General features: G+C 34.5%; 1 protein-coding gene across 3 annotated transcripts; it reads left to right on the top strand.

The window, feature by feature from the left end:
- The first annotated feature begins 34,426 nt into the window (after positions 1-34,426).
- On the top strand, positions 34,427-140,964 carry TFPI (tissue factor pathway inhibitor). Of its 3 annotated transcripts, none has more exons than XM_043577251.1 (9): positions 34,427-34,516; positions 56,665-56,797; positions 99,953-100,075; positions 107,505-107,702; positions 115,335-115,373; positions 119,239-119,415; positions 120,274-120,459; positions 137,421-137,600; positions 138,298-140,964. In XM_043577251.1, the coding sequence occupies exons 3-9, from the start codon at positions 99,967-99,969 to the stop codon at positions 138,402-138,404; spliced, it is 996 nt and encodes a 331-aa protein (XP_043433186.1). In that variant the 5' UTR covers positions 34,427-34,516; positions 56,665-56,797; positions 99,953-99,966; the 3' UTR covers positions 138,405-140,964. The 3 variants fall into 3 exon arrangements, 2 of the variants coding, with proteins under 2 accessions (XP_043433186.1, XP_043433185.1); XR_006296884.1 differs by lacking the exons at positions 34,427-34,516; positions 56,665-56,797 and adding exons at positions 69,686-69,958; positions 133,721-133,745 and having other exon boundaries at positions 138,298-138,342; XM_043577250.1 differs by lacking the exons at positions 34,427-34,516; positions 56,665-56,797 and adding an exon at positions 69,688-69,958.
- Positions 140,965-144,179: the final 3,215 nt, after the last annotated feature.

The raw sequence follows: 144,179 nt of genomic DNA, 5'->3' as shown, positions 1-144,179 counted from the left end.
ATATTTATCAAACTTAACAGACCATTAATTTTCACAAAGCCATCTACTGTGGAATTTCCTCAAATTTTATTCTAGCCGTATATTTAATTTATTATAAAGAACAGTTTTGCCTGATCGATAAAATTGTGCATATACTATGTGAAATTGAAGCTAATTTTTCACTGGAGTAACAATGATATTAAAATTAAGAAACTTAGTTGAACTTTGATCACTAGGATTAGTATTGTCACGGTATAATTACTTCCGCAAAATATCATTTCTCTTTGTAATATGCGCTTTGTGTGAATGACATGACTTATGATTATCATGAAATTGTTTTGGTCATCTTAACAATCGTAAAATAAATTTTCTATTTAAATGAGAAGTCATTTCTATTCATTAAGGGTGTCTTTAGCAAACACTTATTATTTTCCACACATGATGCGTGAAGGGTATTGAGGTTGAAATAAAAGTGCTGTTAAGATATGAGTATGTTCTTATCCTAAAAAATTCTTTCTCTCTTCAAAAGGTCTGAAGCTAAAAGTAATTTTATTTTTTTAACTTAAAATAGTTAAATATTGTCTATCTACAGTTCTTCACTACTGTGTAAGACAGTGTAGCACTAGATTTCATAAGTATAATCAAATAGGAGAAATAACATAAAGTTAATACAATTAACATATGATAATTTTCATAACAGTGAAGCAAAGGCAATTGGCATAACATCAGATAAGGGATAGATCATAAAGAAGATATAGGGCCTTGAATAAATTTGTGGGCCAGGGAACTAGGGTGACAGGTTTTGTTTCTAAATCTATGGGAGGATTGTTGATTCTACTTTCTTCTCAGCTTGTTCCATGGAGTTTCCTATAGTGTCTTATGTCCAAGTAATATTTTTAAAAATATTTTTAAAACATCTATTCATGGATAGTGAATTTTCTTTTGTTTAATAATTGTTTTTATGGATTATTGGAAATAATAAGTAGCAAATAATAAAGGTGTTCAACAGATAAAAACTAGTACATGGTCATGTCAGATATTAACAAGATGGCTCTAGAATGAATGAAATTTGAGTATGAGGGATTAAGATGACTAAAATTAAGATTTGTTGGAAGAGTGACCAGGTAAGGAAGGAAGAACATTTCATTCTGTGTGAGGGTGCATTATGGGCAAAGACCTCATGTCAGGCATAGATAAGAAAGAAGGTCACTATGGCTGAAATGAAGGTACATGGCAGAGTGAAATATAAGATGAGACACAGAAGTAGGGGTTGGATTTTGTGCAAGTAGGTCATATAAATAGGTCATATCTAGAATTTAGGTACTTATTAAAGCAACGGGAAAAACCATGAGCATTTTCAAAGGATAGGTGACATGTATAGATTTGTAATATAAAAAGATTGGATGCTTTCAAGCAAACAATTACTAAAAAGAAACCAGAAAGAATATAATAAAAGGGATAATGAAGTCACACAATATTACCACTTCTTTGTATTTTAGAAACATAAAACAGTTAAAACAGTTTCTTCTGGTTAAATGCTCATTCTTTGGTTTTCTTTTCCCCCTTCCTCTGCTTCTCTCCAAAGGGTTTCTGGGTTCAAGCATTCAGATTGCCCTTTGGGTCCCCATTGGTCTCTGTGACAAAATGGTTTTCCTCATAGGCTCCTAACCTAGTACCTACTGAAGTATAAATGGTTCTATTGTGCTGTAAACTGCTCATCCAATTCTGGCTATACTTCCCTGAACATTGTGGCTCCCTATTTTAATTCCAACATTCTTTAGATCCACAAATATTCTTAGCATTTCTGTTCCATTTCTCAACAACCCTCCTACCCTTGCATCCTAGGAAATGAGAATGCATCCAGGTGCTCTATAAAACATGTGTAACCTATTGGGGATCATTTATGTCACCTTAGATTCTTCTCTGTCCCACTGCCCTTACCCATATTTACAATTGTAGAATATAGCACAAGGCCAAATGGAGACTTTCATGGATCTCATCCAGGAAATTGGGCCACTAGTTCCAGTGTTCTCATGTATACTCTTACCTTTCTGGAAGTTTCTATTGCATCCCCAGAAATACCATCATATCCATCCAGCAGAACCACAAAAATGCACACATATCCTTGCATTTCCTCACAGAGGACATAGAAAGGACATTGATGTTGGATACTTTGCCTTTCGCCTTCTAATGACAACAGAATTCTGCCCAAACCACCCTCCCTCCCATGATAGTCTGAGTTCTCTTAATCTCTTGCTTATAGTGAAACAAATATTCAAGGGCACTAGTCCTGGCTCATAATTTGTTAATAAGAGGTTAATGAATTTAGAGAAACCTTCTAACTTGACACCATTATATTGCTAGGGAATTTTTTTAAGGTTTTTTGTTTTTGTTTTTGATCATAAAAGCTAAGCACTGACTTTTTTTTTTTTTGGCTCTTTGTATAACTATAACAGTTTTAATTCTTACTCTGTTTATACCCCACACATAGTATACATATGATATTAGTTAATCAAATAGAAGTTGAGTGCAGGAGGGGTGCCTGGGTGGCTCAGTCGGTTGAGTGTCTGACTTCAGCTCTGGTCATGATCGCACAGTCCGTGAGTTCAAGCCCCATTTCAGGCTCAGCACCGAGAGCTCAGAGCCTGGAGCCTGCTTCGGATTCTGTGCCTCCCTCTCTCTCTGCCCCTCCCCTGTTCACACTCTGTCTCTCTCTCAAAAATAAAATAAAAACATAAAAAATATTTTTAAAAAAGTTGAGTCCAGGAACATTAAAAAATAAAACAACTTAATATGTTTCAAGAGATTTCATCATTACATAAGGAAGACAATTATCTATTGTAGTGATATAGAAGGGAGAGGATTGCATTATGTTGGTGGTGACAGAAATGGTAAAAAGTCAATGGATTTAAGAGACAAATCTGGCCTGTCACCTATTTACGCTAATAAGATTTTATTGTGACACAGTCATGATTATTTATGTAGTCTCCATGGCTGCTTTTCATTACAACAGCAAAATTTATCCATTATGATGGGGACCACATAATCAACATAACATAAAATATTTACTACCTTTTCCTTTACAGAAAATGTTTGCCAACCCCTAATTAATAGCAAAGTTATAAATTCTATGCACTATACACACTGTTTATGAAAGATATCAAAAAGATTGTTTACTATTGTAAACAATTGGCTTTGATCTTAATTGTTTTTACTTCATGGTCTAGAGACAATTGATGTATATGTTATTTAACTTCATATAAAAAAGGCCTTTTGAAGTCAGCATTTACATTCAGTTTTTAAAAATTGATAATCAGTTGTTTTATAATTATGCTTTTTTAGAGTTACTTTTTAAAACATATATGAAAAATTTAAACATAAAAGTAGAAAGAATAACATAATGAACTTTCATTACATGTATGTCCTAGTTTGAACAAGTATAAAGTTATAATAATTTTTTATACCTCCACACCACTTTACTTGTGCTTATTTTGAAGCTAACTCAAGACATATATCCTTTTGTCTGTAAATATTTCAGTAAATGTCTGAAATATAACTACCCTTTTGTAATATAACTGTAAGACATCATACCAAAAATGACAGTAATTCTTTAATATCAAACTATCTTACAATTTTAGGTACAATTATATTTTATATGTTTCAATCACTATCCTGTAAAACCTATATGGTACAATTGGTTAATATGACTGCTAGGTCTTTAGATCTAAAGTTCCACATTATTTGTACTGTAGAGTTTTCTACATTCTGGATGTTGATGGTTGAAACTTTGTGGTTCCATTTAACATGTTTCTCTAACACCAGTACTTCCTATAAATTCACAGCCAGATCTAGAATCAGGTTTATATTTAGCAAGAATACCTTGTATGTGGTATTTATAGAGGCAGTTTATAGAGGTTATAGAGGCACTTGATCATTTGTTTTTCTTTGTAACTGGCATCCATTGATGATTATTGCCTAGATCTGTTACTTCACTAGGGCTGCAAAACTGTGTGAGTTTAATTCTATAATTATTTATTAGCTGAAGTATTTCTATAAAAAGTCTCTAATGAATTATTTTTGTTTTCCCTGAAGCATAGTTCATATAGGAAAAGTGTTAAGTTACTATTTTTTCAAAACAATGAAGTGCTTTCCAAGCTTGTTCCCTAGATGAGCATGGCGGATGTTTTCATTATTATAAAGTAGGTAATGGATTGAAATGTATGTGATGTGTTTCAGTCTATTGCAACTATATTATTCTTAAGATGCTCAGATTGTCCCAAATTTAGGCAAAGGGATAGATTCTGGAGTCCTTTTAAAGTGTTAGTAATCTTTTATAAATTCTTCATTATTCCATCAGACATGAATAACCCAGTTTGTTCACATCCTGATGCAGACCTAGAATCAGCTATTTCTCCAAGGAGTTCTGTATATTTTTCATGAGAAATGGTAATAAGCACAATCTTGATACTAGTAATGCATGTTATTACTGGATTGGTCATTATCTATATTATTTTTTATAAGACAGAACTAGAGAATACACTTTAGTGTAAGTATATTGATGCTTCTAATTCAATATCAGGGTTTTTCTTTTTTTATGAATTTATTTTGAGAGAAAGAGAGGGAGGGGCAGAGGAGAGTGAGAGTGAGAGAGGGAGGGAGGAGAGAGAATGCCAAGCAGGCTCTGAGTATCAGCACAGAGCCCCAGATGGGGCTTGAACTCATGAACTGAGAGATTATGATCATGATCTGAGCCAAAACCAAGAGTCAGACACTTAACCAACTGGGCACTCAGGCACCCCAGGATTGTTCTTAATCTCATTAATCTTACCTCTGTATCTCCTCCTTTTAGTGTTAAAATTCCTTGTTCTCAAATGACACCAACATACCCATTTGCTGTATCCTGTGTAAGAAATATACTACAGTCTCAGAATAATGAAACCAATAGTACCAATAATATTACTAAAAATTGTTTTTTGTATACCTAGAAGTTTTCTGTACTTTAAACAATTACTTTACATCTAAGCTTTACTTCTAACAATTACTCCGTGTATCTTAGTAATTAACAATTTATTTGTTGACTTATTTTAGTGGATTTCCATTAAAATCATTTATAATTATGGAAATTCTATATGATTTTGAAATTGAGCTATGTAAAACAAATACATAACCACTTTATAAAATGACTTGGAAAATTCCATAATTCTTTGTCATATATGTTTTGTTTTAGAAAAATCTTTACTTCATCCCCACAAAAATTTCAAATCCCTTTCCTTACCTACCACCTGTATCTCTTCTTCTACCCACCTCCCATTTAGAACATTTCTTTAAATGATAATCAGCCTAGGAAACCATGATGAAAAGGAAAATAAATATTATACCATAGTTATTTAAGCATTTCTTTCAAAAGAGAAACCACAGCATTTCCTCCCAAAACTATGCTTGAAATATATTACCGAATTCTATCTCAGGGAAAATAAGTATCTATACACATGTAATAGAGTTTATAAAGATATACATATATACTTTAAATAGCACCTATTCTTGTTTCTATGGATTATAATCTTTAAATAATGTTAAAATGTACTCTTAATACCCTTCAATTATCCCTTTTTCATATTATCTTCTTTATGGTTAGTCTGTTGAAGGGTACAACAAGTAATATTTATGTCATAAAAGCTTCATTTCTTCCCTTAAATGTGGATTTGGTAACAGATGAAAGCTGGATGTTCAGCTAAATATGGATTTGGAAGTATCACAATTAAAAATGTGATGTATCATGACTATTTTCTCTTGAGGGCTTTGCAAATGTGTCCTTACTGATTGTAACATAAAAATTCGCTGTCAGCTGCAAGCTACTCATGACTATATGACTAAGTATAAGTGATTTGACTATGAGTCAACTTATTATGCATTTAGTAAAATACCTTGTACCACAATTATATTTTAAGGACAATTCAATTATAGCTTTTTTAAAAAATCAAGGAAAGATATTGAGTACACCCATTTATTTGTAATTACTTTCAGCTTCATATTAATATAGATGATAAACACAGTTTCTCTTCCAAAATTTGAATTTTATGAACTGTAAATTTGTCATGTTGTCTGCATTGTAATTTATCATTTATATAAACTATTTTACCTAAAAGAGTTTATATTCATAATCACTGATTTAATATACTTCCCATTTCAGTGAATGCTCTCACTACTGCTATAAATGATGCTGAAATTTTTATTTAAACTATGAGGAATCTTTCATACAAGTAAATTAAGTAGCAAGACCAAGATCATAGAAATTTGTAGTACAGAGAATACCAATTTTTATCTAATGATAGCTTACAATTTATTGTATTTATACTAAATACAAATGTACACTAAATTACAAAACCAGTTTTCACTGAAGAAAAAATTAAATTTAGGCAATTTAAACATGTATGGCTAAATGGCAACCAAAACAATGATAACTATTTTTCTCCTTTCAGTGTTTTCACATTTGGTCTTCTACTCTTGATCTTCTACTCACCTATTATTACCGTGTAATTCCATACCAAACGTGGAGGGTTTTGTTTGTTTCCTTTTTTCCACTTTTAACTCAGTAATTGAATTTTCAAAAAATTACTTAGGATTAAGTTTCTTTAAAAGAACTTATAAACTTATAAAAGAAGTTATAAACGGCAGCATGCTAGACAAAATTTAAAGCCAATCAATAATATTCTCCAGTTCTTTCTGTCCTTGTTCAGGTTCTCTCATCCCCACAGCAAGATGTTTGTTCTAGTGATATCAGTTTATAAAGAACTTTATGGAAGGCTCTGCAGGAGAAATTGCAACAGGTTATTACTGAGTCTAGAGAAGATACATGCAGTGGATGAAAGGTTGTTCTATTCCTTGTCAGGTAGCTGAAGTACCCATTGTTTATCTATAACCCTTAAGTCTTTTTCACAGCTGATCATCAGGTCACTGAAGTTCAATTCTTTAATGGTGATTTGGTAGCTCCAGAATTTTCTAACAGATAAAGTAAGATGAAGACAAGTTCTTTAATTCATGAATCACCATGGAATTTTGGCCAGAACTGATTTGATGCAGAACCAACAAATATAATGTTGAATTATGGTTAACTATACCTAATAACAATAAAAAGTAGGAAGAGGAGGAGGGAGAAAGGAAGAGAAGTAAAAATGTAGTTATTACTCCCTCTTCCAAACACTTTAGCAGAGTATTTAGGAAAAAGAGGAATGCATTTATTGTTATTCAGGATTCTGCTTGTCTGTGAAGGGTGAATAGATCTCCCTTTAGTTTGCAAGCATTATCAGGAACAAGCTAGTCTGGGCCACTCTTTGTGGAGAAATCAAATAGAAGTTCAATCCACAGTGCTCAGTTTGTGGCCAGCAAAGGAAAAAAGATTGCCTTCTCTTTTAGAAGAATCTTGGTCTTGTTTATGCAATATGATTCAGACTAATTGGGTTTTGTAGTAAGTATTAATGTACATGGAATTTTTAAAGAAATAAATTTGGCATTCAAATATAGCAGGATTCTGCTATTTTAAAATGGTATTTTCTGGGGCACTATAGGTGGCTCACTCGGTTAAGCATCCAACTTCAGCCAAGTCATGATCTCATGGTTTGTGAGTTGGAGCCCCACGTGGGGCTCTGTGCTGACAGCTCAGAGCCTGGAGCCTGCTTCAGATTCTGTGTCTCCCTCTCACTTTGCTTCTCCCCAGCTCATGCTCACTCTCTCTCTCTCTCTCTCTCTCTCTCAAAAATAAACTTAAAAAAAATTAGTGAAATTTTCTATATTGTCATCTATAATTTCAAAAATTCTCTTATGATCTTAGTTTGATTTATATATACTTGTTTTCTCTTTTTCCATTTCTTCTTCTGTTTCTTTAAAGAGTACTTCATGTGCTTTGTTTATGCAATAGTTTAAAATATCAATTAGGAAACCATGGTTTATATACTTTGAAGTAAGTTTTCAAGACAAAACTATAAAAATATTTGTCCTAAGGAGTCTTATTTTACTAAGAATTTAGAAGCTGAAATAGCCTGAGGAATGTAGGAAAACATGGACATTTCATAAAATAATTTGGTTCTTAAAACAACATGAAATAAAGTGAAACCATTTTGTAATCTCATTCCCTGAATCAATTCCCTTTGAAAATCTCAGTAAAATCCTTTTACATTTGATAGGAATCTCTAGATTTGGCCAAAGAAAATGTATTTTAGATTATACAATTTGAAAAAGAATGATTGATTGCTTTGCTTTTTTAAATCAAAATAAAAGTTTTAACTACTATGGAGGGAAAATGATTTCAAAGGAAATGAATCATTTATGGGTGAATTTTATGCATGTTTTAAATTAACTGCTCAACATTGAACATATTTCTCTTATTCTGGTTAGGAATGTTTGCAATAATTGGGGCGCCTGGGTGGCTCAGTTGGTTAAGCGTCTGACTCTTAATTTCAGCTCAGGTCATGATCTCTCAGTTTGTGAGATAAAGCCCCACACCAAGGTCTGAGCTGACAGCGTGCAGGAGCCTGCTTGGGATTCTCTCTCTCCTTTTCTCTCTCTCTCTCTCTCTCTCAAAATAAATAAATAAATATTTTTAAAAAGAGAATGTTTGCAATAATTTAAACATCTTACCTTTTTTCTGAATAAATTTACATTAACTTATTACCAAAATTATTCTTAGACATTTTTTTCAAAAATTTTAAAACTTATTTTGAGAAAGAGAGACAGAGGTAGGGACATGCAGAGAGAGGGAGAGCGAAAATCCCAAGCAGCCTCTGCACTGACAGTGCAGAGCCTGATGTGGGGCTCAAATTCACAAACCATGAGATCATAACCTGAGCCAAAATCAAGAGTCAGATGCTCAACAGAATGCGCCACCCAGGTGCCCCTTAGGTATTCTTACTCTTATATAGTCATGATTTTTTTTTAAGTTTATTTACTTGGTTTGAGAGAGAGAGTACACATGCATGAGTGGGGGAGGGGCAGAGAGAGAGAGAGAGAGAGAGAGAGAGAGAGAGAGAGAGAATCCCAAGCAGTTTCTGTGCTATCAGTGCAGAGCCCTATGTAGGGCTGGATCTCACAGACCATGAAATTATGAGTTGCGCTGAGATCAAGAGTCATATGCTTAAACTGACTGAGCCACCCAGGTGCCCCCATGATAAATTTAATTGATCATGAGTCAATTTAAATTTAATTTGATTAACTTAAATTGAATATATTTTGAAGATCTGAAAATGATTTTAGGATTTTTTCCCATGCATAGGCCTATTGAAATTAAATATAAATCAAGTGTTAGAATAAAGTTAAATTTAGCAGATTTTAACCAATTTTACAGCACAAATCATGTTCCCTATTGAATTCATTAATAAACCAAACAATTAGAGGGGTACCTGGGTGGCTCAGCTGGTTAACCATCCCCAACTCTTGGTTTTGGCTCAGGTCATGATCTCATGGTTTCATGAGTTTGAACCCCACATCGGGCTCTGCACCAATGGTGCAGAGCCTGCTTAGGATTCTCTCTCTCCCTCTCTGCCCCTCCCCTACTCACACTGTCTCTGTCTCTCTCAAAATAAATAAATAAACTTAAAAAACTTTTTTTAAGTAAACCAAACAATGAGAGCTTTTTGATAAAGTTTTCTGAAGTCCCTCTTTTATTCTCAAGCGGCAATTCAAAGGTACAGATTTTCAGATTGAGTTCTTAAATATATCTTAAATTCATTCACTATAGGGCTGATTTTTGGAAACATCAATACAACTGGCTCTTCCAGTTTTAAGTTTTATGATCCAAAGTTCTAAATTAACATCGTTTTCCAAATAGAAGTTGATGCATTTTGATTTCTGATGGTAATACATATGCCTTAGCATAACAAAGGTGATAGATTCTAGGCCCCTTAAAGAAGTTATGGGTGGCCCAGTAGTGAATTTAAAAGAGCAAAAATTTTTATTTAGTTTTTTTTCTAATTAGGTTTATAAGATAAATGATTTTATTCTCCATAGAATGAACCTAGTAAAGTTTATCTAATAAAAGTTTAGCTCTCAGGATTAGATGGATCCACAGGTTTAGAAAAGGCAACATAAAGGTGTCTATGTGGGTAGGACTTTGGCATGAAGAAAGTACTGTAATAGATGATAGATGTATGCTTCATATAGATGGAGCACAAAAGCAAAAGGAAACCATTGTCTGACAATAGAAAAAGATATGCATAAAATGCCTCAAAACACAGATGCTGGTACATACTTAGCAAGTGCTGGCTCTGTAGGCTATTCCAGCCTCTTGAGGAACCCTCCAGGGACCTCAACACCCAAATTGAAATCATCAATCTCACTGGAATCAATAAACAATGCTAACAAGCTAACAACCCCCCACAAATCTCCTCAGACCCATGGTCACAAAGCAACACTATTAATCAATATGTTTCATATCTTGGCCAGAGGGCAGTGTCATAAATGTGTATTTCTTATTTTAGCAGGAAAGCTAAGACTAATTCCAGACCTCCTTAAATTTTCACAACACAGTCAATCTGCCAACTGATAGTCAAGGCCTTCTTAGGACAAAAGGCTCATTTTTAGTCTGTCAATAGCGCTTGCCTTATAACGTTATATAGTAAGATAGATAATCAAAGCTATATACAGAGTCCAAACATTTGTAATACCCAGTGTTTGGGTTTGGTATGGAATTAGACAGCAATGCCATCTAATAATGTTGGCATAAACTTTTTCATATTTTTGTACTAACTATAATTTTTTACCTCCCTGATCATATAGCTTTCAGTACTTTATGGTATATATCTACTGAATGATTAAGAAAATAATCTACCATTAATCAAGTCTAAGTCTTCTTCAGGCCAATTGTTACTGATAAAGAGAATGTCCTGAGAGGGATTTAATTCAATTTCCCAGTATATATTGCAAAGATTTCCCAAATTTAGATACTGGAAAAGACTCACTATATTCTACACATTATACTCATGTTGGCTTTTATTTAAAGACAAATGAAAGAGATGAGGTACCTGGCTGCCTCAGGTAGTGTGTGAGACTCTTGATCTCAGGGTTGTGAGTTCAAGCCCCATGTTGGGTGTAGAGCTTATTTAAAAAAAAAAAAGAAAAAGAAAAAGACAAATGGAAGAGAATACAGGCAAGCATGAAGGTTCCAAGAAACATTCCCATGAGCAAGCTTCCCAGGGCTGTTTATTCATACACACTGACCTTGCTCCTTCTCCAGCTTAAACCACCACGATCTGTGCAAACAATCTTAGCTTTGGGAGACCTCAAATACGAAATTCCAAGCATGGCTTTTATGGCTCTCTGGCTACATAATAAGCCAGCATGATTTAACTGGTTATGCTGGTTGCAAACCATCAGTAAAGAAATTAAGTTTGGAGGATTTCTAGCAGAAGTTTAGAAATTTAAATAAATCATCATAAATCCCATCATCCTTATTGTAGCAAAGAATCAAAGACAAAACATTGGGAGTCCCCAAAATTAGTGTTTCCAACTCACCTGTAATTAAAATCTGTCTCACATATTTATGATAATCAATACCAGTATTATCATATTCCTAATACATATATACATATAATACAAGTAGGTAGACAATAGGAAATTGTCTTTTTTTTTTTTTAATGATTGTGTGTGTGTTTAAATAAGCTCTACTTCCAATGTAGGGCGTGAACTCATGACCTTGAGATCAAGAGTCTCACACTCAAAAAAAAAAAAAATCACATACTCTACCAACTGACCCAGGCTGGCACCCTAGAGAACTATTATGACAGGTGACAAAAACCCAGTTTACAGAGACAAAGATGCTAAACAGTGGCAAGGGAGGGGGGAATATTGTAAGGACTATGTATAGGGGGAAAAAACATTACAAACCCCCCCCCTCCAAGTATTAAGTATGTGCTTTGAAGCAGGGAATAAAGACAAACTGCTCAATTAGGGGCTAGGGAATAGAAGAACCAAGTGAAAAACTGACTCGCAGTCTTGACATTAAATTACCTAACCAAACTTCCTTAAATTATTCTCCATTTAGAGTCTGTTTTTCCTAAGAGCCAGGAGTATGAACAATTTTACAGATGGGTGCTGACAGAAGAGATATCATGATACCACAATAAGGTATAAAACATTCAAGTATATTTGTTGTAGTCAGTGATAATTAAACAGTTTGAAACCATCTGAAATATGGAAGTAAAAGTCAGAAAATCAGAGATTAAAATGCAGAGGACTGATTGGTGACAGAATTGTTATTCCCAGGCCAAATGGGCTTGCTAATATTCTTCTTCCAACATTAAACCCTGAAATTTTGCCCCCTGACCCCTACAGGGATAAAGCTTGTCCAGGATTATTTTTCCCATATATGAGCACAGAACAAGTGCTTCTGAAAATAGGAATTTCCTAAAGAAAAATCCCAGAATGTTAATCTCTGAATGCCCAATCTTAAATCAGGATCTCTACTCAAATATGACATGGCTTTATGAGGAGTAAGTGTGAGGATGTGGAGAAATAGGATGAAAATTGTCATTATACTCTCCAACTTTTTCTACTTTGTAGCAGCAAACTCCCTTTCCCATCTGAAACATGAGGTTTGGGGGATAAGCATTTCCTTCAACAGCCTGGAGCCTACTTCAGAGTCTGTGTCTCCCTCTCTCTCTGCCTCTCCCCCACTTGCATGCGCTTTCTCTCTCTCTCTCAAAAATAAGTAAAAAAAAACCATATTAGAATGTACAATTTACATAATTTTTGCATCATATCCAATATTCCATATTTAAATTAATGTATTATATATGTATATATGAAATAAAATGAAAATGAATTACAATATAAAATAAATTAGAATTATATATATAATATAAAATAAGTTTAAATCAAGAAGCAAGAAGTATATTTTAAATAACTGGGTAGACTTGTTTTCAGTAATCTACCAGATTAGCAGTAAGCAGTGGTCAGAATTATTCTTTACTTTGGTGTTCTTCATATTCTGCTTCTTTAGTAAAGGTCCATTCTACAATTCTTCCCAGTTGCATTGGTTTCATCTGATCAAGTGATAGCATGTACACTATATATAATGAGTTAGTTTTCCTTTTCCCTTCTTTCCCTTCTTTCAACTCCGACTATGAAAAAAGAAAGTATCAGGGCACCCGGGTGGCTCAGTCGGTTGAGCATCTGACTTTGTCTCAGGTCATGATCTCATGGTTCGTGGTTTGAGCCCTACATAGGGCTCTGTGCTAACAGCTCAGATCCTGGAGCTTGCTTAGGATTCTGTGTCTCCCTCTCTCTCTGCCCCTCCCCCACTTGCATTCTGCCTCTCTCTCTCTCTCTCTCTCTCTCTCTGTCAAAAAAATAAACATTAAAAAAATTTTAAATAGCATATTTGAAAATAATATGCACTGGCAAGAAAGAAAAATTAAAAAACAAATCTTAAAATGTTATCTCTAAATATTCAAAGGTTTGATATCAGACAAGGAAACAACTATCACTATTTGAGACTCTCATTTATAATTCTGGATAGATTGCTAGAATATTGAATTATTTAGTTTTTGTTATTAATAGTAGAATGAGAAAGAGGCCAAACATGTATCTTGAGGAGAGGCAAAGTCAAGTTATAGACGTTTCGCCCATACTACTAATGTTCAGAGACAAAAAATAGATGAAGATTTCCTTCTAGAAATACTCCAGCTCCAACTTTTTCTTGAAGCTACTCTTGCTGGATCACTGGAAGAAGATCAGAATGTAAAACTTAAAACCTAAAATGATTCCCAAGTGTTCATATAAGTGGTTTACAGGACCCAGCACAGTAATACCTACATCTCATATAATTACCCTTATCCTATGAGTAAGGAAAAAAATGAGCAAGGAAAAAAATATTGAACTAATGGTGAAGTCAGAGAATATGCCACTAAGATATGAACCGAAGATAGAACAAAAAATACGAGCATCAGAAACACAAAGTAAATAAATATATATGAATTTTAGAAAAGTATTAACACATAAATCAAAGTAAATCTTTTCTTCAAGAATATTTGTGTCAGTGTTACTTTTAAAAATGGAAGAAATTAAGATGCCCCAATACAGAAATATCAAATAGACTGAGATGTCCAGACAATGAAATACAACCTTTAAAACTGATAGGGAAAATGACCACAAGTGGTGTTTAAAATCACCTTAAAAATATAGTGTGTATAAATATAGTATATATATAAGCATATATATATATATATACATATATATATATACATATATATATATATAAGCATATCTATTGAAAGATAAAACAAGATGATAATAGCTATTCTCCCAGGGTAATGCATTTGTGGGTTATTTTTTTACACACTTTTCATAGAATTTCTATATTTTTAAACTCCCTTTACAATAAATAATAAATTCTGTAATCAAAAATATTTAAAAGAGGGGCGCCTGGGTGGCGCAGTCGGTTAAGCGTCCGACTTCAGCCAGGTCACGATCTCGCGGTCCGTGAGTTTGAGCCCCGCGTCGGGCTCTGGGCTGATGGCTCAGAGCCTGGAGCCTGTTTCCGATTCTGTGTCTCCCTCTCTCTCTGCCCCTCGCCCGTTCATGCTCTGTCTCTCTCTGTCCCAAAAATAAATAAACGTTGAAAAAAAAATATTTAAAAGAATAATGATACTAGTGGAGCAAAAAGGCATAAAAAAGTAGCCAATGGTAGGAATGATAATTTACTATTAAAGGATAACAATGAAGAAATCTCAATTCATTTCTGCAAATAGTAAAGAAGAAAATGAATATTACATTACTCAACACACTGAGAGAGCAAGAGTGCTAGGGAACAATTATAAAACAATATAAAACAATCTGTTTTTTGTTTTTGTTGTTTTTGGTTTTTTTCATAAGACTGCCCCTGAAAACTCACTACATGAGACAATTTTGTCTCTGTCCAAGATAAATTCTGGGCAGCCCCACTGCTTTTCACTCTTTGTTAACAAAACCACTATGATCATTTTAGTGCTGAAACAGCTCTCACTCTGTAATTAATATACACATATAGGTATAAAAAACACCTCAAATTCAAAGTTAAAATGCTTCCATATTCTAGCCAGACAAGCTTCTCCTACCCCATCTAACAACTTCAGGGTTGGAAAGATAGAGGGGAGAAGATGTAAATGATAATGGGGTCTTTCTTAAATGAAGTTTTCTAATCTATACTTCCAATGTAAAGGAAATACAAGACCTACCTGGACATTATGACTTCTCCCTTGAGCTTCTGGTCCAAATGGACTTCCTTAATTGGGCCCTTCTCTTTCCTATTCTCTCTCCTTCTCTAATAGTCCATGATAGACCCAGTCCTTTGACCAGTCATTAGTGGGATTTCTTTTCCAAACCATCCAGAACACTACTTTGCTGCCATAAACTTTTTTTAAAATTTTTTCTAGGAAGAAAGTATGAGTTAATGTCTCCCCTAAACTTCCAAACTTCAGTAACCTATCAGATTCTCCAACTAGTCTTATTTAAGTCTTTATCATTATGTCTGAGGTAAGGGAGAAGCATAATCTCCTCATAACAAATTTACAACTTTACTTGAAACTCCTTTCAACTTCGCTTTTATATCCTCAAGTGGTCGAGAAGCCAAAGGCTGCAAATACAATTTTTTAAAACTGTTGGAAATCCTAATGCGTGGACAAGCACTTCATTTTACTCTATCTGGCTGAAGAAGGGGATGGGATGATTGGTCCTTTGACTTCAATAGAAGCCTCCCCACCTCCCCTGCCCCCACCAAATACGCATCTTGTATATAGACCTGGTTAATGCCTTCTACAGAATAGCTCAGCACCACTTGCCTTTAGGCCTTCTCCTAATTGACCTATTTCCTAGCCTGTAGCCTCACATGCCAGTTCTCATAGTTCAGTCATAAAGCCACATTCATATAACTCAAAACATTGTCTCAGCCTGTGCTGGGGTGAGGAACAGTCTCCCATGGCCTCCATTAAAAGCATCACTGAAGGGAGTCTAGAAACTTCAGCATCGAGGAAACCAGACCAATGGAGGCTTGTCTTCTTCCAGATGCTGTCAAGAGGAGACAGAAAACACAACTCAGAAGTGTGGAGCACATAACACGATAGGATGGACTTTATCTCTTGAGAGACAGGAAATAGTGCTATTTAATGAGCAGTGTTTTAAACTGCCTCCCTGGAGGTATTCTTCGTGACTGAGCCAACATCTGAGTTTTCTTGGGAGTGGAAATGTTTGCACTTGCTTTTCCTCCTTCTCTGCCTCATTTCCTCTTCTCCTCAGCTTTCTTCATTTGAATGACATTCACCAATAAAACATTTGCATGAAAGTTTGCCTCAGGTCATGTTTTTTAGGGAGTTTAGGCTAATGCACTCTGAGAGAAAAGTAATTTACTGAAAATAGGAGATTATTGTGAAAGGAACGTGATTTGCAGATGGTCAAGAAATTACAAATGCCTCTGACATCATGTAGCAGCTATTTACATCCTATAAAAATACAGTTTGAGAAACACCCTTCACTTCACTTTGGACCAGTTTATTTTAAATCTGAAGTTTTGACTCCTCATTTTTTAGGTAGATCTATTACATTCAGAGACACTGTAAACCTACTCATTCGACCTATGAAAATTCCAAGAGGTCATGATTCTCACTTTGAAAAGGAAGATGGTAAGTAGCAATAAAATTAACAACTTTTTGGGCAAAGACATATGTGTAGCAAGAATCATCCACAATGACCTCTATTTATTATGACCTCATATGAGAGCACTGAGCCAGTAACAGCTCAATGTCATAAAGATGAGCTGACCCAGAGGATGCAAAGCACTAACACTGGCATCCAAATTGTTTTGTACTGAAACATCATCTCAGCTTGCACCTGGCACATTGACTCTACTTGCTGACACTGAAACTGGAAATTGCCACTTGGCATTATCTATCAAAGTTTAGAAGGATAGAGGTTGAATATAGAATGTAATACAGTCAGGGTCAGCCTGTAGTTATGAAGACAATTTTCTGAATTTCATTGATGCTGAAATGACACTCTCTATATTCATTCGATAACTATACTCTGAGAACTTTACAGTAAATACTAAAATAATTTCCTGCATTGACATCAATTTAATGAACCTAAATTTCCAGAGCAACATCTAACTACTAATTGTGTACTTCAGTTGGGGTAGGAAGAAGAAAATCATAATTATAAATATGTCATAAATAATAATAATACCCTGAATGTAATGTTAGATTACTGTCACTGAATAATCAAAATAATTGCTAGAGTCATCGGGCACCTGGGTGGCTCAGTCGGTTAAGCATCCGACTTCGGCTCATGTCATGATCTCACAGTTCATGGGTTCAAGCCCCGCATCGGGCTTTGTGCTGACAGCTTAGAGCCTGGAACTTGCTTCGAATTCTATGTCTTCCTCTCTCTCTGCTCCTCCCCCATTCATGCTCTCTCTCTCTCCTTCAAAAATAAATAAAAACATTTAAAAATTTTTAGATAATTGCTATAGTCACAATAGGAAAAGGTAATGTCTGTTTAGTGCTTCTGCTGTGTCAGCCCCTATTCTGAGTGCTTTATGTACTAAATCTCCTTTTTTCCCACATGGTAGTCAGCCTTCAATATGGTTGTCATTTGATGCCCACATACCTGGTATTCACAGCTTTGTTCAGTGCCCTCCCTCTTTTGTATGGGTTTGTTCTGTTTGACCAATAGCATGAAGAAGAAATGATGGTATGCCATTTGCATGATTAGATTATTAAAGGCAAAGCTTCCATTCTGGGTGCTCTCTCTTTCTGTCTTATCACTGAAGCAAGCTTCAGTGTTGTGAACATCCCTATGGAAAGGCTATATGGAAAAGAACTAAGACCTCCCGTCAACAGCCAGAGAGGCAGGGACCTGCCAACAATCATGTGAGTTATATTAGAAGTGGTCCTCCAGCCCTGCTTAAGCCATGAGGTGATTATAACCCTGACTGTAACTTTTGGAGTGACCCTGAGCTAGAGGACCCAGCCAAGCCACACCTGAATCCCTAATCCTTAAAACAGTTGTGTGAGATAAGATGTTTTTTAATTTTTTTTTTTTATGTATTTATTTTTGAGAGGGAGACAGACAGAGCGCAAGCAAGGGAGGGGCAGACAGATAGAGGGAGACACAGAATCTGAAGCAGGCTCCAGGCTCCAAGCTGTCAGCACAGAGCCCGAGGCGGGGCTCGAACCCATGAACAGTGAGATCATGACCTGAGCCACAGTCAGACACTCAACCGACTGAGCTACGCAGGCACCCCAATATGTTTTTGTATATAAGCAGCTAAACTTTAATTTGTTATGCAACAGTAGATAATACATCCATAACAACTCTGAAAGGTAGGTGCTAATATATCTTCACATCACTGTTGAAAGGAGGTTTCTTTTTCAATTAAACTTTCTTAGCACCTTTATTGTATATCCACTGGTAATATATGTGTGTGTCTATCTCTAGAGTCTCTATTCTTTTCCATTCATTTATCTTTGCCAGTACCCAGCAGCCTGGATTACTGTAACTTTTAGTAAATCTTAAATATAGTAGAGCAAGTTTTCCAGTTTTGTTATTTTTCACAGCTGTTTGGCTATTATAGGTCCTTAGCTTTTCCATAAAATCTTGTAATTAGCTTATAAATTTGTACACACAAGTCTGATGGGATTTTTGGTGGAATTGCCTTGAATCTATACATCAATTTGGGGAGAATTAAGACCTTACAATATTGAGACTTCTAATCCATGAACTTGATGTATCTTTCCACTTGTTTACCTCTTTTAAATTTCTTTCAGAATTGCTTTATTTCCAGTTTCACATCTTTTGTTAGGTTTATTCTTTGTAACTTTTTTTTTAGAACATATTCCTCACTAAGGTACTCAATCTTTATTACTGCTATCACATGCTGTGCCTTCCACTACTTCCCTATATTTCACCATTATTTAAAAGTAACATTTTCAAGAGAAATTTATAATGTTCATAGTCACCAAGTATTACTAATGAAATATAAAACTCCTCATATTTTATTTTATTTTATTTATTTTTTTTTGTAAATTTTTTTTTAACGTTTATTTATTTTTGGGACAGAGAGAGACAGAGCATGAACGGGGTTGGGGCAGAGAGAGAGGGAGACACAGAATCAGAAACAGGCTCCGAGCCATCAGCCCAGAGCCTGACGCGGGGCTCGAACTCACGGACCGCGAGATCGTGACCTGGCTGAAGTCGGACGCTTAACCGACTGCGCCACCCAGGCGCCCCTTAAACTCCTCATATTTTAATAAGTAAAACTGAAGATCCATAAAATTAAACCATGCCAGAAAATCTCTTAAAAATTGACCTCTTAATTTTCTTTAACATTTCTTTAGACTGGTTCTAACAATACTTTTATCGATTATAATACATTTAAAAAATATATTCCATAATTCTATTTCTTTAAAAATACTGTGATCTGTTATTTAAGAATTATTTACTTACCATCCATAAATTTAAAAATTGGAATGCCTTGCAGGTCCAGATATTACCATTGGTTATTAATCAGGAGTTGTATAACTCATTAATTTGTAGAAAGATATTGTAAAATACATTCTTCTACTAGGTGAACACTAAAGTACATAAAAAAAATTGCAGTCAAGACTAAAATTAGGGAGTGGCAAAATGGCCAATAGTTACAAACCAATAACCATCACATTGATAGATGGTGGCTAATTCAGTGTATTGCACAGCAATGCCACAAAGTCAGGACTGCTGTGCCATCAACAGTATGTAAGGAAATGGAACAGCTTCAAATATAAAGGTTCAATAATCAAAATCAATGCTTCCCTTTGATATGTGAAAGTCCTAATAACTACCTTCTAAAGGACATGTGAAGGGAGCCTGAGTGGCTCTGTCAGTTAAACAGCTGACTTAATTTCGGCTCAGGTGATGATCTCACAGTTCATGAGATCACATCCTGCATCAGGCTCTGTGCTGACAACATGGAGCCTGCTTGGAATTCTCTCTCTCCCTCTCACGCACACATGCACTCTCTCTCTCTCTCTCTCTCTCTCTCTCTCTCTCTCTCTCTCTCCCTCTCTCTCTCACTAAATAAACATTTTTAAGAAGATAAAGGACGTGTGAAAACAGTTTACCCTTGTAACCCTCTCTCCTAAGTGCTTTTCTTCATTATGCTTATACTCAAAATGTCCCAGGAACTTCTTTCAAAGTACTTAGGTATAGGGTCAACCCACAATACAAAAAGATCTTGTGAATTTCAGGCAATTGTGTATTTTAACAAAGATCGCCAAATTCCAGACACTAGCTATAGAATATTACATTTGTTATTTCATTTTGTTTAACCCACACAGAGCCCTGAGAGATTGCTATTAGGAACCTTACTTTCCAAAAGAAGGAAAATAAGACTCAGAAAAGTAATTAATAAGGAAACCCATCTAGTTACTGTGCTTATACTCACCATGCTCTACTGTGTTGTTTATTCATGAATGGTTTCTGTAAAATCGACTAATGATTTCCAGCACTGTCAGTTTACAATCAGAAAAACAGACTGCCATTGGAAGTAAACATGAATGACAGAATTACCACAGGAAACAGACTATCACACCTGAATAGAAGAAGTCTCACAGGAAGCGGGCCATTATCCCTATTCCAGCATGGTCATGTTATGTTCATATCACTTCTTCTTCCAAGCCTGCCCTCCTGGCACCATGGGTGTGTAACCCCAACATACCAAAGCACAGAGGGGGTGTCCACTCTTACCCCTGCCAGCTTTCAAGATTCTATGGCAACTTTGTGAGAGTCTACTTTCCTTTAAAATGGGGGAACTTATGGGGCGCCTGGGTGGCGCAGTCGGTTAAGCGTCCGACTTCAGCCAGGTCACGATCTCGCGGTCCGGGAGTTCGAGCCCCGCGTCGGGCTCTGGGCTGATGGCTCAGAGCCTGGAGCCTGTTTCCGATTCTGTGTCTCCCTCTCTCTCTGCCCCTCCCCCGTTCATGCTCTGTCTCTCTCTGTCCCAAAAATTAAAAAAAAAAAATGGGGGAACTTATAATTTACTTTATATCGTAAAACCCTCTGCTTTGGCTATTTGCTCCAGGAACAGATGTAAAAATACCACAGTTGCACCATCAGGTTTTAGGGAGAGAGTCTCAAATACTCCACAAGCAGTATGCAAAAGTATTGTTAGCAAAGAGATGGCCTTAATTGGTTTTACTCTGATTTAAAAAGAAGTCAATTTCTGCCCATCTTGGCTACTCAGTTTAACTTTTAATTTCACACTTTATTGCCTTTATTTTTGCTGTTCTTATCACTTAGACTGTTCTGTTATCTTTGTTTTGCTTGGTTAACAGCTATTTACTTTGGCAAGGCAGTCTTTACTTCAAGCAGCTATTCCTTCCTGATTCTTTCCTGATTTAGTCAACATAATCTACTTCATTTAATATTACAATGAAGAGTAATATGGGGAACTGTAAAGAAAAAAATCCATACATCAAAAATTAGCCTTTGTAATTAACAACTATGACCTTGAACACACGAGAACAATTTAGGCCTCCTCAGACACTTTAAATAGCAAAGTGCATTCTTCATTAGATCACAGAATATATCAATCTATGGCAGAATATTAGTCATTGATTAAGCAATAATCAATAGGGGTGTCTGGGTAGCTTAGTCAGTTGAGCATCCTACTCTTAATTTAGACTCAGGTCATGATCCTGGGTCAAGGGATTGAGTCCTGTGTCAGGCTCCGCCCTGACCTGCTTAAGAGTCAGAGTCTCTCTCTCTCTCTCTCTCTCTCTGTTTCCTCCTGCCCCTCCCCCCCACTCACACACTCTCTCTCTCTCTAAAAATAAAAATAATTTAAAGACCGCAACAATCAAATACTTAAACTGAAAAAGGAAAAACCGTGTAGCTGATTACTTCTTCAACTTGTTAAAATTTCTTTTATAAATTTCCATGTATTGTATTCCCGTGACCACAACATAAATTTTTAGAAGAGATTCCCAAATCACAAATACTATAATATAGGAATTTTAATTTTGTCTGCTATTGTTGTAAAATGTGGTATTCCCAGAGATTGTCACCACAGAAATACATTCCTCAATATTATGTTTTCAACTGAACTTCAAAGACGATAATTTCACTGTTCAGACAAAGAGAGACTTACTGCCTCTAACAATACATTTCTCATTTTCTTCTGGTGCATACGCTCAGAGTTGTGAGGCCATATTCCCAAGTAGCCTGAGAACCTCCCCCTATGTTACAAATTAAGTCTGGCTTTGGTCATTTTACAGATTCTCTGCAGAGAATAACAACTCCCATTCTCTCAAGTTTGCCCAGCAGTTCAAGGAAATGTCAATAAAATGGGAAACATAAAAGTAACTTATCTTCTGGGATGCCTGAGTGGCTCAGTCAGTTAAGCCACTAACTCCTGATTTCAGCTCAGATCATGATCTCATCGTTCGTGATTTTGAGCCCTATATTGGGCTCTGCACTGACAGTGAGGAGCCTGCTTCAGATTCTCTTTCTCTCTCCCTCTCTTTCGTCTCCTGCCCTGCTTGTTCTCTCTCTCTCTCTCTCTCTCTCTCTCTCTCTCTCTCTCTCTCTCTCCTCTCAAAATAAATAAGTAAACTTTAGGAAAAAAACTAATTTCTTCTCTGGTGTTTTTAAAAGCATTCAAAAGTTCCAGAGGTTGAAGAGGGATAAAGAAAATATTACTATATAAAAGTAACTTGAAAGTTATGTGGGTTGTCTATAATTTTTATATTTGTGGAGCGTAATGATGGACAACAAAAACAATAGCTCACTGTGTGCCATAGTATGTGCTAGGTACTGTGTAAAATGCTGAAGAATCAATTATGAGAGAAAACAGTTTCTACACTAAATGACATCACATCCTTATAAATCCCTAAACTAGTCTCATTAGATGATCTTAGATACAAAAATTCACAGACCAACCAAATACTTTTTCAACCTACCTATATAGCTTTAAAGGTCACTTTTTCCCAAAGTAAAATGTGTTGTTGGCTGTTCCCAAAAAACCTGCTAAACTTTTGAAAATCAAGATCTCTTTTGCCATTTTAATGTAAGCATAATTGCCAAATACACATACAAGTAATTTTCTAAATTATACTTTTGTGTGTCTGGAAAGGAAGAAAAAATACCCTAAATTAGGAATACCTGACAAAGAAGAAGGAAAATGGAAGTAAATTCATTTGGTACTAACATAAGAGGTACTCTTGACTCTTTCATTCTTACAAGTACTTCACTGACATTACTGTCCCGACGATCATTAATCTTCCTGATGTGACACTGCACTTCTGTTTACCACAATTCAAAACCAAGAGATAATTTACCTAATCTGATAATTTGCATCAATAAACTACATAGTTCTTACTGATAAAAGAGTTCTTACTTTTAGATTAAGTATTACAGATATTGTTTATAAATAAATATTGCAGTATTGAAAGTGAATAAGTACTGCTGAAACCTTTCAGCTTCTGACTACTGTCCCTAAAAATACTCGGAAATTTCACCTCTTACTTTGGTGTAACAGTTGCTCATAAAATACACCTCGTATTTTTTATTAAATCCTATTTTTTGATATATCGATAGCTTGCTAGCTACCAAGATATAAATATACCAGGTTTCTTTTAGACAATTAAGCACAAGAGAATTAAATTAGTTGTCTATCTGCGTAAATAACCTTTACTTTATTTAACCTCTTTGGTAACCATGGAGGTGGTTGCTATTAAATACTATTAAAGAATTAAACTCTGAATTATATAACTTGCAGGGACCATTTTGCCAGAATTTATTGACCAAATAAAAAATAAATCTCTAACACAATTTTATAACTTAATGCTCTCAGCTTATACCTGCGATTTCCAGAAAACAACTTAATCTCCTTTTTTATAATGTTCCATTCTGGCTATATTTATCCTCTCAGAGGAGTTACAAGAGTTTCTTTATTTTTCTTTATAGACCATTTATGGACTGAGAATGCTGAACTCTGACACAATATCCATAGATGGGAGAATTCTTCAAGGACCTGTGACCAACAGAGATACAGAGTTCATTTACAAATCTAAGTGCAGTCTTATATATATTACCCCAGAACAACCGGAGATTGTATGCAAAGTGATGTATCTTCATGTCGTACTTATTATGCCTCACAAAATAAATCCTTATTCAAGAAATTACTAAAAACAAAATATTATTTTCAAATTGTAAGTACTTATTCTTTTTTTGTTGTACATTTAGGGAAATGTTAATACAAGGTTGATATAGGTATTGATATTAATACATCTATTGATAGAGATAATAGTGTTTCCCTAGGGAATTCATATTTTCATATCACTTATTTTCATGTTCAAAAATATACCACCATGGATAATCTGCAAATTTGATCCATTAATTACACAAACCAAAGTTAATTATATGCCCATGAGGTATATGACTTAAATACTCACATATTATAGCGAAAAGGCACAAATAAGGTGAACAAATATCAGATAAAGCTTATTTTACACAAATTCTAAAACATTGTTAACTCTGTGATTTTGCACTTGATTTCCATTCTGTCTATTGTGTCTCATACCCCAATACTGTTCCTAAAATACCATTTGCCAAGAGCAGAGAGTAATCTCCAGAGTCCCAGGAAATGTTTAAGGCTACACAAGAGATAGATTTTATTCTTCCCCTTAAGAGCCATCGTTAAGAGCTTACCACTTGCCTATTAGATCTGTTCCATCAGGCATATTGGCCATTGGCATGACTACCAAAAGCAGTTTGCTTATCAGTCACTTCTGAGCATCCTTCAGGTCATTAAAAGCAAGTAGAACATGGTGTAGTGGAGCAATCTGACTGTTGAACATGAAAAAAAAAATAGGCTTTTTCTGCTTCACAGGCTTTGCAGATATTATTACATAAATTCATATTGTGGAAGGTTAAAACAAAAGGGTGCAAAGTCTATCTCTCACGAAGTCAACACTGTATGCTGCCAAAATAAAATACCCTTTATTAACACAAATTCTATCTGCGTTTTTTAAACAATGTGCTGTAAGCTAACTCATGAGTGGTAATAGAATGCCACACAGCTGAATGCTCCTTGCAGATCTGCTGAAGCATGCCTCCTTTAATCAAGAGCATTTGGATCTTCCTTTAGAAGCCTTACAGTGATTTAAAGAATTTGACCACAGCAATTACCAAGCTCACACATCACACAGTTTCATTAAAGATCTTTTCACTGCTCATTAACATCAGCCAGACATGACACAAGAATTCTCTGTGATTACTCAGAGGAATTTTAATTTTTATTCTAAACGTTTCCAATGGATTATGCTATTTGTCAAAGAGTATTATATACTTTGGGGTCTAACAATGTGGGGACTTAAAGGAACTGGGGCATTCCTAAACATGGCGATGTTTAGGAATGATGTAATGAATGATGTGACATCACAGAAGACAGCCTTCACTTCAGTATGAGATGGCTTTTCCTTTGTGGTTGGAAATTATTCTAGAAACTTAGTTTTATAATTAAAAAAAAATTTTAATGTTTATTTTGAGAAACAGAGAGAGAGCGTGAGCAGGGGAGAGGTAAAGAGAGAGGGAGACACAGAATCCGAAGCAGGCTGCAGGCTCTGAGTTGTCAGCACAGAGTCTGATGTGGGGGTTGAACTCATAAACTGTGAGATTATGACCTGAGCCAAATTCAGACACTTGACCAACTGAGCCACCCAGGTGCCCCAGTTTTATAATTTTTTTTACTGTAAGGGAAAGCCATGGCATTTTTCATTCACCTAAGATTATCAACTTTTTTATTAGTTTTTTTAAATAATATTTTAACAGAAATAGTTGTAATATGAGTCTCACTTTGCACTACCTTTACTACCATGGATAATTTACATTTACTGAGTGTTTTTTTTTTAATAATTATTATTATTCACCCACATTGAAAGCTGTTTTAAAGACTTGCTTTGTGATTGCCAAATATCTAATCAAGTATGGGTTTGAAAGCATGGCAAAACTTTTACTAGAAGCTTAAGGCAGGGTTTAGACTCAACTGGATAGAAAACCCTTCTCATGAAAAGTTCCCACTGCCTTACTATGTTGTTGTTGTTTAAGTTTATTTATTTATTTTGAGAGAGAGAGAGAGAGAGTATATGAGCAAGTGTGAATGGGGAGGGGCAGAGAGCGGGAGAAAGAGAATTCCAAGCAGACTCCATGCTGTCAGCACAGAACCCTTAGTTGGGGGGCTCAGTTCCAAGAACCATGAGATCATGACCTGATAAAACCAAGAGCCGGACTCTTAACTGACTGAGCTACCCAGGCACCCACGCTAATTCTAAAACGGACCCTAGAGGAGGGCAAAACACCTTAATCAACATCCTACTAAGACCATACAAAGTGAGAATGAAATGACACCTGAAAAAGAAATTAGGGTTGTCAAAGAAGGGGGAAATGAATACTGAACAGCCAAAATAGCCAAATATAATGGACATTTCATAATTAAAGTAAATCAATGCTTCTGTCTTACATGGTTATACTTTTACATTCTCTATAAATATGAAGAGCCATTACACATTCATATTTTAGTAATATTAAGGCCCTAGAGTCAGACAGATATGCCTCACATTCTAGCTCTACCATTTCAAGTTGTAAAACTTTGAGCATATTTTGTAATCTATTTATGCCTTATTTCACATACACTAGTCATCTATCATGGCATAGAGTATTTGAAATTTCTAAACAAAAATGCACCATAATACAATATAATTATTGCACTCTGTCACTAATTTCATGGAAGTCATCATGAAGAGTAAAAAACTATACAATTCCAAATGTAGTTAGCTAATTAGTTGGGGCTAATTACTATTACTAGTATTACCTACCATTGTTAAAGTTTGCACTTATAGAGTCCTTGGCACTAAACAAGCTCTCATTAAGTGCTAGCTTTAATGACAGTAAAAATAACCATTATTATTTTAAGAAACCAAGAATATATATACAAGTGGATATTTTTTGTGAATGAGAAATAACTGGACTAAGAATTTCCTTAAGTTAGATAACAATTTAAGTATTATAAATTACACATGCAAAAATTGTACAATCAGGGTAAACAAAATCACTTTGCCTTCATAGAATAACAATAATAATACTGCTAATATACTTATTAAAATTACATTTACATGTGCACCTATTTTGATCCAGACACAATCCATAGAGCCTTCTAACCAGGAAAGATAATAGTAATTATGAAAAATAATAATATCAGAACTTCTCAAGGAAGTGGGCAGAAGAGGATCCAGATTTTCTAGGACCTGAAGATTTTAATATGAGAGGCTAAAAAGTAATATAAAATTATGAATATACACTTAAGTACAGGATCTTGGAAGGATTTGTTATTTGCCACTTGGTTAGTCGGCCTCTGGAAGGAGGTACTGTCGTTATCACGATTTTATAGATAAGAAACATGAGCCACATAGTGTTGATATAGCATGACCAAAATCACACAGATGGTGAATGTTAGAGATAGATATCAAAGCTGATATTGTGCTTTCATTTTACACATGAGAAATTGCAGTTTCAGTGAGTTTATGTAACTTGCCAGAGGTCCAGAATTACTGAGTGGCAGAGGCAAGATTAAAACCCAGATCTGTCAAACTCTAAAGTTCGTACTCTCTATGCTAAGCTTTTGATGCCAACTCACGAAGAATTCTGGCACAGGATATTGTATTTTTTTTTCAGATTTTCATTGCTTTTGATCAAAGAATCAAAAGAATGAGAGTTAGCCTAGATCCTAAAGGAATTAAGGCTAATTTCAAAGATGAGATGGCTATTTTCTCTAGGTACATAAGCAGAGGTAGTTTTTATATGCTTTATATCAGGTATCACTGTATCTCTTACCTACAACGCAGTCCTCTATTATGTCACAGAGTATTTGAAATTTCTAAACAAATATCCACCATAATATAAATACTCTATTCTTTACAAATATAGAAAAGCTTTGTTATAACTTTAGAATTCAAGAAATTACTCCTTTTGATTTCATTACTATAACTCTCCATAGAACCACCTTTCCCCTTTCATAGTATCTCATATGTAAATTAAGTAAATTGATGGTTCTCTCCTTAAGAATATAAATGAAAAAGTGTATCTTGATATAATATGTTGAGACCAGAATAAAGTTAGTGGGAAATATAAACATTTCCACTAAACTTATTTCTCATAGTGTGTCTAGGCATTGTAAATTTTATGCAACTTGACAGGCTAGAGGAAAGTGTTATGGTAGTCTAGCATTCCTTTATATTTTTGTACCATTAGGGTGTACATCAGATAAAAGGAGATTTTAGAATTTATCAATTATCCAACAGTTAGATTGATATGAAACAGTAGCCATAACATTTGAGATTCTTTAACAGGTCTTAGTAACTCTTTAATAATTCTTTCTCTTTTTCTCTTGTATCACTCAATACAAACATACACTACATTCATAGGTATAATGTTAATTAGTAATCTCCTTAAACTACTAGTTCCTAGGAAGGCACTTTTATGATAAGGAAGTGTTACACTGAGCTCATACTCATGAAGTTCACTGGTTTTACCTTAGGCCGTGTTGGAGTTGTGATGGGATATTAGGACAATATAATGATCTTAAATGTTACAGATCAGTGGTTCTAATCTTTCAGTTAGTTGTTGGTCCATGATTTTTAAAAATATTCACAGAAAAATGGGGCACCTGGGTGACTCAGTCAGTTAAGCATCTGACTCTTGATTTCAGCTCAGGTCATGATCTCACAGTTCATGGGATCAAGCCCTGCTTTGGACTCTGTACTGACAGTGCAGAGCCTACTTGGGATGCTCTCCCTCCCTCTCTCTCTTCCCCTCCTCCACTCATGCTTGTTCATGCTCTCTCTCTCAAAATAAATTTAAAAAAATATTCACAGAAAAATAAGAAAACTAATGACACCATAGAAAGTTTTTCATTATGCTAAAATTATTTCTTTTAAGTAATCACCTTTTATCTGAGATTATGTTTTTCCTTCTTTTTAGATGTTAAAATATTTTTTCTTTCATGTGGCTAAAGTAAGCGGAAGGGTTTTTTCTTTTTGGCTGCCTTAGAAAAATTAAAAATTAGTATTCTCTGTAAAGCACGTAATTTTTTAAGTAAAATGTTACTTGACTATAAAAATCTAAAAATATAAGGGGTTCCTGGGTGGCTCAGTTGGGTAAGCATCCATCTTTGGCTCAGGTTGTGATCTCTCCATTCCCAAGTTCAAGCCCCACGTTGGGGACTGTGCTGACAGCTCAGATCCTGGAGCCCATTTCAGATTCTGTGTCTCCCTCTCTCTCTCTGCCCCTCCCCTACTTGTGCTCTGTCTCTGTCACTCTCAAAAATAAATAAACATTAAAAATATTTTTTGGGGCGCCTGGGTGGCGCAGTCGGTTAAGCGTCCGACTTCAGCCAGGTCACGATCTCGCGGTCCGTGAGTTCGAGCCCCGCGTCGGACTCTGGACTGATGGCTCAGAGCCTGGAGCCTGTTTCCGATTCTGTGTCTCCCTCTCTCTCTGCCCCTCCCCTGTTCATGCTCTGTCTCTCTCTGTCCCAAAAATAAATAAACGTTGAAAAAAAAATTTAAAAAAAAAATATTTTTTAAATCGAAATATACAAGAACCAGTATTACATAGAAATTAGTATGACATATATTTTTAGCTAAAGGAATATGTATGTATCTTAAAATCCTTGTTGAAATAACCCTTCTCAAGAAAAGTATCTAGTACCAGAAACCTTGTTTTCTCTTTCTTGTATCTTTGAATGGATTGACATATATGTGGATGTGGATTTGCCTTCTTGAACTACATTGCTTCTGCAAGCACCACCCATTGGTAGCGTTACAGAATTCCTTGTTTACTATTATGTTATGCTGCACAAAATCGTCAGAGGCCAGGGGCATATTTTAGGACAAAGGAAGTATAGCAATGAGCCCATGCCCAAAAATTTATATATTTATATATATAAATTTATAAATGTATTTATAAATATATATAAATTTATATATATATATATACACACACACTACTAAAATTTATATACTTTCTATCAACAGGACCTTTGGTTCCATAGGTTTAGAGATACCATTTCCCAAATAGTAGACTATTTTCCTGGACTTAGTCCCAAGTCCCAGGCCATTTTGATCTCCTATGCCACTGAACCAACAAGAAGAGAAAAGGTCACTGTACTGAACAGGGTATTTGATGCTGATGACTAGGAGGAAATTGGACTGCTCCAACTCAGTAGTGCCAATGAAAACTATGTTTATGAGATGCCTTCGGGTGCCTTTTAGTGCTGCTATGCCCAGTAGTGTTTCTTCTTAGAAAACTCTAAGAACACAGTAGACCAGTAAAACCAGTTAGTACTCAGCTTAAGCAGAAAAGAAGGTCTGGCGTATCCACAGGTAGAGTCTCACTTGGTTGAGGCAGAGGGTAAGAGAAATGTTGAATAGTGGTGGAAAACAGTTAAAATTGTCAACTTTGGCCTCAATGCTAATGACAGAAAAGGACTATAGTAGCTACAGTTTTATATCACTTAATAAGTTACTTTCTACAACATCCTTCCCCCCCCACCCACCACCACTGCCCCACCACCACCACTATATGGAGAACACAAGAGTACTTAAAACCTTAGGTTTTAGGTAGGAGTAAGAACTAATTAATGGTACCCTTTTATGATAAAGTAGCTGATCAGACCTCATGCTTTCAAATGTAGAGACAAGCTTTAGAAAGAAGACAAGAGGCAAAAAAGTGGACTGTGCTAGGTATCTTTGATCCTTCGGATTCACTTTATCTCCTGTCTCCATCCTGCCCTATTTCTTCAGGAGGCTGATCCCTATGGATTACATCAATAAGATCACCATTTACACTGGTTTGGAGTTAAATGCAGTCTTTGGGGAGTCCTGGCAGGAAGTGAGAAAGAGAAACAAAGAGACAGAGACAGAAATACAGAGACAGACTAAGAGTGAGAGAGAGAGTGAGAGAGAAAACAGAAGAGGAATATCAAGGTATGTATTCCCATAGCTCTCCCTTTGTGAAGTTGCCTTGAGCTTTCAATTCCCTCACATAAAGGTCACATCATCAGTGTGGCTCCTGTCAAGGTGGTGTGCTCTATCTTGACTTTTGTTTGTTCCTTCTCAATTGTAGTTTCCTCCCTCCTTTTGACACTTCAGGCATAGGGGTACTGATAGCAAACTGCTGTTCTATTTGGATCCCTACATTATTCTTGTATTTCTCCCCAAATTTTTAATTTGTATTTTGGGAAAAAACTCTTTTTGAATTATCTGAATGTATGTGATCCATGGTTTCCTGTAAGAACTCTGACCATCTGTTTTCATTTCACTCTAAGAGTAGAACACTCTGGAGATGGAGGAGATTCAGGTCACAAAAAATCATCAGGGAGAATGTATATGCAGGAACAGAGAAATTAGGGCAGAGAAACAAACCCACAAAGTGTAGTACTTCACCAATAGAAAATCCACTATTAATTGTAGAACATATAATTTATAGCAGACACTTTATACAATACATTGGAACAATGGATTAATAAACATTCTTTTAAAAATAAATAGATTTCACATAAACTATGGTATGAACTTTCTGATGAAAATAAGGATTCCTGCAAAAGAGACATTGCAACTCAAATCAGCATGTGTAAAGAACAACACAGGACAAAAAGGAATCAGTAACACGTGATCAGTATCATAAGCAAAGGACATTCCGTCAGGACAGTACAAGACTACTCATAGTCATACCTGCCTAAGAGGATTTCAGTCTCTCAATGTGGACAAAACTCTAAGTGAATATATATTATATTCTTTTATAGAAAATTATTTTCAATTAAACATTACTGACTGTATTGTGATTATTAACACCTGATTTTGCTTTTAAGTTTGTTTTCATAAGGTTCTAATTTCTTTTAATGTAGAAAAAAAACTTAGGTATTGTGATAAGTAGAATAGTGTAAATAGTGTACAGGTTAATAGATGTATTATGGTCCTGACCATAATGTGTTTTAAGATACACTGTTGTAGGAGTGCCTGGGTGGCATTAAGCCTCCGACTTCAGTTCAGGACATGATCTCATAGTCTGTGGGTTTGAGGCCTACGTCAGGCTCTGTGCTGACAGCTCAGAGCCTGGAGCCTGCTTCAGATTCTATGTCTCCCTCTCTCTGCCCCTTCCCCACTCTCATTCTGCCTCTCTCCCCCTCTCTCTCTCAAAAATAAATAGACATTAAAAAAAAAAGATATGCTGTTCTAGAATGAAGTTGGAGGGGGAATACCATTATGACGAATGTATTTTTAAAATATTTTTACAAATATCTAGATATGCTGTTATTCATAAATGGAAAATACTATTTATGGAAAAAAAAAACCAAACTACGTTTACTCTATTAAATGACAAGCATTTGCCTCTAATATTGAAACCTTACATTGCTCTAAGAGTTCCTGATTATATCCATTTCCTATTGCACTTCCTTTTTTCATGTTTTTGGATGAATGAAACAAGATTGAACAAGTTGTATGATACAATTTTACTTATTAGTGGGATGTTTTGTAGTTTTTCACAAAGCATATTTCCTTTCCCTTTAATTTGCCCCTTTGAAACTAACTGTGCTTGTGAACTTTTTATCTTGAACCAAAATATTTATATCTCTGAAATAGTTACAGACTTACTTGTCTTATAGCAAGAAGTTTCAGTCAGTTATATTATGCACTAGATTTATTTTTAAACTCCCTAAAAAATGGTTATATATGTACTAGCTCCATCTATTATGCTATCTTATGGGTAGACCTCTTATTCACAAGAAGAGAGGAAATAATAGTTATGTCATTAAAACAGCTAAATACGGTGTGAACTGAAGATGTTAGTGAAAATGGTGATAGAAAAATTACATATGAATATGGACATAGATATGGATATAATAGAGATAGAGATACAGAAAGAGAATTTTAGTTTCAGTCACTACTTGATGTAAAATAAAAGTACAACTTTATGCTATGTTTAAAATCTAAACTTCTAAAAATAAATGACATTGACTTCAAAAGTCAAACTAAAATAGATATCAATTTTATCAATAAGTTAATAAAAGAAATATCTCACTTCTTAGCTCAGTGGTTTTATAGATGCATTGATAAATTATTATGTAAACTACACAATTCAAGTTTCCAAATAATAATTATATTATAATTTGATGTTAAAACTGAAATTACTTGGGGAGAATGGAGTAGAGAAAACAATGGAGTTAGAGGCACCAAACTACAGAGGGCTCTCTCAGGAAGAGTCCAAGAGGGAGGGAGGTATTTATCTTGGAGGTTTTGGACTAGGAAGGGTGAGGTAGTCAATACCTAGAATTATTTTCTAACATCTCATCTTATAAATGTCTTTAAATGTAAGTAATTTATACATAGCTGTTGTTATTTATTGCAGCATTTTAAGAACCTGGGATGTTAACAGATGCTCCCTAGTTTAGACAGTAAGAGGTTTTATTAATTATCAGCTTCACATTAATTATTTACATATGAAGAGCAGAGTTGTTTGTCAATTTTTATAATTTTTGTTATAACTTCTCCCCTCTTTTAGAAAACTTGCAATTTGCATTGAAGTTTTCTCCAATTGAAAATAATTCTTGAGGCACTTGGGTGGCTCAGCCAGTTAAGCATCCAACTCTTGATTTTGGCTCAGGTCATGATCTAATGGTTCATGGAATTCAGCCCTGAGTCAGGTTCTGCGCTGCGTGTGGAGCATACTTGGGATTCTCTCTCACTCTCCCTCTGCCCTTCTCCCCTGCTTAAGCTCCCTCTCGAAAGAAAGAAAGAAAGAAAGAAAGAAAGAAAGAAAGAAAGAAAGAAAGAAAGAGAAAGAAAGAAAGGGAGGAAGGAAGAAAGAGGAAGAGAGAGAGGGAGGGAGGAAGGAAGGAAGGAAGAATTCTTTGTGAAAATTAGTATAATTAGAACCTGTTGCAAAGCATTAATTAAATATGTAGCCTCAACAACTGATTTAGTTCCTCCATTTCTGATTCTTGCTTCGACTTACACAACATGCATTTCAACCTGTCTAATGTCCTGTCTATTTAGGCAGGAAACTAAAAATGTTACATTTCCCAGATTCCTGGCCAACTATGGCTCTGGATGTGATTTAGATTTTTCCGAAGAGATGCATCTGCTTGAGACTTAGATTCGAGAAGTAAATCACTAGAGAAGAGCGGCTAAGCCTCAAGTTTCTCTTTTCCTTAAGTAGATCAAGTAGAAGATAATCATTGGACAGCAGTTTTCTGATTCCTAGTCTCCAGCCAAAGTGGCGGGATTCTAGAATCATCAATTCTGCTGGTTATTACCTCGCTCCAAGACTGACAAAAGTAGTGTAATTCTAGAATCAGTGACCAGAAATCTCAGATTGTGTTTGTCATAGATGGAATCTTCAGTGGGCTGGTCTTACAGTATTTTGCTGGAAGTGATTCTTAGGAGTACAGGTTAATGACTGATCCTCCAGTCTTTTCCAGAGTTTTGTAAGTACCATTCCCTGTATTAAAACCCTCTTCACTTAAATTAGATAGGAGAATCACCATTAACTTCAGTTGAACCCATACTAAACATTAACTCATGGGGCTGTTATGAGGATAAAATGTAGGTGATGAAATATAAAAGCAATTCAGAAGCCAGTGTTTGGCCATCAGTAAATGCTAGAAAAATTAGTAAAGACATCTTTTAGTGAATGTATTTTATTTGTATAAATATATATCTTTTATTACATAAGCAAAATCTAAGATATTCTGTATGTTTTGCCAGAATTCTGAGTTAAATAAATTTTCCAGTGTCAGTGTTATTTTTATTTTTGACTTGTATAATGTTGCTTCTCTTTATTATGTTTTTTATTTCCACAAAAGTCAAATACAAACATCACCAAGCCAATTGAAAATTGAAGAATCAGTCTATATGTGTGATTGCTGGTGGTGTCAGTCATTGATTTAGAGTGTCAAAAGATAAATTGAAAAGTGGTTTATTCTTACAACTAATCATTGTGGCTCCACTGTAATTCACTGATTTCACTGTGTATACCCATACTAATATTTTTCCTTCAAATCTGGAATTGTTTCAAACAAATATTTAAAGTAATTTTATTTGGCTCTTCCTTGTGTCCAACAAAGAATTACAGACTACAGAAATACTTCCAATAATTGAAGGAAAATAAATAAATATATGGCTGTTTATGTAGTGTTACTAAATAAATAAATAAATAAATAAATAAATAAATAAAAATATATGGCTGTTTATGTAGTGTTACTTTTCAAAGATAAAGGCTCAAGAAAATGTAAACTAAATAAATATATGGCTGTTTATGTAGTGTTACTACATAAATAAATAAATAAGTAAATAAATAAATAAATAAATAAAAATATATGGCTGTTTATGTAGTGTTACTTTTCAAAGATAAAGGCTCAAGAAAATGTAAACTAAAAGCCTATTGCTAAGTTATGCAAGAGAGAAATAAATATGCTACTATACATAGTATAATATTGTACAGTATAAACATGCACACACACCCCCATGCTTCCTCAATTTACATTGCATGTTTTCTCCTTCACCATAGGTTTTCGCCCCCATTGCCTCTTCCCATTGCTTCACTCTACTGTGTTTGGTATATGTCCTTAATATGTATGTGCTCTTATTTTTAAATAATTTTATTTTATGGCTGTGTTTTTAATATGTACAAATGATATTTACCTACGAGTATAATTTCTCCAATTTTTTTCATTTAACATTATAGTTGACGATTTTTGTTTTATATTTATCTAGTTCCAAGTGCTAAATTCTGCACAGTATCCCATTTCAAATCATTTTTAATTTTTCTGTTCATGGATACATAAGTGCCCCCAATTTCCTGCTACCACAGTCATGCAGTAACAAATAGTGACAGTGTCATTTGGGCAAACAGTCAGTGGTGGGACTGCAGTGTGAGAGGAAACACACAGTTACAGTCCCAATAAGGGTTGGTAGTTAGCCTTCCATAGTAGCACTGACAGCTTACGCTCCCATCAGCAAGATTAATCTGCTCTTAATTTTCTATAGTCTTTTCAACAACTTGGTACAGTCTGCTTACTTATTTCACGTCTGAAGCATAGAACACAATAGCTAATAAGAAAATATATAATCTTATCTATCCAAACCAGAGCATTTTTAATAGCTAAGAAGAGATAATGATAACTGCAAAGAGATATAAATCATAAACAGGTTATGCCAGGCAAACCAGGTCGTTCACCCTGTGACACTGATGTTTTAAATATTTGTATTTATTTATTTGATTATTTGTAAAGTTGAACATCTCCTCATGAACATTTTAGCCAGCACATTAATTCTAAAAAATACTTACCTCCTTTGAATGTTTTTCTCTTAGTTTCTGGTCTTTTTCTTGTTAATGGGCAAAGTTTACTCTGTTATCTTAGGTTCTAATCCCTCGGTATTACTCATCTTCCCCCAGCCTGTAATTCACCTTCTTGAATTCTCTATTGTTTCCTTCACTGAAGAGAAGTGTGAATAAATACATGTCATTCACTGGGGACTGTGGCAATACTTCATGGCATCATAGTAACAAAAATAGTCTCTCTTACTTTTAGAATTAGTACTATACTTTGCCTTTCACACTGAAGTCTTTGATCCACCTAATAGTTACATATAGATTTGAGCTCCAGGTAAACTTTATTTTTCTATAGATTTAAGCCAGTTTCTCATTCCCACCACCTAAACAACCTGTCCTTCCCCCCACAAATTTGTTAAACCATGACAACCAAGTCCCCCTGTGTTAACGGAACTTTTTTTTTTTATTGTTTTGTTACATTGTTCTAGTTGGGGCTTTTTTGGTCATATGCACATATCATGAGGTTTTGATTGTTGTATCTTTACAGTGTGTCTTAATATCTGATAAAGGAGACACTCTTTTGTGTTTAGAACTCATTTAGCTATCTTCGGGCAATAACTCTTACATTAAAAAAATTATTTTTTTTTTAATTTTTAAATGTTTATTTATTTTGAAGGAGAGACACAGAGTGTCAGCTGGGGAGGGGAAGAGAGACAGAGAGAGAGAGAGAGACAGAATCCGAAGCGGGGTCCAGGTTATGAGCTATCAGCACAGAGCCCGATGTGGGGCTTGAACTCACGACCTGTGAGATCATGACCTAAGCCGAAGTTGGACACTTAACCAATTGAGCCACCCAGGTGCCCCTTACATGAAAAATCTTAAATCAAGTAATCAAATTCTACAAAATTTCTGGAATGTTAGTTTTAATTGTATTGAATTTATAGATTAGTTTGAATGCTAGAAGCTTTACAGAGTATGTATATATACACCACCATCATGGTGTTCAGAAGCTAAGCTACTGTCCTCACACATGATTCATGCTTGTTTTTTTCTTTTCCTTCTGGATCTGATAGAACAACTGCAAGGTAGAACCTATGTCATATCTAGCTTAGGAGAGTCTGTGAAACTCTATTTATGTTTTATGCCTCTGCAGTAAAGGAACACAGGCTAGGGAAGCTGGTATCTATGTTGAAAGTCCCAAGTCAGAGCATCTGTCCCAAGGATAGTAAGCATTAAAAAATTTACTCCTACCCATACCTCATGTTTCCCATGCCAAAAACACACCAGTTTCTTCCTTATGAAGCAAACTTTAGGAAAAAATGTGGACTTCCATGTTGTTTATAGAAAAATATATATATATTTTTGACTGGCACAAGCATTGTGGGCTTCTTGGCAGTCAAATCCCTTTGCAAATTAATAAACTGGTATGCTAGGTTAGCTTGTCATATGACTTCTTTCCAGCAAATCTTATCATTAACATAAAATCATCAAGTTTTTAGATCTTAAAGTAATGTGATATATTTCTTATAAAAATAGCTGCTATAATTACTTTTGTCCATATATGCATGCACCTTTAATGTGGCTTTATACTCTCCCATCACTAGGTGATGTTTATTTCCCATTCCTTTGAATCAGGGCTGGAATTCTAACTTACGGTTTCCAATATGATCTTAGAATCCTCAGGTAATTGTTTGAAGTTGGGGTCAGCCTCCTGAAGGATGAGAGACACCACAACACAGCTTACAATCAGCACCAAACTCAGATGTGAATTGGGCTGTCTTAGACCATACAGTTCCAGCTGAGCTCTTAGTTAACCAGAGCCATGATCCCAGTGAGACCAGAAAAAGACCACTTAGCAAAACCCAGCCCAAATTTCTGATCCACAGAATTAGGGTAAATAAAATGGTTGTTGTTTAAGTGAGGCTGGGAAAACCACAACCACAGGCCAAATCCATCCTTCAACTTTTTTATATATGGGACTTCAACCTAAGAATCAATCATTTTTATATTTTTAAGAGATAAACAACAATAATAACAACACGCAAAAGCAACAGCATGTGGTCCACACTGTGTAAAATATTTACTGTCTGGCCTTTTACACCATTTTAAACCACTGTGTTTGGGTTGTTTATATGCAGGAATACATAAAGTGCATGTCAAAGCTTGAAACTTGCTTGTCAAACCAATTGAAGTGGTTCTTTGGTAGAACTAAATTTAAAAGAAAATCTGCATACATTGAAGGTAATTTTATTCCTTCTCACTCAAACTGAATGCATAAATATTCATATGTATCACTCATAATGAAACTATCAGGATCATGTATGGATATAAAAACATTTTATAAATTATCAGGTACTATAAAATATAAGGTGTGATGATTGATTTTGAGAATAAAGAGGTAAATGATGACTAGCTTCTGGAACATAGTAGAAGCTATAGCAAAGGTAGTTTCCAAAGTAAGTTAGCATTAGCCTTATCAAAACATGAGAAAATTAATTTACCAAGAAAAACATTTTAATGCTTTTACAATTTTTCACTGATTTCCCACTCTTTATTGCAGTCAAGAATTAATTAAGGCGGTACTTGCTTATATCAGCTACATAGACATATGTGTTGAATCATTAATTTTGCATAATTTAGTCAATGTTGGTTGATTTAGCAATTTTTCTATTAAGACCATTTTCACCTTACATGAATTTTTTAAGATAGATAGGTGATGTTAAATAGATCGATCGATAGATTATAGATAAATTTAGTTATTAGTAATTGCTTGGATTCCCAGGCATATGCTTTGCAATTATGTTGCCCTGAGTTGTTACCTAAAGAACTCATTTATCTGAAGAAATTCATATTGTAATATTTATGTATAAATATTTCCAATATTATGAAATATACATTTTTACTATACATTCTTGCAATACAAATTCTTTTATGCACATTAATACATTCTAATATCTCTGTTATTATCCTAAGAGAAGTAGAGAATGGATCTTAGGTAGACTGAACACGTATCCAAGTTTGCTGTAAATTCAGGTAAAAAATTGCTGTAAATTCAGGTAAAAATGTAGTCCTTCTTCTGGAATCCCTTAATATTTAAGCTCCTTCACTGTTAGAGAACTTCCAATTTGCAAAATAAATTATATAGTTACCATGATATCGGGAGAAAGTAGCAATCTCCCCTACAAACTGTATTATATTTAAAAATGGTCTCCTTAGGGGTCGCCTGGGGTGGCTCAGTTGGTTAAGCTGCAGACTCTTGATTTTGGCTCAGGTCATGATCTCATGGTTCATGGGATCAAGCCCTGCATCAGGCTCTGCACTGACAGTGCAGAGCTTGCTTGGGATTCTCTCTCCCTCTCTCTGCCCCTCCCCTGCTTGCACATTTGCATGCTCTTCCTATCAAATAAATAATTTTTAAAAATGCTCTCCTTGTACCAGTATCAATAAATCTTAGATTTATACCTACTTACCATGGTAAGTAGTTTCAGTTGCCAATTGCCTTTCTTCATTACCTATATTTATATATTCTTTGTTTCTCAGATATAAAGTCAACTTCTTTATCTACTATGGTAATTAAGATTTGGTCCTATTGTTTTATTCTGCATGATTATCAGATAATCTATACTGATGGAAATCTTCTTTCCATCGATAATAAACTAATTATAGATAGTTGCAGGACAAAAACTCTCATTACCATTTCTCTTAGTAACATCATTGAAATGTTCACATTCACATTTTACCATGGCAAATAACGTTCCCATATGCATTGCTTTAGAAATCAACAGAATACCATGGTGGATGGTTGCATGAGTCACTCTACATCCATATTAAACACAACCCATCCTTTAAAAAAACCACTGATTTTATTGGTGTGTAGAAAAGAGGGATTTTTTATGTGTAGGTTTTATTACAAAAACAAGAGAAATTTCATAACTGTTTTTGAATATATATTACTTAACAACACTGTAATTCACTGTAATTATTTTCCTTTTTGTTCCTTCCAAAGTATTTATTCTTTTAAGTGAACCCAAATTTTTAATACACCTCTATCACATAAAGTTGATCATGTGCTGTGAGTTTCAAGTAATTTTTAGCAAACCACTCTTTCGCCATAATATCACGGATCATAAGATTTCTGATTCATTCTGCATAAGTATATTATTTTATATATGTTTTCCTAACTGTGACTTAGGAGTATTATTTTTGTCAGTCTATATTTTTGAAGACTTTTGTTAACAATCATCTTCCAAGGACCAACAATGAATGCTACCAATGGCTATTGCTTTGTACAGATAAGACAGAGTCTCTTGTATCTATATACCCTCTCTGATGTACTCAACAAATCATGTTCATAGTGACATAATTGCTTGTTGTATAAAGTATTTTTTAAATTAGAAAGGATAATACATAGGAAAACGTGATCATACATAGGAAAGATTATACATAGGATTGGTATGTTAAGAGAATGTATTGAATCTTCGTTGTTTTATTTTGGAGAGTGAGTTTGTCTGTTTCCTTTATTTTCATTATGTCAAGTTTAGGTGTCATTTTCATTATGTCAAGTTTAGGTGTTCAGAAACCCTATGCACTAAATCTGTGCTGTAAATCCCAGAGGATTTTTGTCTTGTTACATTCCCATTCAATATAGAGATCTAAAGTTGTGTTCCAATTCTGATATGAAATGCAAATACCTAAAACAATTTTTTGTATCCCTTGCAAAGTTCTGTGCAACCTCAGCAATGTGTTCTGAGAGCCATGTAGTCTCCACTGCAAACTGTTTCCGCTTCTGTTCCTACAAAATATACGAAGCTGAGAAAAACTTGCATAGAGCAAATGGGGGATTCATTGTTACATAAATCCAATTAGATGCCTAGGAATATAACCTGCATAAACAATTAACAAGACTAGAAATATTATGTTCTGTGACTAATATAACACACTGGAAGTGCCATCCATTTCAGACTTAGGTATAGATATGTAACAGAGTAATTAGTTATATCCTTTGGTCTAAGGAATAATTAAGTAAATTATTTATCAATTATATTTATTTTAGATTTAGAACTTTATCCATATCTCTCCAAATGAGTTTTTAGTAATATTTCTTATGATTGTAAGTGACTTTTAGTATTACATATTTTACACTGTTAAAGTAGTCATTGCTAACCAAAGTTTCACAATTAAACACATTTTTACAAATGATGTTATATGTGCTACTGGAAATTAGGAATCAATAAAGCAGATACTCTACCACCTTCAGAAAGTTTATAGCCCCATAGGGCAGATCTAAGATAATGTAAAATAAGAGATTCTAACCCAATATAGGAGTCTTTGAGGAAAGGATGCTTACAGTGGAATAGTTTAGCCTGACAATGGGGTGGGACAAAGTCAAGGCATGGAAGGACATGTGCAAAAACTGTTTCAGTATAAGGCATTTTGCAAGAGAAACTGATCTGTAGAGGCAGGTTTAGCTGATGGTTATGATATCTAGGGGTTATACGGAGGTTATGATAAAAAGTGTCTATAGGATGAATTTATTCCATATTAAGCATTTAGGTTTTTAGTGCTTGAGCATATATGTATGTAAATATGTTTACATACACATATTTAAATATATGTATTATATATTACATATATTGATTTAAAATGTTTTATAAGTAATAAAATACTTTGAAATTTCTTAATGTGCTACATATTAGCCATGTACCATATGTGGACTAAATCTTAATCCTCTACCTTGAAAAAAAGTATTGTTCAAAAAACTATCTTAGTTCTGTATAGTCTTCCTAGTGAATTCTTTGTGCTATGTGAAACATGTCTGTAAGTTTAGCAAGAAACTAATATCTTGTAAATTAAAAAATAAATGTTTACCTAATTATTGATATCCTATGTAGCTTGTACCTAAACCTAATTGACAGGTACTTAACAATGTGGATTTTCTTCTTTTCATAAAATGTTTATTTAGGAAATGTTCGAAACAGTCTTTATGAACAAAACAGTCATATTTTGTAAAGCAACAGTGACATCCAGTGACAACTGAGATTTAATCAAAGAATATGTTTTAGATTTGCTATACAAGGAAAAGAAAAAGTGTTATTAAGTATTAAACTACACACATTTTTTCTATTTGTTTTTTTAAATGTTCTAAGAATGTATCCATATAACAAATCATTGGATGAAAATATAAACCAGTCAATCACTTAGAGAACGAAAAAATAAGCCATGGATTGGGAGAAAATATTTGCAAAGCATGGCTGGTAAAGGATTATACCCAAAATGTACGAAAAACTCTTCAATTGCAGTGTCCTATGTCACAAGGGAATTGCAAGTTAAAACAACAATATATCACTACACACTTAATAGATGGCTAAAATAAAAAGATACTGATTATAACAAATGCTGGTAAGTATGTAGAGCTACAGGAATTCTCATTCATTGCTGGTGGGAATACCAAACGTTATGGCCACCTGCTGGGGAAGTCTGCAGTTTCTTAAAAAGCTAAAAATGGTCTTATCATCTGGTCCAGCAATTGTGCTCTTTAGCATCTACTGATATAAACTAAAACCTTATGTCCATACAAAAACCTACACACAAATATTTATAGCAGCTCTATACAGCAGTTTGCACCCCAAACTGGAAGCAACCAAAATATCATTCAGTAGGTGAGTGAAAAAACAATTGCGATACACCCACACAACAGAGGAGTATTTAGCCATAAAATGAAATGAGCTATCAAGCCACAAAAAGGCATGGAGCAAAGCTAAATGCATATTTTCAAGAAAGCAAAGCTAGTCTAAAAAGACTATGTAGTGTATAATTCTAATTATGTGACATTCTGGAAAAGACAAAGCTATACAGAAATCAAAATGTTTAGTGGTTATCAGAAGAGAGGGATGAATAGATGAAGCACAGAGGATTTTTAGGGCAGTGAAACTATTCTAAAGATTCCATATGATGCTATAAAGGTGAATACATGACACTATGCATTTATTAAAACCCATAGAACTGTACAATTGTGAGCCTCAATATTAACTACAGGCTTTAGTTAATAATAGCATATCAATGTTAATTCATCAATTGTAACAAATGTGCTACATAATGCAGTAAGTTAATAATGGGGTAATATGAAACTGCTTGTATGGAATAATATGGAACTCTGTACTATCTTCTCATTTTTAATGTAAATCTAAACTGTCCTCAAAAGCAGAGTCTGTTAATTAAAAAAGAGTCAAACAACAATCATTTACAATATTAATCTCTCGCAGTGAATGCATGTCTTCCCCTGAATGGTAGATCATTACCAAGATGTTTCATGGGATTATTCATCATTCTTATTGAATATTTGGAAAGTGAATATTGAGTGAAATGGTGAATGTGTAGGTATATTACAAACTTGCATAAATTAAATTGGGTGTTGTGTGTGTTTGGGATGTGGAGGACTTCACAGTCATGCTACTCTGTGGCATTGAGTAATTCAATATTTTCATTGTAGTTTATCATTTCTATCTTTATTTTATTATTTTTTAATGTTTATTTTTTGAGGGGAGGGAGGGGCAGAGAGAGAGGGAGACACAGAATCTGAAGCAGACTCCAGGCTCCCAGCTGTCAGCACAGAGCCTGACTTGAGGCTGAAACTCACCAGCCACAAGATCATGACCTGAGCCAAAGTCAGACGCGTAACCAACTGAGCAACCCAGGCGCCCCTAATTTACCATTTCTAAAACCATAGTGGTAAAAGTTAATACATGGATTTTTTTTTAAAAAATCACAATTTAATGCAATCATGATAGGATGAAAAAAATGGAATGCCCCCACTATGAAATTAACAGAGGTACATACAAAATGTCACATGAGTTACAAAAATATATTATAAGAGAGATACAATGTGACAATAGTTCACACTAAAAAGTAAATGTTAAGAGATCTTAGCTGACCACAGGTTTGATATAGCCTATTCACAATAAAAATTTTTATTTAAATTGCCTTATTTTTTTTAATTTCTATTTTTATTCTGGTTTCATTTTTTTTATTTTAATTTTTTTTCAAAAACAAAGAGAGAAATAAGTCAATGGTGAACTCCAGGTGGCTAGACCGCATCTGGAATACTATGTTCAGTTCTTGTTGCCTATTTTAAGAGAGTCATTGACAAGTTAAAGCATCTTAAGAAGAGTTTAGGTGTTGAAATTTGTAATATGAGAGCTGAAGAAACTTGAAAATGGTTAAGCCAAGAAAGAAAAGCATAAATAATCAGTAATAGTTACCCTTAAATACTTGAAGTCTCCCTGTGGAGATAACATTTTTTAGGCTTACAGGAAAATTATTAGCAATAGGTGAAACTTACAGGGAAACACATTTTATTTCAATGATTTTCACTTAAGCTAACATAACTTGTTCACACAGAACTGACTATATTAACATAACATTAAGACACTTATTGATATATCCTTTCAACATAATTAGAACCCGTTTCTATTTTTATGCAACATAAGTAAAGTCGAACGATAGAAATCTTGAGAGAAAAACAGTTTTTGCTAATTACCCATTATGAAATTGTTAACAAATAATGTTAATATCTCTCCACATGAAAGGCTCAGAAGCATATAAAATTCTCCTTGTAATATTTAGAAATGACTTCTTTCTTCTTTCATCCCTAAGTTAGTATGTACATATTGTCTCAAGTAAAGACAATACAAAAATGTATAAAGAAAGCTTTAATCATCTCCACTCTTGTATTTCTTTTCCCACAATATTGACTTAATTTCAACAGTCTTTAGTATATTCTTTCATACTTTCCCTATATTCATATGAATATCTTAGATACATGCACATGTAGAGATTATTCGTTTCTTTTACAAAAATATGGGTCACAAATAGTACACTTGAACTTTGAAAAAATTCTCTTGACAAACAGATTGAGCATTCCTTAGGTCAAAAGCCTGTTCAACCTTTTTTCTATTGCTAGATGTTCAGTATTCCAGCTATTTAGTTTTATATTGAAATCATGCTGCCTGCAACAAACATCTTTGTATGTGTATGCATGTAACTACTATTGCTTTTATTTTTACATGATATTCCATGGACACATCTTTTAAAGTGGAAATGCTGGGTTAAAGACTATGTATTTTCTTGTTTGTTTAATATTATTACAAATTGGTTTTCCAAAACTTGTAACAAATCATGAAAAAAGTGAAAAAGAGTTTCATTTTCTCCTATTGTGTCATAGCACTGGATATTATCAAATTTTGAAAGTTTGGTAAATCTGAAGACAAAAATATTATTTAATTATTGCTTTAACTTGCATTCCTGTGAGGCTGAAATATTCCTAATGATCATGTTACTGTTTTATTTCTTCTTCTATAACTTGCCTGCTGTAATAGGATAATCTAGGATATGCTCTGATAATATACTAACCCAGAAACTTTGATGGCTTAACACAGGAGAATTTTATTTCTCAATCATGTTACATGCCCAGAATGAATTAGCAGCAAACCCAGATCCACAGTCACTCAGGGACTTAGACTGGAAAAGACCCTTCAGTGTTATATCTGAACTACCTATAGTATTTGTTCCAAGCAAGCTTCCAAAAACTCAAAGAATCGCAGAGGAGACATAAAAGCTCTTTGCAGCCTTAGCTTTCAGATACTATCTGTGACTTCTCACGCTACCTAGTCTTATGGTATCAGACTGTTAGTAAGTCTGGGAAATACAAATGAGGTATATTTGGGGAATATTTGATGGCTATTAACCATGTCTGCCACAACTGCCATTTTTCTAGCTTGGGTATTTGTCTTTTCTTAAATCAACTTACCAGAAATATTTGTAGGATATATTAATTTTTTATATTAAGATATATTTGTTTAGCCTTTACTACTATCATTTGTCATTAGCTACTTTGTGGTATCTTTTGCCACACAATAAAAATGTGTAGTTAAATATATCCCTTTTATACTTTTATCCCTTTTCTATTTTCTGAATATGTTCTGCATTTAGTAACACCTATAGCACTTCATTTCTCTACTATTTTTGTAAAGTATTTGTTCATTTTCTTTACATTTAAGCATTTACTTCATTGACAGTGGTTTTTAAATAATGAAATAAGAATCTGGCTTTTCTTTTGTCAGATGATTAATCAACCCACAGCAACATTTATTAAATAAACAATTTCCCACTGAATTATTTCCTATATAACACCATGTTAGACTCTTTTAGGCTTTTTATATATTCCACGAGTTTCTATGCACCTTAATGAGATAATATACTTTCTTTTGCATATGATGTTTTCATATTCAATTTTAATATCTAGTAAAGCAAGAACAGAACCTCTTCTTCCAGTTTGTCTTTGTAATTTTACTAGGTATAATTCTTCTGAAATATAAAATCTTATTTAAAATCTAAAGTAAAAATCAAATTATTATGGAATTGCTTGAAATTATTCATTAATTTTGCAATCCATTTCTATTTAGGTACATAGTTTCTCCATTTTGCACAGGTCCTCTTTAATGCCCATCAAAAATACACCAAAAACAAATTATACAGATTTTTCATTTTTGCCATTAAATTTATATATGGGTACTCTGTCATTTACTGTTTACTATTTATGTGTTCATTATTTGCTACAATAACAGAGTATTTTTTATTTCCATTTTGCAATGGTAATTGCTAATAGAGAAAAAAAGCTACATTGATTTTTTTGTGTGTATTAACCTAAACAGTCAACAAATTTCCTTACTGATGTACTTGTAGTTTCTTCAGTTTTCTAGGTATACAATCTGGTTGCCTACATCTAAGAGTAAGTTTCTCTCCCTATTTTAATGTGTATACAATTTTTTTTTATTGTCTTGTTGCATTATCTAGAAGAACAGCACTATCCAACAGAATTTTCTGTGATGATGGAAATGCTTTAAATCTTCACTACCAACAGGGGAGTTACTAGGTGCACATGGCTAGTATAACTGTGGAGTTGACTTTTAAGTTTGATTTAATTGTAAATCATTTAAACATTCACATGTGAACAATAGCTAATGTATTGGGCAGTACAGATTTAAAGTGCCAAAAATAATATTGAAAAATTTCATGATAATGGACATTCCTGTCTTTTTGTTACTTTTAATTATCTCAGTGTTTCACTGTTTTATGTATTGTTTGCTGGTTTATCTGTGTATGTGTGTGTGTATGAATATTCTTCATTGTTTTTAAGCAATTTCTGTTGATTCCTCTTTCCTTAATAATGTTTAGATATTTAATTCTGATTGCATATAGAATTTTAACAAATATTTCTTGACATGTTTTTTTCTTTTTTTAAATGTTTGTATTTTTTCCTTTTTTTGTTGTTTATTTATTTTTGAGAGAGAGCACCATATGAGTGGGGGAGGGACAAAGAAAGAGGAGGACAGAGGATCTGAGGCGGGCTCCGTGCTGACAACAGAGAACCCGATGTGAGGCTTGAACCCATGAACCGTGAGATTATGACCTGAGCCAAAGTGGACACTTAACCAACTGAGCCATCCAGGCACCCCTGGGGTTTCTTTTTAATGTGTATGTGTAATTGCTTATTTGGTGCCCTAATTCTGAACAAAACTTATATTCCTAACTCCTTTCTGCTTCTGGTGTTATTATTTTCATGCTATGGGAAATTATATTTCTAATCAATGTATTTAGAAAATTAATAGTGCTAAGTGAATTATTCTAGAGTTTTCTAATGTGTTATGATATTAAGGTTATGATAAATATGTAAAATGATATAAGAAACATTCCCTTTTTCTATGATCTAGAATATTTCATGTTACATAAAGCTTTAATGTTTTATTCATAAAAAATTATGTTTATATAGAGCTGTTATTAAATAATAAGAGCTCTGTTTGTGTGATTAAAATTTAAAACACTGAAATAGAGTATGAACTGGGAAGAATAATGTTTTAGTTGGCAAAAATTTTATCCCATATATGCAAGTTTTTACTGAATTTAAATAATGTTTTAAAACTAAACCGTATTCCTCTTTTTGACTTTTAATTGATTGTTGGGAAACTAAAGAACAAATAAAGAAAATAAAACAGTACATCATAATTAAAGTGTAGTTGTTACTCAAATTGTTTTGCAGACCTTCCAGTTGTATTAAAACTCACTTATTGGGGACACCTGGGTGGCTCAGTCCGTTAAGTGTCTGACTGGGGGGCAGGTCATGATCTCACGATTTTGTGGGTTGGAGCCCTGCATTGGGCTCTGTTTGGATCCTCTCCCTCTTTCTCTACCCCTCCACCATTCACTCACACATGTTTGTTTTCCAAAAACAGCAGTAAATTATGTTGTTCTAATAAAGTCAATGCATTATGACAATTTTATGAAATAAAATGCCTGTATAAAGGGTGAAACAAAGTTTCCAAATGGGATAATAGCTGTCATCTGGAATACCTGGAAAATGCAAATGTACAAACTCTCTCAAAAGATACATAACCCAAGACAGGATTATCAAAAATAATCTCACTATGAAGCTGAAAACATTTTAAAAGTTATTTGTGTCATAAATAACCACTAGCAACCACATAGTCAACAGGATGATTAGAGTACCTAAAACTTCAAAAAAAAAATACTAAAGAAAAATAAGGCCAGGAAGTACATATAAAATCATTAAATAAAAAACAAGAAACAAAAAGCATAAAACAAAAAACACCAAATTATGAAAAAAGGCAGAGTTCAAAGAAAATCAAATAGAATTAAAATTAAAATACAAGCACAAAAATTAAAAATTTATTGAATTGGGGCACCTGGGTGGCTCAGTCAGTTAAGTGTCAGACTTGACCTCAGGTCATGATCCCACTATCAGTGAGTTCGAGCCCCGCGTCGGGCTCTGTGCTGACAGCTCAGAGCCTGGAGCCTGCTTCAGATTCTGTCTCCCTCTCTCTCTGCCCCTCCTCCTCTCATGCTCTCTCTCTCTCTCTCTCTTTCTCTCTCTCTCTCTCTCTCTTTCTCTCTCTCTCTCTCAAAAGTAAATAAACATTAAAAAATAAATAAATTAAAAATAATAAGTATTGAATCAATCAAACAGCAGATTAGACACAGAAAGAATTAATGAACTGAATATGAGACCTTGAGATATAACCCAGAATGCAGCACAGGGAGAAAAATAACCTTTTCTTCCTATTTCATTGAGAAAATAAAAGCCAATGGAAGAGAACTTCCAAATACACCCACCACCCTATCTGCCCATGTTATGCCACTCTACCCATGTACTCTCTAACACCAGCTACATAATTTGGGGGGCCTAGTAGCAAAAGGAAACTGTGGATCAGTTGATCAGAAGTTAAGATGGTGATAGCACAGTATTAAACTAGGCATAGAACCCTTCTTAGTGCAGTCCCCTGCATGATTGCATCAGTCTCACTGGCATGAACCCAGTGAGTTCAACCTTTACTTCTGTTTTTATTAATGAGCTGTTTGTCTCTGAGCGAAGCTCAGTACATCTCCCAAGTCACTAAATCTTAGCTCTTCTTAGTTATTCAAGCTCGCTCTTCCCAAATTAATTTATTAATTCAATGCATTACCAGTCAACAGTGACTGGTTTTGAAGAAACTGGCACACCAATATTAAACTTCATATGGAAGATGTAAAGAGTGAAAAAAAAATAGCCGAAAGAACTTTGAAATGTTTGAAACAGATGAAAATGAAGATTTCAAAGCTAAAGATTTAAAAGTAAAATTTTAGAAGAAAATGTAGAATAATATATTCATCCATGTTACGATAGGTAGAATTTTTTATATAAGATTTTTAAAGCACAAGCCATTAAGGAAAAGACTGATATATTTACCTGCCTCAGTATTAATCCTTATTTGACAAAAAAACAAAAACAAAAACCACCCACTCTAAGCAAACCAGAAAGACAACATACATATTTGGAGAAGGCATCTCTAATTCATATAACCAACAGAAAATATTTCCCAAAATATATAAGAAACATTTATTATTTAAATAAAAACAAGACTGAGCTCGGGTGGCTCAGTCGGTTGGGTGTCCAACTTCGGCTCAGGTCATGATCCCATGGTTTGTGAGTTCGAGCCCCGTGACGGGCTCTGTGCTGACAGCTCAGAGCCTGAAATCTGCTTTGGATTCTGTGTGTGTCCACCTCTCTCTGCCCCTTCCCTGCTCATGCTCTGTCTCTCTCAATAATGAATAAACATTAAAAATTTTTTTTAAATAAAAACAAGACAGAACAGCAAACCTAGTATTTTAAAGAGTCAAAGGATATGAACAGGCATTTCTCATATCAGTAAATCAATAAATATGAATATTTCCTTACAAGAAATCTAAGAAATAAAAGCAAAATCAACAATAAGATGGCATTTCTTAATATCAGTATATCAGAAATTTAAAATTCTGACAACACTTTTGGCAAGCATGTGGAGAAATAAGTAGTCTTATATAGTTCTGTGATGATCAATATAGAATACCTTGCATTAACTAAAAAACCTCTTATTCTACAATGCAGCAATTCCAATCTTACATATCTATTTAGAACATACGCTTAGATTTGTGCAGGGTGTCGTGTAAGAATGTTCACTGAAGCAAAAACAAGTGAAAGCAAGCTAATCAAACTAACTTCCCCTAAGCATAGAGATGAAAAAAATTAATTGCCTTTTTTTAAATAAATGGAGGGGCGCCTGGGTGGCTCAGTCGGTTAGGCGTCCGACTTCAGCTCAGGTCATGATCTCACAGTCCGTGAGTTCGAGCCCCGCGTCGGGATCTGGGCTGATGGCCCAGAGCCTGGAGCCTGCTTCCGATTCTGTGTCTCCCTCTCTCTCTGCCCCTCTCCCGTTCATGCTGTGTCTCTCTCTGTCTCAAAAATAAATAAAAGTTAAAAAAAATTAAAAAAGAAATAAATGGAATACTATACCAAAGCAAAAGTGAAAGGAGATCCACAAAGGTAAATACATATACATTTCAGAAATGTAATCATGTGTGAAAAAATGTAGTTGCAAATGAAAAGGAGTAATATACTATTTATGTGTTTTTTAAAAAACAATTGGTGGGGGGAGGGGGGTTGCGGCACCTGACTGGCCCAGTCAGAAAAGCAAGAGACTCTTGGTCTTGGGGTTGTGAGTTTAAGTCCTGTGTTGGGTGGGAAGGTTACTTAAAAATAAAATCTTAAGTAAAATAAAAAACAATTGGATGAATTATTTGTGTAAAAAATCATATATAGCAATGTACAACATCGTAAACAAAAAATATTCACCCCAACTTCATGATACTGACTACTAAAGAGGAAGAGAGACTGTGGAGTGGACTGGAGTTAAGGTTATTTCAGACAGTAAATAAATCTGGGTCCTTATTGATTATGAGTGGTACATGCTATCCACAAAGAATGAATAGAACAAGTATCAGGAGAAATGTTTCAAGATGGAAAACAGCCCCCTAACCCATGTGCCATAAAAGAATGTTAATACTCACCGAAGATTATTTCCATGCTTAGTGACATGTAGATAATGAAGCCTGAAATATTACACTAAAGCAAATGCATATCAGTTGTCATCTATTTTTGTAAAAGGAAGGATACACTCCCTAAGTAAGATAAACATGAAAAATCTAGATTGATCTTGTCACTTATGCATTTCATTCCTTCAATTTTTGTGAGAGAATGAAAACCAAGTTTTGTCATACTTTCATGGTTTAGTCTTACTTTAGTCTTACTTTAATGAATGTCACCTGGATTCTGAATGACTTCAACATCAAAAGAAAGAAAAATGACTATTGTCAAAAAAGTGGAAATAGATACTCTTCTCCATCCAGATGGGTTTTTGGCAGGCACCTCACTTTCTAAAGTCTCAAATGAATAACTCATATATGGATTTGACACAATCCTAGTAGAACTCAGAAAAAAAAATCATGCCACGAAAATACCATTTCCTGAATTGGTTTTGCTTTTAAGGGAACTGAATTTACAAGTACAGCACTTCTAATTAGCCTTGCTTTTCTGAGTGTGCAAAATGGACACCACCTGTTTATCACTATCTTTCCATTGGAATATAAGGGTTGTGGTTTTGTGATTGCTCATTACATGTTAAGGTACCAATTATTCAACCTTATTCTGCTTACTTTCTAGAATACCATTCTAGCCTGAAACAACACTCAATTTAAATTTATATTTTCCTTGTTTCTTCTTTTAATTATACTCATTAAATTCTGAGAATGCTATTACCTACATTGACATTTTCCTATTATTCTTCTGCTTCCTTTTGCCCCTTAAAATTTTCCCCAAAGCCAGATCTTTTCGTCAAGTCTTCTGATAAATCCCTCTGCAATCATGACTTTGTCCTACCCAAACCACATGTTTATTCAGACAAAATTTTTCAACAAAGAAAACTGAGATAGTTTGTGCCACTACGTGGCCAAAAGCTATGTCTTATGCCTGAATATTTCCCCTGACCCCTTTGATGAAAAATGCACTTAAATGTAAGTTCCAAGAAAACAGCAATGCTTATCTGGTTTGTTCACTGCATAGTCCCAGTAGTGTCATGTAATAGGTGGTCAAAAAATAGCTGATAAATGGATTATTCAGAAAACACCTGTTTGTATTATGGTGAAGTAGAAAGCAGCAAAGCATTAATGATGACCATATGTTAAATATTAAAAGTTATTAATCACATTACTACATTATTGCATAAGATATTTTCTATCCTACTTAGACAATATACTTCATAAAGATGAAGTTGTAAAATATGTTATAAAGCTATAATTTTTATAGGGCTGAAAGTTGGCAAAATACCAAGGCATATCAATGTCTAAGGACATATCAATTGAATTTATATTGTGCATATTTGGGTATCGCTTAAATTGTCCAGTGATGCTTTGGATGAATAACAAACTAGATGCATGCACAATTCATAAGTATTTATGTATTTATTTCATAGCATTGATCTTTCTTGACTTCATTTTAGCAAAATTAATAATTATAATCAACATATTGACAATTTTGTTCTACTTTAAGTATATGCAATTTCAAATATTTTGTCAAATGTAAATTAAATCTAAACATTTAAAAATTTCATATTTTCAAAAAGTTTTTTCTTTTAGAGTATTGAAAGTTATTTATTAAAATATATGTGCAAAGTGAACATTTTTAATGAATATCAAAATTTAAAAGAATGACTGAAATTTTAATAGGATTTTTTGAAAATATGACAACCTTACTAAGTGTTTAAAAGTAAATTTTCAGCAGTTCTGGTTTTTGGAGTTCATCTAGTTGCCAGTGAAAATATTATTATACTTCACATTACATACAGACCTACGTATTAACAAACTTCATACTTATATGAATTATTTAATATACCAGACCCTTCCTCACACTCCATGTACAACTGGTCAAATACTCCTGAATCTGTGTGTTCCTCCAGAAATGGGCATTGGAATCAAATGAGAGGCCAGAGAAGCCAGTACTACTGTGAAAATAATACATTCTGAGATCTATTCCATTCCTGCTACCTGAGACAAAGGATTTGACAAAGTAATTATTTTTGATTTTGTAATTAGCTGAGCACATCTGCCATTCAAATCCTCTCTGTGCGCAGGAACAGAAAAATGGGATCACTTGCAATTGGAGAAGTCTGCACATAACACCTGGATTAAATGATCAAAATGAACATCCATCATCAGTAATGAGACAAACCAAATCGCATGCCCTCTGATGGAAAGAAATGAGAACAAAACAGCCTCACTTATGTAATAGTCCAAGAAGAAATGCATAACCTAAATTAATTATGAGGAAATACGAGGCAAACCTAATTAAGGACATTCTAAATTTGCCTGTAAATTTCAAAGTGCCAATAAAAAGCCGTGGTATGAAAAAATGCCTTATATCTTGATTTATGTGCTAATATGAAATTAACTCTAAGATATATGTTTTAAATTTTTTTAAAAAGTTGGAGAACTGTGCGTCAATTTTGAAAAAAAAGTTAGATACATATATAAATAATTTCTAGAGTGACAAAGAAACAGTTAATAATGGCCATCTCTGGAAGTGGAATCAGGTGGAGAGAGAAAGATGTTTATTTTCTACTTCTACTTCCTACTCTTTTCTTTACTGTATGATTTATTTTTAAACTAAACAGACTTTTTTTATTTTTAATAATTTTTAAAATGTCTATGACTTGTAAATTTTGTTTTTGAGTCTTAGAAAATGGAAACTATTCTCAGGAAAAAAATATATTGTTTTAAATTATGTAACACAAGACTGATCATAGGTCATGGTACCTGAGGTGTCATTCCATCCTTAATCATTAACTAGCTATGGCTATTAAGCAAAGGCACTTCAATTCTTTTAGATTTATTCATCTTTATAGATGAGATTTATAGGTGAAATTTCTTGTAATTATAACCTTAAATACTCTTAAGAATATATTAAGACATTTAACATGTTGTCAACAGAGGGCAGTAATTAACCACAAATAGTCCCATGTTTTCCATGAGCAAGAAATAAATCCTATTCATAGAATTTGAAGGAAGATAGTATTCAGAGTACCACAGTTTTTCTTGCTATTTTTTAAAATTGTGATTATATTCCACTTTTCTCCCATTCAAATAAATACTCCAAACAAACACTGCTTTTTCCCACTCAGGTCATGATCTCACAGTTGGTGGCTGTGAGCCCTGCATTGGACTCTATGCCTGCTTCAGATTTTGTGTCTCCCTCTCTGTCTGCCCCTCCCCTGCTTGTGCTCTGTCTCTCTATCTCAAAAATAAATAAACATTAAAAAATTAAAAGAAAAAAGGAAATGAGACACAAAAGATAAAAAGGGAAGAATATAAAGTGAGTGATAAGGCAAGGCCTTGTTGACGGGAATTAGAATGTCATTTACTCTGCCTTCTGATCATTTGTGTGGTGCATGTCGATACAGTAGTGCCCACTGGAAAGATCACAGACAAAGGATTACTACAGATTTGGATTTTAAACTATTCTAGGCTACTTACTGTCTGTACAGGCTAAACTCTGGCGAACTGAATGAAACTTTCCAAAGCTTATATTCCTTCAAATCCAAAATAATAACAATAGCTACTTTAGAGGATTGTTTAAGGATTAAAATAATTATTTATAAAATATATAGGAAAATACTATATATATATAGTTGCTCGATAATGTTTATTAATATCATGATTATTGTTGCTACTATATTATCATACAGATCTCCTTGTTTTAGTACAACTTAGTCTGATAGAGGAAATACTGCATTTTATCCTTAAACATATATATGTATGTACAAATAAATATATATAACTATGCATTGTAAAACCTTGAATTGCAAATAACTTGTTCTATGAGTGTTCCACAAGACGAGCAAACATTTCTAATAAATTTTAACTTGATAAACAAGCAATGTCTTGCAATACAAGTAGTACATAACACTGAATGTCACATGATCACAACTGAGCCAATGGTTCTTGAAATTCTCTTTGATATACAAGTGCTTTGGATTACAAGCATGTTTCTGGAATGAATTATGCTCGCAAACCAAAGCTTTACTGTGTGTGTGTGTGTGTGTGTGTGTGTGTGTGTACACGTATAATGTACATGCATGTGTATATATGTATGTACATATTCCTTTAACAAATAATAACCAACATTTTGTTTTTATGAACCAAATTTTGGAAATTTGGTACATGTTTTAATAGTTAAAAATGAATATCAGTTTACCTTTTACCTCAATTTTAAACCTTTTAAGAGAGAAAAACCTGGGATACTGGATGAGAACTTTTTGTTGTTTATAAATCAAAAAAATATGCATGTTAAAAATGTGAAAAATGATTAAAGAATATAGATAGCACTTCACAAAAGAAAAAATAAAAGTGATGGGGTGCCTAGGTGGCTCAGTTGGTTAAGCATCCAACTCTTGGTTTCTGTTCAGGTCATGATCTCACATTTCGTGGATTCTAGTGCCGTGTCTGGTTCTGCACTGACAATGCAGAGCCTGCTTGGGATTCTCCCTCTCTCTCTGCCTTCTCTCTCTCTCTCTCTCTCTCTCTCAAAAATGAATAAATAAACATTTAAGAAAAAAAATATTTTTAAGAAAATGAACATTCAACTTCGCTGTTACTCAATGGACTGCAAATTAAAATTTTTGCACATTTTGCCTATAAAACAGAAAACAAACTTTTTAAAGGTACCTTTGAGGGAGTTGGTATATGAGTACTCTCATAAGGTGTGAAGCTCAATTGGTTACACATTTATTTGAAAATATAACTGTAACCATGACATTCTATCCTAAAAGGTTTAAAAAATTAATTGAGATGTGAATTGAACAAGAATTTGTTTTTACTTTTTAGATATTGAAATCAGTGAAAACCTCTAGAAGATAAACTTACACAATTTTGTGTAAATTAAAGAAATAGAATTTTACATGAAGCTCTTGGAATAACTTCTTTCTAATCCCAGCTTTAAAAGAAGATATTTTATAAGGTGAGATTTTTCTTTTGTTCTCTGTAATCCTTGCTTACTGAATAGGAATTGTCATCATTAGTGACATCAGTTTATTGTTCTAAAATGAAGGTTTCAAGAAGACAAGGCCTTTACCTGTCTAGCTCTTTATTCTAGAATAGTTTGTCATATAGTTAGTACTCAATAAATATGTCCATGTTGTGTATGTACATGCTGTTTTATTTGACACTTTGAAATTTTTCCTAAGAAGTTTATAAGTAAAAATATTTTAATAAAAATATATAAACTTATGAGAAGTAACTTCTTAAATTTCTAAAAAAAGTTTATCTGTTAGCAATATTTTTATGATTCTTACAAAAAAATCTAGTCAAACTCTGACTACCAACCATTCTTGCTTTTGTAGCTGTGTCTTGTATCATTAGACAAAGGGAGATAGATAATCACAAAACCTCACTGGTGAGCCATTTTTCTTCAGAATTACAAATGACACTGAGCAGTATGTTTTTTTCTGGTTCTTTTTAGAAAAGATTAGTGAAAACACAAATATATACTTAATAAAGAGATAAAAATGGTTTTAGTTTAAATAAAATAAATATTTTGAATGAAACATTATTATCCAAATAGTTATTTCATAGAAATTTAAGTGATCAGGATAAAATTAAAAAAAGACAGTTTATATGCAATTTCTTTGTAACCCATTACCTGGTATCATTTCAAACATTTTTTGAGATATATTATCACAAACATAATTTTTAGACCCTAATATAATACAGATACATTCTAATACACGTATGTACACATTACATATAGCAGTTAGACTAATTTTACTCAGATGAACTTGAACTCTCGTCTAAGTCTTGTTTTTAAATAGACTTACCAAAGTTTTATACATTTTCTCCTCTACCTAAAGCTCAACAATCTTATTCCACCTTTATAACTTTTTCTAATACTGTAATAACCTAGAAGAAATATTATCAGATAAGCATCTCTACAGTTTTTAATTCCATCCTGTCACATTGCAAGAAAAGAATCTTAGTTCCTGGGAGACAAATGTTCTTCCAGTGTCATAGTATTATTGGAAGATGCAGCCATTTGCCTAATAAAATACAGAGGTCCATGGATCTGTTGGAACAACCTGGCTGACTTCATGAAGTAAACAGGCCTCACACCTTTGACATAAAATAATAAAATACATAAATGATGCCAATATGGTGGCAGGGACTACAGGCTTTCTAGAATATATTTCTGTGGAATTTAGGTCTTTTACATTCATTTAAAAGCCTGCAGCTTTGTAACAGCAGGATATTGACTTACTAAATAATGAAACATTTGTAATTAAATAGCATGGAACTATTAAAGTAATGTATTAGAAGGGCGCCTGAGTGGCTCAGTCGGTTGAGTCTCCAACTCTTGGTTTCAGCTCAGGTCTTGATCTCACAGTTTGTGAGTTGGAGCCCCACCTCAGGCTCTGTGATGACAGTGCAGAGCCTGCTTGGAATTTCTCTCTCCCTCTCTCTCTGTCTCCGTGGCTTGCTCTCATGTGCTCTCTCTCTTAAAGATTATATACTGTACAAAAACATGTTAAATGATTAAAAACAGACTACATACAGATAGACACAATGTAATCTCATTTCGAAAACAGAAATGTATAATGTACATGCATGTGTAGAGAGCTATCCATGACAGAGAATATATAAAATAAGTTTTGTAATGCCTAGAGTTGGGCAATACATATGAGTAATGTGTGTGTTGTTTTTTTTTTAAGTTTATTTTGAGAGAGAGAGACATACAGAATGGGAGAGAGAGCATGAGTGGGGGAGGAGCAGAGAGAGAGAAAGGGAGAGAGAGAATCCCAAACAGGCTCTGCCTTGTCAGCACAGAGCCCGATGAGGGCTCTAACTCACGAACTGTGAGATCATGACTTGAGCTGAAATCAGGAGTCAGAAGCTCAATCAACTTAACGACCCAGGCGTCCTTATATGAATAAAGTTTTATTTGAGCTTGGTCTTTTCTGTACTTTTCTTATTTTCTATAATTAACATATTATAATATGTTAATAACTGTATTTTATTAGGCAAATATACTGTAATAAAATAACTGTATTTTATTAGGCAAATATACTTTTATTTCATTAGGTATTTCACTGATATTTTATTTTATTTTATTTGAAATGAAAACCATTTGAAAGAATGTCCACTTTCTATATTTAGATGAACTTTGTGGAGAAGCCACCTAGCAGGTCCAAAGCTTGCATAGTGGAATTTCAGAGAAAGAATATGGGACATACTATCAGTTGGTGCAGGATCAGGCAGCTGAGTAGAATCCCCAAAAGTGATTAGTTTTGCCAGGATTTGGCTCAAAGTAGAATGATGGCTCTAATGCAAAGATTTTGCCCTCCAGGAGATACTGCAAATGTCTGGAGACATTTTTAGTTGTCACCATTAAGAGGAAATTGCTACTGGCATCTGATATATAAAGACCAGTGATGTTGCTGCAATGCACAGGAAAGCCCACTGCAACAAAAAATTCTCTGTCCCAAAATGTCAATAGTAGAAAGGTTGAAAACTTGGGATAAATGTAAAATGTAACTGCTGAGAAGGCCAATAAATTGGGAGAAAGCTGTAATGAGTTAAGTTGGCTATGCTATTACCTTTGTGCAGAAACTGAAACCTTCTCAAAATGACCTTCTGTACTTATCTGAAAGAATGAGCTAAGAGTCTAAGAACCTGGGTCTCCCTTAGTTTAGTTGATCTTTGCGTGGAGAGCTGAGATTACAATCAAAGAAAGCATGAGGATGGTTGGCTGTTGTCTTGTGTTCTGAAATTCAGGGCAAGATCACATTATCTAATCATCCAGGCTCTCTGAGGGCAGGATCTATCAAGGGATTGTGTGCTTTTCCTGGTGCTGCATTGTATTTGTTCCAAGATTTATACTTCGATATTGCAAGACTTAAACTGGTGTCGAGATTACATGTCAAGAATGCTATTACAGCTTTTAGTTTATTAGTCACCCAGTTCATAGTAAAATAAGTTGATGCTTCCATCTATAAAGAGCAAAGTAGTACCAAAGAAAGTTTATTTATTTATTTTCGTCACAAGAAAAAAGAAAATGGAGGCAAAAGGAAACCCATTGCTAGAGTAAAATTCTAAAGATGTTTGCTGCCCTGCGAGCATGGGACAGGCAGCCAAAGAGAGTGCTATGTTAAAATTCACGCATCTTTCCAAGGTTAGTCACCTCCTTTGTGAGAAAGGCTATTAAAAGAAAAATCAGTACATTTAGAAGAGGAGTGATTTTCCTAGTTCCAAAGAGTTGTTATATTAGCACCTATCGGCTATCAATTCTATGAAACTGGTAGTGAAGTTAGCCAGGAAACTTTTTTTTTGCCTTTCATGTACATTGACTTTGAAAATTATATTATAAAAGAGAACAGCCTCATTTTATAAAAGACTCTCTACTCTTTCAGTCACACTGTGATAAAAATGGTCAAATAGAATAATGTTTCAGAACTTTTTCTTTTTTTTAATGTTTCATTGATGCCAAACTTTTTGCTTTCATTTAGGCAGATTTTAGAATTTTAAAAATTAAAAATTTTGAGAAAATGAACAGTGAAAATGTTCTCTTTCTAGTCTTTTGTTGTTATATGTCCTTATTGATTTTTAACTTAAATATACATATCAAGGAAAAGGAAAAGAAAATACCAAGCATCCAAGTAATTATCATCTAGAATTAATATATGCTAACATTTTCATCACATTTTCTATGTATTTACATTATGGTGCATATTATTTTAGATAAAATATAGTATTATGTAGTATTTTTATATAAAAGATATAAAATATTACAAATACCATTGAAGGTGAACAATTTTTATAGCCTTTTCCAGTTGTATTCCTCTCCTTTCCTTTTTAGAACAAGCAAAATAAATGTGTGTCCTTTTACTACATATATATCTTTATTAAATACACAGTATTACTTGTGTGTATTTCCAAAGTTAAGTAAATGATATTCTTGATTTTGAATTTTTCTTGAGATTTTATTTTTAAGTAATCTCTACACCCAACATAGGGCTCAAACTTACAACCCCGAGATCAAGAGTCACATGCTCTACCAGCTGAGCTAGCCAGGTGCCCCACATTTTTTACTTACTGATATATTCTTAAGTTCTCACATGTTTATACATATTCATGAATACCTACTTTTCCAAATAGTATTCCATCAAATGGATATTACAATGTATTTATATATGCCATATTTATTGATTTTTAAATTGTTTTTTACATTTTTACAAAAATCTTGCACTTGATATTGTAAATATCTATTGGTGCACAAAAACAGTATGTAAATTTTTTTTTAGAATAGAGGTAGAATTTATAGGTTAGAGATTATACATAATTTTAAAAAGTACTAATGCGGCTTTGTGAAAATTTTTTTCTATTTTACTAAGAAGGACAATAAGTATTCATAATTTAAAAAAAATTTTAATGCTTATTTATATTTGAGAGAGAAAGAGACAGACACAGAGCATGAGAAGTGGAGGGGCAGAGAGAGAGAGAGAGAGAGACAGAGAGAGACAGAGAATCCAAAGCAGGCTCCAGGCTCCGAGCTGTCAGCATAGAGCCTGACCCGGGGCTAGAACCCATGAACCGTGAGATCATGACCTGAGCTGAAGTTGGATGCTTAACCAACTGAGCTACCCAGGTGCCCCAACAAGTATTTATTATTATGGTTATGGAAACATATAAGAAAGGTAACATAATCTAAAACAGAGAGGTAGTCTTACCTAATAGTTAGGACTATATGCTCAGAATTCAAACCATCTGGATTCAAATCCCACTTTCATTAATTAGCTGCTTGAATTTGCACAAATGAATGAATCATTTATCTTTATCTTCAAATAGGAAAATAAGACCCATCTCATGATGGTGATGGACACCATCATGAGATGGGTCTTAAATATGGCACATGCAGAATAATACCTGGCACTAAGTAAGCCTTAAATAAATATTAACTATTGTTGTTATGTTTGTTATTTATACTATTGTTTTTACATGTGTAGCTATATTATCCTTACTATTAATCAAGGCATAAGAAGGACTCAAGAGTTTTGAATACTGGAGGTAATTCTCTGGGTCTTTTAGTCCAGTTGTTTCATCTAATGTCAGGATGTCTTTTGAACGGCTTCCACATGTCACTTTCCCTCCCTTATTTCTTCTAGGAGTGAACATACTCTTTATCATAGAACAGCTCATCCTATCTTTTTAAACTATAATTGGTAGGAAAGTTATCCTAATTTTGAGCTAAAAATATATGTCCCCATTATCTTCATTCACCTAATTATTCTGGAGCAAACTAGATTAAATTTACTGTCATTTCTACACAACCATCTCCTGAATACTTTAAGATAACAAATACAATGACTCTCCCCACCCTTTCAGTTTCTATTTTGAAAATTAAATATTCTGGGTTTAATCAAAATGTTTTAGACATAAGTACTTTTAAAATGTCTAAAGTGTATGCCTTAAAAAAAACTAGGTTTTATCTCACTACTCTGAACACATTCTGCTTTGACAATTGTTCTCCTAAACTATGGTCCAAATATAAGAGCAAAATACTGCAATACTGCAAAGGGAAGTGGGAGTATTACTTTCCTTATGCTAGATGATATAGATCAATTATTGTGACCTAAGATTGTATGATACCTTTTTAGCAGTCATGTCACTTCCATAGGAGTTACTTCACAGAGGTAGATGTATGATGAATCTTATACGCATCAATGAAAAGCAACAGAATTTGCTCTTTATTCACATTTTAGAGATACAGATATACATTCCAGATTCTCCCAGAAGGAGTTAGACAAACTGAATATGATTAGGAAAAAAAAATCACATTAATGAAAGTGAAAGTTCTAACTAATCTTACCATGCTATCGAATAGAATATATGATTCTAAAAACCTAGAAAGAAGAAGCTAGGAATTCAACTTGTTTTGTTTTTCCTCTGAGACATTACATTTTAAAAATATCAATAAGTAGGGGCGCCTGGGTGGCTCAGTCGGTTGAGTGTCCAACTTCAGCTCAGGTCATGATCTCATGATTCGAGGGTTCAAGCCCCACGTCGGGCTCTGTGCTGACAGCTCAGAGCCTGGAGCCTGCTTCGGATTCTGTGTCTCTCTCTCTCTGTGTTCCTCCCCTGCTCTCACTCTATCTCTCTCTCACTCTCTCAAAAATAAATAAAGATATAAAAAATAATAATAAATAAAAAATAAATAAAGATATCAATAAGTAGCAATAACTGTGAAATGCAATGTTTAAGCACAGATGATAGAAAGATTTAGCTTTCCCTATTTTTTTAGTTAATATTTTTTTGTCTCATGAGAAAAATCATTTGCTCAAGATGTCTGCCTATTAATAATGTCAGTTATAACTGAGAGTCCTGTGGAGACTCTCTTGAGACTGCTCAACCATGGTTGAGGTCAACCATGAGTAGACCTTCAAGTTCCCACTGTTACCACTACTTCTCAATAACCATTCTCATAAAAAAATAAGAAAATATATACTATTAATTAAAACATGAACCAGACAAAACAAAAGTAACATAATGATTCCAGTTCTCAAGTTTGCACTTACGCACCCATTCTGATTTCTATGTGAAAATTCAGTCTAGTTTGAGAAGAATTTATTTTTCTGTAGATGGAGTCAGCTTGTGACCATAAAATTCCTAAAAACCTTTTTGTTATGATTATACTGCTAACAAGAATTTGTTTTAATCCACAACATATTTCAAATTGATTGGTGCTTAATTTTGTTTATACTGTTGTTTACTATCAGTAAATTTCTAGAAAGCATTCTCCCCCTAATACTTCATATCCTACAATCAAGTGCATAGGAAGAAAAAGGGGAAAAAAAAAAGGGAATAGGGCTCCAGAAATACAGAAGGAATGAGGTCCAGGGGTCTAATTTTAGTAACCAGGTATCCATAGTTCTTTATTCAAGATTATGTAATATAATAATATGGATGCAGTCAAGATAATATATCTATGAGGGAAGAAGATATATAAGTAGAGTGTATAGTATGCATTTCTACTTAAATTAACACTTGATAGCAAAGTACCCCCAAATTTACAGGGTTTTTAGCAAGAAAGCGTTTATTTTCACTCACCTTTGTGTGTTGAATGATCTGGATCATGTGGGTCAGGAGAGTCATTTGTCAGAGAAAATGAAAAAAACAAAACTACAGAATCATAAAATTCATAAACTTCTCGTAAAACTCATAAAAATCTACTTACCTATTACTTCTTTGTTTTTTATCTGCTCATTCTATGAACCAAACCTAGCAATATAGCAAAACTTGATGTCAATGTGGAGGGAAAATATCCTCTTGTCTCTTGGTTATCAAGGAAGGACTCTGTGGGAGGTGCAGCAAATATGTTTGAACAAATAATATAATTTACCACAGAGAAAAGTAGACAAAGAAGCTAAGTATTCCCTTACTCCCTGACATATATCTAAGCCCCTACTTCCCTATGAGAAGAATTGCTTTTAGAAAACTCCTTTCAGAAATTAAGAAAATTGAGATACTTCATGCTTAAAACAAACCAAACCAAAACGAATTTTCGTATCAGTAAAAATAGGGGCTTGAGAGTTAATTAGTTTTGTTCATAATAAAATAAATAGAAGCAATTTTGTACCCGTGTTTGTATGTGTCATACCTATTACACAGAGTTTCTCTGGATACAATTAGATAAAACTTAGATGCCATTCTTTTTTACATTTGAAATCTGAAAATGTGTATGGTTTCCATTTGCTGATCAGTTTTCAGAAACTCATTCTCAGGAAAGTGAACTACAAGCTGTCCATGGTTTATATTCTAGATAAAGGATGAAGGCTGAGACAAAGAATTGAAGCTCAAACACTCATCCCTTGCCGAATCCAATTCAAGACCTTTGTAGTCACACTTTGTGACTTTGTGATAAGTAATTGGTTGAAACATAAAGCAATAGAATGTCTAATCTTTCACATACTTTAGAGTAAACAGACATGAATAAAATAGTTGTTCGATGTGATACGACTTAATTTCATTTTAGATGTTTACCAAAACTTCTGCATATTTTGGTTTTTGACATCCTAAGTTTGTTCTCTGTCCTACAGAAGAGAACTCTTCTTATAGTTCCTTCAAGGAATTAATTTCCTTCCATATTTGTCTCACTCATCTAGTTAGTTACCTGAACTTGTTGAAACATTCAGTATATTTTAATGGAAAAGATTCTTAATGGGTAAATTAGGAAATGTTTTCTGATATATAGAACAAGTAAAGAAAAAAAAAAAAGACTAATTCCTAGCTTGGATATGAATTAAACAAACTCCTAGTAAGAGCCTGGAATGTTATTTGTGTTGTGTGGTGGTTGGAAAGAAAAAGTGAACAGAATGGTAAGGAATGACAAGGAAAGTACCTTAGTATTAGGTGGGCAGTTGAAAGTCCAGATGCTGATTAGATACAAAGAACTTTAAGATACAATGGCAAAGAGTCAAATTGTTGGTGAGAACATTTTTTTTATCCGACTAATTTAGACTTACACTGACTTGTACACAGTGGAATGACAAGCTGGTGGCAGAACGACAAGAGGGAGTGCACGTAATCCTCAGAGAAGAGAAAATGTGAGTCCACAAAGCAGGGTAGTGACAGACTATCTTATCTTAATAATAATTGACCTTCATGTCCCCAGGCTCTCTTCCGCACAAGAATATTCCAGTTTGTGTAAGTTATATGGAAGAAAATGGTGAAAAGTTTTCACTGACGCAACATAAATATGAAATTGATGATTTCTGGGAAATTAATTTTGGCTCAGCTGCCACTCTTTCAAATAAAGTTCTTTACATAATAAAAAAGATTTCTCAAGATTTTAGTGTGCTAAAGAGCAGAAATTCAACCAAGTAGATATGAATCTAACCAATTGCCAGTTGGTTTTGTTAAGCGATTCATAAACTGGGCAGCATCCCATCTAGAAAATAGAGGAGAGCTCCAAGGAGTTGTACAAAATGGAAGGTTTTTTATAGGAAGTAGGTGGAACAAGAAAGTAAAACAAAAGAAAGGATTGTTCCAGGCAAGGTCACTTTTCCTTAGAGTGAAGGGCAGGAGGTCAATATTGGGTGAATTATCTTATCTGCCTTTGGGGATGTGTGAGGGCCCATGTGACAGATTACTTCACTGGTGCTTATCAGGAAATTTCAGACTAACAGGTTAAGATTTACCTTTCTGTTGGGGGAGGTTGAAATTGCAATTAGGTATTAAGCCCCAGTTTAGTGACTTGGCCTAAGTGATGCCATTTTGGGCCTCTGGTTATCTTTTTAACAAGGGAAACAGGGATTGAGTACTACAAGGATGTATGTTTTTGAGTACTTAGGAGAATTGGAAGTAGACCTGGAGAAGGACTTTGCTGTAGAATTCAGACACCCTCTCTCACCTCTCCTGTTCCCAGTCTTGTCTTGCTTTCATTCCTTCTCATCTCCTCTCAGAGGCTGTACATTCTCTGTCATTCTTTTCATCATTCTCTCTCCACATAATCAGCTTGCATATATCATTACAGCTGCCAGCTCTTTCTCTATGTCAGCTTTTTAGTTAAGAGCTTGGCACCTACTCTATACTTTTTCTACAGCTCTTAGTTCAAGTTCAAAAAAAGAAATCTGATTGGCTGAGCTTAATTCTACCCCAACAAAGCCTGTAGATTAGCCCCCAAATTAATCAGTGTTCATTCCAATCCAAAACCAGGCAAATTTCCTCACAAATGTGAGTAGGAAGGGAACACTGAATATGCTTGAGAGGCAGAGTCTGAGGTAATAAGGGGTAATTATGCAGCAAAGTTTCATTGTTAAAACCAAAGTTTTAATGCACACAGCAAAGTTTTTTGTTTGTTTGTTTTTTGGGTTTTTTTTGGTATGAAGTACAGAATAGGTGTGAGAAAACACAAAAGAGTATTTAAGCATCTGCACTTTGAAGTCAGACCACACAATGTGAATCAGAGCTCCACAAACTATACTTAACCTTCCAAAACCTGTAGAACAGCCATTAGAAGGGAGCAGGATTTGTCATCCCAAAAACATGCCTCTCTGGCATAAGGACGATTTTAGGCTGTTTTTTGTTGTGGGGTTTTTTGTTGTGTTTTGGTTTTGTTTCTTTTGTTTTTTTGGCCAAGTTAGAAAGGCTTTATTTTTATTTAATATTTCATTGGCTTGCTTTATAACTTTTATTTACTTAAATTTCCTTAATTGAAGTATAGCTGATAATATCACATTAGTTTCAACACAGTGATTGAACTAACAGTATACTATGCTCATCACAAATGTAGCTACCTACCATCTATTACAACACTATTACAATAGTATTGACCGTATTCCCCATGTTGTACCTTTTATCCTCATGACATTCATTCCATAACTGAAAGTCTGTATCTCTTACTTAGGGTGATTATTTTTAAAAAAACAACAGACACAGGAAAAGCTTTGAAAATGGAGAAGTTATCGGGGCCCCTGGGTGGCTTAGTCGGTTAAGCGTCTGACTTCGGCTCAGGTCATAATCTTGGGGTTTGTGGGTTCGAGCCCTGTTGGGCTCTGTGCAGACAGCTCAGAGCCTGGAGCCTGCTTCAAGTTCTGTTTCCTCTTCTCTCTGCCCTTCCCTCGCTCATGCTCTGTCTCTCTCTCTCTCAAAAATAAATAAACATTTTAAAAAGTTAAAAAAAAAAAAAGAAAAAGGAGAAGTTGTCTTTTATTAAGGGACAATTACGTTTATACAAGAAATCCCCATCAGTACAGGCATCTCCCTCTGTGTGTCAGGAAGAAGAGAATAACTAAATCTTTAGAAATTTATCAGTGGAGAAGGCAAAGACTTAAATTTGCATAGCAACCTAATCCTTGTTTGCTGTGCTTTTCCTGATAGTCTCCCATAACTGGCTCACTCGCCCCCAATATCATCTTTTGTCTTTAGAGATGTTTAAGATGGTAGCTTGGGCCACTTCAAGGAGTCATTCTGTTTTCCTGGGTATATCCTATGTATACAGAAGGTATACATGTTACTAAACTTCTGTTTGTTTTTCCCTGTAAATCTTTTATTATAGGGTGGTCTCACCCAAGAACCTAGAAGGGTAGAGGGAAAATTATTTTTTCTCTCCTACACCATTCTCTAGAGGAAAGAATTTTATTTGTCCTTCAAGGTCCTTCTAGCTGGAATAAGAATTAAATTGACATGAGATAAACAGGAGAAAATAAAATTTAATTTTGTACATATGGGAAATCCACACAGACATGGAAATTCCAAAGACAGGCAAAATGAGGTATATGTGTCACTCTGAACTAAGGAGCGGTTAGGGGTCTGATACTTCAAACGGAAAGCATGCAATTCACTGGAAGATAGAAAAGAGTAAATATTCGGTAAACAAACATTTGCAGGGCTATCAAAAACAATAGGACCTAGAGACTTTGATCAAACAGGTCTTGCTAGGTTCTTCTCTACCATGCCTAGTTCATATCATAATGTAGTTATCTCTAGTGATAGTTCTATTTCTGAAGCAGATCCTCTGTCTAAATCCTTTTAGGCTGTCGTGGGGAAGGTAAACAGTCTTTTCTGAATCTGCTGAGTTTTGAGTGCTTTTAAATAAAAAATAATCTTCATGCCAAATTGAGCCATCTTGGGGTGGCCTGTCCTGGGCACCTTCTTCATAAGCTAGTTGTGAGAATTAAATGAGCTTATTTATGTGCTAGATCCCTAATAATTATTCAATAAATATTAAAAATACAGAAGAAGAAAAGTTACCCCTCACACAAAGATTAAAGGAATGAAACAAACAAAAAAAGAAAAGCCAAAGGCACAAAGACAATCTAAAAAGGGAAAAACAGGAAACTGATGGATTTTTTGATCAAATGACTGAAACCTTAATGGAATAGTAGATTCTGAAATCGTAGGAAATCTTTAGTGATCTTAGTCTGATATGATCATAATTCCATTATGAAAACACTAAAGGTTAGTGGAAGAGAGCCAAAGCATAAGAGACTCTTAAAAACTGAGAACAAACTGAGGGTTGATGGGGGGTGGGAGGGAAGGGAGGGTGGGTGATGGGTATTGAGGAGGACACCTTTTGTGATGAGCACTGGGTGTTGTATGGAAACCAGTTTGACAATAAACTTCATATATTGAAAAAAAAAAGAAAACACTAAAGGTTAACCTCATGACAGCAACTTACAGCAGAACAATTGGACATATTTAAGAATTTACAAATTATGTGAAATAATATCATTATCATCATAATATAAACAATAGTAATAAACACAAAAATTTACATTTATTGAAGGTGCGTGTCTTAAGTGCTTTATATATGTTTATACGTATACATATATGTATTAATCCATTTACTACATATATCAAACTTAAAAACCTTTATTATTATGTTAGGGAAAAAGAAGTGGATGCTCAGAGAGTTTAAATAATTGACCAAAGCTGCAAAACTAGCAAAGAGCTGAGGTTCAGGGTTCACAGCCCATCAGTCTGCAATAGATAATTCTCTAATCCTAGGAAACTTCAGAAGCCCTCGGATTGTTTTCTTAAGTATACCGATAATGTGTATAAAATAATTTGAAGAAAAAACAAACTGGAAAAAGAGGTCATTTTATTAAGTAACAATGTAATAGTAAATACATATTGTAAAAATATATAGCTCTGAGGGGAAAAGTGTTTTTTTCTTTTTTTAACTGATTATAAAAAGAATCCTGGAAAGTGAAAGATATAGTTCTTCAAGAACAGTAATTCTGAATTCTGTTCCCTTCATTTTGTCCATAATAGAAAAGCCTTTCAAAGTGTTTGGCGAAATTAGCCTAAATACTATTGGAGTGACCTAAACAGGAAGCCTGGCTATTCCCAACTGCCTGTGATCTCTGAAACCAGCTCTGGGGCTCCCTCTTTGCTCCAATAGACAGGAGCGACTTTGGGCTACATAATCATCAAATTCTTACCTCGCCCTTCACTGCTAGTAGGATCAGATTACATTTCTTTCACTATTCTCCACTCCCCAGTTTCTTGATCTGTTTAAAAGAAGTAGAAAAGATAAATCTTCTCTTCAGTGCCTGGAAGGGAAAACAAAATAACCTCAACTCCGCTTTGAAAAAAATCTTTCCAAGAACTTTCTTCAGAGATTTGACTCGTGAGTACTTGGCAATATACTTTCTAGCCCATGAGAAATAACCTTTATTTATTTTTTCTTGGGAGAAAAACAGGGTACTGAGAGGTAAAGGCTGGTAGGGGAGGACCATTGTCTGTAACCCTATAAAGAAAATTGACTCTTCTCTGTAAACAAAGTAAACTCATATTTCAGTGCAAAATTAAGTTCTCAGCACTTTGCATTTAGTTCTAATGCAAATATATATGCAGTATATATTTATGTTTGAAGACCTTGAACATTTTTGTAAGAAGTTGGTGATATGTAGTCTTTTTTGTAATTCTTAGCTTGTGATAGCAATTTGTTACTCATTGTGTGTTTAATTGGAATTTTCTGAAGATTTGGTTTACTTTTAAATAGTATATATTAACATATAAAGAAATATGATTGAGAGACTCCCTGGCAGCCTTATGTTTAAAGAACCTTCTTCCATTACCTTTAATTGTTGGTAGTTAAAATGAAGCATAAACATTAGAATTCTTGTAAACTAAATTAAATATTTTATGCCTGTATTAACTAATCTCTCTAAGGAAATACTTTACAAGCCTTCGAAGAATAAAACTCACATTCTAAGATACTTAAATAAGAATATATATCATTTCACTATTTGTAGAACAATGATGTTAATTAAAGCAATAGATCACAACCCTACATGATGTACTATCATGTTCATGTTGGTTATGAAACATTAAAATTTGCTTCTGGTAGCCAATAAAAGCACATAATATAAAAGTACACAACCACCAAACTATAATGAGACAAAGTTATTTAACTATGGAAAAAGCTCATTTGTGTAAGTAATACCAAAACATGAAGGCCAAACAGTGCCATGTAGGAAAAAAAGAAAAGATAAGCAACAGCCACAGTGTGACTCAGTGCTCTGGAAATTAGTCACAAAATGACTTTGTAAATTGTGTGATAAACACAGAGGGCAGAACCCAAGCAGGAAATCTACAGCCCAGAGAGTCATATTTTATGTATAAAGGCATAGTATTTACATCAGAAGGGAAACATGTCAATTTTGAGATACTGCAAAGTTTTTAAACCTAAGAAAATCCTTTCCTAAAACAGTTTTAGATTGTTTTTAATTCATCATTCTAGTGCATGATTATTTCAAGACATTTTATCAGTATCTCCTCTAATCTTTAAACTAAAGAATGAATACTGTCTTTGAAAATGTATTGGAGTATGCAATTTAATTCGGAGCCTATGGGTTAATAAAATTATATAAGATATTCATAGGGATCAAAGGGGTTAAATATTAATGTAAATACAGGTAATTTAACATTATAAATGTAAAAGCAAAACTTTAAAATACTTGGAGAAGGGCACCTGGGTGGCTTAATCGGTTAAGCATCCAGACTTTGGCTCAAGTCATGATCTTGCAGTTCACAGGTTCTAGCTCTGCGTTGGGCTCTGTGCTGACAGCTCAGAGCCTGGAGCCTGCTTCGGATTCTGTGTCTCTCTCTCTCTCTGCCCCTCCCCCGCTCGTGCTCTCTCTCTCTCTCTCTCTCTCTCTCTCTCTCTCTCTCTCTCCAAAATTAAATAAAAACATTAAAAAAATTTTTTTAATTAAAAAATTAAAGAATGTTGTTGGAGAACTTTAATGACATACATATTACTGTTTGGTTCCTCTTTCCATTAGGTTTGCTGAATGGCACAAGTTTTGTTTTGTTTTTGTTTTTTTAAAGGTATGGTCTGATACCTTTAAGTATTTGTTTTACATTCAATAGACTAGATCAAAATGTGGCTCCTGTTCAAATGGATTATGCCATCAGTTGGTGCTTGCTGGTCTGATTGTAACTCTAGGCTTCACTTGCTTGTTGGTCATATAACTATTCTGACTAGAATCTTCTATTATAAACATTTTTGCTAAATTTAAAAATAAAATAATCTATGAAGTGGGAAATTGTGTTATTAAACTATACTTTTTATAATATTAATTTACTCTTCTCTTGAGAATTAATTTCCTGACCATTATTTTATCTATATTATTCAAATTCAAAAGATAATTGGACAAGATGAGTAACTACTGGAAGAAAAGGCCAAGTTCAAAAGGCTTTACTTATTCTCAGAATACCTAGCAACTGACCAAATAGTAAATGCTATATATTCTTTAGAAATGGTTGGTTTAAATTCAGTGTCACAAACTTTTAAGACACATTTCAACTCAGATCACTACCTAATTAGCAGGAAAAAAAGTGCAAAGTAAAAATCTTTGCAAAATAAAAGAATAAAGGGCAGGAGAAACAATATGAAAAGGGAAGGGAAGTACTTAGAATAGGATTTTTTAAAAATACCTTATTTATTAGTATACATAAATAAGTTGAATGATAATATTGGTTAAAATAAGTTAATTATATCAGCAATTTATTTTTGCTATGTAGACATGATTTAAGAACTGTACTATAATTCACCTATTTCAGTAAAGCCTGACTCTAGCACCCCCCTATTTTTGTTTTCCATCTAAAACATTTAACTTGGGAAATTAATTTACAGATTTGTCTTTTTAAAAACAAAAATGTTCTTTTGTTGTTGTTGTTAAAGTCTACTTACTTTGAGAGAAAGGGAGAGAGTGGGAGAGCGTCAGAGAGAGAGGGGGAGAGAGAGAGAGAGAGAGAGAGAGAGAGAGAGAGAGAGAGAGAGAAAGAGAGAGAGAGAGAACTCCAAGCAGTCTCCTCACTGTCAGCACAGAGCCCGATACGGGGCTCAAAGTCACAAACCATGGGATTGGGACCTGAGCGCAAATCAAGAGTCGGACAGTTAACCCACTGAGCCATCCAAGAGCCCCTAAAAACAAAAAATATTCTTAAATGTATTATACCTTTTATAGAAATACACTAAAGCTATAATTTTTTGTTTGTGCCTTGGATATATCTGAATTCAAGAAATTGAGTGACTATTAAAGTCCTTGTTTCTGAATATTAAATTTCATCAAAATGAAGAAATGTTGCAAGTTATTCCAGAAAGTTCTTTCTCTAGTAGGTCTCTGAAATCCTCCATGACTGGTTTCTTGGTGTGATGTATCATCGCCAGGAGCCCAGTCTTCCCACTACTCTTTTTTTCCTTGTCTTCACTTTTTCTCCAAGTGGCGGGTGTCATGTAGAACCAAAGCTTAGGATTCAACTACCAAAAGGCTAAGGATGACCTAGTCATTGCCACATTTCTTCTTTCCAGAACCAATAACAAAAAGCACTGGATCCATGTCAAATTTGCTATGTTCATCTCTCTTCAGGACTTCCTTTGGGATCCTATGTTCTCTCTTAGTTGGAACAAACACATTTTAAATTTATTTTAAAAACAAAAGAGTAAAAGGACACCGTGATCCGTAGTAGAAGTGCCAGTGATGCAGTATTTCTATTCCAATTGTTCTGTCTGGTGGACCACAGTTCCCTGAGGTGACATGGACTTACTGCAAGGAATTCCTTAATCAAAATGTAATGATAGCATAGTAGCATTCTCTGGAGACTGAATAAATATTATATGTTGTTGATTAGACTATTTCAACATCAGAAATGTGAAAGTATCAATCAATATGGCACTAATAAAATGTAGTGTTTTTATTACCAAGCATAATTTACCACTGGCATCCTTCAACTGTACCACACCCTCAGTGCTGCCACCACTCTGCTGCCAACCTCAGTTTATCTCTCCTCTTCATGATTCATATCAATGTCTATCCTCGCCTCAAATCCCATAATATCCATCTCTAAGCATCACCTCGTTCTTTACAAGACTTAAAAATGGAGTAAACTTTAGTAATGGGATGAGCCTTCAGAATAATAGTGTTTGTTGCAAACTTTTGATATTTTTAAAATCCATTTAGGAAACTTCAAATTATCTTACAAAATGAATCAAAATGATTATATTAAAATATCATATGCCTACTCTTGCTCTTTTTTGTGCCAACTATTTTCAAATATGCATGAATGTAAAATGAATGAATTTCTGATTCATACTACAAGAATGGACCTTGAAAGCATGCTAAAGTGAAATAAACCAGACACAGAAGAACATATAGTATATAGTTCCATGTGTATATCCAGAATAGAGAAATTCATAGAGCCAGGGAGTAGATTAGAGTTTACCAGCATCTAGAGGAAGGGATAAATGGTGAGTTACTGATTAATGCATACAGAGTTTTTGTTTGGAGTGATGAGAAATTTCAGCAGTTGGTAGCAGTGATGATTGTACAACACTGTGAATTCAATTAATGCTACTGAGTTGTACACTTAAAAATGGTTAAAATAGCAGGGGCACCTGCGTGGCTCAGTCAGTTAAGCCTCCAACTCTTAATTTCACCTCAGGTCATGATCTCATGGTTCATGAGCTTGAGCATGTTGGGCTCTGTGTTGACAGCATAGAACCTGCTTGAGATTCTCTCCCTCCCTCTCTCTCTCTGTCCCTCCCCAGTTGTTCATTCTCTCTCTCTCAAAATTAGATGTTAAAAAATGGTTAAAATAGCAAATTTCATGGTATATCTACTTTACCACAATAAAATAATAAAAACAGAAAACTATTAAAAAGAATTCAGTGTATGGAAACCAATTTGACAATAAATTTCATATTAAAAAAACAGAATTCAGTGTGAAGAATTCTAGATTCAAGATAATATTCCTTTTATATTTTCTCAATAGAATAAAAGTACAAATATTATAATATTGGATACCTAAATTTTAAAAACTGAAAACAGGATCTTCCTGTTTTGTTTCCTGATGCAAACTGGAACCTATTTTTACCTGATATTGCTGTCCTGGAGGCTAATGTTTTTTATTCATATTGTCGTTTTTGGTTTTGGTATCAGGGTAATTCAGGCCTTACAGATTGAATTGGCAAGTACTCCTTACCTTCTGTTAAATTTTCTGGAGTAGTTAATGTAAAATTTGTATTATGTTTTCTTTAAATGTTTGGTGGCATTCATCAGTGAAACCATCTGGGACTGAAATTTTCTTTGTGGAAAGGTTTGTAATTACAAAATTCTATAAAAAATAATTATAAGCTATTCAGATTATTCATTTCTTCTTGAGTGAACTTTGGCAGTTTGTCTTTCAAGAAATTGGTCCAATTATCTAAGTTGTCAAATTTATACGCATACGACTATTTCCTTATACTAGAATCTGTAATAATGTGAAACCTTCATTTCTTGATATTAGTGGTTTGTACATTCTCTATTCTTTTATCAGTCTATATTAAGATCTTTTCATTTTTCACTTGTTTGTTCATAAATAAAATGGACTTTTAGGCAATATATAATTTGGTCTTGATGCTTTACTCAATCGGGAGATATTTGCCTTTAAAGTAGAGTGCTTAGAGCATTTATATTTGATGTGATCATTGATAGGTTTGAATTCATGTCTCTCACTTAGCTGTTGTTCTATTGGTCCTATCTATTTTTGTTTTCTTTTTTACTTACTTGGGGTCTTTTGAATTCAGTATTATGTATGATAATATTTTATTGCCTTTGTTGGTTTGTTTGCTATCATTCGTTGTTATTTTAGTGGTTGTTTGGGGGCTGAGAGTGTACATCTTTGACTCATCCCATTCTACTTTCAAGAGATGTTAAGCCATTTCTCTAATAGTACAAGAAACTTCAAACAGTGTACTTCTACTTTTCCTTCCCTGGCCTTTGTGCTATTGTTGCCATATACTTTGTTTCCTTACATGTTATAAATTTATTCTGGTTTCAATTAGTCATCTTTTTAAAATAAAGTTTTTACTTAAATACATTTAGATTTACAGAAAATTTATGAAGCTAAAAAGACTAGCCATATGCTCCAAACTTACTAACATCTTATATTAGTAGGATACATTTGTCAAATTGATGAGCTAATTATCTTTTAAAGAGATTTAAATGTTAAAAAAAATCTTTTATATTTGCCCATGTAGTTACATGCTCTGGCATCTTCATTCCTTTGTATAGATCCACATTTCCATCTGATGCCATTTGCCTTCTTAGGCACATTCCTTTCTTTCCAGGACTCCAATTACATGTATATTAATTAAGATGCTTGAAATACCTCAAAGCTCAATTATTTATACCAGTTGAGGCAAACATAATCCCAAATGATAAATGCTGTAGACGAAATTTATATTTAGCATTAGAATTTGGTCTTATAATCAGGTGAAAGTGGGTACATTATTCAGATTTCTATATATCTTATTGGAGTTCTGTGGTTTTAATCTCTTTTAGCATAGTTGTTCAGTCCATGAGGATAGGAAACAGGTACACAACAAAGAAATTATTGTGCATCCACATCCTGATGTTAATGTGCTTTCTCAAAAAATTGTGAGATAAGCAATTTATCTTAGAAACACCGAAACCTTTTTTTTAGTGCCCATAATTTTATTCCTATTTTAGTCTTCCCAGGATTAACCTTTTTGTGTATGCTTTGTATGTTTTCTCTTAAGGAATTGCTGATGAATGTATCAACTAAAGAAAGATGTTTAATCCAGGAGAACTTAAATTAGCCACAATTCACATGGCAAGAGATTTCTTTTTTTTTAATTTTTTCTATATATGGTCAGTTCATTTAAAGCCATTTTAAGTTTGCATGCATTAATTAAAGCCCTTTAAAAAGTAAAAAGTCCTTGGGGCGCCCGGGTGGCGCAGTCGGTTAAGCGTCCGACTTCAGCCAGGTCACGATCTCGCGGTCCGTGAGTTCGAGCCCCGCGTCAGGCTCTGGGCTGATGGCTCAGAGCCTGGAGCCTGTTTCCGATTCTGTGTCTCCCTCTCTCTCTGCCCCTCCCCCGTTCATGCTCTGTCTCTCTCTGTCCCAAAAATAAAAAAATAAAAACGTTGAAAAAAAATTAAAAAAAAAAAAAAAAGTAAAAAGTCCTTGAAAATAGGGTAGGATATTTCCTACCTTGAAAATAGGATATTTCAAGGACTTTTTACTTTTTTTTTTTTAATTTTTTTTCAACGTTTTTATTTTTTTATTTTTGGGACAGAGAGAGACAGAGCATGAACGGGGGAGGGGCAGAGAGAGAGGGAGACACAGAATCGGAAACAGGCTCCAGGCTCTGAGAAAAAATGAAATATGGCCTTTTGTAGCAACGTGGATGGAACTGGAGAGTGTGATGCTAAGTGAAATAAGCCATACAGAGAAAGACAGATACCATATGGTCTCACTCTTATGTGGATCCTGAGAAACTTAACAGGAACCCATGGGGGAGGGGAAGGAAAAAAAAAAAAAAAAGAGGTTAAAATGGGAGAGAGCCAAAGCATAAGAGACTGTTAAAAACTGAGAACAAACTGAGGGTTGATGGGGGGTGGGAGGGAGGAGAGGGTGGGTGATGGGTATTGAGGAGGGCACCTTTTGGGATGAGCACTGGGTGTTGTATGGAAACCAATTTGTCAATAAATTTCAGAAAAAAAAAAAATGTGGAAAAAAAAAAAAGTCCTTGAAATACCATTGTTTGCCATTTCATTGTTATATCAACATTACTCTCCCCACTACCACTTATCTGCATTCCATATCATCATCTCCATATTCAGAAACCAGAGACATACAAGAGACGGTCTCTCCTTGTAGTAGGTACTGGACGCCTCAATTAAACAGAGTGAGTGGGCATCCACAGATGCCCAGAAATGTGCATAAAAAATATCTGTGCCTGTGTGTATTTGTATTTTAGAAAGGAGTCTAATTTCCCTCAGATCTCAGTAGCTTATATCTCACCATGAAGGACATACCTGAGATGTGATTAAATATCTAAAGAAAACAGAATATAGAGTTAGGATCAAAAAGAGTATCAAGTAATAATATGTCCTAGAGAAGGCTAGATAAAGAAGTTATCTTTGTAAAGTTTTTTTTTGAAGATTTTTATTTTTAAATAATCTCTACACCCAATGTGGAGTTTGAACTCACAACCCTGATATCAAGAGTCTCGTGCTCTATCAACTGAGACAGCCAGGAGCTCCTCTTTATAAAGTTTTTCGTGTGAGATAAGCCATAAAGTTATCCAACGAAAAAGAAATCTTTGAGAAAAGATCTTTTTGAAAAGCCAAGGGAGAGATTAAATCATTTTTAGATATCTTTCAGTTCTATCATTATACTTGAATAAGCAGATTCAATTTTTAATATCTTCAAAGCTGAGTATTAACTCAATATGCTTTTTATATATTAGGTCCTTTGCATGATACAAAAAGTATGCAATGCCATACAGTTCAATAATGTATAAATTAATTTAATTATTAATATTTAAAGTAGCTTACAAAAAAATCAAAACTCTGTTCTCTATTCTCGGAAAATTACAATCAAAGGAATTAAGTAGGGCATTTAACAAGAAGAGGTTATCGGATTCCTGATTATATGAGTATGTATTAGACTGAATTTGGATGGGAGAAAAAGAAATGACAATTTGGACAAACTAACTGGTTTTTATAAAAATGTAAAATAATGAGCATTCATTGAGGAGGAACCAAGAAAAACAGAGAACTATTTATTGGATCCTATGAGAAAAAAAAAAAGAAGTGGCACCAATTGCCTTTCATTCTCTGGGCCTACAGTTCTCATTCTCTTATGGGTTTGACATTTTATAGTCTAAATTGAAGTAGCTGAAGATCAACATGCTAATGGTTCCTGGAAGTCCATGACTCAGCTCCCTGGGGTTTCCCTGTTCCTTTACAGTGGTGATTCAGAGAAGTTGAACTCAGGATGTCATCTAAACATATGGGTACAGTCACGAACAGCTGCAGTTTCAATCTGGAACTAAGCTCAGACACCTCCAGATAGTTTTCATTAGAGCACAAGCATAAATTCCAGGATTTTTCCATATGAGGACTTATTTCACCAGCAATTACTCTCACTGAGTGAGAAAACTGATCATTATTGGTTCACTATGTTTACTGTACTTCAGGATAAAATCTTTAGCTCATAGGGGCTCCTGGGTGGCTCAGTCTGTTAAGCATCCTACTCTTGATTTTGGTTCAGGTCATGATCTCACGGTTTGGTCCATGAGATGGAGCCCTGCATTGGGCTGGGTGTTGACAGTACAGATCCTGCTTCATCAGGTTCTCTGTCTTCCTCTCTCTCTGCCCTTCCCCTGATTGTGAGCACTCTTTCTCTCAACATAAATAAATAGAGATTAAACAAAACTTTTAGCTAATATTTGGAACCATAATACTTTTCCAGTCAGAAAGAAAGTTACCTGCTTCCTCCTCTTCAAAGATCCTTCTAGCTGGACTAAGAATCAAATTGATGTGAGACAGATTAATGGAGAAAATAAAATTTAATATCGTATGTATGGGGAATCCATATAGACATGGAAATTCCAAAGACAGTCAGGCAAATGAGGTATATATGTCATCCTGAACTAGGGAGTCTGAGACTTCAGAGGAAAGGAATGCACTTCACAGAGCAATAAGAAGAACAGATGTTTGGTAATTAGATGCTTGCCTTGCCATACAAATCTTGAGGTCACTTAACATAAAATTCATCTCTGCTAGTAACCCTTATTCTGGGAAAGAAAATAAAAATTTCTCTCTTTTTAAAATTTTTTTTTACATTTATTTATTTATTTTTGAGAGACAGAGCACAAGTGGGGGATGGGCAGAGAGAGAAGGAGACACAGAATCTGAAGCAGGCTCCAGGCTCTAAGCTGTCAGCACAGAGCCCACTGTGGGACTTGAACTCACAAACTGCAAGATCATGACCTGAGCTGAAGTTGGACGCTCAACTGACTGAACCACCAGGTTATCCCAAAATTTCTCTTGAGCTCATAAGGTGTTGATTGCCTTCAGCTCAGAATAATCATTATGCCAAAGTGGCCCATCCTGAGGCAGTCTGCTTGGGGCCCCCCACACCATACACGGGCTAACATTTTTCTGTCCTTTTCTCATATAAACTAAGATAAGCAGAAGCAGAAAATTGAGAAGTTTCTAATATATTTGTCTAAGCAGAGACAAAATCTGTGATGACGGGAGACTCTGAGGGGAAATTAGAAAACTTGACCAGACTTTAGTTATTGATTCTTGAAATAAAAAAAAGGTAATATCAACCTGAATTGCATTAGCTATGAATCAAAGTTTTAATTTGAACCCTATTAGGAGGGTCTCAACCATTTTTCTGTGTCTTTCCAAAGTACATATACCCTCTGATCATAGATGTTACATTCAATGTGAGTTAATAGATTCATTAGAATTAATACAGTATTTGTATAACCAAAAGATAACAGATGATAGATATGTTGATAGATAAATAGATAGATAGTTATATAGAGAAGCAATGGTCCTGCAATACCATTTTCCTATCTTGCTCTATAATGGGTACCTAGAAAAGCAAATATAAAAAGTAGGAAAAATAGAAGCAACTGTAGATCTTCCAATATTGTTCTCTTTTTAAATATGGATGTTGATAATAATAGAAAAAAAAAACACAGTTAATATATTCAGTTCTTTCTCCTCACAGCTGTATTTATTGTATTCATTTGTATCTTTTCTATTTCCTTCTATTTGAAGCTATTGGCTTCAGTAGTTAAGCAGAACTGAATTCTCAGAAACCTCCATTTTGGTTTGATATAGAATACCAACTTTTGTCTCCCTCCTCCTGCTAAAGAAAAGACATGAATACAGTATGTTGTGAAACGCTTTGCTTTTAAATAAACTTAGTATGGGAAGCAGAGTTACTCTGATAAGGAAAGATAAACTCAAAGAAATGAATGACATCTACTTCTGAACAGCAAAAAAAAAAAAAGTCTTACAAATTTAACTGTAAAATCTAGACAATATAATTCCACGCATATTGTTCTAAAAGACTTTTGGTAATCGTGGGTAAATATATAACAAACAATCTTTGGCATTATTTCCTCTATTATGAGTTTCTACGTGATTTCTCTTTGCTCATTATATTTTTAGTATTTGAAGATTTATATCATATTTTCTTCAGACTTGACTTACAGATTTTTAGAAATATTTATACATATTTACATTTTCCCGACTCAAAACTTCTAATTATCTCTTTATTCTCCTCTCTCCCTGCCCATCACTTCTCAATTTTCCTTCTCAATTTCCCAGGTCTCTGTTCTCTCTTAACTAGCAATAAAAATTAGTATTTTTTAGTATTATTTAAAGGGAGATTATGGGGCGCCTGGGTGGCGCAGTCGGTTAAGCGTCCGACTTCAGCCAGGTCACGATCTCGCGGTCCGTGAGTTCGAGCCCCGCGTCAGGCTCTGGGCTGATGGCTCAGAGCCTGGAGACTGTTTCCGATTCTGTGTCTCCCTCTCTCTCTGCCCCTCCCCCATTCATGCTCTGTCTCTCTCTGTTCCAAAAATAAATAAACGTTGAAAAAAAATTTTTTAAAAAAATAAAGGGAGATTATTTTTCCTCTTTAAATATATAAACATAGAAAAATTTTTAAAGATTTTAAATTGTTTTAATTGATGAGTTTCTTCTTGACTTATTTTACTTATAGGACATAGGTCCAAAACAGAGAATAAAAATCCCCCAGTTAGAACTTGATGAAATGTTAGCTTCTAGAGATTGTAAATAACCTGAAATCCACTTTAGGGGAAAAAAGAGGAAGATATTTGCAAGAACAGTGGGTCTTTCTTGCACCAGTTGCCTTTTCCCTGAATGTTCGCAATTCCCATGTTTGAATTGAAGTTCTGCCAATTTGCAAATGTAAGACTTTGGGGGGGTCTGTTTGTGGGATTCAGTTTTCTCCTTAAAAAATACCTATCCCTATGGTTTCTTTTATCTCTAATAGTATATAATTGTATCATCATGCTCTCCACTTCAGTTTTTATTTTTGGGTCATAACATGAAGATATTCTCTCTCCCTACTGTCACCATTTCCTTTCTATGGGATTATCTTTACTTTTTTCTTACATTATACATGACAAGCAGTTAGGCTCACACAGTGAACAGCTTTTAATGTATTATTCTTAGAAGAAACTCTCCAGATTTATAAACTCATATGTGACAACTGCTTCTGAATGTAAAAGAGAGTAACAACGTTTTTTATCAATGAGATTGTCACGATCTAAAACACAGATAAGTGTTATGATGTGACCTATTAACTAACATTAGGGAATTTCACATTACACAAGTCTCCGGAAATATGACTTCCTGTAACAGGAGCCAGATCTAGTAGATGTTTCCCTAGTGGACTGCCAGTCTTTAAGTAAACACGAATAAAGTCAATAGTCTGCAGTTATTTCAGGATGTGTTTTGTTGTTGTTTTATTTTTGAATCACCCTGTGTTTCTAATATTAATTTACTTATCAGGTCAGAATGTTTTGCTTCATTGTTTTCCATATTTTATCTTTACCCTGGGTATATTTCTAAAACATAATCTAAAAATGTGACTCTTGTAGGGGCACTGACTGCTTCAGTCAGTAGAGCATGTGACTCTTGATCTCTGTGTGAGTTTTAGTCCCAACTTGGGCGGTGAGATTACTTAAAAAATGAAAACTAAAAAAACAAAAGACAAACTATTTTTAAGAACTTTAAAAATCGGACTCTAATAGCAAAACATCAGGCATTATTTTAGTGTTAAAACAGTTTTAACGATGAGAAAAGGGGATTCTTACATAGGCTTTGTAGTACTGATACTATATTCTCATCCCCCAAGCATCCTTTATCAAAACAGTTGAAAAAAATTGGTTAATAAGCAGTTTGTGAAAGTAATAAAAGCAAAATAACTCTCAGTTAGGTTACATTTGGCTGGTTGTAGGACAAAACCACAGCCAACTAGCTTAGATAATGAGGCTACTTATTTCATTATATTATCTTACTGTACAAAGCATAGAGGTAATATGCTTCAAGACCAGTTAATTCAACACAAATCCAGGTTCCCCTGTCATTTTATTTCTATCATTTATAGCAGGTAGTCTTTATCTCAGGTAGGTCTCAATATTATAAGATGATTGCTTAGTCACAAGCATCACATAAAGACAAATGGACAGACACACCATGTGGCCTTTTCCATGTGGCTCCATTTAAAGCAAGAATCTTTTTCAAAAGTACATAATCTCGAACGCTGGGAAAATAGCATACTTTCTTTCTCATATCATTGGTCAGAAACTTATCATATAGAAATAATTAAACCAATCACCATAGGGGAAGTGGAATCACTACAATTAAAGTGGAGTAATGAAGCTTATTATTTATAAATTTATTCCTGGAGTAGACATAGGCTATCTTTCCCTGAGATCTAGATTTTGAACATTTTCGGCTTACTAACATCGATAAAAAGTGGTTACAAATGGTTGTTCAATATGAAAACAAACAAGAAAACTGAAACAATTTAAAAAGTTAAAAAAATGACAAAAAGATATCCATATTCTCACTAGCCTAATATATTTTCCCTTTTTAAAACATATTTTTCTGCATGAACATCAATTTTAGCTGATCTTAAAATAGACATATATTTTTTGTATTCAGCTTTTAAAATTCATATTATCATGATTATTCCCCCACTTTAGCTTCTAGTCATTAACATTACCAATTTAACTTTGTGTAATATTACATCTGATAGATGGATGTGTCACCATATCTGATAATTATCATAACATTGCATATCTACATTAAAAATGTAACATTTTTATACTAAAATAAACATGAGTGTGCATTTAGCCATTTTCATATATTTAAACTTCCAAGTATGTGATATTGTTAGCATAATGTATCATCTACATTTTTTGAAGAAAGAATGTACACATAGGAAAAATTATTTGTGGATGATCAAATAGCAAACCACTTACATGTTTCCTCTTGCCAACACTCCTCAAAGTCTTGCCCTTGTGGTCTTTTATCTCTGTCCAATTGATAAAATCCAACTCTGGATCCTTCAAAAGTTTATTTTTGATATCTAGAGAGAAGGAGCACTGATTTTCAGAGGCCAATTATTATGATTGGGACCACATCCCAGAGGTCCAGAAATCCTTTAACAAGAAATTTTCAATACCTCCTTTTATTTTGTCTAGAGAAGATATCAAACCCTCACATTTTTAAAAATCCACTACTACTTGACATTTTGAACAATCTCAACCTCTCATTCACCTAGAAAACTGAATCACAGCAACAACATCTACTTTCTATTTGCTCTTCAACAACTCCTTCACAAAATACATACATGTACATACACTCACACATCTGAGAAGATATCAAACCCTCACATTTTTAAAAATCCACTACTACTTGACATTTTGAACAATCTCAACCTCTCATTCACCTAGAAAACTGAATCACAGCAACAACATCTACTTTCTATTTGCTCTTCAACAACTCCTTCACAAAATACATACATGTACATACACTCACACATCTGAAAATGTATCATACCTCCCCAACCCCCCCAAAAGAATACTTCTCATTTTGAAACAAATACTTATTTATTATTTTTGAGATAGAGAAAGAGCACAAACAGGGTAGGGGCAGAGAGAGAAGGAGATAGGACCTGAAGCCACTCAGTGCTGTCATTAGACACCCTGATGCGGGGCTTGAACTCATGAACTGCTGGGAGATCATGACCTGAGCCAAAGTCAGATGCTTAACTGACTGAGACACCCAGGTGCCCCCACCTCTCATTTTAATGGAATATACTCTTTTCTTCAGGTCTAAATTTAGACCCTCTTCATCTGTTGCCCAGGATCTTCTATTCATGTTATAGGATCCTCTATTCATTTTTTTTTTCTGCTTTAGTTTTTTTCTCCCTCTCTCTAATGGCAGAAACGTATAAAACTATACCCTCAAGAGAAGTTTCCTTTTACTTTTCTCATTTTTCCGGATACATTCATGAAATGATACCCTAACTTGCTGTGTTCACAGCCTCTATTCCAGTTCCTTCGACAGCTCACCTGCCCACACAACTATATCAAATCTTTTGTCATTCTGCAAGGGTACTGACAATGTCATTGACACTAACCACCATGCCTTCCTTTGAACCCTCTGTGCTTCAGACATTGTCAACCTGCAACACTTTCTTGAAGTGCCTCCCTTAGCATTCATATCACTATAGCTTCCCAGGTTTCCTCCTGCTTCCCTGGCCATTTCTTAGTCGTCTTCTCAGACCTTTTTCCTCATTCTCATTCTTTGGAGTTTAGTTCTAGGGTATTCCTTTCTAATCCTCATACTCCCCTCATAGAGTCACAGATTACATGAAATTAAAGTTTGTAAAAGGAAGAATGTCTGCTCCTTAGCAAGTGCTATACAAGTATGTATTAAAACTGTTTCATCCACTGCACAGAAGAAATTATCATTTATACTTTGATTTTCACATTTCTTTTTTTTTTTTAAGTTTATTTATTTATTTTGAGAGAGACAGAGACAGCGTCAGTGGGGCAGGGGCAGAGAGCAAGGGAGAGAGAGAATCCCAAGGAGGCTCCATGCTATCAGCACAGAGCCCAATGCGGGGCTTGAACTCACGAATCTGTGAGATCATGACCTGAGCCGAAACCAAGAGTTGGACACTTAACCGACTGAACCACCCGGGTGCCCCTGATTCTCACCTCTGGCAGAGATGTCTGTCCTGAGCTCCACATGTACGTATTAGGCTTCTTATTTCATGGCTCCAATGAATGTCTTACAAAAACTTCAAACCCAAAGTGCCTCAGACTGAATTCATCACCTTCCTAGGGCAACAGGCTCTTTTTCTTTTTAACTCATTACCTGGAACCATCCACTGACTTTTTGTTAACTCAGAAACTATCATTGTCCTTGATTCTTCCCTCTCCTCACTTTCCATGTAATTTTAATCAACAAATTATCTTCAATTTACTTTTTTTTTTTTTAAATTTTTTTTCAACGTTTATTTATTTTTGGGACAGAGAGAGACAGAGCATGAACGGGGGAGGGGCAGAGAGACAGGGAGACACAGAATCAGAAACAGGCTCCAGGCTCTGGGCCATCAGGCCAGAGCCCGACGCGGGGCTTGAACTCACGGACCGCGAGATCGTGACCTGGCTGAAGTCGGACGCTTAACCGACTGCGCCACCCAGGCGCCCCTCTTCAATTTACTTTTTAATTTCCTCACAGATCGGGCCACTTCTCCCAAACTCCACTTCCAATGATACTACATATCATAGACAGCTTTCATTTTAAAATATTATCTGGAAGCTTCTGTGTTTTCTGATATTCCAGAATATACTTAAACTGACTCCATAAAAACTTCCAAGTGTACATGTTAGGAGGACTTCTTAGTTTCATGTTTTATATTTTGTGCGTGTGTGGTAAACATTTGTGATGTTATGACATGAAGTATGAGGATACATATAATAATGCTTGATAATTTTTATATATGATAATATATTGCTTCGTTGGGTCACACTGTGCTTCAAAATCTAAGGCAATCTGAACCTGCCATTATTTGATCCTGTCCCTTACATTTATTTCATGTTTTCATTAAGGGTATATTCTTTCCTTTAAATAAAATTTATTAATGAGTTTTCCTTTCATTAAACTTTAATGTATAACATTTCTTGTACATTTTGCTTGCTCTTTATCCTAATTTCTCAAGTTTTCTTCCCAAGACTTCAAAGGTTTTTGATATTTCACTTTATCTAGGATGTGTGTCCCAGATATTACCCTTTCCAGTTCACAACTCTTACATTATTAAGAGTACTAATCATCTAATACTGAGTATATAGCTCAACTCTGATGTTCATCATAGTGTGATATGATTTGACATACTGTGTTTTTTCACCTTATTTTGCAATTTTCTTTTCGAGAAGAGTCTTTTTCTTTTTCTTTTCTCTTCTTTTCTTTCTTTTTTTTTTTTTTTTTTTTTTGGATTTTTAAAATTTTAATACAGTTCAAATCAGTGTGCCGGGTTCATTTCAGCTCCTTTACTAACAAACCTGGGGGGCAGGGACTGCTTCAGTTTCTCTGCCTTCTCTTTGTGATGACCAAAGTGTAAAGGTATCTGCTGCATCGGACTTTAAACTTCACATTACCCTTATTATTATTATTTTTTTAATCTTGATGGAGGAGAGATCTAGAACAGTCCATGAAGAAAGCAGAATGGTGGCTGCCAGCGAACTTGGCACCCTTCCGCCTGGTCATGAGCAGAAAGTCCTTGATTTCTTCAATTTTGTGAGGCATGGCTAGGAGGGGCACAGGCGAGTGTGCAGCAGGCAGAGTGGAGAGAAAAGTCTTAATCTAACTTACTTTGTTTAGTATCAAGCTAAACTCAAATAGTTTAAGGATTATAAATGAGAATGCTGATGAGGTATGATGTTTGGTGATATTGAAGATGTCAGGAATTCTCTTGAAAACAGTGATTCAGGGGCGCCTGGGTGGCGCAGTCGGTTAAGCGTCCGACTTCAGCCAGGTCAGGATCTCAAGGTCCGTGAGTTCGAGCCCCGCGTCGGGCTCTGGGCTGATGGCTCGGAGCCTGGAGCCTGTTTCCGATTCTGTGTCTCCCTCTCTCTCTGCCCCTGCCCCGTTCATGCTCTGTCTCTCTCTGTTCCAAAAATAAATAAACGTTGAAAAAAAAATCTTAAAAAAAAAAAAAAAGAAAACAGTGATTCAAACAATGATCATTTGAATTGAGGATAAACAAGATCTTCTTTTTTTTTCCCCCACACTTAACCCTCTTCCATTTTTTTTTTCCTCGTTGCCTGAACTGGGATAAGTCACATTTACCATTCTGAAAACAAATGTGGCCATTTCTTTGGTTCTTTACTCTCATCAAACTTTAGGCTGTACTCTGGAGATATTTGCTACTTCTGTACACATTGGAGTTTGCAGGGGTGAAATTTTGCTAAGGAAAGCCCACTAAGGCCACGCGTTCTGTTACGTGTGTTTTCCACATAGTATCTTTATTCAAAATCAACACAAACAGATTATAACCTGTTCTAACCCTTTATTTAGCATCTAAAAACCTAGAGTTGCATGGATGTTTAAAGCTTTTTCCTACTTAACAACTAGAAAGAACCAGATTGATGTTCAAAAGGCATCTTGTTCCTCTCTTACGTCCATTCTTTTCACTTTATTTTTTGCAGTCTTACCCTACATATGAAATAACATTAATATATTTGTTTGCTCTCTCTTTTTTCCCTTAATTTATTTTGAAAGAAAATAGTATACCAGAGCAGATGCATATATTTATTATTACCAATCTTTACTTTGCATCTTCATACTTGGTAAAATATTTCTCTAATTTGGTCACAGACATCATACTGTCCACAAAGACAGTCACTTTTTATTGCAGTTCAAATGAGTGATTGGTAAAGTTTAAAGGAACACATATACACTCTCACACATAACACACATACACACCATTTAGGCAAAGACAAAGAAATAAACATTTTTATAAGCCCCTGAAAAAGGTGTATATTGGAATTATATACCTGAATGGCAATTTACACACGTGCAAATTCTTAAAAATGTACAAGATTTTGCCCTAATAATTCCTTGGCCTGTGAATGTACCAAAAAGGAATAGTGAAGGAAATTTTAAAATGTTAAACTTCAAATATATTTATTACATTGATGTTTGTAATGTTTGTGATAACTTAATTTTCTAATTGGCAAAATAAATTCTAAAACAATAAAAAATAAAATATTATACAGTTATTAAATGAGGTTATATAGGTCATTTTAGAGAGATACCTATATCCTCATGTTCAATGACAAAGGAGGTTACCAAAATACATATGTGCTGTGATTATTCACGTTTATGTAAATATTAGCACACATATACATACACTAATACACACATGTTCACATATATCTGAAATCATATGCACCAGTGTTTTATGTTTTGTTTTGTTTTCTCTGAGTGTGTAGGTTGATGGCTATTCTAGGATTTTCTTCTCCTGTTCTTTATGTTTTATGATTTCTTTTTTTTTTAATTTTTTTTTGACGTTTATTTATTTTTGGGACAGAGAGAGACAGAGCATGAACGGGGGAGGGTCAGAGAGAGAGAGGGAGACACAGAATCGGAAGCAGGCTCCAGACTCTGAGCCATCAGCCCAGAGCCAGACGCAGGGCTCGAACTCATGAACCACGAGATCGTGACCCGAGCTAAAGTTGGACGCTTAACCGACTGAGCCACCCAGGCACCCCTATGTTTTATGATTTCTTAGAAATGAACATGTATTACCTTCCCCAGTTAAGAAGACCGTTTTAATTTTGTAAATATTAATAAGATCAGTTGGTCAGAATCAGTCTCTCAATAATACTCTCCCTCTTTAAATGAAGGTGCTTATTAAATCTATTATAATTAGTAATACATAGTCATAGTATATTTTGCCTATGGCTCATACTATCTTAACAATACCAAACAGAATGGTTACTTTATTTTAAAAAAATATTTATTGAGATATAATTGACATATAACTTTGTGTAGGTTCAAGGTGTATAACATGTTGATTTGATACATTTGGAAACTGCAATGTGATTATTACCATGTTAGCTAACATCTCCATTGCATCACATAATTATCACTTGTTTTTTGTGGTGGGAACAATTAAGTTGCCTGTTAACATCTTTGAAATTTATAAAATAGTATTGTTGTCTATAATTATGACATTGTGCAATAGATATCCAGGGTTTTTTTTATCTACCAGTTGCAAATTTGTACACTTAAACAACATTTCCCCAATTTCCCACTCCCATCCCCTATTAACTACCATAGAATGCTTGCTTTTCATTTGTGCAGATATATCACTTGGATGAAAACTAAGTGATAATACCATGTTTTTTCTAGATAGAATCAAACATAAATGAAATAGACAATTTCTAAACGGTGTTATTAATAAAAAATGTTGCATTTTTCCCATTGCAGAGATGGGGAAAAAATAAAATTTCCAGTTACTTAAAACTTATAAGCTTATTATAATCATAGAAGTTATGTTGAAAGAGGACTGAACTATAGGTATTTCTGAATGAAAAAATTAAATTGGTATCATGAAAAATATTTATAATCAAATAATTGCAAAATACATATAGAAACAATTTCTGTAGATACATCTTTCATTACTTTTCTGTTGACATTTTTTATAATAAATATAAAAAGAAACTAACATCTAACCGACCGAGCCACCCAGGTACCCCATTAGTGATTATTTTGTTATTGTGCAAATATTTCTGCATCAGTCTATCCGTAAATATGGGAAGTTGGCTTTTGACCCAAACCTTAGCTAACCGCATTCAAGAAGGGCACAGGTCAAAGCCTTAGGAAAAAAAAAAACTGGCAGGAGGGGGGTCCCTTATACTTGGGAAGAGGACACAAAAATTCACCCAGTAGCCAAAGATTGAATGAATAGATTAGAACAAGTCACACAAAGGAACCGCAAAAAAGGTACCTGAAAATCTTTAAAGCATCATATTTTCTTTTTTTCCCAAATTTTAGAGGAAATAGAAGACACATATACAAATCTAAAAAAAAAAAATCTTGGCTAAAGACCAAAGTTGAAAACAGCAAACTCCTATTTTATTTGAGCCTTATTTCAAGCATATAATTATAATTAGCTGTAGAATTATTTGGGATTCATATTCATATTGTAGACTGAGTCTTCATTTAGATTTTCTCCCTAGATGCCTGCTTTTAAGCTATTTTCTTACACTGATTAATCAATTATACTTGTAGGATTAGCAACCAGAGAAACTGGTTTTTATACTGTAGTTCCTTTGGTGATATTGCCTACTCAGTCTTCAATTCACAATAAAGGTAATATTTCAAAGGCAAATAAATACAGACAGATATAAGTAATTGACATACTGGATAATATTTTCCTGAACTGTATTTAGTCTCTATCCCATAAGTCTTGTTTATCTTAAGGAACCTTTGGGAAAGTTGAGGATCTAGTCTTGCTTCTGTTACTTACTAGCCATGTGATGTTGGAAAATAACTCATGTATCTCTAACATAAATTCAGCATACCTGTGCCAATGGCTGTATAGCATTATTGTCCAGATACAGTGACCTAATAGATAAGAAACCACTTCAAAAAAATGTTAAGACTTTATTTTAAAATGATGTTTTGTAAATGCCGTATCTTTGCACTTGTAATATTTCTTTTTTTTTTTTTAACTTTTTAAACATTTATTTATTTTTGACAGACAGACCGCAAATGGGGGAGGGGCAGAGACACAGGGAGACACAGAATCTGAAGCAGGCTCCAGGCTCTGAGCTGTCAGCACAAATAGCCCTGACATGAGGCTCGAACCCATGAACCATGAGATCATGACCCAAGCCGAAGTCAGACACTTAACCGACTGAGCCACCCAGGCACCGTGCACTTCTAATATTTCTTAAAACAAATGTGGTGTATATTCCCTATAGCCAGAATCTCATCACATTTTATCTAATTTTAACCTTATTTCATAGATAAATAATCTTGATGCCAAAATAATGCTTATAATGATGACTCAGTGTTCCAAGAATGTGGACCTGGGGTTGGGGGGGTAGTTAATAAAGAGATAAAGAAGGCTCTGTAAGGACTTGTTAGAATTTATTATGTGGCAAATATGCAGTCACACAGCCTTAGACCTCTCTTGAGAAGCCACCCAAACATTTGCATTCCCACAATGTATTTATTAAAAAAATATTTTTTGCCTGAGAAAAGTCTGGCTCTGAAATCTCTTACTGAGATTATTCAAGTTCAGAAACTCTCCATCCAGGAACAAGAGTTGGAAGCCTATTAAAAATAGTTAAAAAAAAAAAACATTTCTGGACCCTGGTCATTAGGAATATTTGGAAATTTTCCATTGAAAATACTACTCATAAAAAATGACCTTCAAAACATACAGAGAAAATAGAAAACTATAAAAATCACTGGAGGGTTTTTATCTTCCCCTTCTCTCACCATAACTTTTATTCTAATTCTCTATTTCTTCATTCATTATCCTTGGTGTTAGTGTGCAGCAAACTCACCCAAAATGTGAAAGAGCCAAGGAGGCACATAGATTAAAGATAAAAGAAGGCTCCAAACTTTAGTGGGCAGAAAGGTAGCCCCCAAGGGATCAGCCAAATTGAGTGGATGGCAGTAATAAACACCAAGAGGATAACAACGTTAGCGACTGCTGAGCAGAAAATTGGAGTTATTCTTCAATCTATTTTTTCCTCTTTTCTGGTTGTCAGGTTTGTCTGTCCTGTCTTTCACTGATACGCCACAAAGAAGCAGCCAAAATGAAATTCCTCCCTTTTAGACATAGCAAAGTATGCATTGATCTTGCAAATTAACAGTAAAACTTTAAAAAAGAAGTTCAATAATATGTGAGCTCGGAACTTTAAATTATATAAGCACCGTGCTGATAATACACAACACAATTACACAATATGAAATTTTTCCAGATTAATTTCAAGATGACAGATCACAGAAGATAACAAGAAAGAGTACATTCCCGGAACTAAAGGTAGAATAGATCAGTAACTGTCTACATATTGTTTCATGTCTTTCCCAAAATTATGTACTAGAAATCTAATGCTGTAATTCCAGCCTACTCTTAGTGTCTTCCATTCTCTGTGAGCTTTTTGCTCTTTGAATCCTGCCGTAAGTTCTCATTCACATCAATGTCCATTGCCATTCCTTTTGAGTTCTCTTCCAGTCACCAAAGCCAAATTGCCAACATATTTCTAGCTCTACTTGACTGCGATCCTTAGAATATTCACTTTACCTTAAGATCTGTACTGCTCATCTTCTAATTTGTAGCCCAGGAATTCTTGGTTTGCATACTAACCAAATCAGTACAAAAATGTTTCTCAGCTTCTCCCTAATCTCTTTCCAAATTAGTGCTATGCTTTCAATTATTTTCTAAACCTTCATAGAATCTGAGATAACATTCTCAAGGAAGAATAAGCTCCATGAATATTGAGCTTCGGTTTTTTTACAGTGCACCCAACATGATGTCAAACATTACTTATACAAATTATAATAACTAAAATTTACTGAAGCAGTCACCATTCTAATTCCTTTACATTTAATCCTCACATCCAGTGAAGTAGGTTCTAGTAAAATACCCAATTTATAGATGAGTACACAGAAGCAAAGAGGGGATAAATAAATTATCAAATTCACATAATTGGTAAGTGACTAAACTGGTATGTGAAGTTTTACAGTCTGTACTAGTTTACCAGGGCTGCCAAAACAATATCCCATAGACTGGGTAGCTTAAACAATAGAAATTTATTTCCTCACAGCTCTGAAAGCTAGAAGTTCAAGATGAAGGTGTCAACAAAGAATGGTTTCTTTTGAGGTCTCTCTTCTGGGCTTATAGGTAGTTAAGTCTTTCCTCTGTGTGTATCCATATCCTAATGTTTCCTCTTTATATAAGGACACCAGTCATATTGGATTAGGGCCCACCTCAATCTCATTGGTCCTTAATTATGTCTCTAAAGGCCTTATCTCAAAATACAGCACAGTCTGAGTTACTGGGGGGTTAAGATACCATATGAATTTGTAGGGGGACACACTGAGCCCATAGCACAGTCTCACTCCAGACTCCTTCTGTTAACCACTAAACAAACCTAAAAAAGAGAAAAGGCAGAAGGGAGATGGGGAGAGAGGAAGGAAGGAAGGAAGGAAGGAAGGAAGGAAGGAAGGAAGGATAGCAGGAAAAGCAGAAGAGAAAGAGAAAAAAAGAAGGAAGGTTGGAAGGAAAGATATTACTTGGGATTAAAAATGTTTATTTGTTTATTTTGACAGACAGAGAAAGAGCGGGGGGAGGGGCAGAGAGAGAGGGAGAGAAAGAGTCCTAAGCAAGTTCCACATTGACAGTGCAACATGAGGCTTGACCTCAGGAATCATGAGATCATAACATGAGCCGAAATCAAGAGTCAGGCGCTTAACTGACTAAGCCACCTAGATGCCCCTCTAAGTTCACTTTTAGGCATCCCTCCTACACACTACCATCTCTTTGGACTGGGTGTTAGCAATTGCTCTTTTTCCTCCTTTGATTTAGAAAATACCTGCCACTTAAGTAACATTTTATAAACATGAAATCTAGTCTATTCATGTTATATTTTCCTTTAAAAATTTCCTTTTATACAAATTTTTCAACTGAAATATTTCATACTTCCAGAAAAGTAGAGTATGCAATTTAAAAAAGACAATTACATTTAGAAAAAGAAATATGGATGAATGACCACTCTATCACATTTGCTGCTAACCCCTCTTTATTATTTTTTGTGTGTGGGAGTGGTAGAAATAAATAAAACTGCATGTATATATCCAAAGATCCATACTATACCCTAATTTTAGCTCACAAAGTATACTCAAATTAATTCACTTATTTATCAAGTATTACTTTGTCATTTTTTGGGCATCAAACATAGAATGTGAAAGTTGCATAAAGTGTCTATGCTCACAATGGAAAATGCTTTACTGTTCAAGGCAGTGAACATGTATACAAATAAATATGTAAGTGGTGATAAGTGTTATTCAAAAAAACAAAGCAAGACATAACTAGTAGGAATGTGAAATGGTGCAGCTGATTTGGCAGTTCCTTAAAAGATTAAACAAAATTACTGTATGATCCAGCAATTTCACCCCTAGTTATATACCCAAGAGAAATGAAAACGTATGTCTGCACAGAAACTTGTACACAAGTGTTCATAATGTTATTCATAATATCCCAAAAGTGAAAACAACACAAACGCTCATTGACTGATAAATCGATAAATGATGGTATGTCTAAGGTGGTTGCGTGACTCTTGATTTCAGCTCAGGTCATGATCCCAGGGTCATGGGATGGAGCCCTGCTTTGGGCTCCCCACTGAGCATGGAGTCTGCTTGGGATTCTCTCTCTCTGCTTTCCCCTCTCCCATCCTTCTCTCAAATAAATTAATTAATTAAAAAAAATTGTAGTTTCAAAGTCTTAAACCTAGAAGTTGTATGGTTTGTTCAAGAATTAGCAGTTTCAGTGAGGCCAACGGATTAGTAGGTAGTGTCCATAAAGCCAAGCAATTACAGGAAAGACAGGAAATAAAATTGAAGGGGAGCTGGAAATGACTTATTGGGCACCCTTTCCCTTGGTGAAATGACCCTACCTCACGATGATGATGATGGTATAGCGAAACATTTCCCAGCTCCTGTCTTATATTTTTAATTGCCTTTATACAGGCCCACTTAGAAGACATAACCTTCACATACAATCTGTCCAGACTGAATTCATCCCTGATATGCACACCAATACTTACATTAATTTCCCTATTTCTATGATTACACAACAGTTTACTCAGGATGTGCTTGAATTCTCTGCCCTTCATATCCTGCATTTACTCACTCAGTTTTATCAATACTTAAAAAGTCTCTCCTACCTGCCCTTTTCTCTGTGGTTCCACGGACAACTCCCTGTTCATAATTTCAATCTGATCTTCTGCAAATTCTAGCTGTTAATTCCTTAAACTTTGCCCTTTTGACATGTTTCCATATATGCTGGATTTTATTAAAGCACAGATCACATCGTGCTTTTTAATATTTTTCTGGTTCAGGAAATCTACTGACTTTTCCTTAAATGTAACATTATTTGTCAAAGTATTTCCCCAAAATATTTTATGGGACAATAGTCCCATATAAATTTGGAAATGCATTTACTATATTCTCCCATAGAAAATACAATTGTACATTACCATAATAAGGATCCTATGAAAGTCTTACAGTTGAGAAACCCTTTATAAGTTTTTTAATTCTGACATAAATATATATATATATATATATATATATACACACACATATATATAACAACTAATAACACATTGCCTAACTCATATTCTGAGAACACATCTTGACCTAAAAGGATAAAATTGATGCTGCAAATTAGCACTAAAGTAAAAAATAGAAAATGTAAACTATACTAACTATAGATTATTCTGTGAAGTGTATAAAATGTGTTCATTAAAATGCATACATTTTTAGAACTTAAATGGAATTTAAGGACAATGTAGCAAAATTCATGTGTTTTATAAATCAGGTTTAAAAATAAAAATTTATTTCCAAAGGTTACTTAACAGGCTGTTGGCAGAACTAAGTATAGGAGTTTTAATTTTTGGCCCCCAAAAGATAAGTACTATTTTTATTCAAGTTAAATAATTTAACATGAATTTATTGTCCACTACTATGTACCTGGCATATACAAAGATGTCCTGACAATTTATCTAGGCATTATTATTAACATTGTATATTTATTTAACTCTGTTGGTTACATGTAAATTCAAGGCTTCCTCTAGATTCTTAAGTCTCTCTTAGTGTCTAACATATTATCATGCACAACTAGTCACTAACACAACACCTTTATGTAATATATTCTTGCTATATAATTAAAAATTAAAGGGGACTTGGTAAGACTGAGGGTCCTCCTTCTGGTTCATAGCTGGCCACCTTCTTGCTGTGTCCTCAGATAGTGAAAAGGATGAGGGGTATTTGTGGGGTCTCTTTTATAAGAGCATGAACCTTATCCCTTAAGACCTAATCACCTCTGAAAGGCCCTACCTCCTAATACCATCACGTTTGGGAGTTAAGATTCTATATAAGAATTTGGGGAACACTAATAATTCAGACGATACCATAATCCCACCAACAATAGTGAAGGTCCAAATGCTCATTAACACTTTATATTGTCAGCTTTTATTAATTTTAGTTGTACTCTCTCACAATAGTGCTAATTTTAATTTTTCTGATGACTATGTTGAGTATCTTTTAATATGCTTATTTTCCATTTGCATATAATTTTTTGAGAAGTGCCTATTCAATCTTTAACCCATTTTTAATTGGATTATTTATTTTTAATTCCTTATACATTTTCAATGTATAATCTTCAGATACATGAGTTTCAAACACTTTCTCACAACTTCCTTTTCAGTGTCTTAATGGTGCTTATCTTGATGAGCAGAAAATCTTGATTTTAATGAAAAGTAATTAACAGTATTTTATTTTATAATTGGTGCTATGTCCTGATTCAGAAATCTTTGCCAACCTTGTCATGAACATATTATCCTATGTTTCTTTTATAAGATTTAATGTTTTATATTTCACAGTTAGATCTTTGAACTCCTTTGAGTCAATCTTTCTGTACGATACCAGGTTGGGTAGTAGATATTTTTAATGGGGCCAGATATTCAAGAAAGTAGAATGCAGAAAGGTATAGTGAGTTAACTGATGTACAGCTTCAGTTTGGGTTTGCTGTCTTGTTTGCCGTTTTGCAATGTAAGTTAGTGATGCTTTTGGAAGTTTTAAAAAGAAATCAATTACAATGATATGTAATTAAGTCAGTTCACTCTAAGTGATCTCCACAAACTACAGCTTTACCAGTGTCATAACAAATTATAGTATTTTTTCAGTGGTGTGCCCAAATCAGTCTTTTGCTCTGGAAGGCTGAGTGCTTTTGGCCACTCTTCAGGGGCAACATTGTGGAGAAGAAAGAGCACTGGACTGGTAATCTGCTAACTTGATTTCAAACTCTGTGTGTCATTAATTAGTTGTAGTTCGCTGCAGGGCATTCTTATAGTTTTATCTGTCCGACACCCTTCCTTTCTTCTGGAAGCAACAATCCGCTCCTTCTTGGAGCTACACTTGTCCACCCTAAGACCCATACACTTATGTTAAGATTTGCAAGGTTACTACATTTTCCTATTCTCCAAACCTGAAACAAGTCCATTTCAGCTCACCCAAATTGATTCCAGTCTCCCAACAGCTTGTCATCTCAAATGTATTGGTCCAAAAGTTTCAACTCTTCCAAATTGAAACCATCAGTGCTGTTCTTTTTTTAAAAAATTTTTTTTTCAACGTTTATTTATTTTTGCGGCAGAGAGAGACAGAGCATGAACGGGGGAGGGGCAGAGAGAGAGGGAGACACAGAATCGGAAACAGGCTCCAGGCTCTGAGCCATCAGCCCAGAGCCCGATGCGGGGGTCGAACTCCCGGACCGCGAGATCGTGACCTGGCTGAAGTCGGACGCTTAACCGACTGCGCCACCCAGGCGCCCCAATCAGTGCTATTCTTAAGCTATTTGAAACTAGTCCATAAAGAGAAGCAGTCACATTGTTTTCATGGAAGAATGTTTTAAGGTTTAAAATATGAGTGCTGTGCAACCTACCATGTAGAGAAGGCTGGGCTGCACTAAGGGGGAATAAAGCTTGTCTAAGGAGTGCAGTAGCAATGAGCGACTCCTGGCGGTATTCAGCTCCCCGACTCTCAGATCCAACCACAAACCTTCCTTTGTGATCCTAGATTATTCTACCTTCTCTAGAATGAATAAGCTGATGGCCTTTTGACCTAAACTGTCTGAGCTGCCTTGTGTTTCTTACAACTAAGGAAAGTCTAAAATCACTAAAATTAGGCAACACTCTAGGCCAATATTTTAAAGAGAATAATTTGATGAGTTTGAAGCCCAAATTCTCATCAAGTTCTTCAAGCACCCAACCTCAGCCTGCTCCCTAAACCATGAGACAGGAAAACATGCTATATTTTACAATCAAGATATAACAAGGTTGTATATCTCAAAGAAACTAATAGAAATAGAAGAGTCCTTGAAAGACTAGAAATTTAGCTGATAGACTCCTCAAAATTATGTATCTATATGCATATATATATATATACATACCTATTTGTGGATTCAAATAGTTTATGATATGATATAGAAGGTGCATAACACTGCTATTGACTAAAAATCAAGTGTATGTTAACATTTACAAAGTGTTGTGAGAAAACAGGTTGTACATTTCACTAGTAATTTTTATGATGCTTAAAGCAAAGGGGGATTATTTATTACAAAGCTACAAACACCTTAATGGCGTGTATTGCAGCTATGATTTGTTACAGGCGTAAACACAGAATTCTCTAAATTGTTTTAGATGGAATATCCATTCCTGCATTTGTGACTATTTACTGATAAGATTTTGTTTTCTTTCCTGATGCTGATAACATCCTCGGTGGCTGAACATGTGCCTATGTTCTTTCTTTTTCTCTTCCTGTGCTGCATGAACACATTTCCTTCCATCTTTGAATCCAAAGGAGACAGAACCTTTAAAAAAATTTCAGTGTGGTTTTCCATTAGTTTTTACTGTGGATCTCTAAATCATTTTGAAAGAGGAAGTCTCACTTTCCTGCTGAAATCTATTTCCCTCAGAGTGTAAATGTGTTGGTTTATCACTTAAAGTCACTTTTCTGTTAAACTCTTTTGAATCAGATAATAACTGCCTAAAACGAGGGTGGACGAACTGGGGTAAAGGACTCAATAGAATGCCAGACATGTATTTTGTCCGCAGTTCTGTTTGCTCTCTCATAGAAAACCTGGTTCGGAAATTGGTTATAAAAACAAATCTATTTTAAAGGAAACAAGACAAAAATTTGTGAAATGCCTTTCTTTTTTTTTAAAGAAGTACTGGGGGCGCTGGGTGGCTCAGTTGGTTAAGCGTCTGACTTCGGCTCAGGTCGTGATCTCGCGGTTTGTGAGTTCAAGCCCCACGTCGGGCTCTGTGCTGACAGCTCAGAGTCTGGAGCCTGCTTCAGATTCTCTGTCTCCCCCTCTCTCTGACCCTCCCCCGTTCATGCTCTGCTTCTCTCTGTCTCAAAAATAAATAAATATTTTTAAAAAATTTTTTTAAATAAATAAATAAAAGAAGTACTGAAACAAAGGGAAAGTGAAATCAGGAATTTAACGTTGCCTGCATTAGTGAAATAACAGAAGAATGTACAAAATATTAAAATGTAATTCTGGCTGAGAAAGAAGGGTAGCAAATATTCTTGCATTAGAACTGATGCAGATAAAATCGCATATGAAAATGGATCTTAATACATAGCCATGTTGATGAGGATTTACCCATGTCTCTCAAATACTGCCATTTTAAATTTGCGTTTTCGAGGCTGAAATATGAGCTATGTACTTGAATATTAGACATATGTCCTGAATGTCTGTCTACAGTAGTAAATGCCACATACACGTTTTAAACATGACTCATGGAATTTGTGGACAGAAGTGTGTGAGAATACACATTAAATGTCATAGAAATTTACATGTGGAGGCATGCATAAGATTCCTACCAGTCTGTAGATAATTTGACATTACTCCTAATTAAATATATCTGGGTTCTGTATTTCAGAGATAATTTCTACAATGAAGAAAGAACAGATTTTTTGGACTTCTGTGTATCTGCTGCTTAACTGTGCTTCTGCCCCTCTTAGTGCTGTCGCCGAGGATGCTGAGGAATATACAGATGTCACAGGTAAAATGTTAGAAGCATTCATCTTTTTCAGCTAGTTAAAGCTCTCAATTTTAATTCAATAATTTAATATATTTTTCTCCATTGTGTAGAAAAATTAGCTTTTGCAGAAGTGACATTTTTCTTGGGAAATGTCTTATATGTAAAATGTAAAAAAAATCCAAACAACAAAAAAATGAAACTTAAACCAAAAAAAGTCACTTTAGCAAGGAAGGCTCTTTTTTTCAGACTGTAACGTCTTAACATTGAAGGATCTCTGGAGAAGTGCAGGTAGCAAAGTGCTGTAGAAACAGCTCTCTGTGAACTGTGATGCCACCCTTTGGCTGGGATAAGTGTGAAAAGAAAAAGGAAACTACAGACATTCTCTCCTTTTCTTGCCTTATTCTCAAAATAAGAACTTCCCAGATGAGCCCAGTGTGAGAACCTAGCCACACAGGACACTGGGAGATCTGGCTTAGTGCAAGTTAATTCTCATCTCAGAAAGCTCTGTATCTAAAAAAAAATATTAACAATCAGCAATAGAACAAAAAGAAGACTGTACCATGACTATTATTATAGATTTCTTTCTTAAAAGTAATATTTTTGTGGCAAATTAGTAAAACATTGATAGAAATCTCAAGTCATTGGTAATAGAGAATATGAACTAAGTGAGGCTTCTATTCGTATGTAATGTTTATGATGTACAAAAGACTTCCATAAATACATTTTTTATTTCATATATCTAACCACTCTTTAAAGGGATTTAATTCAATATATTTCCCTTTGATAAAGACTAAATAAATATATATTATGTGCCTGAGATTGGTAGGTCCTAGGGAAGCAGTGATGAGTCAGACCAAGTTCTCAAGAATCTGTTTCACGGAGAGACTGTTCTATTGTCAGTGAAAAAAAAAATTGTTATAAAAATTTCCTAAAAATGAAACTATTTAATAAACACTATAATCTGCTTTTATAAAATGAGAATTTAGGCATTATGAAATAAGCTCTAATTCTTCATTTGCCCCATTTATCAAAGGAGATAGCTTCCGATATTCTGGAAGCTGAGCAGAAAAGGAATGTAGAGAATAAAATCCCAACAGAGAAACAGCGGGCAACCCATCTTGGGAGGTGGGAGGAGAGAGGATCCCCAATATTGACCTAATCTAATCTCCTCAGTTAGCCTGAGAAAATGCACGCCAGGTCACCAGAAGCTTCCTGAAAATGTTGCTGTTGCCACAGTTGGCCAACAAGCCAGAATTAACCCATCAATAATTAAGCCAGAGTTTAAAATCTCTGGATAAATTCAGAAAAAACCAAGCTGGCTAAGAAAACACCTTTATCTCAAAGTTAGACTTGAAGGTCACTAAACTGACTAGCTGCACAGTCTTAACCAGTTTTGGGGTTTGGGGTTTTGTTTTTAATTAATCTTTCAATAACATGATTCCATATCAGAATCCATTCACAATTTTGAAGATACCATTTATCACACTGTGCCAAAGTCATGACATCTTTTTATAGAAGTATACCATTTCATTGAATAGAGTATTATCATCTTATAAGAAAACATAAGGTTTTATTGCTTCTCTCACAAGGGAATAGTAGACCTTTTCTTAATCAGTCTAACCAGCAGGGAGGATGAAAAACAATAAACCTTTTGATAATAAAAAACGGTAGTGACAAGATTTTTTTTTTAATTCCTTTAGAGTAGGAGAGAGAAGATTAGCAGGGAGCATTTAAAGAAAAGCAGGTGTCCTTCATAAGATTTAGAATCAGACAGACCTAAGTTTGCATGTGTGGTTTGTCACTCAGTGGCTTTGCAAAATTAGGTGAGTTATGTAAACTCTCTGACTCCCAGTGTCTTTATATATAAAGATGTAAATAATTATGTTCATATGGTTGTTATATGAACTGCGTAGAAGCACCTGGCACATTTTGTGGCAGGGAGAAGTCAGAGCATATGGCTGCATTCTTAAATAGTAAATTCCATTAAAACTCTAGACTCCCAAACAAGTTCCAGGAGAATGAGGACTCTAAAAGGCATGTGACATATCCCCAAATGTTATCATGAGCCTTCTATCCAACATCCCAGGGCAGGGGGAAGGGAGACTGAGATTGTAATCCTCAGACTATGAGACATAAAATACAAGAAATCAATGACAAAAATGACATAATATAAACCATAATTCTGTCTGGCTGCATCAGATTAAATTCCTGTTATACTGCTCTGTATGTGTTTTCTAGTTACACGGTGTTAGGCAGATCCTTGTCACTAACACTTTCCTCAAGTCTCAGTTTCAAGTCTCAGGAAAGCTCTCCCTGATCCTTCAGACAAGCTTAGGCATCTTAGTACACACAAACACAGCACCTTGAACGTCCTGAATATTTATGTAAGTAAGTCTTCAGTGTCTGCATGCTACATGAGAGTGTGTGTTGGGGGGGGGGGGGGAGGGTGTCTGCTGCCACCTGATATTTGTACTATCACATCCGCCCTGACCGCGCAGTGCCTGACACATGATCAACACACGATTGTTAACTTTCAAAAGGATTTATCCAAAGTAAGAAATAAAAACCAAGACAGACTTGCATCCCGTTTGGATGCAGTACATGGCACCACATTCAAGGGAGCGCACCTCATCACTCCCCCACGTCAGCGATGTGCAAAGTGTGGGTCGTAAGCTGATTGGACAACACAATATTCTAATACATGATTCATCTAAAAAATACATTAAAATGTGAACAGTAACGCTAAAGAACCAGGTAATAACTTAATAAAATATAGTTTACAATTAATTCTTAGTGTTTCATTTGGGAAGTTGTTGTAAAATCACCTGCTTTCATTATTGAAACATTTTTAGTTTTGGTTTTTGTTTTTTTTTAATTTTTTTTTTCCAACGTTTTTTTATTTTATTTTTGGGACAGAGAGAGACAGAGCATGAACGAGGGAGGGGCAGAGAGAGAGGGAGACACAGAATCGGAAACAGGCTCCAGGCTCTGAGCCATCAGCCCAGAGCCCGACGCGGGGCTCAAACTCACGGACCGTGAGATCGTGACCTGGCTGAAATCGGACGCTTAACCGACTGCACCACCCAGGCGCCCCTAAACATTTTTAGTTTTTATAAAGTAAATTTGAGAAAAAAAATGTATTGAGTGGAAATCCTAGGATTAAATCTATGTCCTTGACCTAAATGCCAATCTAGGAATCTCAGTCATGCAGATCTGTGACAGTATCATTCAATGTTAAGAATGTGTGAGATATTTGGTGTAAAACTATGTGGGGTCAATTCTAAAGCCAGCACTTACGGTGTGAACTGAGCAATTAATTTTGATAGTGCTATTTTATAATTTTTAAAATGGTATTTAAAAATACCTAATTCAGAAGGTTGTTGTGATTATTAAATAATACAATTACAAAATGTCTGGAGCACAATTATTCATAAACAACAGCTGTTACTACTACTACAGGCACAAATATGGTACTAGCTTTCGTTTTTGTGGTGATGGCCTGCCACCTGGTGGCATAATTACTAAATAGCAAGTTGAGGGAGCGATATTTGTTTAATAGACAAAATGTAAAGTAAAAGTTTTGGCATGATGAATAGGACTATCAAATACATCAAAAGTCAAAATCAGAGGAGTCATCAATGAAGATGTGAAGATTTCTGAAGATCTGAGGTAGCATCAACGTGGGAATAAGGAACCATAATATTATGTGAGGAGCGCTTTAGGAATTTCTGAAAAAATGTGATATAAGCCATAAGCTTAAAAATATCCGAATATTATTTATTATTCCTAGCTAATTCTCAAAATTATTTATGTGACTCCTGAGATCCTGAGACCTATTCTAAGATCAGACATTTATAGAACTGACAGGTCAACTTTTTATCTGTCACATAAAAATGCATCCACAAATACATTGTGCTAATGCAATGATACTTATCGTGGGTCTGCTCTCAATCACGTGCACTGCTTAGAGTCTTTGAGGCAAACTTTCTAGCTTCTCACAACTTTTAACAGGTCAGAATGTCAGTCACAGTATTCTAAATCTCTAAGTAAAGAAAGGGAATATAAGCAGCATTTATAATTATTCACAAATATACTACCGCTCAGAAAAGGATTTCATTTATTATTGAACTCAAACTGACAACTGTAATTTCAGTGATGGATGGGAAAGATATTTTTTCACAAATCATTTTTTCTTTATATTTACATATTTATCTATGGAAAATATTTTTACCAACTCTAAAATGCTGTTATATATAATGTATATATATTATATATAAGTGCTCTTATATAAATAATATTTATAATGAACTATAGAAAAAAGCACCTGTGTGTATAATTTAAGAAAATAAAATTTCAGGGAAGTCTAAGAACATTTAAGCAAAATTATAATTCTGAAGTACACATTATTAGATGCCAGAAACTTTTAATATGCCTTGAGAGACATTTTATTTATTTCTTAATTTTTTTATTTTTTTAGACACATTTTAAAGCCAATCATATTCAAAAAGTTCATCGGCATAAAATATTAGGTACATCATTAAAAAGAAAAGGAAATGAGATTTAAATTTATATATGTCAATCAGTTATTTACTCATTTGGTAAACTATTTACATATATATTATAGAGATTGATTGGCTTTGGGGACATTATATAATTGGTATAAAAATTACTTAAAAATATCGTATAAACACCCAAATTATATTTTTCAACTGCACATACCCCACAGGAAGCTGAAAACAGACAAGTGCACAGGTGCATAAAATTCAAATTAGTTAAAGGTTTGACCAGTATTATAACTTGTAATTAGCCAGTTCATGAAAATTGTGTTTGGTGTGAAAGTATATGTCTTTCGTAGATGAAGATCTATATGTCATAATAAATCTCTGTTCTATGTTTTTCTACCTTATCACATTTGGAATCTGAAAACTTAACTGTTCTATAATTTGTCAGCTCCATTTATTTCAATTGAAAAAAATGTCAATTATATTATCAAAGAAATAAAAATGGTGATGTGGTATTTTATAAATTAAACTTAGATTTTTTTTATGGTTAAAAGTTGCATTAAACTAATGAATGGATAAAGAAATTGTGGTTTATATACACAATGGAGTACTACGTGGCAATGAGAAAGAATGAAATATGGCCTTTTGTAGCAACGTGGATGGAACTGGAGAGTGTGCTGCTAAGTGAAATAAGCCATACAGAGAAAGACAGATACCATATGGTTTCACTCTTAGGTGGATCCTGAGAAACTTAACAGAAACCCATGGGGGAGGGGAAGGAAAAAAAAAAAGAGGTTAGAGTGGGAGAGAGCCAAAGCATAAGAGACTGTTAAAAACTGAGAACAAACTGAGGGTTGATGGAGGTGGGAGGGAGGGGAGGGTGGGTGATGGGTATTGAGGAGGGCACCTCTGGGATGAGCACTGGGTGTTGTATGGAAACCAATTTGACAATACATTTCATATATTGAAAAAAATATGTAAGCCAAAAATAAATAAATAAATAAAAATAAAAGTTGCATTAAGGGGTTGAGATAAAATTTACATGTTCATAAATAATTACCATGGAGTGAATGAAACAGCATATTAATAACTTATGCATAGAAAGCTATATTTTTTTTTAATTTTTTTTCAACGTTTATTTATTTTTGGGACAGAGAGAGACAGAGCATGAACGTGGGAGGGGCAGAGAGAGAGGGAGACACAGAATCGGAAACAGGCTCCAGGCTCTGAGCCATCAGCCCAGAGCCTGACGCGGGGCTCAAACTCCCAGACCGCGAGATCGAGATCGTGACCTGGCTGAAGTCGGACGCTTAACCGACTGCGCCACCCAGGCGCCCCGCAAGCTATATTTTTAATCCTTCTAAGATTTCAGGGCATACTTATCATTTTATGACCCATATAGAAAATGAAAAATAATCTTCCAATTATTTTATACAAAGAATTTTAACATTACTGAAATATAGCTAAAGCTAGACATTAATTCGATATAGATCATTAAAATAACAAAACCTTAAGGGCAGAAGACATTAGATAAACTTACCTATTCTAACTTTGATGATATGCCTATCTTCTCTTTCAAAAAATTCACAGAAATTTTGGAATTACAGGAATTCAACACTGATTTCCTTCTCGATGATTTATATCCCCAAACTTTTTTTTATTTAATGCTTTTAAAATGTTGCATATATTTTTACAATGATGACATTCATTCATATTTTTCAATGTAAATTATTTTATAGTGTATTAAAACCCTTTGGGGGAAGATACCTAGACTTCATCAGTTTTCACTTAGCAGAATACTGCTGCCCTCTGAAGGGTAAATTGGTTTAGGTCATTTTGAGGTTTCAATATCCCTCAGAAGTGACCAGAGTGAATACTTAAAGTCTTAGAAAATATATTATAGACAACCCTCCAGAAATATGAAATGGCATTATTTGGTCTTTATTATTTTGGTGGTACCAGCCACAATTGTCCATGTCTATCATACCGATAAATCTATAAGCAAATGCAACTTCTTTAAAATTAGGCCTCTATTGTTGGACTTAATAAAATTAAAAAATTCTACTCCTGAAATCATTGTTTCACCATATGCTAACTAATTTGGATGTAAATTTTAAAAAATAAAAAAATTAAATTAAAAAAATTAAAATGAAAAAAATTGAGTTTTCTGTATGTACAACTCCCTTCACAAGATATGAAATTCTTCTGTGACTAAAATAAGTGACAGAATACTGAGGGAAAAAAATTCTAACTCAAGATCAAAATAATTGCCTCATTCTATTTTAAAACATAGACAGTGCTGTATAACTTTTTCAACATTGCTAAAATACCGTTACCAACCATGGTAAGTAAAAGAATGGACCATGATATATATGTACTTGTAATATCAAACACCTATACTTTCATAATTAGGGAAATGGTTTAACATGGTATGATATAGTACACATATATATGAATCTAGATATACTATTGTTTGTAACAAGTTATGTGTAAAAAATGGCACAACTGTGGATTAGAGAGAGCAAATCAAAGAGTTGACATTAATGTCTGCCCGTAAAAACTGCTGAATTTAAAAAGATGTCTCTATTTAATTTCTAATGTCAACACACTTGTTACCTTACAATTGCTACTCAGTTCCACATTGATCAACTGGTATATTTTTAAACAAATCCATAACAAGAGTTTAGAAAACTATTCTACATTTTCCGTTAATAATCAGTAATCAACTATTAAACTTTAATAGTTGATAAAACCTGTTTCATTGGTGTGTTTATAAACTTTATGTACCTGTTTGATAATCTTGAATAACTTGTCATGGTTTCTTCAGCCTGTGTTATTTCTGTTGTTGTTCTTCAGAAAAATTAGGACATTCTGAAAAGGAAATGAAAATAAAGAACATTATTGCAGTGTTGATGAAAGCTTATATATCTTTTATTTTTACCTTGTAGATGATGGGTTACCACCACTGAAACTTGCACATTCATTTTGTGCTTTGAAAGCAGATAATGGCCCATGCAGAGCAATCCTTACGAAATTTTTTTTCAATATTCACACTCAACAGTGTGAAGAATTTATATATGGGGGATGTGAAGGAAATCAGAATCGCTTTGAAAGCCTGGAAGAGTGCGAAGAAAAATGTATAGGAGGTAGGTTTCTGGGGACAATTATTACCCAAGAGGCATTAGGTTCCTTTAACTTTTTCAAAATGTTCAGGGTTATTAGATCTAATCATAGATTTGATAATTTTAGAAAAAAAAGTTAAACTATTTTAACATTCCAAGGAACATTTTGTTCACATTTTTGGCATTCATGTGCAAATATCGTTTTTCATTGTTTATATCAGTTATCATAAGTTATATTAAGCCCCACTTATTGTCCTATATTTATTTCTCCAAAATAAAGAAGAAAAACCTTTAAGTTCACTGATTTTATATCTGCAATGAAGTGAGTATAATTCAGTCTTCCTGGGCAGCTGTGAGTTGGCAGGAAAGAAACTGTTAGTCACACTGACTTAGTCTTTCCTTATCAGTACAGTGATCTTATAGCTATTCCTTTCAAAATAATGAATCTGAGAATCCACTTTGAGGCTCTCAGTGGCTACTAATGAGAAAATTCTAAACTGCATCAGAAAGCAGAAATAGGGGCATCTGGGTGGCTTAGTCAGTTAAGCATCTGACTCTTGATTTTGGCTCAGGTTGTGATCTCATAGTTTGTTAAGTTCAAGCACCGAACTGGGCTCTGCACTGGCAGTGAGGAGCCTGCTTGGGATTCTCTCTCTCTCTCTCTCTCTCTCTCTGCCCCTCTCCTACTCTCTCTCTCTCTCAAAAATAATAATAATAATAATAAACATTAAAAAAAGAAGAAATATATAGATATGAAAATTAAGTCATTTTCTCTGGGACCTTGGAATATTGTAGAAAATACTATACTTACTGACCCCTGTAGATTTTACTGAGCTCAACTTTTCATATTTTTACTAAGTAATAATGTTTAAAAGTATATCATATTATATTGTTAAGGTTTATTGAACACTTTTATTTTGCTTTAATCCTATTAAAACAACATTGTTTCCTGAATTTTACAAACTATAATGTGGTTTCATCTCGTCTCGTGATAAATCCCAAATCACTTCTGGTCACATTTTGAATGCTTTTGTCTCTGTTTTATTCTTCTGAATTGTGAGCTATTTAAAGGATAGAAGAAGCTGAATTATGTTTATTTCCCCAGTTTGTAGCCCCAAATTTCCCCATAGTGTGTTCTTAGCTCGTTGAATGAAACTGTATTACTATAGAGACGATATCTTTAGTTAGTAACACTAGGTGCCTTGCTTTTTCGCTTCTTCGCAAAACAGGCATCTGTGCATTTTCACTTTGATAATGTTTTCCAGAATAGCTTTTACAAAACAGCCTTGGCATCATGATGCTCTTGCCTGTGGGAAAATGTCAGTGTGGTGAAAAGAGAGAACTTCTCTCCTCTGTGACTCTGTGGGGTGCTTTGTTGTATGTTCCAGAGCTGACAGAAAAGGATTGATGCGAATGTATTTCCTTGACCTCAGAGCACTTATTTCCTTCTTTCTTCTCCATAGATGTGCTGGAAATGTTACTAACGCAGATTAAGCAGTTCAGTGATCCTCTGTAGTGCCTTTGGTTTTTGTGATTGCCGGGTCATTTTCCATTCATTATACCTCGTTCTCTTCCATACTGGGCCAAGTATCCTTCTGTGTTGAGTTGAATATCACTCAGGTTCAGCACCTTGGCTCAGAGGCCTGGTTGCTTCATTCTTTGTAATTCTCACTTTTTCGTTTAGCAGCCAACACATTTTCATCACCTGGGCTCTTTCCTGAAATACATACTTTTTTTTTTTTTTTTTACAATTCACAAATCATTTATTTCACCATTGTGCAAAAGTTACCCTTTTCTTTAGGAATTAATCAAACATAATCATTTGGTTCTTCACTGACTGTCTTGCTTATAATATCTTCTAAAACATTATTATCTGTTCATATACCTAATGTATAAATACGAGTCTCTTGCTTCCATATCCTTATTATATCTTCAAAAGCCACTTATGTTTTACTGTTTGAATATCTGAGCGTTTTATATAGAAAGCTACTGTTAAGCCAGGTCACGATCTCGCGGTCCGTGAGTTCGAGCCCCGCGTCAGGCTCTGGGCTGATGGCTCGGAGCCTGGAGCCTGCTTCCGATTCTGTGTCTCCCTCTCTCTCTGCCCCTCCCCCGTTCATGCTCTGTCTCTCTCTGTCCCAAAATAAATAAACATTGAAAAAAAAAAATTAAAAAAAAAAAAAAAAAGAAAGCTACTGTTAAGGATATAGCTGGCATATAGAAAAAGCATTGCTAGACTTTTAAAAAATCATCAAAGGAGCAATTCCATCTTCAGCTATGATGGAGTAGCTGGAACTGAATTTTCTCTCATAATACAAATGACTAGAAAAGTGGACAAAATATATGAAGCAACTGTTTGCAGACATTGATCAAAAGGCAGTGCAGGGGTGTCTGGTTGGCTCAGTCAGTTGAGTGTCTGACTTCAGCTCAGGTCATGATCTCATGGTTCATGGGTTCGAGCCCCATGTCAGGCTCTGTGATGACAGCTCAGAGCCTGAAGCCTGCTTCAGATTCTGTGTCTCCTCTCTTTCTGCCCCTTCCCAGCTCATGCTCTGTCTTTCCCTCAAAAATAAATAAACATTAAAAAAAATTAAAACAAAAAAGGCAGTGCAGGCTTGCGATCTTTGAGAGAAGGGACACGTGAGGTGAGGCTTGCCATCTCTCAGCTTTCTGCATGAACGCGCTTCCAAACCACAGTCACTGGAGGGGAGCCCAAACACAGCATGGTGGTCTCCCTGGTAGAGAATATGGAATTGGAGATTGGGGATTGAGGTGACTGAGCTCTGAGGCATAATATGTTGGAGACAATGGACATATGTGGAGAAAAAGGTAAAAAGTCTGGATAAGGGTCCCTTTGAATTTGTCACTGAATAACAAAACTGCATGCATTTGATGAAATTCCTTAAGTTTGAGAAAATAATTATAGTGATTTGTAAGTGGGACAACTCCCAGAGTTCTCATATAACTGAGAGAAAACCCAAATATATTGATGAAAAATTATAAGAACTTGCAGATTTTAGGTATCTCACTGGATGAAAGGACAGTGTAAATATTTATATACAAATATACTGGCAATGAACAAATAGAAAATTAGACAAAAATTTTAAAAGGACAATTCCATTTAAAATAATGGAACATGAAATTCTTAGGGGTGGATATAAATTCAAAAGTGCACAACATGTACAATGAGATCTATAAAACATTGTTAAAAAGTCATTGGCAAATAAAGAAGACTTTAATAAACAGAGATAGAAAACCTATTAAGAGATTGAAAGACTCATTGTTGTTAGGATATAAATTCTCCCCAAATGGATCTGGAAATTCTATCCTATTCCAATCAAATTCCAGCATATTTTTCTTTGTACATTAATTAGTCAACTCTAAAATTGATATGCAATACAAAAGACCTAAAATGGCAAAACAATTCCGAATAAAAGAGCAAGTTTGGAGAATTTTATCTGATTTCAAGAGTTATAGTACAGCCGCAAAAATTGAGGAGGAGGATGTGAGTATAAGGACAGAAATCAGTGGAACAGAATAAATAGTCTAGAAAAAGATAGTACACAACCATGGTTATTTGATTTTCTATGAAGATGGACATATTATTTTTATAAATAGAATAACAGTTTAATAAAGAAAAAGTAATAAACATGATAAAAGCTCTGCTTCGTTTCAACCTGAATGTTACTTGTTACTCTCCGAAACTCTGTTTCTTCCTGTGCACATTGAGGATGTGATAATCACATAGACAAATCATTAATGTTACTTACACAAATATTTATATTACTTGTCCAAGGGAAAGATCCTTTCAAGTAAATAATGTGACTGTAGGCTTGAAAGCACTTGGAAACATTGGAAAATAACGACATCAACATGTTGTCATTTTATCCTGCCGTGTCTGCTCATGTCTCTGTCTACTAAATTATATATTTTTTTCATTATGCTCATAAGTAGTTTCAATTTTTACTCATGTGTAAAACATGCTGTTTAGTTGACATGATAAGGTATGAATATTGTAGAAGCAGCCAGTGAAATCTCTCAAAAGCGGTCCTCTTTATGCAGAGAACCTAATTATTTTACAGTTAAGACAATGTGACTATTTTAAGAAATTGTTGGTTTTTGTTTAATATGTAATTACTTAAGCATAAATTATTGACAGAATGCTATTAGACGTTTCATTATAGAAATTCATACCAAGTTGTAAGTGTTTTTCCTAGGGAAAGGGAAGATGGTATAAGTATGCAGCACGTAAAACATATGACATACATTGTATAGCACGGCTTGAAAGGTGAAATTCTGTATTATGAGGGAAGACCAATGAGAACTATAGCTTGTGAACTACCATGCCTGAGAACAGGGCAAGCCAAACATTTCAGGAACTATGAATGTGTTTAGTTGGATATGTATGCACAGCTCTCCTTGTGCATGTAAAGTTGCTTTGTTAGCTGTTTTCAAATAGGTATACTTTTGTTTGGTGTGTTCACCTATGTAATAATAGAGGCATGGAAACGAAGTTAATAGGTTTTAAAAAATAAAAAGTTTGCAAAATGGCTTTAGATGCATGGCTTTCAAGATGTTTTGTCTTTTGGGTTAGTTGCTTTTTTTCCCACAACATTATCTTTGATTGCTATTTTTGGGAAAATAGGCACATTGTAGTGTCGGAAATTAAAGAAGTAGATGAAAGACATCAAATTCTCATTAACTTTATAACCAGTCAGCCTCTACAGCAAAGTTAAAATAGGTATATTTAATTTCATAGAATTTCATCAATTCCTCAAACAGGTTTAAAGGCTCTAGAAAGTATGCTGTCTATATTAATTACTATTTTATTGGTTGGGCTAGTAGTGACTTTTCATGGGGATTTTCTCCTTAAGGAATTAAAGAGCATGTAAATACTTTTTCCATTGTCCTTATTTTTAACTTTGTCATTTCATGTTTTATTTGTTCAGAATTGTGAAGACCTATTTACTAATGAGAGTCTTCTGTCCATATAGTCATTTTCCTACCTGCTTAGAATATTTTCCAGGCTGATTTCAACAAATAAGAAACATTAAAAATTAGTCTTAAGCTCTTACTCTCTGCTCTCCTACTCAAGAGAAAAAAGATGAAAAAAGAATAGATTAAGTTACAATTCCTAAAATGTGTCCTATAATTATGAACTAAATTATTGGATATTAATTACATTTTAATATTTGTAATAAAATATTTAAAATGTGAATTCATATATATTGGGGTTAAAGGAATTACTAAAATGGGAATTAGTAAAATATACTCTCATTACTCCTTAATATATCATTAGTAAATGTTATGGGTTTTTTTTTTAATGTTTTTATTTATTTTGAGAGAGAGAGACCATGAGCAGGGGAGGGGCAGAGAGAGAGGGAGACACAGAATCTGAAGCAGGCTCCAGGCTCCGAGCTGTCAGCACAGAGCCCGATGTGGGGCCCGAACTCACGGTCCGTGAGATCATGACCTGAGCTGAAGTCGGACGCTTAACCGACTGAGCCACCCAGGTGCCCCTATGTTATGGTTTTTTTTTTTTAAGTTTATTTATTTATTTTGAGAGAGAGAGCACGCATATGTGCACCAGCGGGGTAAGGGGAGAGACAGAATCCCAAGCAGCCTCTGAGCTGTCAGCACAGAGTTCGATGCAGGGCTCAATCTCATGAACTGTTAGATCATGACCTGAGCCAAAGTCAAGAGATGCTTAACTGACTAAGCCCCCCACGTGTCCCAGTAAATGTTATGTTCTAAATAAATCTAGGAAAATATGACAACTTGGATAATTTACTGTAAAACTTATCTATTTTTCAGACTGTAATTGGCATAACTATCAATTAAATAGGGTGTTCATGGTTCTTATTTTCAGAATCCTAAAAGATAATCATTGGTAATATAAAAACATTTAAATTCTAGTGTGTTGAATCACATAGTTGAGTTAATTCACATGTATATCAGCTAAATTAATCAAACTTGGAATGGAATCAGAAAACAAACAAGTTATCTCTTTTAAAACTGCTTGAACGTTGAAATTAGGCATTTCTATGTTCCCATCCAATGGCTGTTGTAGGCAAAACAGTATAAACTATTTAGCAGTCTAGTCTGATATAATGTTTATCTGTATATATTCTTTTGCTCTCATAAATTAAAACTGTAACAAATTAGTTGTATATAAAAAGATTTTAGTATAAGCCTATTATAACAATTCACTATCTAATTAAAGCACATTAAATGAGAGGTTTTTATTTACAACGAAAAAGACTCCTGAGGTTTCCTTAATATTAAAAATACAATTAGAAATATATCTTTTTTAAAAATTTTTTTTCAACGTTTATTTATTTTTGGGACAGAGAGAGACAGAGCATGAACGGGGGAGGGGCAGAGAGAGAGGGAGACACAGAATCAGAAACAGGCTCCAGGCTCTGAGCCATCAGCCCAGAGCCCGACGCGGGGCTCGAACTCACGGACCGCGAGATTGTCACCTGAGTTGAAGTCGGACGCTTAACCGACTGAGCCACCCAGGCGCCCCCTATCATTAATTTTTAAAGTTTATTTATTTGAGAGAGAGAGAGAGAGAGAGAGAATCTCAGGAGCCTGAAGTAGGGCTCCACGCCCTGTAACTAGAGTTGGGGCTTGAACTCAGGAACCACTGTGAGATCATAACCTGAGCTGAAACCAAGAGTGGGAAGCTAAACTGACTAAGCCACCCAGGCACCCCTCATTACCTATCAATAAAATTAGAACTTAGAATCCATACTTTTATATAGTGGGTCAAAGACAAGTGGCATCCTAGTTCTTGAGTGGAGTCATTCCATTGATTCTTTGATGTTAAACCAAAAAATATGTCACAGATACTTTTTGTTTCATTTCTCTTCTGTACTTGGAAATAATAATACAACTTGTAATTGGGTTGAAATAATTATTCAGGGAAAGGAATCAGGAAAAAAGATAATTCTGGGTTTTTCCACCCCTACTATCAATTCTCTATAGAAATTGCCTGTTTTTATACGCAAAGTAGGCTACTTGAATTACTTCCATATTTCACATTATCTTACTGACTTTTTAAAAATATAACTTATTGCCAAGTTAGCTAATACATACAGTGTATACAGTGTGTTCTTGGTTTCAGGGGAAGATTCTATCTCAATTACTTTTTTTTTTAAGTTTATTTATTTCTTTTGAGAGACAGAAACAGCGCATTGCGGAGGGGCAGAGAGAGGGAGAGAGAGAATTCCAAGCAGGCTTCTCACTGTTAGTGCAGAGGCTGATGTGGGTCTTGAACTCACGAACCATGAGATCATGACCTGAGCCGAAATCAAGAGTCAGACGCTGAACTGACTGAGCCACACAGGCACCCCTATCTTAATCACTTTTAATCACAGATCTTTTGAATAGCAAATGAAGTTCACCATGAATTCTTGCTTTTGTCAATGTGTTAGAAACTTTCAACATCATTTTTGAGACAGTACTATGTTACAATGTAGATGGCTTCATATTTATAATAATTAAAATTAATCTTTAGATAAAATAAGAAATTTATTTATTGACATAGGAAAGAATAATTTTAATGGTAATAAACACATCATTCTAATTTTTTTAAATTGTATATGTAATTTATTTATAATTTGTGGTAATTGATACATGTTTTTCTCACAGATTATGTAAAGACCAGGACAGAGACCACATTAGAAAAAGGTAAACATTCATTTGTATGCTAACTAGAATGTGTGTAAGGCACTTAGAAATTCAATTTTTAGTCTTCTTTGATACGGAGTTCATCATAACCCCATGCCATCTTTGAAATGGTGTTTTCAGTAGATATAATGAAAAATTAGAAACAAATACATGCTATTTGGTAGGGAAGCCTTCAGATGCTATATTTACACCCATTTTAATAAAGCATGATATTTAATATTAGATCAGTCACATTCCAGAGCCATGCACATGCTATTTCAACATCTCCGGAACAGTACTTTAGATGCCTCTAATCTTTAGTTCTCAGAGCTCTAATCCCTTGATATCTCAGCATTGTGTAGCTTTGGCAAGCTTTATCCAGTATTCCCCTGAATGAATATATGCCTTTGAGTTGTCAACAGACTGTATGCAGAAGTGAATGGAAATATTTAACAATAAGTGCTCTTGTCAATGTTATTTAGTGTGTGTGCATACTTTTTATTTTGTGATTTATATTATTTTATTTATTGATTTTACCTAAAAATAATTATTTTCTGATGAATATATTATATTAGCACATGAAAAAATGTACCAATATATTAAGAAAGATATTCTCCTTTCAGGAAAGTCTAGGAACTTACTTGGTCCAATTACCATTTATATCATTTGCATTTGAATGACATAACACTAAACAATGAGATCAAATTATTTAACTCAGACATGAAAAAGCTACAAAATTCAGTGTATTTTAATTTTACTGACTTTGATTTAACTGTGTGAGGGAGTTGAAAGCTTTTGTGAGTGATAACCTTAAGACATTAGACTTTGAATCAAAATTTGTAAAATAAATTCAGTGGCAAAGTTTGTACAAATACCATTGGTGGATATATTTATTTACAAATTTTAAATTAGCTTTCTTAAAATGCCGAGTTAATCTTTACAAAAATGTTCAATGCTTCAATTAAAAGAAAGGAAATACCAACATTTAAATGTTAGAATGTTTTTATAAAAATGTGAAATTAGGAAAAAATTACATGCAGATAAAATTTAACATATAATTATGGTATTTATTGTATATTTAATAATTTAGAATCCATTTTTTTTTACTAATTCATGTTAATATTTTTCCGAAAATGCAGTATCTTATTGTTAGCAAAGTTAATTGGCTCCAAACAGTAAAAATATTGACACTGTATGAAATACAATCTTATAAACTGTAAAGCACAGTATACATTATTAAATGTGAGGGAAAAGAACATGGGATACACAGGCGCTTGCCTAAGAACCACAGGAATCACTTCCCCTAATTGAATCCCTATTTCCCTTTCCTTTCCTCTATAAAATGAGCATATTCAGAGAAACAATTCTTTTACCTTTAACAAGTTATGAATCTATATTTTTTTCTGAGTTTTGTCAGATTGGAATTAACTCAAGAAAAAAATATATATATCATTTCCTTAGATACAAGGCAAAAATGTTCACCCTGTGTAGGTTTATGGAGTTCTTAATCATCCTAGAATAGTGGTCATATTCAAGAGCAAAATAAGGGCTCCTCAATTTTGATTATAACCTACTCCAGTTCAACTGCATTGCTTTGCTCAGTGATATCACCAAGCCTCCAGAATCCCCAATCTGTAGAGTTCAACTTCAGCATTTGTAGGAGATATGACAGTAAGTAGGAGACCCAGGGATGAGAGATATGCTGTGTCAAAGGAAGAGCAAAGATCAAGGAGCAACTTGAATGAATACATTTGTCAAGAGTCAGGGAGGTAGGTGGCAAAATTGCTTGGCTTAAAAGGTTGTTAGAGAGCAGTGAGGTAGGTACGTAGGTAATTAGTTTCCTACTTAGGAGTTCCTCTTCTCTTCATTCTTAATTGATATAGTACATGGAAATTAGAGACTAAAGCTATCAATACTATTCACATGTGTTAAAAAATGTTCAGATGCCATAACCAATGTATAATAAAGACCTCTAAGCATATCAATTTGAAGTTAACTCTGTGATATGTTTTCTAGCATCAATATTGGAACAGTTATAAAGGCAACCATTTTGAAATGGTCTGGTTTAAAACAATTGTCAAGTATGCAGCCTCAAACAAAAGTTAACAGTGAAAATTAATGTGGTTTGTGGAGGTTGGTCTATAGCTTGAAGTCTGTATTTTGTGTTTTAACCAAGCATCAGTTTAGGCCAAGGATTGTGTATATAGATTTAAACGAATATTACTTTATCTGAGGAATATAGTGCATGAGTTTCTTGATTTGTAGCCTTATTTTAAACTGTAGACCCAAGGAGAATTATTTTGCAAATGTGCAATTTCAACTCTGTCCTAAAATAAATTCATATCCTACAATAGGTCCCCATAAATAACAACTTGTAGTTGCAGAATTTCTTAATTATAGTTCTCAGCATAGTTTCTTATTGTTTTCTATTTTTATATGCAATATATTTTACCTCCTCCTTTTTGTTAAACATAGAATTGTTATATTCTCCGTCAAGATGATTTCAAATTTCATAAGAAGTACACGCTAAGGTCAAAATGTATCAAAATAATATTTGAATGTATTTTTTGCTCTTTCTCTTATAGAAAAGAATTACAAAATTTAGAATTGTTTTTTTTTCCCTTGTGCCATAAACTTAACCACTATGGGAATAATAGTAACATTCACCTTGAGAAACAAGAGGCAATAAAGAATAAACAAAATAACTTTCAAATTGGTACTTTGAGAAGTAATACAAAGTAGATATTTTATACTATATTAAATAGAATGTTTTATTTAATAAAACAGTGCTCTCATGGGAAATTGTTTTTTTTTCTGAAGATCTGCAACTGTTGCAGAAATCTTTAACATTATTAAATATATGCTCTTTTCATAGTAAAACACTCCTGAGTATTGCTTCCCTGAGACAGAAGAACAAGTTGCTTTAAGATGTAAAAGGATATACTACAGTTCATTTTGCCACTCTGGTAATATAGGTGCAGGGGAAAAATGAAGAAATTGGAGCTTTGCCCTAAAAAATTCAAGCCCCATATATCTTGCGGTCATAATTTTGAAAATAAATTTAATTCTCTTCTTTACAGAGTACGCATGTAGACAAGGTTTGTAATGTAGATCACAGTGGCGCAACTTTGTGGCAGCTGTGTTTAGTCTGGTTTGGAGTACTATCAAAGAATGGGTATTAGTTTTTTTCCAAATGCCTCTCCAATCCCTGAACATGTATTTCCTTTCTGATTCTATACTGTTGGAGTCACTCCAATGCCTGGAAGAAGAAAAATAAGAGACACAGTGGTAGATGTCACACCTAACACAGATTCCAGCATAAGTATTCAGGAACTTCTAAGAATAGCTCTGAAAGCTTCCATACGCCTCAAAGCTTCTGCTCCAATATTTTAAAAATTGAAACCATTGTAATAACGCGAGACATTACACTTCTTTCCCTAATGAGAGCCTACCCCTGAAAAATATGAAATATTCCTAGGTCTTTCCTAAATGTCAATGCACATAAGCCTAATAAACATAATTAGACCAAAATTTTGTCATAATATTTTGTACTTCCAAACCAAGGGTAAAATAAAATACCTTTATTCTCTCCATTCATGAAATAGTTGATAGTTATTGCCCTACTAATTTACTATGAGAAATTTAGAGCTTGAAATTTCAATAGCAACTATATGTGACAATAGATGTATCTTCCTTATTCTAAATGTCACAGTAGATGCAGATTATTTAATATTGTGCAGTTGTGGATAAAGTTCTATGTTTATCTTTTATCTTTCACTTTTCATGTTTACTCACTAAGTAACTTCCACTTTGTCAGTTACACATTTAATCAACACAAATTATTCACAAAAAAGAGTATTCTTTCTGACATTTTTATAATTTCTAGAAAAGCCAGAATTCTGCTTTTTGGATGAAGACAGTGGAATCTGTCGAGGTTATATGACTAGGTATTTTTACAGCAATGACACAAAGCAGTGTGAACGTTTCAAGTACGGTGGGTGCCTTGGCAATCAAAACAACTTTGAATCACTTGAGGAATGCAAGAACACCTGTGAAGATGCAGGTAAGTTTATTTCCCATCTCGTTTTACTTCATTTAGAGTCATTCCTTTAAAAATAAGGCATCTTAGAAGATGCTCAGCTTTACTCAGTTTTTGTTCCAGCCATGCAAATGAAGATACATTTGCATCCACTAAATCTGCTAAAAATTAGTCACTATGTTAACTTAAAAAAAAGAGGGCACTTGGGTGGCTCAGTCAGTTGAGCATCCAACTCTTGACTTCAGCTCAGGTCGTGATCCTAGGGTCATGATCTCATGGTCATAATCTCAAGACCCACGTCAGGCTCTGCTCTGACAATGCGGAGACTGCTCAAGATTCTCTCTCTCCTTTCTCTCCCTCTCCCCTTCTCCAAAATAAAATAAATAATTTTGTGAAGCAATAGAAAGTTAAGAAATGTATAGTGGAAATTATTTCCATAGATTTTTTTTAAGTTACATTACTTAATTTTCTTTCCTGAGAATATTGTAGTACAATGTAGGCATAAGAATCAGGCTGCTGAAATCCCTTAGATTTATAACAATTTGAGAGCAAGTAGTACTTTGGAACCTACCACAGAAAATCAATCATCTTTTGTCTAACCATAAAATTTACTAAAGGATTGCCTTAAACTTTAACTGTTAACTTTTTTGGCCAAGAACTACAAAGTTGCTCACAGAAATATTATCTTTTTAACTGTATATATAACTGTATATTAACTGTATATGTGAGTATAGTAAATATTTACTGTTAACTAATTTAACATAGCAATGTGAAAAAATTTCCAGAAGTCTACTCTTAACACAACCACTATGCTTTGCTTTACATGTACAATTATGAACTTATGACACTGCTGTGTTTTAATTGGCTGTATTTTTTTCCCAGTGAATGATAACCAGCTGGATATGATTGTGAATAATACATTACTGTCTGAGACTACGGACAGTATGTTACCACTTTATTCTACGACTAATATGTTACTGCCTGAATCTGTGAATAGTACATTACCGCTTGATTCTGTGAATAATGACTCCTTCACTCCCCAGCCTACCAACGTCCCTAGCTTTTTTGGTAAGAATCCTTTTAAAATTGCTACCAGAAAAATATTATGGTAGAAATAGAAATGGAAGGTATATTAGAACTTTGCTTTTTTAAACAATGTAGCTCTTGTAATCTAATGATAGGTGTGTTGAAATACTGAGATTCAAAATGTTTAAGTCTTTCAGTCTCATAAGGGTGATAATTTTCCTAATCTATTTTAAAGTATGCTTTGAAATAGGCTTTTGATTACACATCACTTGAAAACTTCCCTATGATATTCAACTCTATGCCAAATTATCATATAAAATAATTCTCACAATTATCAGCATCAACATCTGATGGTAAAGTGCTATAATGGCAGCGATGTGTCAAAGGCAGTAAGGTGCTCTTAAATTGAGCATGGTATTGGGCAAGGCCTCAGGTGTTTGCTCACAGGACAGATTAGGAATTTGTTGAGTAACCATCCCCAAAGGTTAGGTCACGCTGAAAGGAATTTTCTTTTGGATTTCTGCAAAATTCTTTTCTGGGCTATGCCTGGGCTATTTAGGGCTATTCTGAAGATACTTTTCAGCATATTTATCAAATTTAAACAAACATTAAGGAAATATACCAACAAAACTGCAGAGCTGGAAAAAATAGTAAAATATTGGAAAACGTAACCAGAAACCACAAATATCTGGGCAGTTAAAAATCATCTAGAAAGCTGAAAGTTAACAGGATAAAGGTAAGGTCCTACCTAAATTTTAAAAGTCACATGTGCTCATTCAAGAATTGGAGATTTTGCTTAGAAGCAGTCCATGTGAAAGTTTTAAACGTAAAGTTGACAAGAGTTGGAAGAGTTCTGTGGCTGTTAAATTTGTAGCCTTTGGGTAAAAAGAGACAGGGGCAGGGGTTCTCCACCCCAGCCATGTATCAGAATCAGATGGTATTCAGAATCAGACAGTCTCTGAGCAGGTCTTTGCAACAAACAAACAAACGAGCAAGCACAGGGCAAACAAAATGTCTGCCCAGATGGATTTAAAGCACTGCAAATGTTAACTATCCCTCATCTAGAAGGTGGGATATACATACCGAGTTTAGTCCCACACTGACCTGATCACGTCTGTGGGATTTGCTTCAGCCCTGAATGCCATACCTTAGAAGTCACAAAGACAACCGGAAACATGTTTACAGAACGACTGGGAAGTATAAGGAGATGTGAGAGCTAAAGAGGGAACATCATATAGGCTCTATCATGTGAAAGAAAAATTAGGTTCTCTACATCCCTAAACCTCTGTCCTCTCCATTTTAATCCGCTCCTCCCCACATCCTTACCCTTCCTTATTTCCCTCAAGCCAGCCTAAGGATCAGGATTAATTTGTGAAATCTAAAGTAGATGTCTCTTTCTGTAAAGTGTTTATTTTTTAATGTGAGGTCTTAAAAAATGAATGGGTAGTTTAGGGATTAAATTCCCTAAATTGTAGGCATTCAAATTCTAATAGCACTTGAGATGTCATTAAAGGGCATATAACATTTCAGAGGGAGTTTGAAAACATAGTATATTCAAATGCCTTCAGGTCCTTAGATTAGATTCTATAATTAGAGCAATGAACTCAGTGCCAGATGAATTTGAGTCTCATTTTTAAACAATACTTTGTAATCATGGTAAGAATAAATGTCTTTCTAGTTCTGATTTTTTATCTGTAAAATTAAGTAATTTCATTGCATTGTTTGTGTTCTTGCAGCCCTGTGTCTTTCAGTGACATTTTGTTTAATCCAGTTAAGAGTCACATATTGAAAAAGCATGCTAAATCCTATGGTGTGAAAGATGTGGAAGTTTAGAATAACAAACTTAATGGGCTTAATGATACATGTGATACAATATATCTGCTAATAAAATAAATGCATGAAATCAATTTTCAATATGTTTCAATATTTTTTGTTTGGATTACTTCACTAATTGAAATAAAGGTCTTCATTCATTTGTCATTATAATCAATGGAGTAAGTCAGGAGATGTTTGTGCCTTAAAGTTTTATGAAATATAAAAATGATTTTTGGCAGGTACTTTAGCAATATAGAAAGGAAGAGACGGACACCTGAGTGACTCAGTCAGTTAAGCATCCAGACTCTTGATCTCAGCTCAGGTCATGATCTTGAGGTTCGTGAATTTGAGCCCTCCATCGGGCCCTGTGCTAATGGTGCAGAGTCTGCTTGGGATTCTGTCTCTCCCTCTCCCTCTCTCTCTGCCCCTCCCCTGCTTGTGCTCTCTCCCTCAAAATAAACTCAGAAGAAATGTCTTAATAAAAATTTTAAAAAAAGAAAGGAAGAGATAAAATACATGTGAGAAAGTAAATGAGTTTTCAATACTGTCTGATAAATGTCCTGAGTTTTTTATGTAGCTGCACAATAAAAAGTATACCAAATTAATGGTTATAATGATAAATTATTAACTAAGGAAACAGTAAAAATTCACAACATGAACTTAAAAGAAAACATTAAGAGGATTTTTATTTAACACAAGAGACGTTTAATTCTTTTATAGTAACTGCATTTAAAATAGGGAAAATCTGCCTCCTTTCTTTTTGTCCAGATAATTTTATTTTTTATTGTATTTGTTTGCTTCAAAATCTAAATTCCTCTAGCCAGTTTGTTTTTCCTTTTTTTTTTTTTCTAGGAGTATTTATTTCTCATTCTTTTGTTTTTCTAACATTCCTAAGTCAAAACATGAAATAATGTTGCAAGAACTACTATGGGAAGTTTGATACCAAGAGTGGCTTAATGTGTAAAGGGTGACAGTGAAGCTCCACCTTAACTATTTTTAAGATCTTCATGATCCCTCGTCCACCCCATCCAAGTACAGGTCGGAATGCAGCCATCTCTCCTCAATGCGACCTGGATGATCCTTTCTCCATCTCATCCAAGTAGCGGAATGCAGGAAGGCAACTGTGCCCCCACGTTTCCTATACCTAGATTATCTCTCTCCTATTCCACCAAAGGTTTTTGCTGAGGTCTATGAAGACACTCTTCATATTCCAGCTCTAAAATAGCTACATCTACCAGAGTTTGCAATTATATTATTTTATTACAATTTAAGAAAATATGGCTCCATGGTTTTTTTTTTTTTTCATTTTCTTTTTAACATTTTTTCATTTTTGAGAGACAGAGACAGAGCATGAGTGGGGGAGGGGCAGAGAGAGAGGGAGACACAGAATCCGAAACAGGCCCCAGGCTGTGAACTGTCAGCACAGAGCCCGATGCCGGGTGCGAACTCACGGATGTGAGATCATGACACGTGAGCCGAAGTTGGCAGCTTAACTAAGCCACCCAAGCCCCACTATGGTTCCATGTTTATGTAAGACCTTGTTATTCTAGGTTTTAGCAAATGTGTAAGCTTCTCTGTATTAGTTTCTTTTGAAAAGATGTAAATCTTTTTTTATTTTGATTCAGTGAATAGGAACAGTATCATACCCCACAACACAAATAGGATAGTATTCATTTAAAATTCTTTCCGTTAAATAACAGTCCTTAGGTAGGATATTTGAATATTCCCAAAACACGCTAGATTATGTTGTTGTTATTAAGTAGAATATTTTTAAATATAATTTTAAAGTTTCTCTTCATGATGATAATAGGAAACATTTTAAAAGTTTTGCATGCTTTTACTAGAAAACGGTTTGGTGATTTTTTAAATTGCTATTTATTCTTAACTACATATTGCACATAATCTTGAGAATTTTTTTTTCTAGTGAACCATCTTGACTGAAGATATCTGAATGCTTACCAAGCATTCTCTCACTACATGTGTGAGAGAAATAATTCTAAAACAATCTCTGTAAACATGTGCAGTTCTGTGCATAATGTTCAGAATGAAAAACTACCACAATTAGTTTTCTTTGACTTTTCCCTTGTGACTGGCACTATATTATAGTAGATAAAAGACTCCGAGCCTGAAGAGTTGGGCTCAAATCCCAGGTCTTTCACTTACTAGCTGTGCAACCTTGAGATACTTCATAACCTCTCTGAACCTTTTTTCCCAGTGTAAACTGAGGATGATAATATAGTACCCACCTTACAGGTTTTGTTGTCAAGTGAAATCAGTCGATATACATAGCTCACTTAGCATAGTGCCTGATACCTATTCCATGCTATATAAATGTTACTCATTATTATTATTTATGGGATTCATAGAAATACACTGACAGTGCAGAGCCTGCTTGGGATTCTCTCTCTCTCTCTCTCTCTCTCTCTCTCTCTCTCTCTCAATAAACTTTTTAAAAAGTGATTTATTTTCTTAGTTCTCTTTACTTCTGTATGTCAGCTCTTAATAGCTGCCTTGGGACTACATCAGTTATATGATATTTGGGAAAAAAATCTTCAGATAGACTTCAAAAGCCCACTGGCAACTCAATCTGATATTTGGAAAATCATTTGGGTACCTGAGACTCACTTTCTCTTGCCTGACTGTATTCAGCATATGCCCTATTGGCCAGATTCTACATACATGTGAAAAAAAAAACAGGGAGAAAAAAACATAAACATAAAACAAACATATACAGACACACGTAGACATACACATACATCTGACAGAGAAAAGAAACACCTATATATTTGACCTAGTCCCTCATTGCTTCATTGGCCTTTTGGAAGCGATGTTATATAAACTGCTTGGATGAAAGTCAGACACCATTACTGTTAATTTATAGATTTGCAAGACAATGTTGTCTTCTATTTGGCCTCTTGTTGAAAATGTGCTTATACATGGCAACCATGGAAACTTTTTGGAAAGAAACCATCCCCCATAATCTAAAGAGTTAAACATGCAGCTGCATACCACAGTTAATCACCAGCACTGTCAACAACTGTGAAAAACCCCACTTCATCAAAAACCCACTGACATAGCCCCCAAAAAGTGTCTTGTTTTTCACAATGTGCTCTCAGACCAAGAAGCATAGAAACTTCCCTCATAATCTAAATATGCCTGCATGGTGAATCTGATGCCTCATACCCTGATTTTCTGATAAGGTGACTTTCTAAAAATAGATAGCTTGTGGAAGGGATCCATAAGACCTTCTATTTCCTGCCGGTAGAGCTGGTGAAAAATAAAAATGTGGCACTTCATCTCTGCCAAGACTGCTTCATCCAAATACAGTCACCCTAGGTGACCACTGACTACTTTCGCTAATCCTTTTCTTCCTGGACCATCTCTGGTTTTAACAAGGATACATTTTCTGCCCCAGTCATGAGATTCCTCCAGAGAAGTGTTTCTAAAACTTGAATACACAGATACTTTTAAAGAAAAAAACCATAGACTTCTAATTATTTTTAAACCAAATTATATTGTATGACATTAATTTTGTATGGACAAGTAAAATAGTAGGAATAAACTAGTTATGCATGTGACGATTATACAACCAGAAATCAAAACTTATTCACAAATTAATACAAGCTACAAACAAATTAATGATGGCACTTTAAAAATATTTTTAATATTTATTTATTTATTTATTTGAGAGAGAGAGAGAAAGAGACAGTGTTAGAGAAAGAACAGAAGCAGGGGAGAGGCAGAGAGAGCAAGAGACACAGAATCAGAAGCAGGCTCCAGTCTCTGATCTGTTAGCACAGAGCCTGATGTGGGGATCAAACCCATGAACTGGGAGATGATGACCTGAGCCAAAGTCAAATGCTCAACCAACTGAGCCATCCAAGCACCCCATGGCACTTTTTAATTGAAATTGGGGGCACCTGGGTGGCTCAGTCGGTTAAGCGGCCAACTTCTGGTCAGGTTGTGATCTCCTGGTTCATGAGTTTGAGCCCTTTATCAGGCTCTGTGCTGACAACTCAGAGTCTGGACCCTGCTTCAGATTCTGTGTCTCCCTCTTTCTCTGCCCCTCCTCCTCTCTCTCTCTCTCTCTCTCTCTCTCTCTCTCTCTCTCTCAAAAATAAACAAACATTAAAAAAATATATAGTTGACATACAATATTATGTTAGTTTCAGGAGTACATTTATGGTGATTTGACATGTATGTTCACTATAAAATGATCACATAAATGTGGTTACCATCTGTCATCATACAAAGTAATTACAATATTATTGATTATACTCTCTCTGTTGTAATTTATACCCCCATGACTTATTTTATAACTGGCACTTTGTGCCTCTTAATCACCTTTACATATTTTGTCTATTCCTCTACCCCCTTGCCTTCTTACAACCACGAGTTTATTCTGTTTATAAGTTTTGTTTTTTATATTCCAGTATAAGGAATGGTAATGGAACTTGTCTTTCTCTGACTTACCTTATTTGCCATAATACCCTCTATGGCTGACCATGATCTCACAAATTGCAAGTTCTCTTTCTTTCTCTTTCTTTCTTTCTTTCTTTCTTTCTTTCTTTCTTTCTTTCTTTCTTTCTTTCTTTCTATGGCTGAGTGATATTCCATTGGGGGTATGTATATGTATGCATATACCACATCTTTATCCATTCATTTATTGATGGATATTTGGGGTGCTTCCCTATCTTGGCTATTGTAAATAACACTGCAGTGAACATAGGGGTGAATGTATCTTTTTAAATTGGTGTTTGCCTTCTTTGGATACTCAGTAGTGAAATTATTGGATCATAAGGTATTTCTAATTTTTTAAGAAGCCTCCATATAGTTTTCCATAGCTGCATCGAAATATACTTCCATCAATAGCACACGAAGGTTCCTTTTCCTCCACATTCTTGCCAATGCTTGTTATTTCTTGTCTTTTTGATACTAGCTATTCTGACAGGTCTAAGGTGACAACTCGTTGTTTTGATTTGCACTTCCTTGATGATTAGTAATGTTGAGCTTCTTTTCATGCACACTAAAACCTTGGTTTGAGCATAATTTGTTCTGGAAACATGCTGTGTTTGAAATTGTTCATAATGAAACTTAGGAGAAAAGGTAATTTCACTAAACTTACCATTTGGTTTTGTCTTGGATCACCTAATACAGATAGTAGAACCTTGGTTTGCAAGCATAATTCGTTCCAAAAACATGCTTGTAATCAAGGCACTTGTATATCAAAGTGAATTTCCCCATAAGAAATAATGGATTCATTGCACAACCCAAAGATATTCACATAGAAATGATTACAATGCTGTAATATAATACAAAATAATAAAGAAAATATAAAATATAAAGAAACATAAACAAATTAACCTGCACCTCCGTTTGAAAGCCTTCGTGGCTGGTATTAGGGAGACAAGAGAGAGGAGGGTTATTGTGTAGGATGACTTTCATGATCACTAACGGGATCCCTGCTATCTCTTGGCTCAATGGAATCTTTCTGCATGGGGCGTTTGTATATGCTCTCACAAATGTTGACTACAGGCCAGTATTAATAAACTCTTGTCATGTACTGCTTTTAATGTAACTGGCAATAAAGCAGCAGAGGAAAAGGGTCTATATCTGTAGGCAGCCTGACCTAGAATGAGGCAAACCATTCCTAAGTTTACCTTTGTATGGAAAAGTGAAGGACTGTCCACAGGTGCTTTGAAGTGACAAAAAATACACTAGTGCCAGTTGTGGGCACCTTCCAACATTCTGAAAAATCCCTGATTTCTGCCAAACACTGTGGCCTGAGACCCAGCATCCGAGCATGGGAGACAATCACCCACAATCCCGCAGCAAGAGGAAGAGAGGGAGAGAGAGAGAGAAGAACCATTGGCTCAGTTGTGATCATGTGATGTTCAGCATCACATACTACTCATATTGCAAGACACCACTCATTTATCAAGTTAAAATTTATTAGAAATGTTTGTTCATCTTGTGGAACACTCACAGAACAAGTTATCCACAATCCAAGGTTTTACTGTATTTCTTTGCCATTTGTATGTCTTCTTTAGAAAAATGTCTATTCAGGTCATCTGCTTACTTTTAAATTAAATTGTTGTTTTAGTGTTGAATTGTACAAGTTCTTTGTATATTTTGTGTATGAACACTTTTCAGATACATCATTTGCAAATAGCTTCTCAGTCTTAGAAGGTTGCCTTTTAGTTTTGTTGATCGTTTCCTTTGCTTTGCAAAAAAGCTTTTTATCTTGATGTAGTCCAACCTGTTTATTTTTGCTTTTGTTGCCTTTTCCTGAGGAGACAAACTCCTAAAATATTGGTAAGACCGATGTTCAAGAGTTTATTGCTCATGTCTTCTTTCAGGAGTTTATTTATAGTTTCAGGTCTTAACATTCAGGTCTTTAATCCATTTTATTTTTGAACATGGTAAAGAAAGTGGTCCAGCTTTATTCTTTTGCATGTAGCTGACCAGTTTTCCCAAAACCACTTATTGGAAAGACTTGTTTTTTGTCCACTATGTATTCTTCCCTCCTTTGTCATAGATTAATTGACCATATGAGTTTGGGTTTATTTCTGGGCATTTTTGTTCCATTGATCTGTGTGTCTGATTTTTTGGTGGCACATGTTTTTTGTTAAAAGGGGAAAAAATCCCCATTATCATATGAATTTGGTATATATTGCTATAGAGCAGGTTAGGAATGAGGAATAGGTTAGAAAATCTTGTGCTATGTTGTAATTCTCTGACGGCCCTTCTTCTCTTTGAATAATGACCAATCTTTGCAAGAATAAGTTTGAGAAGCATTATTATAAAATCTATTAATTAGGAAAATCCCAACTCCATCTTTTCTAGGGACACAGTGGAATATGGTTTCTAGTCTTCCATCAGATCTTAATGCTATTAAGTGGATAGCTGACTGGTTAATGCAAATATGATCACAGAATACATAAAAGCCTGGAACTCTGGTCTGTTATTTCTAGAATCAGTCCAGGGTGAATATGCAAATTCAATAATTCTTGTCTTTAAATATTTGATGTCTTTGATTACTGCTTGGCTCAGCACTGTTACTCTCAATATTTGTTTCCACTGTCTTCATTTGATGACCTCTCTTTTCCCTATTCAAACTTGATACACTCCAACTCTACACATGTAACTTGGGGTAAGAAATATAGAAGACATTATGAACCTGAGCTTCACAGGAGAGAATTTGGAAATTGGATATAAAAAGGAAGTTGTGACAGCTTTCTTTTTCTAATAACTATTAAAATATCTTTACTTATTGTTATCTTCTAGTTAGTTTTCAGAGAACATATCATAGTGGTTAAGAGCACTGGGTTTGGGGCAAAAATATGTGGATTTAAATTCTAATTCTATTTGCCAACTCTTTTTTGTGGCCTTGGAAAAAAAATTATACAACTCTTGGCCTCAGCTTCCTCATTTGTTATATGTAGAGAGCATATCTCACAAAATTTTGTGATCATTATGATGACATATATAAAATTCTTAGCCCCAGGTTTAACATGCAATAAGGGGTCAAAAGTATTAGTATTTGAAGTTTTTGATGATGATTATCTGGTGTTGGTGGACGTTTATAGCAGGAAAAAATAATCAGGGGTATTACTTGTATATATTTTATTAGTAATAGTTTTTTAATATAACTAAAGCCTGTAACCTTGATATGAAGTATCTTCATTCAGTATACTTAATACTATTACCTGAAATAAAATAAAGCACTTCTAAAATTCAAACATAATTATAAAACACCAATACATAGTTAGTGTCTTTGGATCATATTTCTAATCAGAGGACTTGCAAATCTGTGTTTCCAACTTTCTCTTATGACCTGAGGTTCAGAGCCATTATACTTAATGTCGGTTCAGTTCAACAAATACCTCCTATATGATGGGAATTGTCACGGGAACTGGAAGTCTTTTGATAATAAAAAGGAAAGGTGGTTTTAGTGCTTCATAGGCTTGCCTTTGAAATGGGGGAAAGGCATAGGTACAAAGATGACTTCACTGCCTGCACTATATGCTAAGACACAGAGCTGCACAAGTGTTATGGGAGGACAGGGTCACAATACTGTACTTCCACTGCAGGGTATCACAATTAAAATTTTGTCTTTTTAAAGCCTGGGTTCTATCTTCTATCTAATATCTTGGATTTATTTGTGTAGATGCTGGCTAATGCATGGGCATAGTTCACAATTCTCTCTTTATTCAGGGATTTTTCTAAGTAAAGCTACAATGAAAGAAAGCCATGATAAAATTATAAATTATAGGGGTACCTGGGTGGCTCAGTTGGTTAAGTGTCCTGCTCTAGGTTTCAGCTCAGGTCATGATCTCATGGTTCGTGGGAAGGAGCCCAGTGTCAGGCTCTGAACTGACAGTGCGGAGCCTGCTTGGGATCTCTGTCATCCTCTCTCTGTCCCTCCCCTGCTTGTGTGTTCTTTCTCTTTCTCAATATAAATAAATATTAAAAAATAAAACACAAATTCTAAAGCTTATAACTATATTTCATACTATATTTTAAAATATTCCATCTTCTAGGTCAATCAGTCTAGAAATACTAGAATTATCTTCTCTCTAGCTCTCTTCCTGCCCACAGTCAATGTGGTAATTAATTTTATCTATCTCCAATGTACCTACTTCAGTTAGGGTCATCTCATATTCTCCTTTATTGCAAGTCTCCTGTAGAATTTAGCCTACATATACCTGGTTGAGCTTGCTTCATGTATCAAGAAAGAGCAGAACTGTCTTTTTGATCCTTCGATACTTTTGGCTGTTCATTAATGTCTATATCATAAAATCCAAGTCTATAAGTAGTCAAAAACCTTCTTAATTTGGTCTAAATCTACTCTTCCAGCCCTGCATCCCACTATGCTCTCCATGTACTCTGTTCTTCAGATAGCCTGGAGATTTCAAAGTACCCCAAACAAACCAGGAATATCCTGACTTTTGTGCTTTCCTTCACCTATTTCCCCTGTATCTCTTCCCCTTGTTGAAATTAAACTCTTCCTTAAATGCCAATCAAGAAACTAAATGAGCATTAATTTTCACCTTTCACTAAAATCTTGTAGGGTGTTCAATTTTGCAGATTTCATGAGGAAAAACTTTTCTAAATATAAGACATAATTATCTCAGGATAAATTATACTCGGAACAGTTTCGTAATTTGTAATTTTACCATGGCTTGCTTTCTTTGTGGTTTTATTTAGAAAAATCCCTGGATGATGATAACTTTGTAAACTCTTTCTATTGGGTTAGGCCATACCTAGGCCAAGAAATCCAACCAATAAATAGCTATACAACTTCTCTTCTTCTTTTTTAATCTGTGGAGGCTTCCGTATCAGGGCAAGGTATCTTACTGTCTGTTCCTCCATGACCTTTCAATTTGAAATGCTTTTTACATTTCACTTTCAGCTACATTACTGTACACATAGGCCAAAAACAAAACAAACAAACAAAAAACCCAAAACCCCAAAACCCAAAAACAAAAATCCAAATCAAAAGAAAACTCCACAGTACTCATTTTCCCATTCCCTGCTGTCTTTTCTTTTCTATATAGAATGTCAGTTTCTGCCCATTTAACACCAATTCTCCCTTGTCAGTGAATGGACTTTTCCTGTAGTACAGATTTACTCTCTATAAGTAGCAAATTGACAGATGGCAGGTTTACTCTCCATTTCTAACCACAGATTCCAATATCCAGCCTTTTCCTTATGGCCCCAGGACTCTCGGATCTAAAAATATTTTTATTATCTAATAATATTTCTAACATTATATATTTTATTTTGTAATGTGAACATTATAATGGCAGACAACTTGAAAAAATAGAAAAGAAAAAGGAAAATCAACCATATTTGCATTTCACAGAGGCAATCGTGGCCAAACATTCTAGCATATTTCCTTCTAATATTTCTTTGCTATTTTTGATTCCTACCACACCATGAAGTAAATAAAATACAAGACTGAAAGTAGCTTCTGGAGAATCCCTAACAGCATAGAGGAAGCTCGGCATTGTGGAGCTATAACCTGGAGAACAGCTAAGCTTCCTACCTATGAAAACCATCTCTACAGTAATCAGCTACTTTTGTGGGTATGAGGAGAGAATAAAAGTGAATATAAATAAATGCACTGGAGGGGCTCAGTCAGTTGGGCATCTGACTGTGGCTCAGGTCATGATCTCATGTCTCGTGAGTTCGAACCCTGCACTGGGCTCTGTGCTGACAGCTCAGAGCCTGGAGCCTGCTTCAGATTCTGTGTCTGTCGCTCTCTCCCCTTCCCCTGCTTGCATCCTGTCTCTTTCTCTCTACCCAAAATAAATAAACATTAAAATACATACATACATACATACATACATACACTTCAGTAAGGTCCACATTAAGTAATTGTTTAGGCAATTTAAAACATCATTGTGTCAGTATATATTTATATAAACTTTCAGCAGAAAATTCAGCAGCATCTACCCAATTATAAGTTGAATATAGCTTTTACACAATTCTAATTTTAGAAATGTCCCTAGAAATATCTGAACCAGTGTATAGATGCTCATGAGCCATTATCTGGAATTGAAAAAAAAATCATCTATATACACATGAGTAATGGATTGACTAAGTATACTATTGTCGATTAAAGAAATGACATACTGTACATATTAAAAATGATATATATGAATATGGAAACATTCACAAAATATTATCAAGCATAAAAAGATACACAGTACTATATGCTCATACAGTATATGTTTACCTATGCAAACAATTTGCAGGAAGATATCCACCAAAACACTGAGGGTGGTTATGGGACAAGGGTCAAATTATAGAGAACTTTTGTTTTCTATTTGTTATACTTCTGTATTAATTCAGTGTTTTACAATGATAAACTATAATTAGAAAGTTAAAATAGTTTTCTCTACTAGAAAATCATGGGAAAAAAAGAATATGTCATTCAAAGGAAAAAGGTTTATTATTCAATTCCTTAAAATAATCTCAGAAGACAAAAAATTTCCCAGCAAGTCACGGGGTGGTTCATAAATCCTAAATTGGTTGGTAAAATAAAAGCCTAAATATTAGGTATGTAAAGTGGGAGCAGAAAGACACCATAGTAAATATCCAAAGTGACTATAAAATTTAAGGTTTACAGTCTAAGTTTCAGAGAAAATTTACATAAGCCATTTTAAATATAAAACTGATTTTTGGAGTACCACCTTACAGTTTAGCAGCCATACTAGATCATGGCAGTTCCTGGCAGAATAGAAGTGGATCCTGAATTCTGAAATCTATCATAGACCCTCTAAATGGAAGCTATTCAACTTGTTGCTAATGGCAAGATCAAGACAGAATGCATTTGGTTATTAAATTCCCTTTGGAAAATGAACAGAAGTCAGGTTAGTGTCCTTTTATTCTTGCTTAAATATCTGAATAATTATAACCTGGATCAAAACAATTACATTATGCAACTACTTCAAAACATTTATATTTTCTTTCATTGTAGATATCAAAGTCTGGATTTTGAGTAGGTGAGTGCTTATGTTTATCTAGAATAAATATGTCAATTGAAAACAGTCAAGTTTATCTCCTCATGAGGTACAAGAAATTTCAATTTCCTCACTTTTGGAGATTGAGCCAGATGGTAATCAAGGACTCAAAAAATCTTGGAGCTAAAATGTCCTTGAGAAACCATCTATTTCATATTTTAATTATATTGTTGTCTGTGCTAAAGTAATCCAATGATACTCTCAACTTCTTAGAGTTAAAATGATTTTAGGAGAAATGAATTCATTTACATAGAAGGTAGAATTCATGTTCTGAAGGTAATAGCCTTACAAAGACTCCCCATCTGATAATTATTGTATTAAAAACTTTTAAAAGTTAACTATTTATAATACAACATTCTTAGTAACTAATTTCAAATTTTAACCTATCAAAATACTTGCATTTTTAGAATTAGGAACTGAGATATTTATCTGGGTCGAAGGTGAGTTGTATTTGATAATCTGTGTAGGTAGTAATTAAAGTCAGGACAAACAAATTGAGATAGATGGACAACAGTAACTGGGTCAGTCACGGATAGATGCTTTTTAAGCAGGAGCCAGTGTCTGATAAAAGGGACAATTCAAGTCCATATGCCAATTCCCAGGAGGTCAGAGAGCAGCAAGCCAGACACACTCTGGTTCCGATGTCAGAGTTTCAGATAGAGGCAATCTGATGCTTGAGACAAATTAACTTGTAGTGAAACTCTCTGATGGCATCTGTGCTGGTCAACTATAAAACCCCTGCCTTCTTCTTGCCCTGTCCCATATTATAGGAAACCCTTTCCCTTGGCTTTGGAGTAGATTTGGTGAATGGCAGACATTGTTGGAAGACTTGGTGCCCAAAGAAAGACAAAAGCTAGGGTACCTCTCCCCACCAAACTTGTATCCTCCATGGCTTCAGATCCCCCTGCAGAGGCTTGTTATTGTTCTAGCTTTCACCTGGTGTTCTAGGCTCTTGGCCTAGGATAACAGAGGTTCCTCCTTTGTTACCTTTAGTCTAGGGATTGTAGCCTGAGATGTACTAGTCTATTTTGCTCTTATTTTGAAGTAGCCTTAATTTTGTGGGGCCAGGTTTACTACAGGTTAAGGAAAAAGAGGGATGGAATTGCTTCATGTTTTCAGAAAATTTTGTCTTGGGGGTGCCTGGCTGGCTCAGTTGGTAGAGCATACAACTCTCGATCTCCAGGTTCTAAGTTCGAGCCCCACATTGGGTATAGAGAATAAAAAATAAAATGTTAAAAAAAAAAAGAAAAAAATTATCTCTCTTGGAATAAGGAACTTTAGGTAGAATCTTGCTATTAAGACATAATAATTAACATTTGTAAAGAAGGAGTGTACAACTTACAGGTACATCTATGTATATTATCTTCAACTTACTGTGGGCTAATAAATCTTGTGTACAAAGTGCTAAAGTGAAACTGATGTATAAATCTTATCATCACACTCACACCAGCTATGAAGCATCTATGGGTGCTTGTTGAGAAAAAAAAATAGCCATTTTCTCTATTTCTCAAATCAGGCTGATTGCTTGTGGAGTATTTCTTTTGTATCTGAATACAGGTGATAGCTTGAAAGTTTGTGGAGACAGAAGTGGTAGCAACTGGTAACCTCCTCATATTCCAGACTCTGGGTTAATGAGAATCCAGAGCATATACATTGGGCAAGTTTGCACAATAGTAGGGCTCAATTACAGTGTATCTCTACTATACTGTTAGAAAATTTCTCTCACGGAAACCAATATTGGAGGCAGGAGACTTCAACATTGGAAGTTAAGCATATATTTTCACCAAATAACATCTTAATTTATATCTATGATGGCAATAATCATGCGCTATACTATAGCCCCCAAATAGGAATACATAAAAAAGAATTTAGACTACATGACTTTGTTTTAGTTTTATAGATCTAAGATATTCTTTTAAAATCAGTATTTGTAGACCTAGGCAAAGACTTAAAGTCAAAGACAGTATTCTTTATGTGATTACAGTTCTTGAATTTTGACAGAATCATCATCTTTCTAAAATGTCTTATATATTCTTTCTATGGTCATCCCATTCCATTTATTTTCCAGAATTTCTCTATTAAATAAGCCATTATATCAAGACACTAATCTTTATTTAAATTATCAAGAAGGCAGGAGGTAAATCCAGATCCTTATTTTTTTCATGTCTAATTAGGATTATACTACTGTTCATTACTTTAGATTAGATCTCATGTTTCCTTCAAATTGTTTCATTTTATTTCCTTTATAGTCTTTTCATTTAGGGTTTGCTTGCCATCAAACCACTTACAGCTTTCTGCACAACCTCTTTGCCTTCATTGGCTGGATTCCTCAAAGTCTATTTTCTGCCAATTTTGCACATTTAGCATATCCTCTCTATTTTCTGTGCCACATCTCACTATTTGGCAAAGCTAGTACAGTTTTCTTTTATTGATTCCTCACCATCTACCAACTTGCCTGCAGTATTGGCTCACTAAGATCAAGCAGTTGAAATCTGCTGTTAAGAGTATCAGCTTCCCCTCACTGACAAGAATTCCTAAAAGAGCTAAAAGCTACCATTGAACTAAAACTATTTCTCTGCTTTGCCTTAAGAAAATGAGTGATCCATGGGGCTCCTAGGTGGTTCAGGTGGTTGAGTGTCTGACTTGGGCTAAGGTCATGATCTTGCCAACTGTGTTTGGGGCGGGGGGGGGGGTGCGGTGGTGGGAGCTACATAAGGTTTTCTATCAGCCCAGAACCTGCTTTGGATCCTATGTCCCCATCTCTGTCTCTCTGCCCCTCCTCCACTCACACTTTCTCTCTCAAAAATAAACATTAGAAGAAGAAGAAGAAGAAGAAGAAGAAGAAGAAGAAGAAGAAAATGAGTGACCCTTTTACTACCCTAGTTGCATTTTCTTTCTTCTGTTTTTAAAGTGGTTAGTCCCATTGACACATCAGCATGTCTGTCTGGCTTCAACCAAGTGTTTTATCTTACCTGCTTTAGCAATATCCCTTCCTTTGCAAAAACATCTAACTCATCTAGAACTGATTTTTCCATTCCCAAGGAAACTTTCTTACTAAATCAAACCATCTCTTCAGGGCTCCTTCTCTGAAGCTTGAAATTAGAATTTGCTATACCTGAATTCCTGTGCTTTAAATTGTGATTACGTTACATCATTTAGAACCTTAGTCAAGAAAACACTCTTCCTCAGCTTCAATTCTTGCATCATGCAGCAAATAAAGATTTGCTACATCAAATAAGGATTTTGCACCCCCCCCCAAAGTTGACCATTCATGAACAAAAATGATATATAAACATTGATTGTTTTTTCAAATGAATTTGGTTAATAAATTTTTGTAAGTTAATTTTTTGAATAGTAGTTTCTCTTATTAGGACAACTAGTTTTTTTTTCATTTTAAAGAGTCACCATAGCACTTCCCTTTAACAAATATATCTACTTTTTTATTTATTTGCGATAGATCTTACTGTAGTGTACACATGGCGATTAGTAAAGCATTTTCCTCAAATTGAAATACATGGATTTCAGAGAGTACTACCTTTATTCATTCAGATTACTGTTTTATATAAACATGCCACAAGACTGATCTATAAACAATAAATATTAAAGTCTCAGATTAACTATCATATGTGATTTACCGTGTTTTCTTGATGTTCTTAGAATTTTACGGTCCTTCCTGGTGTCTGACCCCAGCAGACAGAGGATTGTGTCAAGCCAATGTGAGCCGATTCTACTATAATTCAGTTATTGGGAAATGCCGCCCATTTAAATACAGTGGATGTGGAGGGAATGAAAATAACTTTACTTCTAAAAATGCATGTCTTAGGACTTGTAAAAAAGGTATAGAAAACATTCTTCCCCTTCAGTAGTACTTAGGATAACAATTTTAATGAAATTGTGAACAAATTTTAATCCAAGAAAATATTATGAAATTAGTTCTATTTATAATAAAAAATTATTATAATTAAGCTAATATATGCCCCCCTTTTAATTATTACATCTAGATGATAGTTCTGGAGATTTCAACTACAATTTCTCTTAATGTGTCTTCACAAAAAATAATCAGTTTTAAACAAAACATTTTATTCTTTTAATATTTATATACTAAGCTTTCATTTTAAATGATTATACCAAAATATTTGTAAGCTATCTTATAATGCACATTTTAATGTGGTTACTAATTTTCTTCTGAATATAAAAATGATGCATGTTTACTGAATATCAATATATAAATAAAAATCACATATAATTCCACCAACCATATACAGCCACATGTTCACTTTAATAAAACAAGCATGAATTTCTAACTGAAGATGAATAAAAATCAATAACGTTCTTATCCATTTTTGCTAATTCTTATATATGCAAAATGACTTCCTTAGAATTAGGTTGTTCTACACAAAGACAGACAAATTAGAGGCTTTTAAGCCAGTTTTTTGTTTTAAATATTAAAGGATAATTTGAGAAAATTTTAGATAAAATGTTTTATTATATTACTTTAATATGCATAATAAATTTGTTTCTCTTCCTTTTGTAGGCTTCATCCAAAGAACATCAAAAGGAGGATTAATTAAAACTAAAAGAAAAAGAAAGAAGCAGACAGTGAAAATAGGATACGAAAAAATTTTTGTTAAAAAAATATAAATTTGGGGGCACCTGAGTGGCTCAGTCTGTTAAGCGTCTGATTCTTGCTCTTGGCTAGGTCATGATTTCATGGTTGGGGAGATTGAGCCCCACCTTGCGCTCTGTGGGTCAGGTTCTGTGCTGACAGCATGGAGCCTGCTTGGGATTTCCTCTGCCCTCCCCCACTCACATACTCTCTTTTTCTCTAAATAAATAAATAAACAAAATAAATAAATAAATAAATCTTACATTGTTACATTAGTTCTAAATATTTTGGATGAAACTTTTCACTGTAATTTTTTTTCCTGAAATCCTTTTAATGAATATTTCCATCAATTTTCTATGTACAAGTTAACTGCTATTAATACATTTTTATCAGAATTCATTTCTTAATCTAGTCAAATTGCTTACTCAAGGACAATGATTTATTAACTGACTACTGTGAATTTACCTATTCTCTCAATTCCTTTATATTTTTCATTAACTACAAGCTATCATTTACTGGCCACATCAAGACAGTCCATTTTTCCATTTGGTGATTATCTGTTTGAGAATATGTTGTCATTTATTTGTTTTGATCATGTGTATGATGATCTTTATAGTCTATGCCCAAATTGATAAATGCAGATATTAAGGATCAAGCACTTTTTGGATTTCACATCAAACATGGTGACAAGCATTTGCTTCTATAAGGATCACTCAACTGTGCGAAAGCTGGTAATAATACAATTCTATTATGTGCTTCCCTCCATAGACATACTTTTTCTCCTTTCTTATAAACAAGTACCTCAATCTTGAGCCATACCATTAACTGAACAAAGAGAGTCAACTCTATCATGTGCCTGCCTGATTTTGATTGATTTAACTATTTTGTGTATGTATGTGTGCTTATGACTCACTATATTAGTAAAAATGGTTGAATAGTGGTATGTTAAGTACAGATCATGGTAAGAAGAAACTTGGTGGAAAGGGAAGTTTTTAATGGCAATCAAAAGTGAATTGTTTATATACTTCCTAATTTTATTGTTTAACAAAATTTTCTCTTACCCCAAATAGCAAGAATATTGAATCCCACTGAAACTTATTCATTTATCATTAAGCTTTTCATGCAATGCAACCAATAAGTAAGTCATGGGGGAAGTAAGCTTCAGGGGGAAGAAAAAGTCATATTATTTATGTAGAAAAGGAAGGTCTACTACTGAAAAGTCTATCAGCAAGGAAGATTCCACTAGAAAATCTATGTACTATTCACTCTCAGGGTTTTAAATAATCTCTCCGTGGAGTTAATTCACTTTATCCAGATCCTTTTCTGCTGATCTATGTGCAGTCTGGCATCTCAACAGCCTCCTAGACATTTCAGTTCCTATAATATTCACCTCAAACTTTGCATTTAAATTTGAACTTGTCATCTAGAAACAACTAATCACTTCATCCACTTAGTTTAGCTTTATGATTTCTCTCTAGCAATAGTATTATAATTCTCTGTTCCTCTGACTTGAAAGTTTGACCCCAGTTTTGACTTCTTTTTTCTCATGTACGTATCTGATCAGTCTCTAAACACTAGTGCTTCCTTTTTCATAAAGTTCATCCAACTCCAGGGTTTTTGCCCCTACTGCATTCTTCACATCAGTATTGATTTAATTCCTAAGAATTAATTCCTTAGAGCATATTTCTCCACCACTCAAAATCCATCAAGGACTCACTAGTTGGTACTTAACCCCACCCCATCCCCCACAATTTTATTTTGTTCTATATATATTACACTACTGCCCTCTTTCATGACTATTTCAATTTAATTAAAAGGGTATATACTGTTCACTAAATACTCTTTATTTAGTCAGCTTATTCATGCTGATTTCCTACTTAAAAATATTATCTTTTCCAGACTATCCATGTGAAGTCAGGGTTCAGCTGATGTGAGCTATAAAATTACTCTGTTTTGTGGCTGAATATGAAGTCCTAAGATACAATTACAAATTACTTTCATCCTAAAGCATAAAAATTATATCATTATAAAATAGTCAATTTTTTTCACTTAAAAATTTTATATCTTGATTTCAAATATAATATATATACATAATATATACATAAGTAACTGCCTTAGACTGGATCTTTGCTGTGGAATTTGAGACTTGGAAATCAAAATCCCTGTGAAATATGCTTTGTATCATTATACATGGAGAGTAATACCTTTAAATAAACAATATGGTCTCCTAAGTTAACCTATCTGCCACCAAGGACATAGAAGTAGCACATTAGTGAGTTGACGGTTTTCTCCAACAATCATTCACGGGTTCATTACTTAACCAAGAAATACTCACACTCAGATGATTTCTAATTTTTAATGCATGAGAATATTATTTTTACTGTGTTTTAAATAAGAAGCTCTCTGGTTGTATTGTCTTACTTTGTGTTACATAATTAAATACATCTAACTGTGAATTTTATATAGAATTACTTTATACAGCATTTATATGTATTTACCTACTTAGTTTTCTCTCTGTTCAAAATTAATGAATCATGCTGAAAACTGCCCAAATGATTTTAGTGTTTACATTATAATAAATAAAATATTCTGAATAATGAAGCATAGCTGTTATGTTCATGAAGGTTTTTTTTCTTTCTTGTTTTAAAATTTTTTTAATGTGTATTTATTTTGGGGAGAGACAGAGACAGAACACAAGTGGGAGAGGGGCAGAGAGAGGGAAACAATTTTGAAGCAGGCTCCAGGCTCTGAGCTGTCAGCACAGGGCCCAACAGGGGATCATGACCTGAGATGAAATCGGACCGTTAACCAACTGAGCCACCCAGACACCCCTCCTGAAGGTTTTTATTTTTTTATTATTTTTTATTTATATTTGACAGAGAGAGCATGAATGGGGGGGGGAGGGGAGGCAGAGAGAAAGGGGGTCAGAGGATCTGAACTGAGCTCTTCACTACCAGCAGCAAGCCCAGTGCAGGGCTCGAACCTACCAGCTGTGAAATCATCTTGAGCTGAAGTTGGACACTCAACCGGCTGAGCCACCCAGGTACCCCATGAAGTTTTTTTTTTTAATGTTTATTTTGAGAGAGAGAGAGAGAGAGAGAGAGAGCGAGCATGCAAGCATGAGATGCATGTGAGCAGAGAAGGGGCAGAGAGGGTGAGAAAGAATCTCAAATAGGCTCTTTGCTATCAGTGTAGAGCCCAACCCCGGCTTGAACCCATGACTGTGACATCATGGCCTGAGCCGAAATCAAGAATTGGATGCTCAGCCAACTGAGCCACCCAGGTGTCCCATCATGAAGTTTCTTATACCTCAGAAAAAATTTAGTGTTCTTCAGTTATTACACAGATTAAGTTCTATGACAAAGAAAAAAATTGTTCCATAAACTCCAGTTGACTTTCACCTTCTTTAATTAGAATTTGCTAATAATCTCCTTTCAATTACAAATGTGTATTCATGTACTAGGACTTCTTATTTGTCGAACACACTAGTACACGTGCCTTAAAATCCATACTCCAACCCATATTTCTACCAATCACCTCATATAATTCTATAAATTATATATATATGTGTGTGTGTGTGTATATATGTGTGTGTGTGTGTATATATATATATATATATATATATATATATATATATATTTAAATATATTTCATGTAACTATTATATATGACTTCCAATCTTGACTATTGAAAATGTCCTGGCCCATTTCCATACCAGAAGAAAATGACATTAAAGTAACTATTTAGGAGAAATCTAGGGTTCTTTCATAAGCTGCTCCTGCTCTTGTCTCATTTTTTTGAAGTTAGCATTTGAATTTAGTCTCCAACCTTTGACTTTCAGTTCTTTCTTAAGAAATTTAGCATGAACACACCTGAATTGCTTTTCCTGTATTCTGCTCTATAGAACATGAGACCTTCATCTTAGTCTCTCAGGACCAATCTCTGAACTATAGCTGGTGTCTTGGCTAGAATTATTTAGACCACTTTTTTAAGGGAGTAGTGATACATGGTAATTCATTTTACCAGAGAGAGAGAGAGAGAGAGAGAGAGAGAGAGAGAGATGTGTGTAAGCATTTAGTCATATAATACAATAAAATAGAGCATTATGACAATGAGCAGGACTTCCTCATCCAAAACTTCTGACTAAAATTCTTCATCTAAAAAAATTCTGGCCCCAGCAGTCTTAAATGAAACAAGGATATATTTGATCACAAAATTGGAAAGGCTAGGGGTGTCTGGGTGGCTCAGTCTGTTAAGCATCCAATTTCGGCTCAGGTCATGATATCTTAGCTTGTGAGTTCGAGTCCCACATCGAGCTCTGTGCTGACAGCTTAGAGCCTGGAGCCTGTTTCAGATTCTGGGTCTCCCTCTCTCTCTGCCCCTCCCCCACTCCCTCATGCACATTCTCTCTCTCTCTCTCTAAAAATAAAACAAACATTAAAAAAAAAAATGGAAAGGCCAAAGGTATTTTACCTAAGTATAGATGGACTCAGGGCTTTATACTGTCAATAAAACTCAGTCCATCTTTATTCCTGATTCTGCTGCCCAACATTTATTACCTTTTTTAATCTCACAGGGTTTCAAGATGACTTACAGAATTTAAGGCCCACATCCTCTCCAATAAAGTTTTCTAGAAACATTTAGACTTGTTCCCTGGCCTCAGGCACAATCCATGAAAGAAATAATTGATAGGCTGGATTTCATTAAAATTAAAAATGTATGCTGTACAAAATCTAGTATCAAGAGATTAGAAGACATTGAACGGGGAGACAATATTTCAAAAGACACATCTGATAAGGGACTGTTATATAAAACATTCAAAGAACTTTTAAAACTAAAAAAATAATAACCTTATTAAAAAATGGTTCAAAGATCTTAACAGATACCTCACCAAAGAAGATCTACAGATGACACAAGCATATTAAAAGATGCTCTATATCGGGGCGCCTGGGTGGCGCAGTCGGTTAAGCGTCTGACTTCAGCCAGGTCACGATCTCGAGATCCGGGAGTTCGAGCCCCGCGTCAGGCTCTGGGCTGATGGCTCAGAGCCTGGAGCCTGTTTCCGATTCTGTGTCTCCCTCTCTCTCTGCCCCTTCCCCGTTCATGCTGTGTCTCTCTCTGTCCCAAAAATAAATAAATGTTGAAAAAAAATTTTTTAAAAAAAGATGCTCTATACCATCAGTAAACTACAAATTACAACAGTGAGCTACTACTATACATCTAGTAGAATGGCCAAAATCAGTACACAGACGCCACCAAATGCTAGGAAAGATGTGGGTAGATCAAGAACAACTCTTATTTATTACTGGTAGGAATGCAAAATGGTACAGCCACTTTGGAAAACAATTTGGCAGTTTCTTACAAAAATAAACATACTCTTAACTATACCATTTGGCAATCATTTTCCTTGCTATTTACCCAAAGAAGTTGAAAATGTTTATCCACACAAAAGTGTGCACACAGCTATTTGTAACAAATTGATTCATAATGGCCATAACTTGGAAGAAACCAAGATGTCCTTGAGCAGATGAATGGATAAACTGTTACATCTAGACAATGGAATATTATTCAATGTCAGAAAGAAATGAATTACCAAACCATGAAAAGATATGGAAGAACTTTAATGAATATTACTAAGTGAAAGAAGCCAATCTGAAAAAGTCTATATGCTTATGATCCCAAATATATGGTGTTCTGGAAAAGGTAAATCTATGGAAATGGTAAAAAGATCAGGGATAGGTAGGAAAGGAAAGATGAATAGGCAGAGCACAGAGGAATTTCAGAACAGTAAAAATACTCTGTATGATATC

Source organism: Prionailurus bengalensis, chromosome C1 (assembly GCF_016509475.1).
Source record: "Prionailurus bengalensis isolate Pbe53 chromosome C1, Fcat_Pben_1.1_paternal_pri, whole genome shotgun sequence".
In the NCBI taxonomy this organism is placed as follows: domain Eukaryota; kingdom Metazoa; phylum Chordata; class Mammalia; order Carnivora; family Felidae; genus Prionailurus; species Prionailurus bengalensis.
This window is presented reverse-complemented; position numbering and strand designations above follow the sequence as displayed.

What these genes read in the sequence shown, in the direction of transcription:
- TFPI (XM_043577251.1), top strand. Translation starts at nt 99,967, where the DNA reads ATGAAGAAAGAACAGATTTTTTGGACTTCTGTGTATCTGCTGCTTAAC. An exon ending in GGAATATACAGATGTCACAG is followed by an intron (nt 100,076 to 107,504) that starts GTAAAATGTTAG and finishes TTTACCTTGTAG; the next exon opens with ATGATGGGTTACCACCACTG. An exon ending in GAACACCTGTGAAGATGCAG is followed by an intron (nt 119,416 to 120,273) that starts GTAAGTTTATTT and finishes TTTTTTTCCCAG; the next exon opens with TGAATGATAACCAGCTGGAT.